Raw genomic sequence first — 144,179 nt, 5'->3', positions numbered from 1 at the left:
TTGTGGTACGAGAAACTTCTATTACGCTCTCTCACAAGACTCTTACAGACACTTGAAGTGCGCCTGCGCTGTGAGTGAGTTTCTACATTGGTTGTTCCCCCTCCTGTCCCTTCCCTTCTCAAACATAGTCTTGGTGGCTGGTTGCATCCAGCGTTAGACTCTCACTTATTATTTGTCGCTCTCTTGAGCAACTACTGGGAGGTTCCTTTCGAACCCAAGGCTTCTGGGCTGCGAACATCGGAGCGTAAGTCGTGAGTGAATGTTGTATGTGTGTGTGTTGAGTGAAAGGTTAATGCTTGTGGCCGCGAATGGGTGTGTGTAAGTGGATTTGAGTTGTGCTTCTGTGTGTGCTGTGCTGTTTGGATGGGCCGGGTTCGTAGTCCAGGGGCCTATGGCCAGTTGAAGGCCGTTTCTTTTCTTTAATGTTAACTACTTGTCTCTATTATATTATCTGGGGATAACAGATCTCCTGTTCTGTCTTATACGTAAGAGGCCAATAGGAGTTTATTGGTTTACCTTTAAAGAGTGTTTCAGCTATAATGTTATACATAATGTTGTACATATGTTGTCAGTGAATAAAAGACAAATGGATTTACAGATGGAAAGCTCCCTAACCTCGGTCCACCTAGCTTCCTCTCTGGGAATGTTCCTATTTTCCTAGGCCCTAATGTTAGCACCTTCTCAGTTATCAGCCGCATAGTCTTGGACTAGTATCGTTTGAAAGCTACAATAAAATCTATAATGTGCGTGATGGTGTAAACAAGTTCTATTACGATGAGTATGTGCTAACACTACCTTCAGGTAGTTATACAGTAGACGATATTCATGACTATATTGAAAGTACGTTAATTGATCAGTTTGGGGAAGATAGTTTTAGTAATCATAATTACAAGTTCTCTATCACTATAAGCAACATTACACATAAATGTGTTGTTGAATCATCATTTAAGATTGACTTCAAATCACAACCTGATTCGATTGGACCACTGCTTGGATTTTCATCGAGGGAGCTCCTACCGAACGTACGTTACGGGTCTGATCAACCTATAAAACTCTTCGATGATTATAATGTGAACATTACTTGTAATATTATTACAGACTTGAATAGTAATCTACAAACTTCACACGTCCCGCACGACTTTATTGTTACAGAGGAACGTGGATATACTATTTGTGAGAAACCAGCAGTAGTTCTTTATCATCCTGTGTCTGTAAAACACATTAGCAACATTACTCTTAGACTTGTAAATAAACATAATCAGCTTATTCATTTAGATCAGCACGTGTACGTAGCTTACAAACTACATCTTAAACCAGTATGAAAACCATCTATAAAACACGGTGTACATTCCGAAGACATACTACATGTGTGCAGAGACTCATCGCGTTAACAGATACCCATAAGCAGATACTCAAAGATTTAGGATATACACTACTACAACAGAATGGAAGAAATGCTAGACATTACGAATACAGTAGAAAGTCGTGAAGGTGTAGTACGAAGTGAGCTTCATTCTTATCAACCTTTTACGTTTGGATTAAATAACAATGATGAAATTCATTTTATTATTAATCAACAAGATGTTTACGCCTTACCACACGAAAGCTACCTCTATATTGAAGGACGACTAGAAAAGTCTGATGAAAATGGACCAAGCACTTCACAACTAAACAACCATGCTCTAGCTTTTCTCTTTTCTGAAGCGCGATATGAAGTAAATAATGTTGAAATAGATCGAACGAAGAATGTTGGTATTACAAGTGCAATGAAACTCTACCCTTCTTTCTGTGATGAAGAAAGTAATCTTTTGGGGATGGATGGATGGTGTCCAAAAGCTACTAACAAATGGATGATTAATGAGGATGGAACTTTTACGGGTATGTTATCACTGAAACATATTTTTGGATTCTCAGAAGACTTTACACGTATTATAATCAACGCAAAACAAGAGCTTATTCTAATCCGTGATCGAAGTGATTACAATTCTCTTAAAGCAGTAGAAACACCAGTAGAATCGAAAATAACACTGCATCGTATACTGTGGCGGATTCCACATGTAACCTTATCTGATCGTGAAAAACTTCGATTGCTCAAGATTGTAGAAAATGATACACCATTACCTATACGTTTTAGAAGTTGGGAGCTGCATGAATATCCTGTGTTACCACCTACAAACAAGCATAGCTGGGCTGTTAAAACATCACGTTTTACTGAGAAGCCCTTGTACATTATTTTTGGATTTCAAACTAATCGTAAATTCAATCACGAAAAAGATAGCTCACTGTTTGATCACTGTAAATCAAGACACGTTAGACTATATCTCAACGGAATTACGTATCCCTACGAAAACATAGACATTAACTTTGAGAAAAATAAGTTTGGGATGCTCTATGACATGTTTTGTAAATTTCAATCATCGTATTATCAGAAAGAAGATCGTCCGCTATTTACACCTCAAGAATTTAAAAATAAAGCACCGATTGTAGTTATAGACTGCTCTTATCATGAAGAATCTATAAAAGAATCTCCAGTTGATATTCGCATATAATTTGAAACATCTGAAAACATTCCTGCTAACACAGCAGCCTATTGTCTTATTATTCATATGAGTGATGTTACTTACCATCCGCTAACGAATATTGTTACGAGACTATAAATAAGAATAGATCTTTATCATTTTCATTAGTGTGTGCTTCGACATCGTACGCTATGGAACAAAACTGTAAATGTGCATACTGTTTGCATGCTCATACGCAACATCTTATTTATCTTACACGAGTGAGTGAGGCTATTAAGATGTTCTATAAACATAGATCGTCGATGTCGAAACATCTTATTCAATACTTACCACCAGGATTTTTATATACGTACGCTGCCTCTTACGTACATAATTTTTGGGACATCCTTCCTCTACACAGTAAGATGTCGATCGAAGTAGCTTTATGCAGAACTTGTGAACGACATTACAAGCATCGAGGAGAAAATGGTGATGATGATTGGGATGGACCAAATCCGAGGATTGAACACTGTACACAGTGTATGAATGAACTTTCTCTAGTACCTCATGATGATGATGATGATGATGATTCCGAAAAGGAATAACAGCAAGGTAAGAAGTATATGATCTTCTCTGTAAAGCATAACATACTTAGTATAATATATTTCTAAATTTGAATGTTGCAGGAGGCATTTCAGAGGCATACGTTGTTATGAAGCACACCAACCTTGTCAGCAGCAAAAACGAACACTGTTGTAGTACATTTGTAAATAAATATTTGATCGCATTCAAAAATGTAGTACTTATTGCATTGCTTTTCACCGACTTAATCTTAAGAAAAACGATCAGGTCTAAACATGCATAATGACGTCATCACTGCAGCACGTGCTTACTCTAGCTCCCCGATGTATGATTAAACTGGTTCGAATTTACCGCCACCACATTCCTTTACACCGACTTACTCTTAAGAAAACGGACAAGTCTAAACATGCATGATGACGTCATCACTGCAGCACGTGCTTACTCTAGCTTTCCCGATGCGTGATTAAACTTGTTCGAATTTACCGCCACCACATTTCAACTAAAGAGTGCAGCAGCGAGGTAAGCGATGTAAGATGGCGGTAGCTAAAGATGGCACCACGGTGCTCTGTTGATTAAAGATGGCTGCTTGTCAAAAAGATTTTTTCAAATTATCCTCCACCACATTTCAACTAAAGAGTGCAGCACTGAGGTTTGCGATACAAGATGGCGGGTGACAGCTTGTCGAATAGATTTTTTTTTCAAAGGTAAGTAGCTAAAGAGGGCAGCACTAAGGTTAGCAATGCAAGATGGTTGATGACAGCTGTGACGTAAAATTTACCCGCAAGATAGCACCACGATGCTCTTTTCATTAAAGATGGCAGCTTGTTAAATAGAATTTTTCAAATGAACCGCCTCAAAGGTAAGTAGCTAAAGAGGGCAGCACTGTTCTCTCTGGATTAAAGATGGCTGCTTGTCGAAAATAATTTTTCAAATTAACCGCCTCAAAGGTAAGTAGCTAAAGAGGGCAGCACTGTTCTCTCTGGATTAAAGATGGCTGCTTGTAGAAAAGAATTTTTCAAATTATCCGCCACCACAAAGAGGGCAGCACGGTGCTCTCTGGATTAAAGATGGTGGATGATAGCTGTCAAAAAAGCGCATAGGTTTGTTTCCAAACAAGAGCATGTAGAATTTGCCGCCACCACATTTCAAAGGTATCTAGCTAAAGAGTGTAGCACTGAGGTTTGTGATGCAAGATGGCGGATGACAGCTGTCAGAAAATAGCACGTGAATTTGTTTCCAAACAAGAGCACGTGGAATTTCCCGCCGCCACAAAGAGGGCCTCACTGTGCTCAAAGATGGCTGCTGTCACGTGGAATTGTCTGCCACCACAGGTATCTAGCTAAAGAGGGCAGCACGGTGTTCAAAGATGGCTGCTGTCAAAAAGCATTTTTCAAATTATCCGCCACCACATTTCAAAGGTAAGTAGCTAAAGAGGGCAGCACGGTGCTCTATAGATTGAAGATGGCGGATGACAGCTGTCAGAAAAGCACGTGGATTTGTTTATCTCGCGCTAGTGAGGTTAAGTTGGTAGCACTAAGGTTTAGGCCCGTTAAGATGGCAGCACTGCGGATGACAGGTGACGAATTTACATCTGCTACAATAAAGAGGGCAGCACGGTGCTCTCCGGATTAAAGATGGCGGATGACAGCTGTCAAAAAAGCACTTGGCTGTCAAAAAACACTTGGATTTGTTTATCTCACGCTAGTTAGGTTAAGTAGGTACTACCGAGTTTTAGGCCCGTCAAGATGGCAGTACTGAGGTTAGCGATGCGTTGTTGTCTGTCAAAAAGCACGTGGCTGTCAAAAAACACGTGGATTTGTTTACCAATGCAAATCTCGCGCTAGTTAGGTTAAGTTGGTACTACTGAGGTTTAGGCCCGTCAAGATGGCAACAGTGAGGTTAGCGATTCGTTGTTGTCGATGATAGCTGTCAAAAAGCACGTGGCTTTGTTTACAAATTCAAATTTCCCGCGGGTGGTGGAGGAGCGCCTCTGGGAGGCCTCTGGCTGTGGTGGTGGTGGAGGAGCGCCTCTGGGAGGCCTCTGGCTGTGGTGGTGGTGGAGGAGGCCTCTGGGAGGCCTCTGGCTGTGGTGGTGGTGGAGGAGGCCTCTGGGAGGCCTCTGGCTCTGGTGGTGGTGGAGGAGGCCCCTGGGAGCCTGTGGTGGTGGTGGTGGTGGAGGAGGCCTCTGGGAGCCGGAGGAGGTGGTTGCGCCCGAATCCGCCTATTATACTACTTGCCATCTGTAGAAGTTTGAATATTGCATTTTGTTACTTCCGGTGTAGAGGTTTTTTTTGTATCTTCGTGATTGTTGTAATTGGATGTAGTACGCCTTGTTAAAACAATGCAATAAATGTAGCTTAATGTCTCAGTCCATGTCACTCTAGAACACTGCTGCGCTTTTATCATGATATCTTGAGACAGGTGACGAAATGGTGTTGAAGACAGTTTACAATACTAGTCCTGTTTAATAACCAGTCTGCCGGGCTGAATGGCTCAGACGGTTTAGGCGCTGGCCTTCTAACCCCAACTTGGCAGGTTCGATCCTGGCTCAGTCCGGTGGTATTTGAAGGTGCTCAAATACGACAGCCCCGTGTCGGTAGATTTACTGGCACGTAAAAGAACTCTTGAGGGACTAAATTCCGGTACCTCGGCGTCTCCGAAGAGCTTAAAAAGTAGTTAGTGGGACGTAAAGCAAATAACATTATTATTAATAACCAGTCTCTATACCAGTCCGGACAGTGCAGTAGTGCATGTTTCCAGACAGAGACAAGGCAGTTTGCAGATATGAAAAATATGGAATTACCCACGAATTCAGAAACAGCAACACACATTGGGGTGCATTGGATAGTCAGCATCATCCATTAACCAGCAAACTGATGTTAATTAACAAAAAAGTTTCTCCTTATTTTCAGTACGGGCAGTCAGAGCTACCAGGGAAGAAACTGGCAATAGAGAATGATACGATGGTTTACTTATAAATTCTAAAATAACTATCAACGAATCAGTGATTAGTAAAATACAAACTATACGGAACCTTACAGTGTCCTTCTTAGAGTGAAGTTTCCATTTCATCAACAGTTGATTATTGTTGAGTAGTGAAATTTAAAATATTGTACTGTATGTGCTAAATATTACAATATTCACATCATTGTTCGTCATTTACGTCCCAGATTTTGGTATTCCTCCCAACCGAAGTCAAATGTTTACAATAATTTCTAGGATAAGGCCTCAATTGACACTGATCGAACTAACTGACGGCTGTTTTAGTGCGGAAAAGGTAATTGCTTAAACAGCACCTCCATTAATGACACTTCGAAAAAAACAGAGAAGCCACATTTACGGAGCCGATAATACCTCATCTGTCTACGTCAGGACTTTAAACATCCGCGTACATGCTTTAAGAAAAGCCTTAGTCATTTTTTAGGAAAGTAATTAGGTTAGGAGTAGTCAAGAATGGCCGTTCGCAATACTAAACTCAGGGCTTGAATTAATTTTACAAGATTTATTTTAGTAAGGAGAATTGAAATATGTATTAGCAATCCTTGTTTCTGCTACTAGAAGCAGTACTTTTACCTTCACTCTAGGTCAACAGTAAGACTCATAAAATGGTTTTGTTTGTGACATTGCACGGCGCACACTATAAACATATAAAAGATACATTTCATCCGTACACGAATGTGCAAAACAATAACATTTTCAAATTTTAATAACCTTAAATATAGTAATAGCCACGTAACGAAATACCCCAGAAAGTAAATATCGCCGCCCGATGCTCTTCTTTTCTCTATTTTGTAATGGCTGATCACTGCTGCCAACCTGCCTGGTTACATATTAAAATCACCAGACATAACCAAACAAACTAACCTCAATGTAAACACCGATAATAAATGTTTCCCTACCCTAGTAAATGATAAAAGTTAAGATGAAATAAATCAAGATATTCATAATTAAGTCGGTTTCCACGCTCAATGAGAAATTTAGGAAATAAACACCCTTTCTCACTCAAATTAATGTTACATATATCTGTCTTTATTTTGATATGCAGTAGGCGTACTATAACCATATTCTTGAAAATAGGGGCGTGTTAAACGATGCAATTTGTTTAATAAGTCTTTGCAGTGTGATTTTCGAAAGTCCAATGACTTCCCTTTCTTTTGCGCGAACATTTCCTTCTCTCTTCAATACCGGTAACCCGTAGCCTAAGGAGAGAGATTGGGCATATTTTCAGCCTGCAGGCTGGTTATATCTTCACGGTTATCAGGAAACATATAGGAATACTAATGTGCCAAGCTACGTGAACGGAAATTAGGTCAGCTTCAAGCTCACTGCAGAATTGAATATTAGTTCTACTATCTACTTCTATCGTTTTCACATACACCGAGGTGCCAGTATTTCGTCCCGCAAGAGTTCTTTATGTACCAGTAGATCTAGACATGAGGCTGGAGTATTTGAGCACTTTCAAATACCGCCGAACTCGAATCCGCCAACATGAGCTAGTCATACATTCTCTCCTTCACTCGCTTAAAATAATGTTAAACATTTCCTGCCTTTATTCTGATGTATGCATTACTATAACTCCATTCTTAAAGAAAGGGGGGAGGGAATATAGATTGAATAATTCATTGCGGTTTCTGCAAGTTCAAGGACTTACCACATAAGACATATGTCCTTCCTTTTAATAATAATGCTAACAGCTTTACATCCCACTAAGAACTTTTACGGTTTTCGGCATTTGGCATTTTAAACATATTTTCAGCTTACAAGTTGGTGTATCTCAAGCTTACAACATTACCAGATTTTTACATATATATTGGCTTAAATCACATGAAGACAGGTTGTGATGCAAGAATTGGATAGGAAAGAGGGCTAGGATTTAAGATGTAAATAAGCGTACAGACACAGCACTAGCCTGAAATGAAAATGACGGGCAAAAAAAAACTTCAGACCTGCCAACTGTGGGGTTCGAATACATCACCATCTCCTGAAACCAAGCTAACAGCAATGTGATCAAACTGCACAGCCAGTTCACTCAGTTTCCTATGACGCGTAATAGGCCTACCACATGGGCGACCCACTTACCTGTATATGGATCTTCAATTCTTCAATTATACATGTATGCAAAAACATTATGCACCTTAGTAAGAGGTACTTCCCTAGTTGGTTCTCTGATTGGTGCACGTATAACAAATATGTTTGGGAAGAAATACTTTTATTTTATATTTATTTATATCATAAAGAAGTCATGTTGTCATAGCAAAACGAATACGCAACGAAGAAATGAATCCGAAGAGATAAGCATTATTTACTGCATTAAATATTAGTTTATTTACATGTTAAGCGATATGTAGTAGTAATAACAATAACAACAACAAACGTGTGCAATAAGGAAAAAGGAAATAAATACAAGTAAATATAAATATAATTTACAACATTTAGAGCCATTCCATGGTCACTGAATTACAAAGCAGGGGTATGAATAAACAAACATAATAAACATGAATACTAATATTTAAAAAGCAAAAAGCAAAGTCATCTCCGTACAAACCATGAAAGCCATTGGAAAGGGGGAAGGTGAAGGCTTCCACTATCCATGACGTTGGCACTTGGTGGGGTGGGGTGGAGTGGTTAGCTCAACGCATGACCGCCTTTGCCCCCAATAGTTAACTGGTACTCATTTATCATACGCAAAACATTCCTTCCAAATTACGTTAAACCTCTGTCACTCATTATTATTATTATTATTATTATTATTAATAAATTGCAAATGGGAAATACCCCGGTGGCAACGGTCACTTACAGTAATGTGATAATAAAGTTAACATAATTACCCAACTACAACAAAGAAACAAACAAACAAACAAACAAACAACAAGAGTACAAGAAGCAGATATATGGAAGGAAAATATAACAAGAATTACTGCTAGTTTAATATTCTAAATCGAGCAACATCATATACAAATTCACACACAACTTAAGTATTTACAGTGCTTAACAATTTGGCTTACAATATTATAGGTTGACCTTACTACTAGCTTAACATTATAAGTGATAATAAAGTGAAGTTAAACCGTAATTACCCTACAACAACAACAACAACAACATTACAACAAGCAAGAAATACTACTAATTAAACTTTCTAAATCCAGTGTCATTATATACATATTCACACACAACTTAAGTATTTCCAGTACTTAACACTACAAATTACAATACTATAGATTGAACTTACTACTAGCTTAACACTACAAGTGATAATAAAGTTAAATCATACTACCCAACAACTACAACAACTCAAGTACAAAAAGGAATTCCATGGAAAAAAATATTACAAGAAATACTACTAGTCATTCTAAATCCAGCATCATGTACAGTTTCATACACAATTTAATTATTTCCAATACATCCGTATGCTGGTTTCTGGCCCTAATTTTATGCTTATGATAATTTCTCGATAAGTATGAGGGAGGTTAGATAGATAGATAGATAAAGAATGGGTGAACCCTGCCTTCGCAGGGCTCCACACGTAGGTCTGTGAAGACCCTTTGTGTCCCTTAAACGGGTTTGCCTAGTCCAGACCTAGTGCTCCTATAAAGGATACCAGTGCCCGGATGTTGGCATTCCTGATGTCTTCCAGGCTCACGAAATGTGAGCCAAGGTATCGATGTCTAGTGCTTGCAAGAGCCTCACACTGACATAACACATGCGCGGAGGTCTCCTCCTCCCTACCGCATCTTCTACACATCGGATCCTGACTGATTTTCATGATGTGTAGGTGTCTCTTTAAGGTATTGTGGCCTGTCAACAGTCCAACTACCATTCGCATTCTGGTCCTATTCAAATTTATCAGGACCTTTTTATAACTTTGGCTAGGCCCTTTGATAAGTTCACGTGCCTGCCTTGCTATAGTTAACCTCTTCCAAATGTCTTAAGTGAGACTGGTTTGTCCACTGGGATATTACCAGTTTCACGCTTCGGAGTGACACTCCCAGGAAGGGCTCTGGTCCTATAAAAGGACCTTTTGAGCCTTGTTTCGCTAGTTTGTCAGCTTCTTCATTTCCACTGATACCTGTGTGCCCAGGGACCCGTAATAGGGTAACTGAGCTAAATTCACACAGCTGATCTAACATCCTTTGGCATTCCCATACCATTTTTGATGTTGTTTTAACTGCACATAGTGCTTTTAACGCTTCCTGGCTATCGCTGCAAATAGTGATACAATGAGGGAGGTTATAACCTATTCCTAATACAACTCCAAGCAGCCCTTCCCGTATAGCTCTTATAAAGACCACACAGGCGAGCTCTAGTTCTTCTAGATTCAAGACTTTCCCAATTAATGGTATTCCTTCTATTCCCAGTTACGAAATGCATCGCTCTTCTTTGAACTTTCTCTAGGGAATTTATTAAACCAACATGCAGATCCATATTCGAGAATGGGTCTTACAACGTATTTATAAGGTTTATTTAAACCTACTAGGGTGGTGAGCACATAAATAAGAATTCAATGAAAGTATTTTCCTTCTGGACCTTCATGCCAGACAGATTTTTTTTTTAAACAAATTTTTTTTCACTATAATATGATTTATCTATAGAGCAAAACCGCTATGCAGTGTGCGTATCATAGCAATCGAGATGGAATTGGTAATGTACTATGTATCTGTAGAGCCTATATACGACTTTTTACAATTACTTCTAAAGTGAATTTCAGCTGTGTGACAACGCTGAAAAGACTATGGACTTAGAGATTGGCATTCCTGAAGAGGGTTTTCTACACTTTCCCATTTTCACACATTGATTCAAGAGTCTGTATTGACTTGTGACAAAACCACTGTATTCTTCCGAAAACCACTGATAGGGACAGGTTTGGTTGTGATCCACCGAAAACAAATTATAATGACCGGTTAGGTAGTGATCCATCGAAAACCACTGATTGTCGCAGGGTTAGGTTAGGTTTGACAGGATTTGTAATTGAGCGACTGTTGTCATTGAAAAAACTGTCGTGACGACTGAAGGCAATAAACATAAAACTGAATCCATTGGTCTACAAAGTTTTCATTCAGTAGATACGCTAGGAACTGGCGAACCAAAACCGTACATACAAAGTTTACAGGAATCAACAAAACAGGATATTAATTCGTGGTACTCATTGTTCTTTAAAGAGAAGAAATATCTTGTCAACAATAGCTGCAGTGAACATGCTTTTTCACTATTATTGTCTGGCCCCATGGCTAAATGGTTAGCGTGCTGGCCTTTGGTCACAGGGTGTGGGTTTGATTCTCGACAGGGTGGGGAATTTGAACCACCGTTGGTTAATTTCTCTGGCACGGGGGCTGGGTGTATGTCGTCTTCATCAACATTTCACTATTATTGTGTAAAATAGAAACTTACTAGTTTTGACAAGTACAGTATGTTCAACAGCGACTCCTGAATGATGACGCGCAGGATGTCCAACCTCACTAATCTATGTTCCAGACTATTTCTACTTAAAAAATTGTATTTGTCCTTTAATGTGATTTTGCAATTTTTGCTGAATATTTATGTGGCTGAAATGAAGGTGGATAAGCTACATGGTCTCCTTTATATAGGAAGAATGTATCGTGGAAATTAACTCAATTTCGGTTTCATGTACATTACAGTTTCTCTAAGATATATTGATAGTAATTCAGTCATGTACGACGACGATGTATTTCATGGTAAAGACAGCTGCCTCTGTGGATCAGTGGTAGAGTGACGGCCTCCGAATCCCAATATAGCGGGTTCAAACCCGGCAGAGGTAGTCGGATTTTTGAAGGGCAGAAAAAAGTCCATTCGACACTTCATGTCGTACGATGTCGGCATGTAAAAGATCTCTGGTGACGCATTTGGTGTTTACCCGACAAAATTCATTAAATCTCAGCCACAGACGCCCAAGAGAGTTTCGGTTTACTCGGTCTGCCATCTAGTGGGCCTAGAGTATAACGGAACGTCAAAATTGACGAGCAGACAGCCAGATGGCGTCAACTTGAAATGTCTGCACATGGTAGCTGAGGCCATACGATTATTATTATTATTATTATTATTATTATTGTTATTATGGTAAAGACAAATTACTTTGCAATGCTATCTATCTTAATGGTAATGTACTATGTACCTCTACTTTTGTAGGCTACTGAGTGCTTGATTCGAAGCAGTGTATCGATTCATTCAGTGTCCGAGTGAATCGATTCACAGGAACGGCAAGCTCATGGCACACAAATCATGCACAATCACGGCTCAGTGAGCCACACGACACACACGGCTCCTTATAGGCACACTGGACACTGGCGGGGAGTCGAGCTTTCGCTGCAGTGAGCCACAGTGAATCATGGCACACTGAAAGAATCGTACGCAGTCATGGATCAGTGAGACACAACACACACATGGTTCATTATCGGTACACTGGACATTGGCGGGGAGCCGAACTTCCTCTGAAGCAATACATACAGAGTCATGGTACACTGAAAAAATCGTATGCTATAATGGACTCTCGAGCTCAGCTCATTTGAAAATAATACCTATTCGCATCCACTGTCCTCTTCTTACAGGGAGTTTTAAACAATACATGGATTTATTTGCAGTGTTAAAAAGATAGAACACAATTCCAAAGTACCTAGGTTGTAAGTAGGTAGTCAATTAGGTTATTCTAATTACTGTATTAGTTTAATCAATCAGTATCTTTATAACTAGTTGATGTTCGACAATTACTTAAACTCAGCTCTCTAGCCTCCACACCTGGCTGAGTGGCTCAACAAGCTTACAGTGATATGGTGCATTATCCATTACAATAACACAGGGTCCTATATTTCTTAATCCTACGATTAATTGCGTCTTCACCCACATCTGAAATTTCTCGCTGTTCATAGCACCATGGTAATCCTGATTTCTCTTCAAGTTTGTAGCAAATATCAAATCAGCACCTGTAAGAATTTTAAGTTTTAGTATGAAGTTATTTGTTCTAAAAAAAGTATAGGCCTATTAATAAAAAATGTGATTTCTGTTGAATGATACAAAAAGCTGTCTGATTTTAAGTAAAACCAACTACTGTGTAGCAAAGTCACCTGATGATGAAGTCAATTAATTACTACTTACACTACTTTATCGTAACATCTCTCATGAATGTATCTCCATTAGTAGGCCTATATCTGGATTAGAAGTCCACGATCACTTGCATAAAAGATATAAGTATAAACACCCATTTCAATACCTTAGAACAAATGTAATTGCTGCGAACACTGAACCTATATCAGGCAGTAAGAAATAAGAAGCTTGGAAGGTGTTCAACAGTCAGGTATCAAGCACTGATTCAGGTGGAGATTGTCGAATGCAGAATAAACATAATAAATAGGCCTACAATACAAGTAATTTACTGATACAAATATCCAGTAATATTATATGAAAATACACTGAGTAAGTTTTGATTGAAATACCTCTCTAAGGTTAATCATTGGCCTAAAGTGAATACCTGCAAGTCTTTTTAATAACAGTGGAGAAGTCAAAATCAAAAACCACGTACAGAGCTCAATGAGCGGTAAGTTATAATGCCACTTCCGACCTAGTGCCAGTCAATTTCAATCAATCAGTCACCACTGATCTGCACTTAGGACAGAAGATGTAGTTTCAGGGATAGGCCTAGTATTTTCTTCAATAATTGCAAAGAATTTGGAAATTTATTGAACATCTCCCTTGGTAAATTATTCCAATCCCTAACTCCCTTCTTAAAAAAAAAACAAATATTTGCCCCACTTTTCATCAACTTTAGCACTGTACTGTGATCTTACCTACTTTTAAAATACCACTGAAACGTATTCGTCTACCAATGTCATTCCACACCACCTATCCACCGACAGCTCGGAATATACCACTTAGTCCAGCAACTTGTCTCCTTTCACCCAAGTCTTCCCAGCCCAAACCCGACAAAATTTTTGTAACGCTACTCTTTTGTCAGAAATCACCCACAACAAATCGTGCTTCTGTCTTTTGAACTTTTCCAATTCTCAAACCAAGTAATCCCAGTGAGGGTCTCATACACAGGAACTGTACTTAAGTTGGGGTCTTATCAGAGACTTATGTGCCCCCCCCCTGCATCCGTACTACAAACCCTAAATACCCTCATAACTATGTAAAGAGAGATCACCTCACTACAATAAAATGAAGTAAAATAAATTAAGAACATACCAGGTACAAAGCCATCCTTCGTTCCAGCATGAACAATAACCAGTCTTCCTCCCTCAGACACAGGTCGACGAATTACTCCTTGAACATCATGTCCAGATTTGTGTGGTTTATTCCAGGAGTATGTGGGTGACCCTGAAAGACAAATGCACAATTGAAACCAAAGACACCTGATGAAGATAAATTATTCCAAGATTTTTTAAATATAAAATGTAATATATAACATATATATTCACCATTCATAAAAATCCAAGTCTCATCCAAGAAAACAACAGGTTTTGGTTTCTCACTGTCCTTATTACGCATGTATTCCCTCAGAAAACAAGATCTCTTAAAACAAATGTCTTCATTTTCTCTAACATACGCATAGGGATCACCTTTACTCCACACAAACCCAATGGCCTTCAAAATTCTTCTTAATGATGTTTCGGAGCCCTTGTACAAATAAGTGTCATAATTTGCTTTCATGTGGTCGAAAACCTTTCTTACAGTTACGACTTCTCCTGTGGGAAGAAAAAAGAGAGTTACAAGGGACTCAAAAGAGCTGTATGACAATACATGCACAAAACATTTCTGGGAGCTTATCTCACCTGCGTGCCAATTTCTATAAATAATGTTGCAATAGATTCCTTATGAAGTCACCTTACCTTTATGTAATTTATCATAAATAAACCTTGCTATCGCTTCCTTAGAAAAACTGTCTATGCCGGTCACTGGATGTTCACGCTTTCGGCGTTTACCTGGTGTAGAAAATTCAACTCCCTTCTTGAAATTTCCTATTACTTTTCGGACTAAACCGAAACTACACTGTAAGAATACACACACAGAAATATATTACATACACATATACCATAAGTCAACATGAATACACAAAGGTTAAGTCTACGAACCGTATCGAAGTCGACACAAGACATGGTACCGGTATAGGCCTAGGCCTACATGATCAGGTTAGGTTAGGTTAGGTTAGGTTCAGAATGAAATACTGCTCCTTTTCAACTGATTGTCATTATGCCAGAAACTTATCATAGAAACAAGATAAAAACGAACACTTACCCCAGTTAATAATGAAACTCTTGCCATTAGCTTCGTATCACTACGACTGATACCTTCTTCGTCGTCTTCCTGTTTCAATTGCTCGTAGCAATGTACAAGCATTTCTTGACCTGAAGCTTGTAAAGGACGTAACCTTGGTTTCCTTTTCGGAGGAGTTTTTGCAGATTTTTCTTCCTTCTTAGACATCCCAATCGAATTCTGTTCGTATAAGTATGGGACGAAATAGGAACGTAATTAATAAAATGATGTGCTCATCATTTCACACAAACTATGTTATTAAATGCATTATCCGAACATGCCACAATTCTACTTACCTGGTATTAGCCAAATAGATTTACAATCCCACAGAAAAAGAAAATATGCTTTAAATATTCTCGCAAATGTATCGCTAGTGACTTTAGAGGCAATGCGGTGGCAACACACAATTCACGCTAGAACAGTGACTGAACGTTGCCAACGTGCCAGATTAACGGTAACAGTAAGACGTCGTATCGGCAAGTAGGGTCCCTAAACTGTATGGTTACCGACACTGAAAAAGACCCAACAGCAAGAAAAGTCACTATAAACCAATACCTTAATATTACAGGGGAGAAAGGGTAAGGTTGCACCCTTAGTGTACGTCCTTACACGGAGAGGACTATAATGCTTTATTTTTCCAAACACACCATCCTACTCTGTTGAGTTTCCACTTCTAGCATTTTCTAACACAAACGAAACTGTAGAACGGGCGAAATGATTAACCTACAGTAGTTATGTTAATTCTGAGGATATCTAATACAGTAATTCATTTGTAATTCTGGAATTATCATGAAGACTTGAAATCAGTCATTGTTAATCCAGTAACTGTGCTTTGTTAGACATCAATTAATGATTTTCAATTCAATTAACTGTATGATCAGAAACATTTCATTAGACCACGAATTTCCTAAGTGATGTTTCGGATCACATTGATTTTCCATCTAAATTAGCACAAAGATGAGGAAGAATCAAGTTTCCAGATGCAGAATGTCCTATATCAGCATGAATCGACTTCGTTTAATCATCCCTACATTCTTCATTGTAATGGGTACACTCTTTCATACGAATAAATTACCTATCATTGTTCTTTATCTCTTTCCATGAAGTTTTATTCTCATTTCTTTCTGCACATAATAGTGCATTTAGACTAACTATTATGCACCCTACGGGTCAGGGTAACCACAGTAATTCCCAACTAGTCAGTTAAACACATCTCAGGGTATCCTTGCCTCCAGAAAAGTGGTTAATTTTTCTATGTCTGGTTTTACGTGTGTCCGAGGAGAAATACCGGTACCATAGGCAGTTCAAAGAAAGTAACGATGCCATGCGCGGTGCAGAGACAGTAACGATACCATACGCTCAGTAATTGTTTCGAGAACGCAAACTTCAGTCATCCTTTTAGAAATAAAAAAAAAATATATATATATATTCGCACAACGAGATCCTTACATACTAAATAAAACTATTAACTACCAATATAAATGAAAACTCACTTCATTATATAAGAAACTAATCAAGAAACACATTTATTATATTGTCAAGTTTCGCAAAAGAAATGGTTAATATCAGGTATGTCTCATTAGCTTCGATTATCAACTTAATAAATAAATATTTTAATCAATGAGTCAAATATCTTAGGTCAGCGCTGCCTATTTCCTAAACTAAGCTTTCATCTTAATACATTGAGTAACGTATTCCTGAAATGAATTATCTTCCATTTAAAAATTACATTTGGTCACAAGAATATATTACTTCACAGTCTTTTGGCCACGGTCGAAATTCGTTATTTCAATAAATTATTCCGTCAGTCACGGTATAATTATATACCTCATTAAAATACAACCATCACGTTGTTCAAGTCTCTACGAAAATGAATTGAATTTGAATAATATGTCCTGAGTACAAATATCAGTGACCTATATTATGTTGAAAAGTATCTGAGTTCGTTGGTGCTGGTTAGCGTGAAGAAAATGAAATATTGAATGACGCACTAAGTTCCTCGGTCCTACTGCCACATAAATTACGGCTCCTAACTAAGTACTCACTCTAATAATATTCCATATAAACAAAACATCGATGATATCCTACGTAAATGTCAAATAAATTCCCTATTCTAGCTAAATAATTTCTTATGTATCGTATACCAGCTCGATATACATACAACCAGTAAGCATTTATCATATATATGTGTGCTAATGCCAACACAAAGATATTTCAATACTACATTACGTTACTACTTGCATACACGCTTATTCTTCCATGCAATATCCATTCATTCAGTATATGACATAATCACGTATTCATTTATTCATCACCGGTTGTTATTCCTGTCAAACCACTTTCACACATCATTAAAATATACGAAATATTATTGTTCGTACCTTGCTGTAGTTCCTCGCTGGGGCATACTTATATTCTGTAATGGCACTGCATGTGCTCCAACATCACATATTAAACTTATCTAATACGCTTTACTTCCTATTACTCTGCGCAATATATCATTTCAAATACTATACACACTTCCAAAATCTCACCATTAACCTCCAATTCAATTCATATTTAACTCATCTAGCATTCACAACTAGCGCGTTTAACCTCCAATACTTAATTATACAACTATATGTATCCCATGAATAGCGCAGAATTCGTTCCTCAGAACGCATTTTTAATCTTGCAATTCCGTATATAACCCCAAATTCAGTATCTTTCCTTTCAATAAATCATACAGCAAAGAGTATGGTAACTAGTCTTAATCAATTCAACGTGCGTCCCTCTGTGACGTAACCGGGTTTGACTATTACTACATCACGCATGAACCTTCCTAACTAACCGGGATTCCTTGAAAATAGCTGTTGCACTATGTCGTATTTTTAAATGGTATTCCTTCATCCTTGGATAAAGTAATGTAGTAACACGCTATCACCTCATAACGAGATGTCAACTTAAATATTTCACATTGCACTTTCTTATATTCATAAGCACACTTAATTATCTCATGCTTAGGCTATTCAGATCTATTGTATATACTGGTAATACTCCACATAAGAAATTATATTACTTAATACTATTACTTAGCTCGCCATTCAATATCTCGGGCCTTAGTTGCTTCTCGGTGCGGTCGTAGTCCTTGGGTCAGGAACTGGGTAGAAATTCCACCAGTGGGATGTCAGGTAGAATGATCTCCTCCGCACGGGTCGGGTGGTTTTAACGGCCAGGACGACATCTCCCTCCAGGTTGGTCTATGCCGATTTAGCAAGCCATCATCTGCTCAGCAAGACAGTAGACAAAATGCGATGATTCTGAAAAATATAAGCTCATCATAGTTCTGCGTAGAATATATATTTTATGGTGATTGCTTCCTTATTTGGTTTTCCTAGTGACTATTTTCACTCAGCGTGGCTTAATCTCGAGCTCTCTCGTCTCAATCAAGTTCCTATTTTCAAACGGCTTTGCGTCTGAGTATCTGGACGTATTATTCTAAGCTTCAGGATTTTACTTGCTCCTTCCAGTACTTTAACGCTTATTTATTCAATTCGCTCAATACTTCCTTGTTCTCAGCGTAATACTTCTCGCTAAATGTTTCCAATATTGCTTATTTTAGAGTGCGAAGTTCGATACGTCTTGTTCTCACCGCGTCAATTTTTCAAGTCAGTTTTTTGTAATAATCTGTTTTATCCTTCTTATTTTTTTAAAAAACAATTCTATCGATTCTGCACCATTGTACACCGCCTTCATAGTGGTAGGTTTAAGTTAGTCAAGGCCTCCTAGCATACATCAATATCGATAACTTGTTATACATTTCTTTGCCTTGGCTGGCCTCTACCTTCCGTAGGCGCCATTTTGAATACGTCCAGTAAATGCATCGGGTACAATTATAAATGATGATTAGACCCAGCAGATCGTTCATGGATTTTTAAGAAAGTATTGCTTCATTTCGCAGTTTCCTCTAGAATTGTTTAATTAGTAGTATTGCTTGTTGGAGATGACGTACTAACCACACTTCCAGACTTCCAGAGGTAGTTACCTTTTTAACACACACCTCTAATATAGCTTGCATTAGATGTATCTTGTATGCTCATGAAGGACGTCCTCTGAGACAGTAGACTCATTAAAATATAGTCAGATACATCTTCACTGAACATTTAGAATTCATGGTTATATCGCAAACGCGCGTTCAAATGAAATATGGCGCTGCATCAAGCACTCTACACACTTCTTCCCATCTCAAATAAATTATTAAATTTCCTTTGGGGAAACAAAATGATTATAAATATGTCATTCAATAGCATGTGTTATTCTAATCTACTTAGCAACCATGCAGACTGTGATATGAAGTATTGATGGATGGCCATGACATATAGATCCATGGTGTGTGCAGCTCCCTTTATACTGATCAATGGCTTGTGCAGCTCTCATGGTGCTGTTACTAGGTAACATCGCATCACATATTTCGTTACATGACATTTTTCCGTTAATAAGATATAAGGATTTCCATTCGTTTGCTCTCTTAAACCAGCGTTTCGTCTCGGGTCTGACACTGGACTCATCAAAGTAGAATATATATTGGGCCCTACTAACCGACACTATGGTGTATGCAGGTGATTTTCCTAAAGTGTTTATTCCCACCCTGAAGGGGTGGCGCGGGCCACCTAGAGGGTTATACAATCTCTTTCGAGGTAAATGAACGAACGATTGAAGTTATTTCATTCCTGTCCTTTGACAGGCGGGCATTCAGCTAAACAAGTAGCTCTTAGGCCTTTTTATTGTTAATTTTATTGATGATTTGATTTTTAAATGGATTTGTATGTATCGTACATACGTTTAAATTATTGTTCAATCTGGCGCAGAGACCGCCGGACCACCAAGGGGACCAACCCAGGGAGAGGACCCGCACCGCACCCCCCTCCCCAACACCATAGATTTCCCCTGCTATCCCCCGTGGATTGAAATCTTTGTTTTGTACATATTTACATTTACATTGAATTATTTACAATTTTGGTAATTATTTTGTTGTTTTTTTTTTCTTTGGCAAGAGTCTTTGAGTCCGTTCTTGCTGTTTGTATTTGCAACATATTTTGTTGTTTTACAATATATTTATATATCATTTCACAAGTTACATAATTTTACATACATTTATACATTTATACTCTGCTTAGTACGTCTCTTGTTTAGCTATGGTCTGTATGTTCTTTTCTTAACGTTAGTTGTTTGTTTGTAAACATCTGTGGTAGTACTACTGGTCATATGTTTGTTTGGAATGTCATTCATAAGTCGTAGTGGTCACTGTGTCAGTGGGTCAGTCAGTGTTGTCAACAATGCAGTAGTGGTAACTATGTGTTCATTGATATTCTGGTCTCGTCTTGGGGGCGTTTTATTATTGAGTGCATACTTCTGTATGGAATAGAATAACTATAATAGTAATATTAATAATAATATATGGTATCGATAATAATAGTAAATATTGTTAATAATAATAATTAAATGTTTATGTTGTATATTTAAATATTATTATTGTTGTACGTGGGAATGATGGTAATATTAATATTATTCACCATAATATGATGATAATAATGATAATAATGATATTAGATTAGCAATAATAATAATAAAAATAATAATATTAATAATAATAATGATAGTGATATTGATCACGATCATGTAAGTGATTTGTAGCACTTATTTGGCAAGCTGGTATAATCGCTGAAATTTTCACTCACTTTGGGTATTACTAGTGACTTCACTTCACTTCATTTTCACTTAATATTTGTGACAGCACTTGTGATGCCTATGTTGGCCGGTACAGTAATCAGGTGATGTGTCACCGTGATCAGGAGCATCCTGATCTGTTATCATTTGTGATTGTTGAGACTTTGTGGCGGTGACAATGGAAAGTTGGTGGAAGTTATGTGATGGTAGGAGGGAAGATATGAGAATTTTCAGGTGTGCGGTTGTCGTTTAGGATTGCGGTGGCTAGAGGTGATAGTGGGAGGGCTTCTCTTATTATAGGGTTGTTATGGAGGGTGCCTCTTGTCAAATATTGGAGGAGTAATTTGTGTAGGTATGATGTTATTTTTGGGAAGGTATAGTAAGGGGTGAAATTGGCGGAAGGTGTCTCTATAGATAGAATGTGTGCTATACGTATAGCATGACGGTCGAGTTTATTGAGTCTAACGTATTCAGTTGGGTGGGCAGTAATCCATGTCAGGGAGGCGTAGGTTATTAAGGGTCGTATGAAAGTCTTATAAACGTTAATTATTTGGATGGTGTTTAGTCCCCATGTGAAACCTGTTAGGGATCTGAGTGCTCGGAAACGGTTAATAGCTTTTCTATGGATGTCTGCCAGGTGTTGATTCCATTGCAGATTATTTTGAAGTTTAATTCCTAAGTATGTTAGTCGATTAGTTTCAATTAAGGGTATATTATACATTGTTATGTGGACTTTGTGACGTGCAGAGCAGAGACGGGATTTATTTCGGAAAAATATGAACTGGGTCTTGGTAGGATTGATGGAGATGTGGCATTGATTGAGCCAGATTTCAAGAGTTTTCAAGTATTTCTGTAGTCTATGGTTGAGAGATGTGAAGGTAAGGCTGAAGGCTAGTATGGCAAAGTCGTCAGCATATTGGTAGAGTCCTAATGGTGGTGCTGGGTGCGGGATATCGTATGTGTATAGTGTATATAGGAAAGCAGAGAGTGGAGAGCCTTGAGCAAGATCTGAGGTTATGGGGAAGGTATACGAATGGTTTCCGTTTATGTTTCCTAGATTTGAGATAATTAAATATCAGTCTTATGATGGTGGTGGGGAGAGGGAGGTGACTAATTTTGAATATAAGTCCTTCGTGCCAGACAGAATCGAAGGCTTTATTAACATCTAGGCATATTAGGGCGGCTGGTTTACGAGTCTTTATGTAGGTGTTTACGGAGGACGTGATGTGGAAGAGGTGGTCTTGGGTGGAAAAGTGTGGTCGGAAGCCGGCTTGGGAAAATGGGAGGAGGTTGAGAGAGTGTAAATATCTCGACATTCTTTTATACAATATTCCTTCAAAAACTTTTACTGAGAACTGTGAGGAGTGAAAATGGTCTATAGGAATGAATGTCGGACGGGAGCTTGTTAGGTTTCAGGAATAGTAATATGATAGATTTACCCCAGTGTTCAGGAAAAACACCGGTATATAGCATAGTGTTACAGATAGAACAGAGTATGTTGATTAGGATGAGTGGGGCTTCTTCAATGTGGCGATAGGTGATGTTATCTGGGCCGGGAGCGGTGTTACGTTTGTAACGTAGAAAGTTTTGAATTTCTGGAGGGGTGATTGGAGCGTTAAGTGGGTGGTTGTAGTCTACTTCTCGAAAATGATTGAAGGAGGGTTGGAGATGAGGGAGATCTGGGTTATTATATTGTATTATTGTAGGTTCTTCTGGGCGTTCATAACGTGGTGTTTGTCGGGGGGGGGGGGGGTGGGAGACTTGAGAATACTGGTCGGCAAAGACGTCTGCCTTTTCTTTATCTATAGTAGGAGGGTTGGGAACGACATGTATAGGATAGGTAGGTCAAGGTTTGTGAGTTTTAGTCAGTCTTCGAAATGTAGTCCAGAACTTGTTAGAGTCGTGCATATCAGATAGTTCTGAACATGCGGTAGTCCATTGTTTTTGTTTTATTGCTTTGATGTACGAGCGTGCGTCTCTTAGTGTTCTCCTATGTTCGCGTAAAGTCGTATTGTCGCGAGTACGTACATAGGAGTTGTACAGTCCGTAGGCTAGTTTTAATAAAGATAGTGCTTTGGGGGGAACGGGGGTTTTGTAGGGTGGTAGGAATGTCTCGGAATGTGTCTTTGGTCAGCTGTTATTATTACTTGCTCTACTACACTGATTAGTGTGTGTAGGTTCGGGATGGATGTAGGAAGGGGAAATGTTCGAGCAGTTCTGTTATTGTTTGGCGGTATTGTTGCCAGTCGGTTTGAAAATAATGTCTGGTGAGAGGAGGGGGGGGGGGGGTATATTGGTTACGTAATGTGTAGGATATGTTGCTTTTTTATGATGATTTTTGTTTTAAGGGGCCTAACATCGAAGGTCATCGGCCCATAGGATATGTTAGGGATGGTAATGATTGCTGGTGCGTGGTCAGAGTCTACACTACTGGGTTAGTGGAGAGGAAGGGTGATAAGATAAGAAGGTCGGGAGTGGAGTTGGAAATAGGACGGGTATGGAATGGGAAGGGAATCTGTACTCCCCGGATTTGAGAGATGACTGTATTAAAATCATTAGATTGTGTTACATTATAAGAATTGATATTAATGTCGGCTATAAATATGTAGTTATGAAAAGTTGAGTCTATGTATTTAATGACATACCTGCCAACTTTTAGAACCCAAAAATAGGAAGATTTTTTAATTCTTGGATTTCATCACGCATATTTCACCACAGTCTACGTGAAAATAGCTCAGGATAAAAGGCATACATACCTACAGTTACAATGTGAATTGATCATTAAATTTGAAATCTTAAACTAAGAAAACATAAAAATGGTTACAAGAAAATGTACCTAATCACTCTCATTTATGACACTTACATACGAATAATAATATTTATGTCACACCGACACACACAACAAAATCCATAATACCATATTTTTTCGCGTAATTAACGCCCTTTTTTGACGAAAAATACAGGCGAAAACTGCGGATGCGTAAATTATTCACGGAATTCAGATCTTTACAAATTATTTATAATTTATTTACGTTTAAAAGATACATCAAATATAATATAAAGACAATTGGTTCAACTCATTTGCGATTATCGTCATACAGCGTAAAATTCCGGCGTGAGATTTTTTCTGAAAAGTCAAATAGGGTACATCAGATAAGTTAGACACGTGAGTTTCAAGTACCGACACTAGAAAATATTCTGCTCATTACGAGCTGAAAATACGACCTGAATGGCATACCGAAAAAAAAACAACTATCCAACACGAGAAGGGCCGGGCATCGAAGAAGGGACCCTGCTACATTACCCCAAACCGTTCGTATCTAATCTTGTACGAGTGACGTGTCCATCCATCCTTTCTGTTGAATACGAACGTGGATCACTCGCTGAAATTTTGCTTTAGGCATTGTTTTTCGTTTTAGAGCAATGTAAAGTGTAACCTTTCTGCCATCAGCAAGCATTGCAGTACATCGTTGTTTTTGGCTTTCGATAGCACGTACGATAACACTATATGTTCCTTTCTCATCGATTCTTCGACTTTGTGGCGTACAGAAACCGATTGGCGTCTGACGTGCGGTTCCTATAAAGGGAGATCAAATATTCCTTCATTTCACGCTTCTCAATCACAAAGCGATGACAATGGTTGAAATCATTCATCATTTTTTGGCATAATGTTGTTCTTCGTCGAAGAGAAAGTTCATTTCTCTTCAGAAAATTAATCAAGCCTCGGCTAACCTTCAAATCCGAGACACTGATTCCATGTGCCGCGGCTATTTCTCATTCTTTAAAATACAGCATATTTAAGCAGATAATCCTCTACTTGCAGAAACTTGCCGCTTTTTGGTCCGCGAAATGCTTTGGGAGACGTCCACTGGGAAAAGAAGTAAGGAAACCTCGCGCAAATAATTTCATGTTTTACGTCACATGTTGTTGTGGAGGAAACCGGTATGTGCCAAAGCGTTTCATGACAAACGCTCGCATCCACCGTTTAACATCGTTGTTACTTTCTGAGAAGTCTCCAAAAGATATGAGGGATATGCAACTCCAGAGCAACTATGCACATTAGTCGACGAGGAAATACGTTCGTGTACAACAGCAAAAGCACATTGTGCATCAAGGGATGCAAAATATTTGAGCGTGAATCTAAATATGAAAGCAATGTATGTGGAGAATTATCCTTACCAACAGGTTATCTCACTGGTTGTGCCGCAGTACTTTTAAGGAGCGATTCAATCTGTCATTTGGAAGGACACGAATTGATACCGTCTATAGATGTGAATTCCTAACAGTGAAGATGAAAAGGGCTTCATGAGAATGCGAAACATTCGGCAGCCGCAGAGTATTTTGTCTATAGAACAATCAGCTACAAAGTTCACGCGATTATAGACCGCAGTGTATTGGTTGGTTGCCTGTTTGGACACGTCATTAATGATGAAGTCTCTCCGTTATAGTTACTTAAGATGTAAAACCGTTATATAGAACTTAACATGCAAGCACAGAAGTTAACCGGGCGAGTGATAACCAGCTTACAGCAGTTAACCATATGAACTTGTAGTGTTCCATGTAATGGTCGAACGTTGTAAAACGCTTCGTGGTATTCTGAATCGTAAATCTGAAGGGAAAATAAGTAACTTTATTTTGCATATTCACAGCAACTGTTATATTTACTGGGATGAGTGGCTAAGACGGTTGAGGCGACGGCCTTCAGATTCAAAGTTGGCCGGTTCGATCCCACTTCAATTCACTGGTATTTGAAGGTTCTCAAATACGTCAGCCTTGTGTCGGTAGATTTAATGGCTTTTTTGCTTTTTGTCCGACTATTTTGGATTGTTTCTTTCAACGCTATTATTCCACGTACGATATTAATCTATATCGGATATGGTTCGTTGGAAATCGGTAGTTGGAATAACAAACAGTACTCTAACGAATAGCAGTGCTTTAATGTATCTGTGTATAAATAAATAAATAAATAAATAAATAAATAAATAAATAAATAAATAAATAAATAAATAAATAAATAAATAAATAAATAAATAAATAAATAAATAAATCGTCCGACTCGTTGGCCGAATGGTCAGCGTACTGGCCTTCGGTTAAGAGGGTCCCGGGTTCGATTCCCGGCCGGGTCGGGGATTTTAACCTTGATTGGTTAATTCCAATGGCCCGGGGGCTGGGTGTTTGTGCCGTCTCCAACATCCTTGCAACTCACAACCCACATACAACACTATCCTCCACCACAATAACACGCAGTTATCTACGCATGGCAGATGCCGCCCACCCTCATCGGAGGGTCTGCCTTACAAGGGCTGCACTCGGCTAGAAATAGCCACACGAAATTATTATTATCAATCAATCAATCAATCAATCAATCAATCAATCAATCAATCAATCAATCAATCAATCAATCAATCAATCAATCAATCAATCAATCAATCAATCAATCAATCAATCGATCAATCATCGTTGATATGCATTTAGAGTTGTCACTCAGGTAGCAAATTCTTTAACAATTGTTTACCTAGTAATTTCTAACAGACTTTCATGTCATCAAGGTACAGTTACTTCATATAAAATTAGCGTATTACAGTAAAGTAGATATAAAATTCATTTCTGATATTTCTACATGGTCGTTTGTGGTATCGTATAGGATTTTCTATATACGAGTTCTTTTGTTTCAGGATTCGTGGTACGCTTATTTCCGGAAATACGAGGTAAGTGCTGACATTATTTTCAGTAAGTAAGTAAATAAGAGTATTTCGGCATCTGGGATATATTTTCAGAAATTACGTGATATTTATGTCAAGACATATTAGGAAAAAGCTTCTTATATAATGTTAAAGCAGTCGAATACTTAAAAGTGACAAGGGATGTGCTAGTAAAATGCAGCTCTATTTACTCTCTATTTTGAAGTGGTGCGGAAAATTATTTTTAGAATGTAATAGGCTGATTTTGTATTGCAGCAATCTCGGCACCACTATTTCTTGTAGGTTTACTATGCAAAATTACTGATTTCACTGTTGTAATATTAGAGAAAATTTATCAAGACTCAGGATCATCTACACTGTAACCGCATAGGGTCTATGGAAAATGAACGAATTTACGTTTAACGTGAGTGGTGTGATACAGATAACCAGTTCAAAATGTCAAATATTTTCAAGATATGATGCAATAAAATAAGGTAAGCAAGTATATGAATTTTATTCTGGTTATGGATGCATTAACTTCGTTATTAACTAATCATTTAAGGATATACATTTAAGTAACTCTTGCTTTACCTCTTTGACAAGTTCATCGCGCTCATTATTTTGGTGAATGTCTTTGAACATGGAATGTATTTAGGCAAGGAGCACCTAAGAAAATTTTTGTGACTTTTCTTCAGCGTCGCAAGATTTAACATAACTTGTAAGATTGTCAAGTCTGTAGAAACACAAAATGTAACACATAGAACACAATAACATACCTGTGAAATGTATACAATTTTCAGAGTCCATAAATGTAGCATACCTATACAGTTATGAATATCATTGGTTGAATAATACAAAAATATAATGAAGAGATCCAACCCAAGAGAAGAACAATGATCAGTGAAACGATGTCGTGAAATTTCCGCTTAGTGAAATATTCGCTCAGACGTTGTCCCTCATATGCTTCCGTCGTTCATTTAAGCTTGATTACTCCCCGAAATTTATCAAGTTAATATTTTTAAAATATTTAGGCCTGTTGAAAATTAGTTTATAACAACGTTCTTTTTTACTTCTTAATAGAAATATTTTTTCAAAGTCAGTTATTCATATTTCACTTCCAATATAATCAGTACATTCAGATCAAGCGTGAGGTCATACCTTGTAGATGGGACTAGGTTTCTTCCAGTTTATTCCACCTTTCGTAAAAATACGATCGCTCTGAGGCACTCTCTAATATTGCTTGTATCTTCGTACTCCTTTACTGTATTCTAGAATGTTTCATACAACCTTAGGTATGTACTTCTTCTTCTCTTTACATCAACATTTAACTGAAATCTCATTTACGCGAAGGCTGAATTTACCGCTTCTTTCTTCAAGCGAAGCACCACGTCTCTAATTCAGGAATTCGGTCGTTCTAGTAGGTTGTCAAGGCGATTATGCCATCCTTCAAGAATATTTATAGTTAGGTGCCGTTTCTTGTAATATGACGAAATTTCTACAGGATTATCGCTTTCCAGCCATCCCTCATGAAAATCATTAAAAAGTTAGCTTTGCGTTGAAGGAAGTCGGTGTATGGATCTCTAATCAACCATCTATTATGGGTTCAGGTTTGTGGAAAGCCGACGCTTGGTACATTTAAATATGATGACAAATATCCTCGTTTTCTCTCTGTTCTCTTGTTAAGCATAGCTCTTGGACATTCCACAACAGGCACTTTTTCAGAAGGAAGTAGCAGCCATTCACTACAAAACACTTCCTTCAGAACTGAAATTGTTGCAGCTTCCAACTATTTATTAATAATATTAGGCTTCCAACCGGCATAGCTTTTAAGACGTTCCAAAATACTCCTGCATGAGTGTCTTTCATTTTATTCGGAAAAAATCAAACACGATCGTCTTTTCGTTGCTGCTTCCAAAATCAGCTTGAATTGTATAAATTTTGCAGAACTGTGTGCTTGTACCTGTAAGTATTCCGTCCATAAAAATGTGTCATAAATTTGTAAGATCTCCTTTCCTTTTTCACCGCTCAGAATAGTACCGTGGTTCCTTCGCCTGAAAGATCGTTTCAAAATAAAACTGATTCCGTCTGTCATTTTAACAATGCTTAGATGAGCACAATTTCTCCCGAGTCTTCATTTACTTCTGGTTCCTTGTTCAGGACTCTTGTGGTAGTATAAGATCACCCCGGTAGCATACTGCCTTCACATTTCGATCACGAATTCTTATACCTTGTTATGAAGATCTCTCAGCCCTTCCGATTAAATGTTGGGGATGAGAGTATCTTCCCTAGCTCCATTCATTGCCTTTAATCAAATGAAGCAGTTTTAAAACGTGTTAAAATTGGTTAAAATGCTATTGGTAAAGATTCTCTATGGCTCAGACAAACAAATAAACAGACTAACACCACGTCAGTTTCATAATACCCGTAGTGTACTGTACCTTCAGTGCATTTCACAATAAATAGTGGTTATATCAGGTGTCCCTATCTCCTTATCGTAAATGATCGTGGAGTGGTGCGGTAAGAATTACAATTTCAGCTCTCTACTGACAGTCAAAACCTCTTCTTCAATCCATACATCATTACTGAAATTTTGGTAATTTTTGAAAGCAGTCAGGTAATTGTAATTCTGTTGAGATTTTCCACTCGTTTGACTCAGTCTGCAGAATAATTGCAAAGTCTTCATATCACCTTACTTTCAGTTTTCCTTATAACCAAGAAAAGAGAAAGGAATTAAACGCTGACATGCCAGGATATAATGTTAGGTTTGGGATGGATATCCCTTTGCGGTCAACGAATTCGTCGACCGAAGAAGGAATGTTTGGTCGTTAATGGTTATGCTTTAAGAACCATTGTGCCATTATTTATGCAAATAATTTTCTAGGCCATGTATCTACAGTATACTATATGTTACCAGTGACTTAATAAATTTTTCTGAAACATAATCATGCAGTTAAACCCTTTATAATGTCCAGTGTAACATATCTGTCACAGAACGTAATATAATAGAAATTCATGATTTTTCAATCAGAAATATATATATTCATCACATCACGATAATGGTGTATTCATATGCAAGGAGCAGTGAAATAAATATATCGAAGTATATGGCAAATTGGATCATGCGTTTTAGCAATTCACTCGTGAAACTGAATAGTATCCTTTAATATCTCTCGTCTGTGACTAAAATAATCTGAAATACGAGTAAATTCTGAGTTTATTCTACCACAGAAGTGCGTTAAACTTTTCGGAGTATATGTCCGTGATGTCATGAAATTGGGGTAGAGATCCTAAGAGTGAAATGAAAAAAGTTCTGTCAGATTCTCATTTTGACATTTTGTCAAAATTTTCTCAGTGATTAGTAAATGAGAAAGTAAATTCTTTGGGCACCCCGGAGCTTCTAATTTATTCCTCTGCCCCTTACTATCCATAATTACATATTAGAAATATTTTGTTTCATAGGAATCGAAGTTGTAAATTAATCCCCACAATGGTGCTACAGTCCTGATGGACCAAGGCATACCAATCGAACGCTGCTCAGTCTAAGGCCTGCAGATTACGAGGTGACGCACGGTCAGTGCGACGAAATTTCTCTGTCGCTATTTTTGGTTTCCTAGATCAAGGTTGCTGTCTGACCGTCAGAGACCTCATCACTGTAATCATGTAGGCTTAATTGCCCTCAAACCAACCTTGACCGAGATTCGAACCCGGGGCCTCTAGGTGAGAGGCAGGCACGCTACCCCTCAACCGCGTGGCCGGCTTGAAACCAATTGGTAGAGTACATATATTTTTGCTAGTGGTTTTACGCCGTACCGACACAGATAGGTTTTATGGCGACGATCGGATAGGAAAGGCCTAGGAGTTGGAAGGAAGCGGCCGTGACCTTAATTAAGGTACAGCCTCATCATTTGCCTGGTGTGAAAATGGGTAACCACGGAAAACCATCTTCAGGGCTACCGACTGTGCGATTGGAACCCACTATCTCCCGGATGCAAGCTCACAGCAGGTAGAGTATAAGTAGAACATAAGACAGTACTTAGGTTGCTCTAGTGAAACGTTTTACAAATCCGGGCTGAGTAGCTCAGGCGATACATTGGTGGTCTTCTGAGTGTAACTCGCAGGTCATTTAGTAATAATGTTATTGCCTTTACGTTGGTTTTCGGAGACGCCGAGGTGCCTGCCAAGTTGGGGTCAGAAGGCCAGTGGCTCAACCGTCTGAGCCATTGAGCCCGGCGCAGGTCATTTCCTGGCTCACTCCAGTTATATTTTAAGGTGCTCAGATACGTCAGCCTCGAGTCAGTAAATTTACTGACACGTGAGAGAACTCTTGCGGGACAAAATTCCATCACCTCGATGTTCCAGGAAACCGTAGAAAGGTAGTTAGCGGGACGTAAAATCAATAACATTGTGACTATTGATTATAAACCTGTCCACTACAGGATTAAGTGAAGAAGATTGTAAATGTATTGTAGTGGTCCCCAAGCTGAATTGAAGAGAGATGTACTTGAACATCCTTCATCGCAGAATATCACATGAGTATCACGTGAATGATGTTTGGATTACTGTTTACAGGGCGAGTGACGCAACAAAAAGAACCAACTAATCCTGATGCTTAGGTGATCATAATAGAGGTGACGTTATTACACGAGTGAGGGCAAGTAAATCTCTAGTGCAGGCTCCTGCGGGGCGGATTAATGCTACAGCAGCAGCTATACTCTACCTTCTGAAACCCGCAACACCACTGTTCATTGTTCTCGTGATCCATAATTCTGTCACATGCGTCGCTATCATACCACACTTGGATGACCATTACTGAAGTACGCGTTACAGCTTCATGACTGCACTTTACAGTCAACAACAACTTGTTCTAATGTTTTCAGAATAATTCTCCTAACTGTATCTATCCCATTTATATTATCTGACTTTGTAAGGTTTTCCGAGCAAATATTTCAATCTTCAGCAATAATTTCTTACTCGTTAACTAACCGTTTCAAACCTGAAATGTCTCCTCCAGATAGGAAAATTATTATTCTAATATAAAGCTTTGCCTTCTGATCTTGGAAGGGACTGTCATCTTAATTTCAAGTGGCATATCTGTAATGTTCATACTTAAGTAGAAAATCCAACAAAAGATGAGGTAATGGTTTATGTGAACCGTTTAATTTGTAATTAATTAATGGCGTGTAGGCTCGGAAGAGGCCTGGTGCAGGTCTTTCGAGTTGCCGCCCTATAGGAGACCTGCGCGTCTGTAAGAATTGGGCCCTACCCGAGCCATTGGAATTAACCAGTGAAGGTTAAAATCTCCGACCTGGCCGGAAATCGAATCCGGAATCCACTGGACCAAAACCAAAAAGTTAATCATTTAGCATTCGGGAAATAGTGGGTTTAAACCCCACTGTCGGCAGCTCTGAAGTTGGTTTACCGTCGTTACCTATTTTTCACACGAGGCAAATGCTGGGGCTGTATCTTAATTAAGGCTACGGCCGCTTCCTTCCCAGTCCCAGCCCTTTCTTATCCCATCGTCGCCATAATACACCAAAAATGAGTACCAGGTTAGTTCCTGGGAGCAAAGACGGCCGGGCGTAGAGCTAACCACTCTACCCCATCACGTGCCGAGGTTAACAATGGTGGAAGCCTTTACCTTCCACTCCTCCAAGGGCCTTCATGGCCTGTACGGATGTGAATTTGCTTTACGTACCGTATCAAATCCCCCGATGTTGGCTTCCAATTTTGAAAATTGCTTACCTATCCACAGCTGTTCTAGAAATCCGTTTAGATGACCGAACCCCTGTCCAGCCCTTCATGCTATCCAGCCTCCATATTCTCCTCCTTTCAGGTGTATGGCGACCATGAAGTGTGATTTGTAGCAAGTGATACTCGTGCCTTTCCCCCTCCCAGAAATATAAACAAACAATGCTGCCACTAATATGTGTTTGTGGCTTTTCGTGCCGGCTGTGTTCCAGGAAATGTTCGGCTCGCCTGAAGCTGGTCGCTCAATTGACCCTCATGGGCGACCTGCGCGTCTAGGGCGTGAGATGATGTCAGTGAGGCAGGGAGAGGTTGAAGCCTGGTATCGGCACGTAGACTACTCCTGTCGTATAACACCAAGCGGTCTGCGCAATAATTTACTTCGCCATCCGACGGACGAATCACCATCTACAGCGTCATATGACCTCACGTTATATGAGCACTGCGAAGAAATTTGAAATTTAATGCAGGCTTCTGGCACGCAATCTAATGATTAGAAACTGTATACCACGACCTCCCTTATCCTACCGGCCAACATTCTGATGGTAAACTTCTTTTTTCAACCAACGGGACTCGAACCAGTCAACCAAGGTATCAGACCATATAGAGTTCATGGCCACATGGTCGTGCTTACCGGTGAATATAATGTGTTTCCATACCCTAGCATGGAAAATAGTATTCATTTATTTTACTGAAAGCTTTTTTCACTAAACACTAAGATAGTCAGCAATGTATTGTTCTTGTAATCCATATTTGGTGCCACTTGGAAGACAACGGAAGTCAGGATGTATGTAGTTCGAACCCATTCCGACAGATATAGCTATATACTTACATCATCATGGTAATGAGATAGTAACTTCGCTGAGAGAAACGTATTCTTCTTTAAAAAATTACAAAAGCCGCGGTCGTGAGAGGTTCATTGTATTTTTATTGAAAAGGAAGCATACCGATTTCAGCTATTGAAACCATCTCGTTTTCTCAACGTCACTGTGAATGACAGACAGAATAGCGATATATATAGTGGAGCAAGTTAACACTGCTGCTATGGACTAAAATTAGATCAACCCAAGTATTGCCTAAGGTCATCGGTTGGATTATGGTCGCAATGTAATTTTAACTAGATGTCATGAACGCTCGACTCTAAAGTATATTACAGTTAAGTCTCTGTATTGCGTGATCTTTTTCTGTCTTCATCGTCGAAATAGTTTGGTATACAGAATAAGCGTTTAGAACAAGAACAGTATTATTCATTCAGTTATTAATGCATGTCATTCCGTAGTCGTTTTCCTGTAATAATGGATTGTCGTGGATAGTGTACTCCAGTTAGGCCTTGGCGGCGTCAGCTATTGGGTATGAACCTTTCGACATTTACGGGTGGCAAATTTTTTGGATTAATTCTGGATACACTCTGTACGATGTTGGAGGGTTGCTTTCTTCTTTTAATTCTCCGCATACTTCTGTGCGACATTTTGACTCTGAAGCACAGATTCTGTACAAAATTACGTTTCTGTGTCAATTCTAGTCTGACTGAAGTTAAATTATATTCGTTACATAGATCTCAACAATGTAAGCAACTCATAGATTGGTTATCAAGGGCCAGTCCTCGCGTTTTCACGCCATAGGCTTCAGAGCTTAACTAGGCGCATTATTTCGACCATCCTTCGAACACCATCACGAGGAGCTTTAAGGATTCAAATAAGTATGGATAGACGATTCATTTTTTTTCAAATGTAACTGGCAGAAATATGCAGTTTCGTACCGTTTGGTTTCCCAACTGATGCCTATCAGTATCCTTGTCAAAATGATCATTCTTTCAAAAGTACTAGCACAATTATTGCTTAACTAACCTTGACAATGAGCAGAGGTTTACGATTAATATCCATTTTGGAATTGCAATTACATTATTCTATTTTTGAATACCATATGAGTTTCTTCTTTCTATCTTTCTTAATCCATTTACTCTCCAAGGTTGGTTTTCCCTCGAACTGAGCGTGGGATCCCACCTTTACCACCTCAAGGGCAGTGTCCTGGAGCGTCAGATCTTGGGTCGTGGAGGTACAACTGGGAAGGAGGACTAGTACCTCACTCAGGCTGCTTCACCTTCTATGCTGAACTGTGGTTTGTGGGGGAATTGGAAGGTTGCAAGTGATAGGCAAGGAAAAGGGAAGGAAGCTGCCGTGGCCTTATGTTAGATACTACCACTGCATTTGCCTGGAGGAGAAGTGGAAAACCACTTCGAGGATGGCTGAGGAGGGAATCGAACCCCCCTCTACTCAGTTGAGCACTCGAAGCTGGGCAGACCCCGTTCCACTCGTCTTACCACTTTTCAAAGTGGCAGGGCCGAGAATCGAACTCGGGCCTTCTGTGGGGGGTGGGGGGGGGGACAGCTAATCACACTAAGTACTGCTACATAGAGTACATAGAGGCGGACATGAGTTTCTTACAAGCGATAACCGAGACTACAGACATACTCTTCTATTCGGTTTCTCTCGGTCTCCTCCAGTCACCAAGTAGTAAGTAACATGACGCTTCTTCTCATTGGCAGGTCGGTTGTGCTTCCCCTCCTGGGTCTCTTGGATTCGATTTCTCCCCTACTCACATAGGCTAGGTTTAAAGACTTTCTACCCTATTTTCGAGATTCACATTTTCCTTGACCTAAAATCTATGTCCCCTCCACGTGTTTGTTGTAGTTTTAGAAATGGGCTCAATTGCGTTAGTTTACAAATTTTATATGACGTTTTCGTCAAACATTTTGGCCATCGTGGGCCTGGATATCGAGTGTAATGTTTCCCATAGTTTTTTGTCTTGCAATGCTCCAAACGTTTCTCGTGGTTCGCGCCAGTTTCTAAAGAGAATTTATGACTGGAATGTAATTTCTACCACCCCGTTTGTTGCAAGATTCTCCGCGTGTACTTGCTTGAACGAGGTAGCTGGTAGGCCAACCCTGGCTCTCTCATGCTTTGCTATACAAATTTCATTTCATTGTCCAAATTAATGGAATAAATATCATTGATATCTTGATACTCATTCAATGAGCTCATATTGATACGGGGTGAGTGTATATACAGTGTTTAATTGTTTATAATGTAACAATATTCCAGTATTAATGTTTAGTTCTGTCATAGGTCAGTCTCATAGTTAATTGCTCATATTTCACAGTTACCATCAATTTACGACAAAATAATGTTTTCCTCACTTTGTTGATTTTTACATTGTAATCCTGCATTGTAAATATTATTTTCAAAATATTACCTTTCCGTGTATTTTTACATTTATTTGAGAAGAAAATCGCGTTATTTAAAAAAATATTCTGTATCTCTTAGTCCATATTTTCAGGGTAAATCGTATGATTTTCGTACAATTGGTATTGCATTTGTGCATTATGTACACAGCATATTTTCCATAGTGTCACGTATGTATATGTATATTACATAATTACTTTCTAGTATTTTAGAGTATTTATTTGAACAAGAACAGCCAGTTACCATTATTTTGCAAAAAAATTAAAACTTTGTATATTTTATTTATTTTGTTTATTTTTACACTGTATTCAGAGTATCAATAACATTCTCAAAAAAATTGATACTTTTTTGATACTTGTCTAAGAAGGAAATCACGTTATTAAAGATAAAACTAAAACTCCGTTTTTCGCTGTTCAATTAAACATTATTACAGTGAAGCTCCAAATTTAATTTGGTAGCATTTGAGGCATGTTGGATGATTAACATTATCATTGCTCTCTCTCCAAGGTAGCTTTGGGTTTATGCCTGGGAATCCATGTAGGAATTTGTGTTATTTTACTTCTCACTTCTTCCGATTTAACGTGAAAATGAAAATCCTGTGGCTGCGATCGGTGCATCAAAAGTCAGTTAAAACAGTTCCCTTAGTTGTTAACATTTTGACCACTTTAAAGACGCATTGAAGTAATTTATTATTGAATATACTTTCTAATATAAAATATATTCATTATCAACAGTTCCGTTTGATATACCGCAGTCTCGAGATCGATTCCCATCTTTTGTTCGAGGAAAAAGTCCAGATTAATATTTAGTGTACTTCAGAACTCCACATCTCATTAAATGGGAGCCAATCACTAGCCAGACTGATCTGACCTGACTAATGAGCCCCTTTGATTGATAACCGAGCTCTAATGAGAACAACAATACTGCGTAAAAAAAAAGCAAGGCACAATGGAGTATTAAAAGGTAGCTTAACGATGCCTCATAATGAGTCTCCAGTGTGGAAGCGGACAACCTTCTAACCCTTCCAGTGTAGCCATGTGTTGCCAGCTATTGCCAGGGGAACTACGCTCCATCAATGTATAGTCCAATTGAACCTGTCAGTTCATCAGTCTCATAGTTAATTGCTCATATTTCTCATTGCCATGCTTGTGAAATGATACGTTTTCTGGAGCGTTCATACTATAATATTAATAAACTGTGCCCTTTTTGGGGGGTTAAAATATGAAATGTCCAAATTAATGGAATAAATATCATTGATAGCTTGATACTCATTCAATGAGCTCGTATTGATACGGGGTGAGTGTATATACAGTGTTTAATTGTTTATAATGTAACAATATTCCAGTATTAATGTTTAGTTCCGTCATAGGTCAGTCTCATAGTTAATTGCTCATATTTCACAGTTACCATCAATTTACGACAAAATAATGTTTTCCTCACTTTGTTGATTTTTGCATTGTAATCCTGCATTGTAAATATTATTTTCAAAATATTACCTTTCCGTGTATCTCCAAGATCGTACGGGCCTGTCTGTCCAGTCCTGAGCAAGAGGTATCCACGCTATGATAACACGTGGCTATATCCCGACGACGCCCGCCAAGACCGACTTCACAGAATATGCATGTATCAGGCAGGACTCTCTGCATGACTTACTAAAGTTTTTCTTGGATATTTTTCCACACCTGAAAATGACTGTGTGTTTTCCAACTGCCCGTACACAACAAATTACTTATATCTAACAGTGAGACCTTCCAGCTTCGAATATTCTTAACTTAATATTAATAATAATTAATAATAATTGCTTGACTTTTGCAGACAACCCAGAAGTACTAGCGGACATTGCAATCATAGCAGCCAGACAGATAGAAGTCCTGAAGAATGTGCTGAAAATTTTGGGATACAAATTTCATTTGAGAAAATTAAGTCCATTTGTACTAGATTCAACATTCAGAAACTAAACATTATTATTATTATTATTATTATTATTATTATTATTATTATTATTATTATTATTATTATTATTATTATTATTATTATTATTATTATTATTATTATTATTCCATCAACACATGGCATGCCACTTTTATATTGTACCTATTTCCAATGACACCAACACTTGGTTTTAGAGACACTATCGCTTGCACGAATACACACCTTGAAATCGGGCCATGTATTAACGAAAGTTGCCATGAAATATAGAGGACCAAGTACATTGGTGTAAGAATTGTGTAAGAATTGAAAAGCAAACAACAAACACACGGACAAATAAAACGGTTTCCACACGTCAAATAACTTGATGAAATTGTAGAACCAACAGGGTTGGAAGCATTGAAAGTTCTCCTCCGGAAATGCAAGAGAGCGTACTGGAGAACAGGAGACTTTTACAACAAACAATGCAAGTCCACAAACACGAAGATCAGGCACTACAATATGGTGATCAATCATGAAGTTTTATACTTGAGCGAAACACTGGTACTCAATAGAAAAGGGGGTCTAGAGAACATTTTGAAGGAAGAACGAAACATCATGAGGGAAATTCCTGGTCCAAAAATAACTGAAGAAGGATACTGTCTGAAATTCCGTAAAGCAGCAGATAAACTGTCCAACCTGACAGCCGACATTAGAAAATGAAGATTGACATATTATGAACACGTTGATAGGCTTACACACAAGATCGTGACATACAGCAGAAAGTTCAAGAGTCTACCATGGATCCAACAAGTCAAAAAGAACTTGGAGAAAGCCCAGATAGATATAGTACAAATATTAGACACAAATCTCTTCCGTTAAAAAGTAAACAGTTGGGTAGTACAGCCAGAGAATGAATTTCCAAGGAGACCAGGAACCAAGTGGACTAAAGAAAGGAAGAGAGCCCACAGAGGAAACATGAAAGCCTTATGAAGAACAGAAATACGAATATTAAAGCACTGTGTGATCCAGCAGGGTCCATGCGCTAAATAATAATAATAATAATAATAATAATAATAATAATAATAATAATAATAATAATAATAATATGGTGTAATAAATCCAGAGTGGGAATGTGATATGTACCTTCACAATACCGAAGACAAATAACTGCAGGACCAAAATCAAAACTTATGGCACTACACATTGGTATTCAATTCATCCCAAAGGCTTGTACATTAAGAAATGATGCGTGGTCAGAGTGACGAATCCCCTCAGCCATTGTTTTTGGCTTTCTATACCGGGGCCATTATCTCATTGTCAGATAGCTCCTCAGCTAGTCTTAAGTAGGCTGAGTGGACATCTAATGGCGCCTCGGATCCAAGTAAAAATTTCTGATGTGTCCAGGAATCGATTTGGGGCCTCTGGCTAAGAGGAAATCTTGTCAACCCTAGGCCATGGGGCCGGACAAATACTACAAAATGTACAAAATTAATTCCAAGTTGTAGGATAGATTCAGCAGCAAATCTTAGCCTGACAATGTTTTGCATGGTTTACAACGTATGATGGTTTAGAAAATACAGCACTTATCATGTTTAGTGCGAAATCATAATTTCGATTGTCACCTAGTTAGAGCAAAAATAATATCGTGGAATTTTCTGTTGATCAGGGCAAGGCAACATTTGAAATTTATTTATATGAGTTAGCAAACTGAAGTAAATATTTGATAGCTGTAAACCAATAAACGGAGTAGACTCTATCGGGGGTGCAACCGCAAGATTTATGCCAGTAAATTGCAAGTCCTTCATCAAAAATTAGTTAGTCTGGCTTATATATATGACTAGGTACTTGATGCGTTGCCCGAGAATATGTTCATTTCTTTCAAGGAAATGCAGGAACATAATCCTGCTTTGATTTTATAAATATCAGGATTTCAAAATTTACTCAATTGGATATTAATGATATAAATTTGTATTTTTTTCCCACTATGCAATGGTAGCAGTAGTAGTGTAAACATCCCATGTAACTATACATGAATTATTTAACATTTGAAACTAAATATCTTTTGACTGAGATTTCTTCGCAAAGTAATTATTCTTTAAAATAAAAGAGAACTGGAAAATAAACCTAACAATTATCGAGGTGTTAAACATCTTTATTAGCTTACATGTTCAGGTAAAATAACTGACAAGTTTTTTGTAGAACTGAGGAGGATCGGTTAACACTCAAAGTGGAACATACCAGGCACCATCGCTCATTTATAAAGACTATTTTATTTCAGATATTGAACTATTATTATTATTATTATTATTATTGGTTACTGATTTGATCATCAAATATTGTGGTGAAAATCATTTACAATTTTCTACGTCACCAGAAATCCCCTATGCCTATCTCTTGTCAAGTTTCCGTAGTATCGGTTTATACACGCTGGGTGTAATACTCTCCGTTTAATTTAATCACTGTGCGGTATTCAAAGGTCACAGCTTCAGTTCGTTAAGTTTGATCTTGTTAACAGTTGCTCATGTGAATACTGTCGGATCAAACACGTCCAGCACATTTGTAGTTCGTACATGTAATCAAAGAAATGGAACTCGATGAATATGAAATCAAAGACTATTGTTTCAAACGTTCCACAGAGAGCTTGTCATGTGTTATCGTCCTTTGTTTTGGTTCAGTCACATTGCTTCTATGTTTATACCTTTAATTTTCATACCAAAAGCCTAATGCGAGAAAATAACTTTCTCTCTTGGGTTCAAAACGTCCAATGTGCTACGCTTACTATTCGCTTGACTGTCAAAATGACATTTCCCACGAAAGACTGAATATACTAGCTCAGAAGTATCGGGTTTGGATTATCAGCCTGGTAACCATTGATGAAGTAAGTTCAAAATGAAACTGTCTTTTTTAACTGAAATTTGCTGTTGGTGATTCCGCTTAAAACTTAATGTCGTGCGACTTTGGTCATGATAGCAACAGACACGTGAGCCTTTAACCTAGAACTTTCGTTCCTACTACTATATTCATCTGTTTAATTCGTATTTTAGTAATCTGGAAGAATAATTTATTGAGTTATGCAAGATATGCATGATGTATAGTGAACAATTTATTTCTATAAACGGTCTCCTTTAATGCCCAAATCAGCAAGGGCCATCTAAGACAACGGTACAAAATTTCTTGAGTAATATTGTTCCTCGTGAGTCCACTAGGACATACATGGTATATATCGCAGTCTCTCTCTCTCTCTCTTTTTCTCTTCCTCACACACACACACACACACACACACACACACACACACATATTCTTCCGCTGTTTAATGGAAAGTTTTAGCCTTGTATACGGTGTGGTGGTTCCCGTGCACTTCCAACCGAATTACAACTTGCAGTATCGCTATCAATCAATCAGTAATCTAAAGGCTGATGCCTTGTCGATGCTACCTCTCTCTTCTTTCATTGGCTGTTCGTTCCAGTTCCATGTAATTGTCACAGCCTAACCTCTTCTTAATGTCGTCCAAATACTTCATCCTAGGTCGACCTCTTCATTTCTCTACCAGCACATTCCCCTCAAGAATGTTAATGATGAAAGTATTTTATCTGATGACTTCAATAAATTTTATTTACTGTTTTCCATTTCCTTTAATAATATTCTCTCTTCTAACTTCCCTTAAAACTTCCAGGTTGGTTTCTCCTACCGTCCAGCTCCTTCTGGCCATTTTCTACCAAATCCACATTTCAGCAGATTCATGTCGATTCCTTTCTAATTTATCCAGAGTCAAACTCTCACTTCCATACTGGAGTGTACTCCATACAAATGATTTTGCAAAGGATTTTCTGACAACTATATTCATGTATGTGCTGGATAAAATGTTTTTCTTAGTCATAAATGCCTGTTTTGCCAAAGCTACCAAGATAACAAAATTGTTTCACCTGGTCAATTCTGACGTCATAAATGTTTATATTGGTTTTAATTTCTTCCATATATTTCCGAACGACCCTTACTTTCGTTTTCAGTTTGTTTACTTATTAGAACTGGAAAGGAACTGGCCGTGGCATTAATAAAGGTACAGAACCGGAATTTCCTGGTTTGAAATTGGGAAACCAGGGAAAACCATCTTCGAAGCTGCTGACAGTGGGGTTCAAACCCACTAACTCCCGAGTGTAAGCTGATAGCTACGTGAAGCACCCACTTGCTCGGTGCATTCCTTGTACAACTGAGGCGATGGGTGCAATAACAACGTAAGTCTGAAAACACTGTTTTGAGAAAATCACATCCAAAGTTTTGAAATACGATAAATATCCGAGTTTTTCATGTATGTACATCTTGATTTATACATACATTTTAACGACAGTCCTTAACAATATTTCCATTTCACTGTATTTAAATTTTACTAGTTCTTAATAATTTTGATTTAAATGTGAGTTTACGTAAGTCGTTATTGCATAGACAGGCAATCACCACCTTAAATTGGTATTTATGGGCAGGAGATTCATTCAAAATAATTTAATACGGAAAAACAGTTACCATGTAGTGATTTATAAGTATACTTTTATAATAACATTGTAATATACAGTATATATAGCATATGTAGAATTTACACAAAAATTAAACTTTCTTAATAAAGCACTTTTGAAAGAAATTTCTACCAGAGAATACTGATTAAATGATTTCTTATACACTAGCATTGCCTTGATAAGGTAGACTAAGTTAAGTAAAATTTATTCATGTAATAATAATAATAATAATAATAATAATAATAATAATAATAATAATAATAATAATAATAATAATAATAATAATATAACAGGAGTTTATAGACGTTCATTCTTGAATGGTTTCCTCAGTCTCCCTGATGTAACTTTGCAGTTCACCTTCCTCCACAACAGTCTCCTGCTCTAACATGTGCTTAAGTGCATGTGCATTCTCCGGTTTTGAAAACTTGAGTATAGAAAGAACATCATTTTTCTTTCTTAACTTCAAGCCGTTTTATCAGTGAGGCCACAAAGGAAGTGTCCTGCACTATCCTGTCAGCCAGTTCCCAAAATAAATTAAACATTTCTTCCTGTCTTTCTCTGGGAAAAAATGTGTGGCAGTTTCACTTGAAACAATTTTCAGTATAACTGAATACTTTCTTGGAAACATCCTTGCCACTAGTACTCACATAGCTGTCACCACGATTCCTCTTGGCTTTGTTCTGTACGCGTTTCCAAAACTCTCCTTGAAGTAATCTCTTCTTTCCTTTATTCTGCATTGTTCCTTTACTAACTTCTCATCTGCCTCGCGATCACACATCTTTACAGAATAAAACCACCACAACCACACGCAACAGTCACAAGACAACACTCACTGATTCCCGCGCGTCTGGGATACCGCCACGTCGAAGCGCTTAAGTACTGTACGCCGGAAGAACGGCTTGCTAAACAGCTGTATATTATGCAAGCTAGTGCCATCTAGCGTTGATATAACGAAATAATATTTGGATGAAAGATGAAGAACGTATTGAGGATTCGGCGGAAAAACGACTTAAATCAGCACCCATCGCCTCAATTACCTTTTGGCACTACTGCAACTTTAAAATATCGCTCTCTTGACATTGGAACATTTTACTGGATATGGTAAATAGACACCTGCACGTCACTTGAGGTATATTGATCATCATACGAAATGCCGAGTGAATTGGAAATTAATAAAATAATAATAATATTATTTGCTTTTCGTCCCACTAATTACTTTTACGGTTTTCGGAGACGACGAGTTGCCGGTATTTAGTCCTGCAGGAGTTCTTTTACGTACCAGTAAATATACCGACACGAGGCTGACGTATTTCAGAATCTTCACATACCACCGGGCTGAGTCAGGATCGAACCTGCGAACTTGGCTTCAGAAGGCCAGCGCCTCAACCGTCTGAGCCACTCAGCCCAGCGATTGGAAACTGATGCCACTTGAAAGAAAATGGAAGTGTTTTATCGGATGTTCGAGGGATTTTTTAAAAGTTTATTTATTGTCGCTTTAACTTAGAAAGTCATATCGCGACATTCATAATTATACACAAAGGTTTCTTACATTGATTACATAGAGTTACAATTGCAAAAATTGCAACAGTAGGCCTACATATTGATCAGATAGTGATTATATGTCATTGAATAGGTTTGTTTGTCTAAAAAAGTTAATGATGGTTTTGCACTGAGTATCTTTGTTGAAGATATCACATACACTATTATTCTGGTTTAAATTACACAATTGTCTTTGTTGATCGTATAGGTGGCATTCTAGTAAACTGTGGTCAACAGTCTTTCTTTTTTGACAGGTGTCACATATTGGTGGAGGTTTCTTAAAGAAGATACGTGCATGAGTCTGTTTGCTATGGCCTATACTTATTCTAGTAATGAGCACTTGTTCTCGACGCTGAAGGAATGAAACATCAAATTTATCTGTAGATCCACGCCTGATATCATGGAGTCTTGTAAGGTTGTTCCCGTGTCCACTCAGTTAACCATTGTTTTCGGATCTTTGTAGTAAGAAAAGGAGCAACATCGGTGTGGGGAAGTTTGGATCATGTACAGGAAGACGAGTTGCTTCTTAAGCTGATATGTCAGCTTGTTCATTGCCTTTTATTCCCTTATGTGAGGGAATCCATATTATGGTAACTTGCTGTCCTTTATTTTTCACAGTATTGTAAGTCTGCAGTGTCTAGGGCTAATGTATTTGAGGATGATGCATTTTGAATGAGTATTACTGTTGATAAAGAATTACTAAGGATTAAAAAAGGTTCTTTTTGGGGGGAAATCTTCATGGATTCCATAGCTTTTAGAATAGCATACAGTTCACATGTGAAAATGGAGCATGTAGCTGGTAGTGCATAATTCATTCTGTGATCAGGGTGGACAACAGCACAGCCGCTATCATATTCGGTTTTTGAGCCATCAATGTACATATAGGAGTGTGTCTGGGCAGACTTTCACACTTTTCAGATAGTATTTGTTTAAATACGGTACTGTCTGTTGTTTCTTTATTGCATTGACTAAATCTAATATAATTGGTGGTGGTTCAGCTTTCCATGGAGAAAATGTGATATCTTTTTAGTTCTTGAAGCAATCGGGGGAACTGAAGAATTAATTTCCTGAAAGAATTGCGTAAACCTAATGTGGAAGGGTATATGTCTCTTTTGTTGCGAGGAATAGCGTTGAGGCTGATAGCGTGGGAAAACATAAATATGTGCTCTGGAGTGAAGAGAGGCCACTATCTTTACTGCGTATTTGATAGTTGTTTTCTGCTAGTCCGAAGCGGGGGTTCATTAGCTTCTATTAATAAACTTGAGATCGGGCTAGTTTTGAATGCTCCCAAGGCAATCCTGAGAGACGCGTTCTGAACCGGGTCAAGCATTTTCATTGAGGATGATGTTTGTGGAATTATGTATAATAGAACCATAATCCAGTTTGGAGCGGATTATAGATTTGTAAGTGCACATTAATACATGAAGATCTACTCCCCAATTGTTAGCTGCCAATGTTTTGAGTAAATTAATTCGATGCAGGCAATCTTTTTTACAGTTTTTAGATTAGACTTCCATGTTAATTTTCTGTCAAATGTCATTCCTAGTATTTTTATTTAATTTACTATCTCAATTTTATTTCCCTTGAGGTACAATTCTGGGCAGTTACTATCACTCTTTTGTTTGGAAAATAAGATGCATTTAGTTTTGCTTGAAGAAAAGGTAAAACCTGTGTGTTTTCCCCATTTGGTAATATCTTCAATAGAAATTTGTATAATTGTTTGGGTGGTTTACAGGTTGCGACCTCTACAAACAATAGTCATGTCATCAGCAAAGAGGCAGGCCTTTACAGGAGGGTTAACGCATGACGTGATGCCATTTATAGCTACTAAGAATAGTGTTACACTCAGAACTGAGCCTTGTGGGACAGTATTTTCTAAACTGACTTCTTGGGACAGGACACCATTTGCTCGAACTTGAATGCGTCGGTCTTGCAGGAAGTTATAGATAAAACTGTTCATAATTCCCTAAATATTATCTTGGAGTAGAGTTTTAATAACATGAGTTTTCCACACCATATTATACGCTTCATGAATATCTAGGCAGACTGCAAGGAGATGTTGCCCGTAATGAATAACATCCAGGATTTCTGACTCTAAGACTACTAAGGTGTCAGCTGTTGAGTGAAACTGTCGGAAGCCACACCGTTCGCGAAGTGAAGAAATTCTGTTGTTCTAGAACCCATTTTAGTCTTTTATTTATTTATTTTTTTCATTAGTTTGTACATACTTCAGGTTAGAGCTATTGGTCGATAGTTATCTTGTAACATGTGGTCGCAGCCTGGCTTAGGTATTGGAATTACTATATTATAGATTTCCTCCAAGGTTCAGTTTTAGGAGAGGTTATTCCACTGAAGCTCAACTTGTAGGATTCCAGCAAGATATAGCTGATATCTTGGATTCAGGAGGTCAAATGGATTGTATCGCGATTGACCTGTCTAAAGCATTTGATAGGGTGGATCATGGGAGACTAATGGCAAACATGAGTGCAGCTGGACTAGACAAAAGAGTAACTGAATGGGTTGCTATATTTCTAGAAAATAGATCTCGGAGAATTAGAGTAGGTGAAGCTTTATGTGACCCTGTAATAATTAAAAGGGGAATTCCTCAAGGCAGTATTATCGGACCTTTATGTTTTCTTATATATATAAATGATATGAGTAAAGAAGTGGAATCATAGGTAAGGCTTTTTGTGGATGATGTTATTCTCTATAGAGTAATAAATAAGTTACAAGACTGTGAGCAACTGCAACTTGAGCTCGAAAATGTTGAGAGATGGACAGCAGGCAATGGTATGTTGATAAACAGGGTTAAAAGTCAGGTTGTGAGTTTCACAAATAGGAAAAGTCCTCTCAGTTGTAATTACTGCGTTGATGGGGTGAAAGTTCCATATGGGGATCATTGTAAGTAACTAGGGGTTAATACAAGGAAAGGTCTTCATTGGGGTAATCACATAAATGGGATTGTAAATAAAGGGTACAGGTGTCTGTACATGGTTATGAGGGTGTTTAGGGGTTATAGTAAGGATGTAAAGGAGAGGGCATATAAGTCTCTGGTAAGACCCCAACTAGATTATGGTTCCAGTGTATGGGACCCTCACCAGGATTACCTGATTCAAGAACTGGAAAAAATCCAAAGAAAAGCAGCTCGATTTGTTCTGGGTGATTTCCGACAAAAGAGTAGCGTTACAAAAATGTTGCAAAGTTTGGGCTGGGAAGAACTGAGAGAAAGAAGAAGAGCTGCTCGACTAAGGGGTATGTTCTGAGCTGTCAGCGGAGAGATTGCGTGGAATGACTTTAGTAGACGAATAAGTTTGAGTGGCGTTTATAAATATAGGAAAGATCACAATATGAAGATAAAGTTGGAATTCAAGAGGACAAACTGGGGCAAATATTCATTTGTAGGCAGGGGAGTTAGGGATTGGAATAACTTACCAAGGGAGATGTTCAATAAATTTCCAATTTCTTTGAAATCATTTAGGAAAAAGCTAGGAAAACAACAGATAGGGAATCTGCCACCTGGACGACTGCCCTAAATGCAGATCATTGATTGATTGATTGATTGATTGATTGATTGATTGATTGATTGATTGATTGATTGATTGATTGACTTTCTGTGACCAAATGAAATTAAATATTTCAGTGAGGAATCCTAGGACTTCAGGAGGAAGTTCTTTCAAGAAGTCATATATATTATCGTCAGGGCCTGGGCTTGTACTTCGACAGCTACTGAGTTCAAGTAGTACTTCAGTAATACTGATATTATCATTGTAGCATTGGTCAGCACTTAGATGGATGTGAGACTGTATTTCAGGACAATTTTCACGAGAGGATAAAAATTCTTGTTCATAGTTGGAATCACTTGAAACTTTTACAGAGTTCTGTGCTAATGCATTTGCAATATCGTGATGTGTAGTTGTAACTGTTACAGTCTTTTTATTTAGGGCTATTATATGTAGGTGTTCCCAAATTGTGTTTTGTGGGGTCTTACGAGATAGTGATGATGCTTACTTCAGCCAAGATGCTCGTTTACTCTCTTTTATGACTTCTCGGGCTGCAGCACGACTTTCTTGGAACAGTAATTTGTTTTGTAAAGTGGGATGGCGTTTATACTTGTAGAATGATTGTTTTTCCTTTTTAATTGCATCTTTACAGGAATCATTCCACCAAGGAATTGATTTTCTGAAAGTTGTATTGTCGGTCCTTGGAACAGAATTTTCTGCGGCTTACGATATAGTCAATGTTGTATTTTTTGAAATGGGTAGGAAAATGAACATATCCGAAAAGGGTTTTGCTAGCTATATCGTTGCTGCATATGGAGTGCTCAGACACAGATCTATAGTACTAAAAGTTCCATGCAAGATATCATAATGAGTAGGACCATTTCAGTCTATTAGGATCAAATTTTCCGAATCTAGTAACGATTCAATTATTCTTCCTCTTGTTTTTGTGTAGAGACAGTTCCATAGAATGTTATGGGAGTCAAAATTTCCTAAGAGAAGGAAGCTGATTTATCAGATCTTTCCATGTTCTGGCTGCTGGGCAAATAAATGTTACAGATGCAGAGGAAAAATGTTAGAGACACGGTAACTGCTACTGCTTTCAAATTGGTTTTCAGTGGTAAATAATAATAATAATAATAATAATAATAATAATAATAATAATAATAATAATAATAATAATAATAATAATAATAATAATCGTATGGCCTCAGCTACCGTGTGCAGACATTTCAATTTGACGCCATCTGGCTGTCTGCTCGTCAATTTCGACGTTCCGTTTTACTCTAAGCCCACTAGATGGCAGACCGAGTAAACCGAAACTCTCTTGGGCGTCTATGGCTGAGATTTAATGAATTTTGTCGGGTAAACACCAAATGTGTTAACAGAGATCTTTTACATGCCGACATCGTACGACATGGAGTGTCGAATGGATTTTTTTCTGCCCTTCAAAAATCCGACTACCTCTGCCGGGTTTGAACCCGCTGTCTTGGGATCCGGACGCCGACACTCAGTGGTATTTCCCTTTGAGGAACATTGTCACGTATGTAAGTAGCAACCCCTCAATTTGCATGAAAGGGATTGTTGAGGTTTTTGTGATATGCCGTGAAATGTTTCATATTAGCTACATAGTTATCTCGAAAATTAGTTTCTTGTAAGCAAATTATTTCGGGTTGGTGTTCATTAATAAGTTGTTGTAAATATTCGTATTGAGGGTAAAATCCGTTTATATCCCACTGCAGTGTCCAAGAATTCATGATGGCTTTTAAGAGATGTATTTACAAGATTTGGTCCTTATCAGTTATTGGGATTGTCTTATCTGGGGCAGACCTATTGCTTTCTCCGTTTATGGCAGTAAGTAGTTTCTTTGCAAGTCTGGTACACTGGTTTTTAATTTTTTGTCCTGATAGTAGGGATATAGTTTATGCAGGATCTCGATGAGATCTTCAATATGGGAAGTATAAGATAATGCAATAGGTAAGATGTGTTTGCTGATGTTTCTTTAGTATTTTCAAATAATCTTTTGAGTTGTATGAAATTAAGAATAAAATTTGAGGGATAAGCTTCTATTACCTCTTAAACAGGAAGCAGTTGTTCTTCAAGACTGAGGAGATTTAATACCATTAGTTCCTTCTTAGGCTGTTTAATGTCTTGGGTTTTATGTTATCCTAGAACAGGAAATTCATCATCTGTTTTATCATCTTCCGAGATAGAAGAATTATCTAAGAAGGAATTATTATCAGCCTTGGAAATGTTATTTGAAGAGTCACTTCAAAGGAAGGGTCGTTTTATTCCTTGAGGTTTAGTTATGAGTAATTCTTTATTTGCTTCATATATTGGGACTGAAGTGTTCAAGTTCAAGGAGACGTCCTGTTGAGGTAGGTTTCTAGAGGAAGATGAAGTGTCATTAGAATGTTCAATAATTTCCTGAGGGACAGTAGTTGGCTGAGGATTCATAGTTGCGTTTGCTGGGTTGGAGGTGTCCTCCTTTGAGGGACATACTCGGGCCAGGTGGCCTTCCTTTGCAAATAAAACAGGTGAGAACGTCTGACGAAGTGTAGATCCAATAATTGGTTCCTTGAAAGCATTTGTAGTGCATTCGGTAGTTTATTGAAATCGTCAGGTTTAACATACAGTTGTCGGTGGAAGCTAAGAATGTGTGTGAATCCAGGAATATTAATTCCAGCTTTTAGGCTGGATATAGTCTACATTGGTTTGATACCCAGTGTTCTTCAGTGACTGTGTTGGGTAAAATAGGAGATAAACTGGATAATAACACTCTCTTGTTTGCGACTTAACGGTCTGAGAGTGAGATCAATATTATTGATTCTAATTACAGGGCGATTGAATGACAATCCCTGAACAATTTTTGTGTTCGATAGGAATGTGCAAATTCTTGAGTTTGAAATACGAGATATATAACGTATGTTAGCTGGATCTGTTATTTTTCCTATAGCAAGGACGTAGTCTCTTATTGGGATTCCATCGTGAGCATAAATAATAATAGCCTGTTCTTTTTTTGGTGTTAACTGCATAACTTACCTGAGACTGCTTAAGTACATTACGTTTAGAACTGTCGGTAAGGTTATGTACGGACTGTTTTTCTTGGTAAGAAGCCATTTCTTTGAGGGTGGAAGGCTTTGAAGCCTCCATGAATTACGATTTTCAACTGTTGGGTATTGATTATCCTAACGGTTGTCTACACGTAGAACAGAAAATAATAATTTCACTACCGGGCGAGTTGGCCGTGCGCGTAGAGGCGCGCGGCTGTGAGCTTGCATCCGGGAGATAGTAGGTTCGAATCCCACTATCGGCAGCCCTGAAGATGGTTTTCCGTGGTTTCCCATTTTCACACCAGGCAAATGCTGGGGCTGTACCTTAATTAAGGCCACGGCCGCTTCCTTCCAACTCCTAGGTCTTTCCTATCCCATCGTCGCCATAAGACCTATCTGTGTCGGTGCGACGTAACGCCCCTAGCAAAAAAAAAAAAAATTCACTCTAATTAAATAAAATTATGTCGAGTACAGTCCTCGAAGTTTACATTGAGTCGTAATACTCACATTTAGTCCAGTATTTGTATTGAGAAAGGACTTGAAGTATATTTATTTGGATAAAAACTGGCACACATCAATAACACGTTTGTACTCATTCACTGTCACTTCGATTCTCTTCCTCGAGGGATTGGACCTCTCTGTCCAGCCTCATCTCCACTAATTATTTCCAAATATAAATCATTTTCGTACATACTTCTTAGCATTAGGCCCTAATCTGGTTCCATTTAGGAGCCGTTGGAAAACGTTCCTATTTCTAACTATGGGCACAATTTTTCGAAGGAATTCAAGAATTATGCAGGAGAAGGACATAGCTAGCTTTTGTCTTCAGTACTAATCTCTTGAGGCCAGTGTATGATTTTCAGCTATCGAGTGTAAGCCTAATGAATTTCAAATTAACTAAGAATGACAACTTAGGCTATAATGATGTTATCTCTCGCAGATTTGAACATTTTGCTACAAGTTTCAATCACGATATCATCATGTGCTAGAATTCTGGTTTGTAGTTCAGTAATATTTGATCCGTCACCATCTATTGAGGGGCAGTCGCCGTTATCGATTTCTCGCAAAAAAATCAGCGAATTTATGTTTTTGCGCATATTTTTATGTAAGCGGAGTGTTTTGAAGAAGGGTTATAGAGGAGACTATTTGATACAATTATAACTAATTAATTGTTTGGTGATAAGAATGTGGCTAAACAGGGAAAATCATTATGAAATCATTATGAAATATAACCCCCCAAGAACAATAATTTTCGCACCAGAAGGAATGAAATATCGTTACCTATGATATATTTTAGAAGACAATTCACGCACGTTAATGACTGACTATTTGCCACTGGGCCTTTATCCCACATTGAACCGTGATTATCGAATTTGGTCAACTGCTTTGGAATTTAATTTTAATCCAGACATTGAACTCTCATTTAAATTTAGAAGATTTTTCATGTAACTTGCACTGTTCACCTGCTGAGGAGCAGATTACTCCTGCATATGACAATGGTAACATTCAGGAGGAATATCACACCCAGTATGACGATCCAAAATATACGCAGGAAACCAGACGAAACGACCCCTCTAAAGATGGGAAAAGTATAATTATTATCCATAGGTTTGGACTGAGCAACTTTAATCAAGTCTAATTGTTATACAACGCGACATCGTTTAATCGGATATGTGATGATGAAGAGCAGCAACTGCCAACACTTCTCAGTTTTTATTTTTCAGAAAGCATGCATGTATCAAAATAACAGACATTCTCATGATACAATGGATTTGATTTTTGTGGCAGAAAATATTAAAATGTTTTGGAAGTGATATTTATGCACGAGTACCCATTGTGCATCCAAAGACGTGATGAAAGCGTTCTTGTTCTAGTAAGATTATGGGTTTCTTCCTACATCAGAGAAAGCGGCAGTTCTGAATGTAAGCCTCTTACGTTCCTCTGACACGTTGTCCTCACACTCTACAGAATGAAACAAACTTCTGTATTTATAAACCCCAAAAGTATGTGTTGTTAAATATGCAATATACACTCTTTTGTACTGTATCATTTAATTTTCACTTCTAGCAATTTCTGATAATGCTAATTGATTAATTCGAAACATATCTTTTAATGTTATTGCTCTCTAATCATCGCAAGGAAGAACAAAAGTTCACTCAAGAAATCCCATTGAAATCACCAGTGTATACCATATACAGAGATTAAACTAGAGTGTTTTACGGAAATGTGTATGATGAATGGCACCATCTGAGGCGTATAATACGTATAAATTAGATCTTTTCATAACTACTCCTTAGTTTCAAGGTAGAAGTTGATTACGGAAGAAATTTGTCACTCTAGAATGCAGGATATTACATTTCATAAGTTCGTTATGACTTTTATTCTGCAGCAAATTAGTTATTTGACATCCATGCACAGTTTTAGTTGCATCATATAAAATTACGTAAGTGCGACTAATTCAACCTGGTTTATGTTGTTGAAGAAGAACATTTCTCAAACTGCTTTCTGTGCCGTTACATAAAAGATAATTTTGAAGCTCTGGTTCCCCTTTAAGTCACCTCTTACTATAGGCAGGGGTTACCGTGAATGTTATTCTTACATTATTTAGCAGCAGCAGCAGTAGTAGTAGTAGTAGTAGTAGTAGTAGTTGTTGTTGTTGTTGTTGTTATTGTTGTTTCGTTGTGCCAGGGGAAAATCTTTAAAAAAACACCACTCTGTGTGGGAGTTGGATTTCCACCAACTAAAAACCCCTGCCCTCTTCACTTAGCCCAACATGAAACTGCTTGACCTGCACGTGGTAGAGATAAACTTGGCATGAAAGGGGTGCTCCTATATCTGCTGAAAAAAGGAAGCTTTGAGGAGCCAGCGCTTACTAGACTGGCAAGGGCGATGGGATGGCACAACCGATGTTGGCCAATGGACAAAAAAGCTAATACCCGATATAGGAGGCTGGCTTTAATGTACATATCGGCACGTAGATTACCTTCTCTCGCAGGTCCAGACAGGACATGCAAGATTTGACGTATACGCCATGAAGATGGGAAAGACGCAGGGACGTGGTTCTTGGTACTGTTCTGAATGAGATACAGTAGAACACATTTTTTCTACTGTGATCGGTGGGAAGAAAAACGAAGGAAAGCCTGTCAACAACTTGGCCGACAACTCACGCCAGTAAATCTGGTTCAGATCATGTTGGAGAGTCCGATCGCCTGGAACACAGTAAAGGCAATGGTGACGTGCATAACGGGGACGAAGGAGAAAGAAGAAAAAGGACGAGCATAATGGTGGTAGTAGAAGTAGTAGTACACTGTTTGTTGTTTCCGTCATTTCTTTGTCCGGCTCCATGGCTAAATGGTTAGCATGCTAGCCTTTGGTCACAGGAGTCCCGGGTTCGATTTCCGGCAGGGTCGGGAATTTTAACGGTAATTGGTTAATTCCCCTGGCACGGGGACTGTGTATATGTGTCGTCTTCATCATCATTTCATCCTCATAATGACGGGTGTCAAATCAAAATACTTACTCCTGGCGAGACGAAGACCTCGGACTCATTCCGGCACTAAGAGCCATACGCCGTTTCCATTTCATCACTTTTTTCACGGAGGAAGTCTATGGACAACCTGAATTAAACGATGTCCGTGAACTTACATGATGTCATGCCTTGAAGGGATATCAATTTCACGTATTGTCCCCTTCAAATTTGGCGATATTTAGAATATTTACGACAAGTTAACATTAAAAGTTTTATTGTCCGCCGGGAGCTGTATTTATCATTTGGGAAGCAGTGAGCGAGCTCCAAACCAGTTTTTTTCGTCATTCAGAGGGGCGATGTATTGATCCATCTTCGACTGAGTGCAAGGTAGATCACGCGACGCGCCTGTATTTCTAGCCTGCCACGCGCTGACGACCCGGACTGCGAGCAAGCTTCGAGAACAGTCGTAGCCAATTATAACAGACCCCGTGAACCAATGATCGTCTTCAAAAAATACACACCTCCCGAGCCAAGGCTATAAAAAGCCATGTTCAGAGTAAATCACTCTCTACTCTGCTGTACTCTACTCTGGTCTACTCTGCGCTACTCTGCTGTTCATTGTAACCACGTGGAAGGAGAACTTTGCCGTGCAAGCAGACATCCGTTCTGCCGAATTTAGTAAAGTTTATTGGCAACTCTTATGAAGTGAATTACAACTTAGGAGATCTAAATTAAGTGTATTTAACCACGAGAATATTCAGTAATCCTTCGTGTGTGTGCATATCTTAATATTTGTCGTCTTAGTTACAGCCCACACTTTCGGAACGCGACGGAATTCATCCCAGTGATTGCTGTGTACATCAAGATGGATTACTCCTCTACTATGTGCATTTTAATTTCATCGTGGGACGTCTACTGCTGTGTCTCCATAATCTTCTAAGTATGTGAGGCGCTTCTGGACAGGGAAGGTGACTGACCGGGAAAATGCCGGAATGACTGACTGCAACCTGGGATCGAACCTCATCTAAAACTTGAGTACCATCTAAAAATTTATTTTCTTTCTCATCTTTGTAAAACTAGAGGATCTTTCTTCTCTAAATCGTAGATCTATTAGTTCTTGTTGTAGATAGAAGTATTTCATTTTCCATTTCTTGAGGTGTCATGGTAGTCGAGTTACATGTGTGTGACTGAAATTTGGAGCCTATTAGATTAGATGTGTAGTCTATCTTTGAGTGAGTTCCCATGCATATGAGTTAGATATATCTAAAAATCACTGACCACGCGATAAACTTTATTTATTTGCCTGTGATATTGGAATTAATCTGGATTGGAATTATGTGTAAAATTTGTGAGATAGGATAGAACATACTGTCATTTTAAGATCACTTGTATTCTTTAGGATAGAGTCATCTGATTTCATGATATTTCATGAGGATTGATAGATATAATAATCACGTGAATAATAATAAAATCAAGTAAAGATCGGGTTAAAATGGAGTTAAACGGTCGTGAGCTATAACATTTTAGATTCCTTATATGTGAGATTTAATGTGCTCAGTTCATGATGTGCCTGGAATACGGCTATCCTGCGGGATATTAATTATGTAATTTATTAATTGGAGAATTTATTATTGATGAATGGCTGGTTGTTGTATCTTTAGGAGCACAATAATTTATTATAAGTGGAGCACATGTTGCGTATATATTTCACGAATATGGAGTAATAATAATGCGATTGAGGCTCACGAACGCGATGTTTGCGACTTGTAACCCACGTGATGGTAATGATTATGGAATCTTATTGGAATCTTCAAATAAAATTTCGGAAATTAAATGAATCTCATCGTTGCTTGTGGAATATTTCAACCCAAGTGATATCACGAATTTCGATCACTAGCCACTATTGAAGAAAGAGTATTTTCATACACGAATTCATCTTCCGGAAACTATCGACGTGACCATGCTTAAAAACAAAGAATAAAATTTTTAAGGGCAGGATTCGCTGTAAATAATGTATATAAAAAGTGCGTGTTACCTTGTGTGAATGTGGTGTGTTTGTGTGTTGTAATTATAAATATTTTCCTTGTCTTTGATTGTTCAATGTGATTTAATCTGGTCGTGCATTTATGCCAACGGCACAGATTGTGTTCAACGTTGTTTGCCACCATGAGGATTTATTTTGCGCACCTTAAGGAAAAGTTTAATGAGATTTGTGTCAAGTAGGACCACATTAGGATTTAATTTTCTGTTTATTAAGATTTAAGGGAAAGATCGTCTCGTTATTTTTCCGCAAAGGCAAGCGATTTGTAAATTAATTTCCAATTAACTCACACGTGGATAAGAAATCTTCCAATACATTTATATTTAAATTCCGAAATATTTTCAAATTAATTTGAAATTTTGAATGCTATGCAAATGTAAGAAATAAATGTTCACAAATGGCATAATCAACTTGGATTCTGCGATAATGAGTAATAGTAATTAATTGAAGAATAATCATTTTAAAATGTGAATTATAATTGCCATGAGAATTATTTAGTGAGATACACTAGTTGGAAAACACGATTGTGTGATGACAAGGTAAAATATTGCACAGACAAGGTTAGAGATTAATAATAATAAATTATAAAATTTTGGAATTAATTTTGATTTTCACTGAACTTCTACTGGTGTTATTGATGAATATTATACACTTTATAGACTGAGATTCATCAGAATTCAACATTCACCACGTGTTGAGATTAATAAAAATTCATGGAGCCTTTAGCAAATTTTTCTGTGGAATAAGAAGCGAGATAGCCGTCTACTAATTTTGTACAAACCTTTATTGAAGTCTTTGGACTCTTTCAGTTAATTACTTTAAATTTTAAAGGCAGTAAAGGACTAATTTTTGTTTGTTAATTTTCATTCCAGACCAGTAATGCTGGAGGACGAGAAGTACATTTGGTTACAAAATGCTACTGGAGAATGAGATATTATGAATGTTCGCTGTAAGAAATCCAGCAAGGATATTTTTATGTTATAAATGGTTGTGTTAATAAATGTAAGAGTGTTGTTTTTTAAAAATTATTTTATTTTGCTTGGTCGTCAACCCCTTTACCCTTAAATGCCTCTAGAAAACGGAAAGCCAGGAACGAACGGTCCACCTCGGGATCTCTCGCTCACTGGCTGGGCTTAGCCAGGCAATAATGGGGGCAGTATTGCTGGGGAAAAGCGTACGGATATTTCTTCCATTTCAAGTTTCAAATCATCGTGTAACTTATTCCGATAATGTTAGAACTCTGTAGCACATTTAGAGTAAAATCCACTGAAAATTTACTTTCAAATTACTTGAGTTGGCGTAAATACCCCTACATTATTCCACAATTTCTTATGGCAATATTTCTCATCGAATGAAAGACAGGCCTTTTAAGAATAATCTAGTACTGTTAGCGTGTCAGTGTTGTGTGCCATCTCTCTGAATTAGCGCGACAATGACGTATTTTCGGAGGTTAGTAGCGTTGTTGACTGAACAAGAAGGTGTACACGAACTTCAAACCGCATTAAATGTGTTCACAAGAGAGGAAAGGAATGTCAGAAATACCAGTGGATACTATACCTTCCCATTAACTTGACCTAAGAAAAGATGAAATAAGCTGGTACTGTACGGCACGCCGCACTTCCCTCACAGTACGTAACACTTCATGATATTCTGTTTCTCTGCAGAATTCTTTGAGTAGGACATTTCTACTGATTTCAAGATAGTCAAGAAGTATTTGGATGATTTTGTTGCTTCTAAGCCAGCCCATTCCATGCGGCATTTTTATCCTTTCTCTCACTCTCCTGATTTTGAGAGCATATTTTGATTTTTATTATTTAAGAATTGTCGCAGAATGAAGTACGTAAGTGTTATGAAGAGGGCTAGAGTGTTGAACAACAATCAGCACTAGGCACACAGTGTTCCTACAGTACGGCCGGCTTGCAGTACCGGCCATTGCTGGTTCTCGTTTTAGGTGATATAGGGCAGTAGCTTACAGGTGGCATATAAAGGATGCTACATTCCTGCGTGTCATACTTATGGGATTTCGTTTAGCGTTAAGTCTTGTGCGAGATGTGAGTATTGTACTTTGGCCGCTTACGATCGCGCACGAAAAGTTACTGTCAAGCCCCAGGTATTCCATTTCCCGGTAAGCTGTTGATTTTGTTTCTACTTATATATTATATACATACATTGAGGATGCTATAGCTGGTAAGAGTTTCACGACATCGTCTGTTAAACAATATCCAGTTGGGGAAATTCCTTCACGTGAGTTTCGTACAGAACCGGCCAACCATATGTCTTCCAGTACCGGCCAATAAGACTTTTAAAGAAAAAATATATATCCACTTCTTATCACTTTCCAGAGTGAATTGGCCGAGAAAAGGGGTAAAATAAAATGAAAGTGGACCGAGGATGGGATGAATATGGCAATAACGGAATTATTTCTAACAAAATGAGAGCAAGGCAGGCTGCTGAGGCTTTGTGCGCCAAGAAGTACGTTAGGAGATTGTCTGAGAGCATTTAGAGTTGGTGTGGCTGTGGATCTAAGTCCGCAGATGGGAAGAATTTAAAAATCCTTTGGTTACGATATGTAAAATCAGTTGGTTACTCATACGACGGATCTAGAATATCTTCATGTCCCTGAGCAGGATTTTTTTTACAATTATCATTCGCTTTGGCCTAACATTCAAAAGTAACTCACGAGTTCAACAAGGAAAACAAAACTGCCGGAAAGGATTTTTACTATTTAAATACGAAGGAAATGGAATAAAACACATTATTCATTATTTGTTGTGAGTCATTGGATGAAAAATGGGCGCAGTGTACTAAATGCAAAGACTTGTGCATGTTAGATGTGTAGACCAAGGAAATATTTTGTATTTTATTTGTAATTATTGCAAAAATTAAACCAAACTTGAGGTTAGTGTATGCCAGTTCCATTAGTTATGTGTTGTCGAGTTCATTCTGTATTTGTTTGATGTTAGTAATTTATTAGACATATATATATATATATTAGAAAATAGTAACTGGCCGGTACTGGAAGAAGATTTTTGTAGTCCTTGGTAATTAAGCTTTGTTGTATTTTTAAATAGTTTTGGTAAGATTTTATGGAAATCACACCTTGACACTGCAAAAGCATTTAATGAGGTACAAGATTATTGTATCAAAATCTCATACCGTACAGCATTTTATTTTTACTAGCTGTTACGGCTTCGCTCGCGAGGATTTCGTAATTTGATAAAAATGAATTGTTCCTCAGCACTGCACTAAGACATTATCCGAAAATCTCCCAAGTATAAAAACTCACCGAAAAGTTGCATTTCATTTACCCCAATCGTCTTTGTAAACCACGTTTGTGTCATTGCCTTTTGCGGCTAAGATGACCAGGCTACTGGCAGAGCTAAATCTGGAACATGCGTCATGGTACTCTACTTGTGAGAAACAGTCCTCTTTTAAGTCGAAAGAAAGTTTCTTTATTTCTGAAAGAGATTCCAAATTCCCATTTTCACGTCTGAAACATCTTAGTTTTAGAGATATAAGTATCCTCATAAAGAGAATTCGACTCCTTATTAACTTATTTTCGATCGTCAGCTTTAGTTGATATTCCGAAAACAAAAAGTACGTGTTTCTTTATTTTTAAAGGAGATATCAAATACCAATTTTCACGCCTGTAGCACGTTGAGTTTATGATATATACTGTAGATATACTCATTTGAAAAACTTCCCCTTGGCTGAGTGGTCAGAGTTGAGGCTTTCGGTTCACAGGGTTCCGGTTTCGATTCCGGGCTGGGTCGGGGATTTTAATGGCGTGTGATTAATTCTTCTGGCTCGAAGACAGGTTGTTTGTGTTTTTCCTAACACTTTCCTCTTCATATTCACTCAACATACCACAGGCTTGGCGTCAGGAAGGACATCCAGCAGTAAAACGGTCAAATACACATACATATATACATACGTTATTTATATATATATATATATGTGTGTGTGTGTGTGTGTGTGTGTGTGTGTGTGTGTATGTATGTGTGTGTGTGTGTGTGTGTGTGTGTGTGTGTGTGTGTGTGTGTGTCTCTGTGTGTGTGTGTGTGTGACACACTTCGTACCCGCGACACCACTGGTGTGGGAAAAGCGGTAGAAGAAAAATATATTCATTTTATAAATTCACTCGCCATTTTTTTATTATTTCACCCCCTTGGGTGGATTTTCCAAAAAACTGTGTTAATTTTTTTTTAAAAAGAGTTTCCATGTATCAGTTTTAACGTCTGTAACATCTTAAGTTTCTGATCAGTGTTAAGAAGGAAATATTACCCAGTTCAACTTCCTTTTAAAAAAGTAATTAACACCACCATCTGAAATCTACATAATTGTATTAATGTAATTATCACAATACTTCATTTCACAAAATTAGTTCATCATGTGCAAAGTGGTAGTCACTGAAGGCATAGTTAGAAATGCAACTGCGTGTGATATGACACGTGTGTTGCAAAATAATGTCGTTTTAGGATATCAAGAAAACCTTGGTTCGGTTTAATTTCACCCTGGGAGCTATTTAGCATTAACCAGTGTGTGCAAAGCTGATAAATAATTAGCGGTTTTCTCAAGCTATATTTCAAACTTGGTGCTTGTTCCTTTAATCTCCTTAGCTAGTGTTACAGCCCCATAATTCAGTTTGCCGCAAGCAGCTGAGTTGTCTTATCTCGTAGGCCAGTAAGGAAATTCATGCCACTACAAATACACTTCTTAACGTGTGTTTGTAGAGAGAAGAGAGAAGTGAAATCTATAATGGAACTGCTTGAAAATCTTACGAGCACACACGAAGATAAAATGTTACAAGGTTCTTGGAGTACAGGTTTGGCTGTCAAGCAGTTTATCAAAAGGATATATTTTCAAAATTCCCGCACAAGAACTTATCTATCTTCCATATCTTATACATTTGTCCAGTTCAGTGGCTCCTAAACAGTGGTAAAACCAAAAAGCAAAGTTATCTCCGTACAGGCCATGAAGACCCTTGGAGGGGTGGAAATAAAGGCTTCCACTATCCGTAACCTCCGCACTTCTTGGGGTAGAGTGGTTAGCTCTACGCCCGGCCGCCTTTGTCCCCAGGAATTAACCTGGTACTCATTTTTGGTGTAGGCTGAGTGAACCTCAGAGCCATGTGCACCTTCGGAAGTGGAAAGCTCACTTCTTATATTTTACGACTTCCTGACTGGGATTCGAACCCACGTCCTTCCGGGCGAACCGAGCACGCCTTTACCGCTTCGGCCAGGCAGCCCCAGCCGCTTCCTTTCAACTCCTAGCCCTTTCCTGTCCCGTCGTCGCCATAAGACCTATCTGTGTCGGTGCGACTTAAAGCCACTAGCTTAAAAAAAAATTATGTCTTCAACGTTAATAGATTTACACGAGACCTTACAATTCTAAATAGAATAATTTTAGGTTGTACATGCCAAGATAGACATTTAGGAGACTGTAGTTTGAATAGGAATGTCAATTTTATATATAACTTTGAATGATTGAGTAAAAAATAACTTACTGACAGCAAATTTTGGCTGAAGTGAACAAGAAACTTGTCTACTTTCCGGAAGCTTAGAAGAAAGAATAAATATCACGAGAAATGAAATGAAATGGCGTATGGCTTATAGTGCCTGGAGTGTCCGTGGACATGTACGGCTAGCCAGGTGCAGGTCTTTTGATGTGACGCCTGTAGGAGACCTGCGCGTCGTGATGAGGATGAAATGATGATGAAGACAACACATACACCCAGCTTCCGTGCCAGCGAAATTAACCAATGATGGGTAAAATTCCCGACCCTGCCGGGAATCGAACCCGGGACTCCTGTGACTAAAGGCCAGCACGCAAACCATTTAGCCATGGAGCCGGACATAAATATCATGAGATAACCGCGGGAAACTTACTGAACGTTGCTTTTAGGCAAAATTAAGTTAACAAATTAGATTAAAGCATTGGATGATGTATGTTAAGTAGTGAGAAAGTTGTCTCAAAAATCATAACCCTCTCAGGAGAAGGTTGCTGGTAGGAACAATTCTAGGTTATTTCAACAATATTGTAAATATAAAATAAGCTTTAGCACATTCCAAATTATTATGAAAAGAAGACAAGGTGTGATTACTAGAAATTAGTTTATTAAACCAGATATTTATTAACCTATCAACTTTAAATTTAATTTTACTATCTTATTTTCTTTTCCTAAATTGTTACACTGTTTTATTAATAAATTATAGTAGTCGAAAATTTACGTGAGGTTTCATTTACAGTTTGCTGCAGTAGAGTAATGTATCTTAGAATAAAGGGTATGGATTTTCTAGTAATCTATTGACTTTTGATGCGTCATATGGAGACGTCCATCGAATCTACTAGTAAATAGGTAATGTAATGCTTTGCGTATCGATTCCTTTTTCGGATCCCATGGAAAACAACTAGACATATCATCACCCTGAGAAACTGATCGGGATTTGTTTTACGTGACTCATCTTGAACGCGGGAAGGGCGTACTACGTAAGTCAAACAAGTTTAAATATTAGCTTGTCCAATAATTATACATAACAAAAGATATATGAATGGTTTGTTATCTTCCATTCCCTTTTACCGTGCGAGGAATATTAACGGAAATATAAGAGATCATCACACGTTTCACAGTTTTTCAAATATCTCTGGAAATATTATATCTTATACCTGAATGAAACATATTTATCAAATTTAAGGTCGGTGGTTGCAGAGTGGTTTTCGGCCAACAAGTGGCCACAGCTGGCCCGTGGTCCGACACATCTGCACTTCGATCGGCCAACCGAGCAGTGGGGTGCCAACGGATCTATCGTAGCTCTACGCCTCTGTATTCGGGAGACTGAGAGGCGCTGATCCCCATAATCGACTGTCGTGAGAAAGTTTTCAGTGTTTTTCCATTCTCCTGCACTAAGGCGAATGCCGCGACAGATCCTAATACAGGCCACGGCCGCCAACCCTCTCACCTTCAGCGCACATCTCCTGCGATACAAATCTCCTGGACTGAGAGAAGGCGTCACCGTCTAACAGGCCCGCCTTCCCTGCCTTCGTTTAGTAGTAGTATGGAATTAAAACGTTTTTAACAGTAGTAAGGTAATAATATTCCAGAATTTGGAATTCAAGGTAAATACCCTATCGTACCTTGCTTGATATGCTCTATGTTGTCTTTAACCTCTCATGTTTGCCATAATTATCCGTGGAAAGCTTCTTTATTTCTATGTTTTATTATCACTTGATGGTTCGAGCTTGAATAGTTTTCCTTTTATTTCATTCATGTTTTTCTTCCTTATGTAAATGAGTTTTGATATGCGTTCCGTTATTCTGTATGCGTGGTAGTTTGGATCCTTTTCTGAATTCAGACCGAAATATGATTTTCATTTGGGACGATGGAATATTGCTTGTAGTGAGAGGAGCTGGTTCTGATCATTTTATTGCCTTCTACATGCGGCTCATGTCCGTACAAAACCTGGTTGATAATGTATAAGGCTGGATGTATTGATGATGGTGAGATGATGGAATGAAAGTAATACAAATAATTATTGTTATTTGAGTGTCTGGTCGTGTGTGCGTGTAAATGGTGTCATAATAGGACGTGTCTCAATGTAAGTATTCACTAGGAATTAACTATCAGTTCATTTCTCTTATCGTTGACATATTTAGCCAGTTTCTTAGTTTCTCCTTTGGTTTCTTGTCCCTTTGTTTTATTTTCATGACTATTTTGGATGTAGCTATGGCAACCAGTGTGTTTATTTATGTATTTTTTCCTTGTTTTTCTCGCACTCGGCGCATGGCTTTTAATATTGACCCTCCACTCGTTTCTCTACGTCTGAGATGATTCTTCAATCTTCCTTGAATTTTCTGGTGCTTTGTTGAAAAAAAATATATGTAGATTTTGGTTGAAAATGGAATGGTATTGTTACTGGTCTGATGTAAATAGGTCAAATTCAAAGCAAAGTTTTACTCCATACATGTGTAGGGTCAGGACAGAGGAATTGTATCAGTCGCGAAAGTAAATGATATCCTGTAAAACGAACGAAATTGTTCGTTGTAGTCGGTCTGTATGAACTGACGTTGATGTGAGTAATTTCTGGTTTTAATTCTTTTCCTTTGCCCTTTTTGGTCATTCTTTTTCTTGGTATTTATTGAATCAATACCTTGTTATATTTTATGTGTCGATTATATCATTTATAGATAGCCACTTATGTCCATTTCAGTTAGCTTATGATGCCCAGATTCAGCTAATGACTGGTTTGCGGTCGTTTTTTGTCGAGGCTCAAAATTTCCTGCACAGTAACATTAATCTTATGCAACTTCCACTGCGTTTCAAAACTTCTGCTAAATGTATGAGAATGCTGCCCTTTGTTATGTTCGGTACTGAACGAATGAGTGAGCAAATGAACGAGTGCGTGCGTGTGCTGAGAGGAGAAGGGTGTTTGGTTGACATCTCCTTCTCCGGTACAAAACTCCTGTCCTGAGAGAGGGCATCCCCTTCAGGGGAGGATTGAAAATACTTAGCCTAGTAGTAGTACTTATAAAAACTAAAAACTTACGATCATATATATCTCGTTCATTAGCACCGTAAGGGCTATGATAATAAAATATATTCTTGAATTTAGATTTTCGGTGCTAAGTCTACCAATGCAAGCCATCGGCGACATGGATATATTGTTCAACACATATGGTGACGAATTAACTGGCTATTATATTCTTTTAAAGAGAAAATTGCGTGGTCATCAGTACTTATTGATCAGAAGTATATTAAAAGACAGTAGAAATGAAAAGGAAACATTGAATAAGAAGTAAATTAATGAGGGAAAAGAGAGATTTGGAAGGAGGGGCTACTGAAAGACTCCCGTGACCTCGGATACTCTGACGTCACCTAGCCGGTGGAAAATTAAATAAAAAGGCCTACATTTTCCTAACACACAAAAATTAATCATCAGTGACACTGCACTGACAGCTAGCTCTGTCTCTTCTGCTGCCACTTGATGGCATTAGTGGGCTACAGTTGTACAATAGTCATCTCCCATATAACACACAGAAGCCCCCAAAGCGATCGCTCGAAGAATTGGGAGAAAAATGAACCATAGGAAGGAACGTTGAAAGGCAAGGTCTCCAATGCCACAATATCGCCACGACGGAAGAAAACAAAATTTAAGGGCCTACAGTCCCCTAAGCCCCTAAAATACATCATAAATAACATTGCAAATGACTGACCATTGGCGTTAGTTAGAGAGCGGGAGCTCACATCCTCTGGATAGCATTACTGCTGCAAAAGTAACGACGGATACACAACAAATAACTATACAGTTTTGTAAAAACAGTAGCATATGCTTATTATGTTCTTATGATGTTGATTTATATCTTGCAATGAACGCAGCCAGTTTGTGTGTACGAGTATATTGCGTTGTTTATTTGTTATCCATTTCATCAATTTTTTTTTTTGCTGAGTCTACTGAAACATTGGAGTCTCTCCCTGTTTTAGACTGTATACCAAAATAACAAATGAAACATCCAGCTCCGTGGATAAATGGTTAGTGTGCTGGCTTTTGGTCTAGAGGGTCCCAGATTCGATTCCCGTCCGGGACGGGGGTGTTAGCCTTCATTGGTAAATTCCAATGCCTCGGGGGCTGTGGGTGTGTGTGTCGTCTTCAGCATTAGAATTAATCATAGGTAAGGCCCCATTCTCACAGGCGCGCAGGTTGCGTATACGGCGATTACTCGAAAAACCTGTACCAGACCTTTTCGGAGGCTACAAACCATTAATTAATTACAAATGAAACGGTTCAAATAAACCATGACTTCTTTTGTTAGATTTTCTACATAAAAATTAATATAACACATATCGTCGCTGCTGGGACAAAACCTCTTATGTGAAATATTTTAGCTTAGAACTTTGGCCGGTAAGGTTCTATCAGCTAAGGTGCAATATTGTGTGAATGTCATCAAGGCATTCTCGCTCTTCATAATGTATGTGCTGCGGGTCGGTATATCTCCAAAAATATTTTCACATAGGAGGTTTTGTCCCGGTAACGACGATATGCTACTTGAAATTAAGAAGATACTTCCTTCCAAGTTTGTGATAGCTTTTTTCCTCTCAAGAGGCAAAGCTTTCTAACAGAATAATAATGCCCCTACCTCGAGCAGATATTTTAGGCTTGAAACGGTTAGTTAACGCGGAAGAAATTATTGCTTAAGACTAAGATATTTTCTCGGAGAACCCTACAGAGTTAGATAATATAAACGGGATAGATACAGTTAGGAGAATTACTAAAGTTGAAATTCACATACTTAAAATTAATGTCATTTTCTATAATTTTTTACATGATACTAAAAACAGAGCCTATGCTGATAGGAATCATTCTCGTTGTCGTAAATTAATGCTGAGGAATATATCAACATGTTGAGACAAAATATCAGAACATCCGACTCCTAGGCTGAATGTCCGGCGTTGAGACCTTCGGTTCAGAGGGTGACGAATTCTCAATTCCCGGCCGGTCGTTAATTTTAATCAGGTCTGATTAATTCTTCTGGCTTGGGGACTGGGTATTTGTGTTTGTCCTAACACTATCCTCTTGATATTCAGACAACATACCACACTACCAACCACCACAGAAATACGCAATATTGATTTTATCCCTCCACACAGAGTTGACGTTAGGAAGGGCATCCAGCCATAAAACAGGGCCAAATCCACATATGCTAATAATTTCGCTCCCGTGACCTCACAGATGGGGGAAAAGCCATGGAAGAAGAATAAGAATAAGAGGAAGAGGAAGAAATATGAAAACAATACTTCAATTTCACAGTAACTTTCCTTACCACATACATAAACCATTTCACTGAAATTATTCCTGTAATGAAATTGAAATTCAATATGTCAGTCATGGTGAATTATGTCTCTGGCAGCCCTGTATTTATTTGAATTCTGACTACGAACGGTTAGATTATTACAGAAATTTGTTAGTTTGTCGCACAATTTATTTGAGGGGTGTCAGGCTGTCACGCTCGACACGTGTTTGATGACATTCGGTATGCCGCATCGTGCGACCCACTCATTCGGACGTGCAATTAAATCTCGCATGTTCTCAAACAGGACGCCGTTTTCTGCGCGGCTACCTGGACTGAGTGCGAAGGGATTATAATTAGAGGGTGCCACACTAATGACATCTTGTGGCACCCTTCGCTGCATCTCTCTCTCTCCCAGCAAATTAAAGAGGCAGGCAACTTCTAATGAGCGATGTAATTCTTGTAGTTAAGCAACTCCTTTAAAGGCACCATTTTCGAGAAAATTGATTCCAGAAGGAAACTGTATCTTTGTGTTGGAAATGATGAAAGGAAGTATGATTGAGAAAGGGAGTCAATGAACATTCTAGTAGCAAGTTAAATTTTAACGACTGTAATTACGTTTTTATATGAAAACGAATATTGTGCCTAGCTGTATTCTATATCTAACAAACTTTTGAACGAAGACTTAATACAGCCTAGGTGAAATTTCTTTAAAAGACAATGATTCTGAGGAAGACTTAAAGCTGTACTTTATTAGATGACCAGGTAAGCAAGGAGTTGAAAATACAGTACCGGTATACAGTAGCTCGATATGTGACTACATATAACTCTGTAGAGAGAACTGGCTTCAGCGTACCAAGACAGATTTTTCTCTATACACCACCAGGCGACACCGGAAGAGGTGACAAGTGAACTTAAAAGAGCGCAAATTTTAGAAACATAGTACATTCTCCACTTTTCACATAACTTCGAAGTGGTCTTGTTATATAGGACAAATCCTTTGATTACAATGACATATTTTCAGTAAACTTGAATCCTCGTGATATTATTTAATTAAACATTAATTTCTTAGTCGACATCTGATTGCACTACAAATCATTGGCATTACCAGCTATACTTTTTCATCATTCATGACAGGGACTTGCATCGAAGACAATGGCGTTACACATCGATCATACTCCAACGTCACTTTCCTATTGACAAAGAGAAGGATTTAGCGAATCTGAGTCGTTGCCGTTTTCCTTGATTGCCAGGTCGAATATGGCCCACGTAGAGAAAAGAAATAATGAATAGTACGCTTATATTCACTACAGACGTCTACCTGTAATACTTGAAGCCTTGTTATTATAATAATTACTATTCGACTATTAATAATAGTATCATTATTCATTCAAACATATATCTATAGATCGTTTTACTGTCCGTTTTTCCTATGACTGTTCAGGCCACTAGCCTCCGTGAAGTAACTAAGTATGGCTGCAATTCTATATTTGCAACTAAGGCTGTGACCTCATTTAGTTCCACAGGTCTTCTTAAGATTCCACATTGAAGCCTCACCCTCCCTTTGCTTTTCTCAATACCCATGCCCGAGTCCATTATTCTCTTAGGAAACCTATTCCCCACCATTCCCGGCTCCTCCTCATCCCCATATCACTGGAGTTTTTCTCCGGCAACCTGCCTTCTTGCTTCTGTCCATCCGCTGTTCTGCTTGTGGTATTTATGAACGCCATTAAAGTTGTCAAATTGCGATCTGTACCGTGCTTGACCTTAAATGTCAACCCGCTTTAATCTCCACCTGTTGAAGTATTTTGTTATTATTTTATTATTGTTACCACTAAGCCATTGTACCGTTGTTAACATTCAACTATGAAATGATCTGAGAGACCTATTACTTGTACTTTACAAACTAAACCAATAATTGAAAGATCCTGTGCTTTATTTGCCACAGAATATGTCATGTGATTTTCATACACGGTATGGATTCACAGAATTTGAGGTCAGGCGTTCGTATCCCGAGTTTAATATTTCACGATCTAATCGCAGAACAAACTGGGGCGTATAGGAGTGCTTTACTTCAAATGACCGCAAGGAGGTAATTTACTGGTAGCCTACAATTTTATTAAAATGACGTCTTTTGAGAATCACATAAGTACGTTATGCTTTTACATGTAGTCAACGAAAATTAGTGCACGTTTCTGTACAGGGCTGAATTTCCCAAAGAAATATACTGGCGGAAAATAAAATCCCAACTTCAAGCATACATTACTTTAGAGAAAGGCTATTGAATCTAAGCAATTGTCTACGTAAAATATTTATTTTATTAAAGTTTTGAGGTCACGGGCTCAAGTATGCACGAGGCGACATGTGACATGGTGGTACATTAACAACCGCTGCAGTCGCCACGATTTTGAATGCAATCATGCAAACGGGCGAGCGTTGTGTCGTACAGGTGATGCATGCCATTTTGTTGGATGGAGTTCAACGCCTGTTGAACTTGGTCAGTCAAATCAGCAACGGTTAATGCTGCCATTGGATGACGCTGGATTTGTTATCTCATAATGTGCCATTCGTGCTCAGTGGTCGTGTGTTCTAGTGATCTCGCAGGCCAAAGCGACTGGTCGAAATTGAATGACAGCACCGGTATGAGGACGGGCATTATCCTGTTCTAAAACACCTCCTTGAATACTGCAAATGAATGGTAGCAAAATTGGTTCAGTCTCCACTCTGACGTACAAATCCGCTTCCAATGTTCTTAGGATGCCGCCCCCGTGGTGTAGGGGTAGCGTGCCTGCCTCTTACCCGGAGGCCCCGGGTTCGATTCCCGGCCAGGTCAGGGATTTTTACCTGGACCTGAGGGCTGGTTCGAGGTCCACTCAGCCTACGTGATTAGAATTGAGGAGCTATCTGACGGTGAGATAGCGGCCCCGGTCTAGAAAGCCAAGAATAACGGCCGAGAGGATTCGTCGTGCTGACCACACGACACCTCGTAATCTGCAGGTCTTCGGGCTGAGCAGCGGTCGCTTGGTAGGCCAAGGCCCTTCAAGGGCTGTAGTGCCATGGGGTTTGGTTTTTTGTTCTTAGCATAACGGCGAGAGTGCTCCTGTTGTCAATTGCTCTCCAGACCGTAACCCCTGATGTAGGTCCAATGTGTCGACTCCACATACACCTTGGTTCCAAGCGCTCACCTGACCTCCTTCTTACCAGCTTACGGCCATCACTGGCACCAGGACAGAAACGGCTCGTCTGAGAACACAACAGATCTCCACTCCACCCTCCAATCAGCTCTAGGTTGACATCACTAAAATCGCAGATGGCAGTGATTTGTATTAGTGGCATGAACGCAACAGGACGTCTGTCTCGGAGCGTCTCTCAAGGAATTGATTTGTTACACTTCGCTGTGTCACTCATGTGCCAACTGAATCTCTAATGTTTGCTGCAGATGACTACAGCCCTGCGGCAAATACGGTGGTCTTCCCTCTCCGTAGTAGCCCGTGTGCTGCCGGACCCCGGTCTTCTTGAAACAGTGCCTTCCCATGACCGTTCTTGCCAACACCGATACACTGTGGATCCATCCCTGCCAAGTCTTTCTGCAATATCGCCACCTTCTCGTAGCCGTGTTGCACGGCCTCGTATACACTCAGTAAGCTGCTGATACTGCCTTCTTCATCTCTTTAAAGGCGTGTTTGACTTACACTACCTCACATCATCAACATTCCACGATGACTAGCGCTCACGAAGTGTACAACTCGTATATAAAGTAAACTGGTTTTGCAAGGTCAGAGTGGCACTTCTAGCACTATTATTCGTCGACTAGCGCGCACATTTGAATAGGCGTCATCTTTCGGAAGTGCAAACACGCCTACCGAATTTGGTTTAACAAGCACAACTCCTTTCTAGTGATGAGATTTAATTTTCCGCTGATGTACATATTCAGACGGAAACTGTGTTTCTGGTTAATATTTGTGGCTTTTCTGTAATTCTGTACTTATGTGATTGCCTTGGAATATTTTTTAATCTTTTATGAATATCTGAGTGACTGCGGTATAAGTATGTTTAGTTGCATGTTGGGGGTTGTTTTAAGTACAGTAACTACAATAACAGATTATACCTGTAAAAGAAACAACTGAATTAAAATAGAATGGCTACAGTATTTCGTTCTTGAAAGAACATCATCAGGTTCTATCAAATCACCTAATTTTGTTTTGTTTTTCTAATTTATCTAATGAATTGTTTAAGATTATTGAGAGGTGTAAAACCATTTAACTGGGCGAGATGGCCGTGCGGTTAGGAGCGCGCAGATGTGAGCTCGCATCCGGGAGATAGTGGGTTCGAACCCCACTGTCGGCAGCCCTGAAGACGGTTTTCCGTCGTTTCCCAATTTTACACCAGGAAAATGCTGGGGCTGTACCTTAATTAAGGCCACGGCCGCTTCCTTCCCATTCCTAGGCCTTTCCTCTCCCATCGTCGCCATAAGATCTGCCTGTGTCTGTGCGACGTAAAGCAAACTAGCATAAAAAAATATTTATGTCAAAACCTCATAATATGGCAAAAATAATAAAAAGTTGTATCACTGGTTATTCATTGCAAAACAGAATTTATGGCACTATGTAGAGGCCAAGAGGAGTTCTCCGAGATAGATGGCCTCGGGTTCACTTACCTGGTATCCTGGATTAGCAGTGACAGCAATCTCTCACTGTACGTCAAAGAGAGGATAGCAGTGGGATTAAGATGGATGTATTAGCTCAGAGCAACGCTTAACTCAAAATTAGTACTGTATGAGCAAATACTATGATGAGATTGTACAAAGGAAAGATGTGCCCATTAGTCGCGTGTGGAGCGGAAACCAGGGGATTGACTAAGTATGAAGTAAACCCCATTAATTTTTGAAAGAAATAATATGAGGCACTTTTGGTGTCCTTAATGGAATATACCCAGCCTACGTGATTACAATTGATGAGCTATCTGACGGTGAAATGGCGGCTCCGGTCTAGAGAGCGAAGAATAACAGCTGTAAGGATTTGTCATGCTGACCACATGACACCCCGTAATCTTCAGGCCTTCGGACTGAGCAGCGGTCGTTTGGTAGGTTAAGGCCCTCCGGGGCTATTGCAGCATGGGGTTTGGTTTGGTTTGGTTTGGTTTGGTTTGGTTTGATTTGGTTTGGTTTGGTTTGGTTTGGTTTGGTTTGGTTTGGTTTGGTTTGGTTTTTTTGGTTTGGTTTGGTTTGGTTTGGTTTGGTTTGGTTTGGTTTGGTTTGGTTTGGTTTGGTTTGGTTTGGTTTGGTTTGGTTTGGTTTGGTTTGGTTTGGTTTGGTTTGGTTTGGTTTGGTTTGGTTTGGTTTGGTTTGGTTTGGTTTGGTTTGGTTTGGTTTGGTTTGGTTTGGTTTGGTTTGGTTTGGTTTGGTTTGGTTTGGTTTGGTTTGGTTTGGTTTGGTTTGGTTTGGTTTGGTTTGGTTTGGTTTGGTTTGGTTTGGTTTGGTTTGGTTTGGTTTGGTTTGGTTTGGTTTGGTTTGGTTTGGTTTGGTTTGGTTTGGTTTGGTTTGGTTTGGTTTGGTTTGGTTTGGTTTGGTTTGGTTTGGTTTGGTTTGGTTTGGTTTGGTTTGGTTTGGTTTGGTTTGGTTTGGTTTGGTTTGGTTTGGTTTGGTTTGGTTTGGTTTGGTTTGGTTTGGTTTGGTTTGGTTTGGTTTGGTTTGGTTTGGTTTGGTTTGGTTTGGTTTGGTTTGGTTTGGTTTGGTTTGGTTTGGTTTGGTTTGGTTTGGTTTGGTTTGGTTTGGTTTGGTTTGGTTTGGTTTGGTTTGGTTTGGTTTGGTTTGGTTTGGTTTGGTTTGGTTTGGTTTGGTTTGGTTTGGTTTGGTTTGGTTTGGTTTGGTTTGGTTTGGTTTGGTTTGGTTTGGTTTGGTTTGGTTTGGTTTGGTTTGGTTTGGTTTGGTTTGGTTTGGTTTGGTTTGGTTTGGTTTGGTTTGGTTTGGTTTGGTTTGGTTTGGTTTGGTTTGGTTTGGTTTGGTTTGGTTTGGTTTGGTTTGGTTTGGTTTGGTTTGGTTTGGTTTGGTTTGGTTTGGTTTGGTTTGGTTTGGTTTGGTTTGGTTTGGTTTGGTTTGGTTTGGTTTGGTTTGGTTTGGTTTGGTTTGGTTTGGTTTGGTTTGGTTTGGTTTGGTTTGGTTTGGTTTGGTTTGGTTTGGTTTGGTTTGGTTTGGTTTGGTTTGGTTTGGTTTGGTTTGGTTTGGTTTGGTTTGGTTTGGTTTGGTTTGGTTTGGTTTGGTTTGGTTTGGTTTGGTTTGGTTTGGTTTGGTTTGGTTTGGTTTGGTTTGGTTTGGTTTGGTTTGGTTTGGTTTGGTTTGGTTTGGTTTGGTTTGGTTTGGTTTGGTTTGGTTTGGTTTGGTTTGGTTTGGTTTGGTTTGGTTTGGTTTGGTTTGGTTTGGTTTGGTTTGGTTTGGTTTGGTTTGGTTTGGTTTGGTTTGGTTTGGTTTGGTTTGGTTTGGTTTGGTTTGGTTTGGTTTGGTTTGGTTTGGTTTGGTTTGGTTTGGTTTGGTTTGGTTTGGTTTGGTTTGGTTTGGTTTGGTTTGGTTTGGTTTGGTTTGGTTTGGTTTGGTTTGGTTTGGTTTGGTTTGGTTTGGTTTGGTTTGGTTTGGTTTGGTTTGGTTTGGTTTGGTTTGGTTTGGTTTGGTTTGGTTTGGTTTGGTTTGGTTTGGTTTGGTTTGGTTTGGTTTGGTTTGGTTTGGTTTGGTTTGGTTTGGTTTGGTTTGGTTTGGTTTGGTTTGGTTTGGTTTGGTTTGGTTTGGTTTGGTTTGGTTTGGTTTGGTTTGGTTTGGTTTGGTTTGGTTTGGTTTGGTTTGGTTTGGTTTGGTTTGGTTTGGTTTGGTTTGGTTTGGTTTGGTTTGGTTTGGTTTGGTTTGGTTTGGTAATGGAATATGGAAAAGAAGGAAGAAAGAAGAAACCAATTTCCCAATACTGCAACAAACATTTCTGCAGAAACAGAAGTACAGAAGTATCTAGTGGGCTGGGCAACCAGCCCAGGTGCCCGAAGACGAGTTGGTATAGAATGCATTCGAGGGGAAACCGATCAACAGACGCCCTTAGTACAATCACGTCTACGGCCCATGGACGACGTGGGGAAGAATCTGAAAGCACTCTGTCTCTACGACTCCTGGAGGAGATAAGCACAGAGCAGAGTGGACTGGAGTAAGATTCTAGAAGTAACGCGTGGTCTGCAGATCTAGTGATCGCTTGATCTTGTGTTTTAGTTTATTATTGTGTCTCAATACTCAATCTGTCAGAAAATGCTGTGAATTCTTTCAAAAATATTCTCATGCATGTGGTAAAATCAATAATAATTTTTCGAGACGCACTGTTATAGATACTGCGTACTCTCTACGATAAGTAGTGAAGTTTGAAGGGCGGACGTCCTGACGTTGTTATTTAAACGTTTTCAGTGAGATCATTCATTATGGTGCGGTACATGGAAAAGTCTTCATTTTGAACTTATGGTTCCTGGAATTTTGTTTGTAAAACACTTGTTAGACACTAAGCTGGAATAAGATCATAACCAATGAGATTTACTTAACATCGAATAAATTACGTACCTCATGTTATGTCCTATCTCCATCCTTCTGGGGAACAAAGGACGAAAAATTATTCTTCGTAAAATTACTTCTGCGTCCTCTGTGGTGTAGTGGCTAGTGTGATTAGCTGCAACCCCCGAAGGCCCGGATTCGAATCCCGGCCCTGCCACGAAATTTGAAAAGTGTTATGAGGGATGGAACGGGGTCCACTCTGCCTCGGGAGGTCAATTGAGTAGATGGGTGGGAGGGTTCTAAATTCCCTCCGAAGCCATTTCCAAAGTGGTCTTACGTAGTTTCCCACTTCTCCACCAGGCAAATTCCGGGATGGTACATAACTCTTAAGGCCACGGCTGATTTCTTACTCTTCCTTGTTTTTAAGGCCACGGCTGATTTCTTACTCTTCCTTGTTTATCCCTTCCGAACTTCCCGTACCCTCACAAGGGCCCTGTTCAGCATAGCAGGTGAGGCCGCCTAGGTAGGGCACTGGTGCTAATTCCCAGTGATACCCCCGACCCAAAGTCTCACGCTCAAGGACACTGCCCTGGAGGCGGTAGAGGTGGGATCCTTCGCTGAGTCCGAGGAAACAACTAACCCTGTAGGGTGAACATATTAAGAAAGAAATAAAATAACTTTTGATATCATTTTCTGATCATGCCAATTTTTTATTCTAAATACTCGTAAGTGTGGTATTCCGTTACATTATATGTATTTGTTGAGGTAATGTGTCTGTTGGCGCCAGTTGGCAATTGAAAATGGTGGAGTAACGAATTTGTTTCCGATTTCAGCTATTTATCTTCACGCAATACTTTTCTGAAATAATAAGTTGATAATAAACTCTTATTAGTTTCACATCCCTCTAATTAATTTTACGTTTCGGAGACGCCGAAGGGCCGGAATTTAGTCCCTTTGAGTTTTTTTTACTTGTGAGAAAATCAACCGACAGGAGGCTGACGTATTTGAGCACCTTCAAATACAATTTACTACCGGACTGATCCAGGTTGTAACCTGCCATGTTGAGATCAGAAGGCTAGTACCTTAACCCGCTGAGCCACTGACCCTGGCAATATTAAATTCAAATCTGTTATTAGTTTCAAGTGTGATAGAGAATAAGTGGCGAAAATACGGCAGATGATATTAACAGATACTATAAAATGTTGATTTGAGGTTGCATCGTATCGCGACGCCTGTGTGGACAACCCTTTTGATGAAATTGTAAAAATTACACTATCCATTATTCGTCTTCCATACTTAAAGTCTGACGTGGAGAGTGCTGTTAGCTACGTAAATGTAATAGACATACATAGAGAACTAGGATGAAAAAATTATAGTACATTTTGGCAATTGAAATGAAATAGCGTATGCTTTTAGTTCCTGGAGTGTCCGAGGACATGCTTGGCTCGCCAGGTGCAGGTCTTTTGATTTGACGCCATAGGCGACCTGCGCATCGTGATGAGGATGAAGTGATGAAGACCACATACACCCAAACCCTGTGCCAGCGAAATTAACCAAGGATGGTTAAAATCCCGACCTTTCCGGGAACCGAACCCGGGACCCTTGCGACCAAAGGCCAGCACGCTAAGCATTTAGCCGTGAAGCCAGACATTTTGGCAATTATATTCTGTATTATCAACGAATGGAAATATTACAGTTATAATGGACATAACGACGTTGGGTTCTTTGGTTGTTGCACAGAAAGGAAGACTTCGAGGAAGATATATTTTTTTTTTCTAGTGGCTTTACATCGGACCAACACAGATAGGTTTTATGGCGACGATGGGGTAAGAAAGGCCTAGGAGTTGGAAGGAATCGGCCGTGCGTTTAATTAAGGTACAACCCCAGCATTTGCACTTTGTGAAAATGGGAAACCGCGGACAACCTTCAGGGCTGCCGACAGTGGGATTCGAACCCAATATCTCCCAGATGCAAGCTCACAGCCGCGCGCACCTACCCGCACTGCCATCTCGCCCGGTGAAAATGATTTGTGAAATGTGGGTGCTCAGTGTGTTGTTAAATCTCAGTTCTGATGCTTTGCTGGTGATTTTTGCCCAATGATTTAGCGTTATTTCATTTTTCTAGTTGATAACACTGTAATTAAGGCAGATTTTCAGCCATATTTTAATTTATTCGTAATATACTGTACTACCCATACAATTATTATCTGGTTTAGGATATAAGGGTATACCTTCACTCCTGCAGAGAGAAATGGAATTTTATAAAGAGGACTATAATAGAATGTCATACATCCTGGATTCAATAAAATAATTTATTAGCTGTGTTAGAATCCTTGGTTGAATTTGCTATGTAATGGCCTTTGGTTAAGTGGGGACAGTGTTCAATTTCCAGTCGGGTCACAGGTTTTAACTGCGTGTGAATAATTCGTCTGGCTCGAGAATAGGGAGCTGGTGTTTAATTTACTTCTTTTCATCTATCAACGATATACCATACTACCGAAAACCTCAACAGTGAATAACTTACTCCATATAAGGTTGGTATCTTGAAGGGCATGTGGTCGTAGAGTCCGGCTCCATGGCTAAATGGTTAGCGTGCTGGCCTTTGGTCACAGAGGTCCCGGGTTCGATTCCTGGCAGGTTTGGCAATTTGAACCATAATTGGTTAATTCCGCTGGCTCGGGGGCTGGGTGTATGTGTCGTCTTCATCATCATTTCATCCTCATCACGACGCGCAGGTCGCCTACGGGAGTCAAGTCGAAAGACCTGCATCTGGCGAGCCGAACTTGTCCTCGGACACTCCCGGCACTAAAAGCCACAGGCCTACGCCATTTCATTGTGGTCGTAGAACATTGTTAAAATTTACGGGAAGAAGAAGAATTTTTGCGGTCTGGACTGAAATTTACACCTCCATTCTTTTTTTTTAAGAATAAAGCCGGGCTGAGTAGCTCAGACGATAAAGCGCTGGCCTTCCGAGCCCAAGTTGGCAGGTTCGATCCTGGCTCAGTCCGGTGGTATTTGAAGGTGCTCAAATACGTCAGCCTTTTCGGGTTTCTTAAATTATTACTTGTTTTACGTCGCACCGATACGGATGGATTAGGAAAGGTCTAGGAGTGGGAAGGATGCGGCCTTTGCCTTAATTAAGGTACAGTTCCAGCATTTGCCTGGTGTGAAATTGGGAAACCAGGTCAGAGAAACTAGCTCTTTATCAAGATTTAAGGTCACCTGCCGAGACTACCTGCTGAGGACAGCTGAGTGAATGGTTGAAGTATGAACGTGCGCGCGCCTGAGAATTAATAATTTTAAGAGTTTTTATTAATAATTATTTTTAATAATAATTTAGTAATTTATTTAAATTTATTTTTAATTATGTTAATTGATTTAGTTTTAACCATTTTATGTATCTCAGTATTTTATTTATGATTTTGATTGGCATGTGGTTAAGTATAAGAGATGGCCTCAAGCCCTAACTTCGACACTGTAAAGAAGGCACTAATAAATAAATAAATAAATAAATAAATAAATAAATAAATAAATAAATAAATAAATAAATAAATAAATAAATAATACGTTCATATTTATTGGAAACTATATAATTAGAAATGGTTACAATTTAGAAAAGCTACTTGAATGAAATTAGCTAAGGACTAGTTCCCCACAAAATCTACTTAACGAAAAGGACAATTAAGAATCATATTCTTATCATAAAAATCTCATGAATCAAGCTTAAGCTGCGCCATTCGACTACAGCCGAAAGCGGATAATTTCATTCGCTTCGATATTCTACTTTAGTACACTTATGGAGTAACAATGTCGCAGTTTGCTCTGTTGCACTTCTGTGTGCCTTGAAGCAAACAGACACTGCATTCGTGCCATAGAGTTACCATTTTGCTCATTATGAAAACTGCAGTAGTCTACCCTGATGTTATCAAGTAACAAAGTCTAATGTCACTGCTTTATTAGCATTAATTTATTAAGTAATTAAATGTAGTTCTCTATCCTTGTTTATTCGACTATTAAGCATTTCTGAAGTCTATCAGTAGTCTGTATTTACTCGAGTCAGTTCATACTATTCGTTGGAGTATGTATGTATGGCACATAATGTACAGAATTGGATAATATTAAATTTTGCCTTAGTGAGATTGAATAAACCGAGTTCGATAGCTGCAGTCGCTTAAGTGCGGCCAGTCTCCAGTATTCGGAAAATAGTGGGTTCGACCCCCCACTGTCGGCAGCCCTGAAGAGGGTTTTCCGTGGTTTCCCATTTTCACACCAGGCAAATGCTGGTGCTGTACCTTAAATAAAGCCACGGCCACTTCCTTCTCACATCTAGCCCTTTCCTCTCCCATCGTCGCCATAAGATCTATCTTTGTCGGTGCGACGTAAAGCAACATGCAAGAAAAAAAAAAAAAGATTGAATAAAGGTGCAGCAAAACTAATGCAGTGAACTCGCAGTTGTGATCACCAGTATTCTGTAAGAAAGAATTCAGCTCCGGGACGAAACTATATTTAGACGGGTCTATTTTGAGGCCAACTTTGCTGTACGGGATTGAAAGCAGCGTGGACTAAGAATATCTTGAAATATCTCTTAAAAGAGTGCAGTGAGTAAGGTGGAACTACAGGTGGATATATTTCGAGTAATTAGGAAGTGTTTTAGCCCCAAGGGGGGTAGTTTACTGAATTAAACGCAACCGGGGTGCAGCAAAGTTAATGCAGTGAGCTTGCAGTTGCGACTTACGGTAATCTGTAAGAATGAAGTCACCTCCCGGCGAAACTATCTTTACTTCAGTCTGTATTCATACCAACTATGATTTGCGAGAATAAAAGCTGTCGACTCAGGGTATCTTAATGGTAGGTCAGAAGTAATAGAAAGTAAAATAGCGAGAATGTTTTGTTGGTACTAACAGGTGGGAATAATAGAAGGAGCGTACTCAGAAGGAGAAGATTATGGCCAAATTAGGAATATGATCTATGGGAGAAGCAGTACGTATGAATTATCTACAGTGATGGGAACTGAGGAGGTAAATAATAATAATGTTATTTGCTTTACGTCCCACTAACTACTTTTACGGTCTTCGGAGACGCCGAGGTGCCGGAATTTAGCCCCGCAGGAGTTCTTTTACGTGCCAGTAAATCTACTGACACGAGGCTGTCGTATTTGAGCACCTTCACATACCACCGGACTGAGCCAGGATCGAACCTGCCAAGTTGGGGTTAGAAGGCCAGCGCCTTAACCGTCTGAGCCACTCAGCTCGGCGAACTGAGGAGGATGGCTTGCCTAGGGGTATAATGGACTTGGGCACGAGGGGTAAGAAAAGCAGCGGAAGACCAAGGTGACAGTGGTTCTTCTCAGTTTTTAATGATTCATTTATAATAGACGTTGAACATAACGTGGACACACAGCTAATTAAAAATGGCAGATTTGGTAGGTGGATAATTAATTTACGGAACCTTCAGACGGAACACTGAAAGGCATGAAAGCCTATAATGTTTGTGTTCGTATGTATGAATGTAAGTACTGTATATATGTATGAATTAAATTCCTTTGTTGTTAAGTCCAAAACCAATCGTACAGTGTAATATTAAAGGGGATTACATTGCTGAATTACCGTGAGATTGTTAAATTGCGAGATAGTTAAACGAAAATTCTCACACACAAAAAAGTATATTAAAACTATGTTGGTGATGGCATTTAAAATTCTTTATTGACACTGTAACCTCCAGCAAATTTTCATTCGTTTTACTTACCTCACAACTCAGGTAATTTATTCTGAATACATACTTAAAACATTTTGTGTACTGTGTTTATGACATCAGAATCCGCACTAAATGAAATAGTTTAGTTATTTTTGTTAGGCGAACTCTACATTTTACTGTTCATTTTGCGTTATAAAATTGCCACATCGTGAATCTCCAGTTACCAACACAATAGACAATTAAAACAAAGCGCCCAGTAAAATGGAAAATGGGTGCTCCGCTTCATCAAAATTTCTAGGATAGTTCTAGGAAAAACATTTATCTATGAAGATGAAGCTTAGGATCATGAAGAAAAATAAGGGTGATATTTTAGCTTCACTCCGCACGGAATTTTCACTTGCAGGTTGGTCTAATTCCTTCACTCAGCAATGACAGTTCTATTATTCTGAATCCTGTAGCTTTTGTTTTACTTTTCCGATCACTCCACCAAGCCTTGTAACCTTGAAATACGCATCTTTCAATTTAATCGTAGTGAAATTAAGATTACGTCATTATTTTCATAAGAAATGGTACTAAACGTACAAAATCAAACTGAGTATCAAGCATCAACAAACACCCACTGCCTTCTGTTTACACAGATCGAAGCACGCCCATCGAATGAGCAAACATTACAGCCATCTTAAATCTACTACATACAAAATCACCTCTCAAACGTCTTTAGGATACGGAATACCGGAAATACCATTTGGGATTTTATTCCGACCCATCTGTGTCGGTGCGACGTAAAGCAACTAGCAAGAAGAAGGATTTTATTCGTGGGATGACATTTTGGGAAATATTTTCAAAGCAAATACCTTTCGGATAACCAAATTCCTAAGAATGTATTGTCCCCCGTCCATATTAAAGTTAACAAACAACTATACAATTTCGAATTTATAGTACTGAACCCATAATTCTACCTCGATGAAATTCCAGTTACAAGATGGAGTGCATCCATACTTTTATTGCAATCTCATCCTGTGTTCCGTGGCGTGTCAACGGTAAGCGCCCCACCAAACACCGAACGATGTCGGAACATTTCGGAAGACCTCGGATTATTAATAATGAAATTCTGGATAATAAAGGTCATTGCGAGAGATTTCGGCACTGTCATTAACAAAGAAATAAGTAATTCAAAATTTTGAGAAATATTTGATTGAGGGTGGAACGTATTTAGTAAGGCTCGGAGAGAAGTTGGCATCCATACTGGCAGAGTAGTAAGCACGTGTGAAGGACATGCAGTTGAAATGCGCGGCAGGAAACCTCGTGCACGAAATTAATTAATTAATTACGCCCGTTAATGAAACAGGAAAAATCAGCAAACGACTCCATCGTGACTGAAAGAATAGGAGGAATCTCTGAGGTGAGTCTCGAAGAAATCGGTCCAGAGGTCATCAAATGGAATGATTGCACAACAGGACATAACGCCAAGCTGAGCGTCCCTAGAGAAGGAATGAATACCCCTTCCTCAGGCAGGAAAAATTGTCATCATTCATTTGTCCGAGAGGTTGGACCTATGTAGCGCAACATTAAGAAGAGGACTTAAAGTGCGAAATAGACTTGTAGAATCTTGAAAGCCAGTTGGCTTGAGGGGTGAATATTTTACTAAGTGGTAAATGGTGAACGAAGACAAATTACATATTGAAGCATGTCACTCACGATATCGATCCCGGTCGGGGAAGAAAATCATAAGTTAAATAATTGCAGGATTCCTAAACTTCTGCGTAGGGAGACAGAAAATTCATAGATAGCTCTTGTGAATTATTGCGGAAGATGTTATTTTTGTAATCGTTAAGGGAGGACTGGTGTAGTCTGGCAGGGATAAGCTTGTGTCTCACGGTCAGTCACATCTGTGGAACACCTGGAGAGGAAGGAGTTGGAGATGTCCGCAAACTGCATTACTTGAATTCTCGACACGAAGCGAGGTGGTTTAACTGTTGTATATCTGTCCAGAATAAAATGTTTGGCTACGTTTCATAAAACCAATGTATGTTGCTTCAAGATGAGTGCAGAATTAGTGTATGTATAAGGTAGTATTTAAGCGAAGAATGTGTCCTGCAATTATGAGGGGCGAAGTCCAGAGGCGGCTGACGTAAGATGAATCCGAGATAATGCCACGCCAACGGCTCAATTACAGGTCTGTCTAATTTAAATATTATGTTTTTGTAGTTAGAGTTGTAAATGCTTCTCCCTTTAAACACATTAATTAATAAATCGTAACATCGCGTTGTAGATGTGGGGTGTGTAAAATTAAATGTTGCGAAGACGATGGTGTGTCTTGTCATTATTCCATTGTGGAGGCGAATTGCCTGTTATATATGTCAGCGCACGAGACTTTAAACTGTGTTTAAATTTCTTAAAAAATTAAAATAAAAGTAAAAGTGAAGTAAAAAAATGCAATGAAAATAAATAGGTAACAATGTTCCAGCGGGTAAAAGTTACAATGTAACGATAAAATAACTGTTATGAGTGTGTTAAAGTCAAATTACGGTGTATCCAATAATAATAATAATAATAATAATAATAATAATAATAATAATAATAATAATAATAATAATAATAATAGTAATAATAATAATAATAATAATAATGATAATCACGTTAGGATAAAATTTGACATGATGGTATTTATGCGTTCAGCAGTTAGGTAAGCGACATTTCCGATTTATATCGAAATCCAGTGAAGTATGATAAAGTTCGCATTTTTTGGCAAATTTCGATTGTGTGACACTGTGTATTTGCGATACAGAAAATCACGGTATGCTATTTTGCTCCTGTGGTCGGGAAGAATTTCGATAATTTAATTGTGAGATCATTATAAACTTGTTTGGTCATGGGATCGCTTGTATTTAAAAAGTTTCAAGCAAGAAGAAAATGCATTGTAATGGAAATGTTATGAGAAAGATTTTAAAGGCAGAGTAAGCCTGTATTTTATAGGTGATGTAGAATAAGCAGGAAGCTGAAGATAAGAAGCAGTGTAGTTCGATAGAGAGGAATCTTTGTGACATGGTTGAGGAGTAATATTTCTGAGACGGGTTGTCTAAGAGGAACGATGTCCTGTAGCAATCCAGAACGATTGACAACTGTAAGGGTTTTCAAACCCAAGTGAGCGCGTTGTAACGCCTATTTTAAGAACAAGTTGATGTTCTCCTATGATTACTGTTTTAAGTGAGACCGTAGGTAGCAGCAGCTAAATCTAGGTGACGGTTCTATTTGATACCAGCGAAGTGATATTTGTGATAACCGACCTCACGAACAAAATACATTATGACACACGGTCAAGATAATACTTAATTGTTGTAAAATGAAATCTGTTCTGTATCTTTACGAGAGGAAAATATCGCTGACTAAAAACATTGCGGGTGTAAAACTGAATTTTATTAGAATGAGAGTTTAACTTGCTTAGCTTGATGAGAAGTTACTTCACTGGATAGTTCACGGTAATACCTGTTTGGAGTGGTGACATAGAAGATCAATTGGAGCCTCACACTCGAGTTATGCCGTGAGTATTGTGATGGTTGTGATTATTTCAGTGATATTACATAATGTCAAACGAGATTTGAGTTTATATTTATTTAGCGAACTTCACGGCATGTTTAAATTGTGATGAGGAATAGATTAAACTATTCGAACATGTTGTTTAATTTCGATATCACCCTTTCTTGTAGGAAATAGTCACAGTAATAGTTGGAAGTTCGAGTTCATTTTTGTAGCGAATTTCACTTCATGTGCTAGAGCTTCAACGTGGATCAGATTTAAATATCTGGACATTGGGTTAAAGTTTCGATAATTGATGTGAAGATACCATAATGTTGGCTCAACGATAGATTTAGGATGCCGCGTGTATTATGTAACTTAAGGATGAGTAGACACTCTAACGTTGACTCAGCGACAGGGTTAGGACGTCGTCTGTACATATCCACCATAGGTTAGGCATTTTTGCGAATCGACATGACTAGTGTTTGCAGTAGTGGGTACGAGTGTGGCAAATATTAGCAGGTACTATTTAGGCATTGTTTCGGTGTAATTATTACCAGTCGGAAGGTGCTCCCATAATTGCGTTGCGTAACTACTGGCATGAATATAGGGGTTGTTCCACATGGAAACCTGGCTAATGGAGACTGATCACAAATACGTAGCCGCGTGAGTTCAAGTTCGATGAACTTTCCTTTCCTATTTACTTTTCCTTTACTTTAATATTTATTGTTCGGATGTCCTGTATATTATGATAGTGCCGTGTGTTGATACTTGTTTGAGTTATGCAGGATTTACGCAACGAATGCGGTTTCGATTCGTCAGCTGTTAATTTATTTTATCTTCATTTTTTGTTATTCACATTATTAATGTGAGACGTTGATCTACTGATCAGTTGTAGTTCGGTTCAATGGGACAAATGTAGGTAGACAGATATGTAATTGTCGTAGTTATAGAGAATTGGAAAACATTCCTTTTGTTTGTTTTATATTGTGGACTTGTATTTTAACTAATATAACGACTTAACAGTTTCATAACCTAAAAGTTGGTTTAGTAAGAACATTTTCAACTGACTTATCACTTTCCTTTAACTTCAGTGTTCGGCATTTCTTCTCAATGCGATAATGAATTACTGTTTTCCTGCATTTCGCAGTTTTGTTCCTTCAGAACAATGTAACGTAAGATCCCATCGGATCAAGTGTTCTTGTTTCTTCCTGAACATCTGTTTGGGGTGATGCATGTTTCAGCATCGGGAGTCCTCTGTAACTTAAGGGTGTCACGAGATGACAATACATAGTGGAATTTAATTTTCGATTTTGACAATTGCTGTTAACTTGTAATGAACACCATACTTTCAAGTAATATTTCGCAACCTATCCAATGCAAATGATAGTCGAATAGGTTCGATTAAGGATCCATTCGAGGGATGTTCCAATATCCGAGAGGATAGCCGACTGGTGGATAACCTTAATTAAATGCAAATCTGGAATTCTACTTGTTGAAGGTCAGATTTTTCACGGATCGTGTGGGTTAACTCTCAGTTATCGTTTAGATAAATGTTGCCCGATTTTCTGGTTTTCTTTTTTTCTGGTTTTTGCTGTCCACAAATTTTACATTGGGTTTTCATTCTTTGGAAGACAATAATAAACAATTTAAAAATGTATTTACCACTCACATTATACATTTTGACTGCGTTAAAACATGCGAAAAATTTAATTGGATTTTCTTGCCTATCTTTATATATAAAAATTAAACCTGCGTATATTTGTGATCGCTAAACATTAAAAGTAGTCGGTCGATTGACTTGAAATTTTGACACAACGTTGAATTCGAACACGAGCGTGTTTAGGGAGTGGTTTGAACAAAATCGGATTGGTAGTTTTTTATAATGAGTAATTTTATTTAATTCATTTAAATACAAAGTCGCACCAAGATTGGATCGACCTTATGAACAGATTGTCGCTAGACGACAAGGATTTACGCTATATCTTTATAGCCAGGTAAGAATTGCTGTATACAGGAGGATGAGAACACGTCCACCATGTTTTATGAAGGAACTTTCTTGCTAGGAGGTAGTGGTGGTGGTGGTGGTGGTGGTGGTGATTATTGTTTCAAGAGGAAGTATAACTAGGCAACCATCCTCTAATCTTGCTAGAAGGTTCATGTAATTAGGCAACTCATTGCCTGTTATTTGGAAATAGGAATCCAACATGCCGTGACCGAGATGTACTTTCATGTAACTAAGCAACTCATTGCTTGTTTTTATAAACGTGAATAAATGTGAATACACATGAATAAATATGTCCTGTGCTCGCAAAACTCTAAAAGTAGTCGATCGTGGTCTGTTATTTCGCCAGCCATAATACGAATTTATGAGTTGAGTCGAGAAGAAGAGCGGCACAATAGTCTCAACAACGCTAAGAATAATTAGATCAACAGCTAAGACGTATACAGTTTCAATATCTGAATGATGTTACTTCATATCCTTTAGTAATAATAAAATACTAGCAGTTTCCCGCTGGCTCCGCCCGCAATGTACAAAGTATGGTGTTATTCGTTACTATCCTCACGGATGTATTTGCAAAGTTCCGAGTTAATAAAATAAAGCACATGATCTGCTGAAAATACATCACACAAAGAAATTGAATTAAACGTTCCTTGGAACAACACTACGTACCGATCTGTTAAAAAGTCCTTCAAAGATCTTCGTCATGGAGACAAATGCACTCATATCTTGTCTCATAATCTACCCATTTAAGAAGTTATTACCTCAAACGAAATCACATGATCCACTGAGTGTTTTTAGACCAAAACGAACTGCTTACCTCAATTACAACGAAAGATATGATTGCTTCAATGAGAAAAAATGAAGAAATGAGACGTCAAATTGAATGTGCACTCATAACATTCCTCAGAATCAACCAATTTGAATACTTAAGAGCTGAAATGAAAGAATTTGATCCACTGAGTGTTTTTAGGCTAAAACAAACTCTGTACCTCAATAAGAACCAAAGATATGATTGCTTCAAAGAGACAAAAATTGAAAAAATCAAATAATTTGAGGAAGGCGAAAGTTAAGGGATTTATAGTACCTGATGGAAAATCTGTGCATGAATACCTTTCAATTCAAAAAAGAATGAAGGAAATCGACCGGACAGAATGGTCGAATTCATAATTTTTTTAAATATGTAGATTATAAGTCACAGTACAGCAGCCTTTAGTCTTAAGTCATAGTACCACATTTGTAATGCCTCGCCGATCTCTACACGCAATCACAGAACGTCATTGGATATAAAACCGCACTGACCAAGAATGTTTGGACGACAATGAACGTGTTAAGAGTCAAAACTCCTCAAAGGAAAGCAGAAGAATCGGAAGATCAGAGGGAAGAAAGACTTGAATCTTAGGAGTTGAATCGAGAAGAAGTGCAGCAGAATCTTCTCAACAACGCCAATAATAATTAGATCAACAGCGAAGACGTATGCAGTTTAGTATCTGCGTGATAGAGCTATATAATCACCGAATTGCTCTTTTCTATGAACAGGGTATCCAGTACAATACCTCGTGTAAAATCGTTCTATCGGAAAAATTGACAAAGTTTGTCCGCACTGCACAGCAATGAAATTTAAAGAAGAAACCTCGGGAATGTGCTGCAGGAGCGGAAAAATGAAGCCATCTGAACTTGAGCAGCCAAAAGAACCACTAAAAAGTTTGTTAAAAGGAAATACCGATAATTCAAAACAGTTCCTCAAAGACATAAGAAATTACAATTCCTTTCTTTCTGATGACTTCATTCGGCTTTAATGTTATAGCAGACCATTTTATGCCGACATTTAAAATTCAGAGACAAATTTACCACGGACCATTACTCTTTGTTTCCTTTTCCCAGCAATAATCATAAATTCCTCCAAATCCATTTCACCAGAGATGAAAATAACCAACTGAATGCACGCTGCCAATTCTCTGCTGGAATAAGAAGGCAAACTTTTGTTGATTCGTTACAAAACATATTGCATGACAACAATTTAATTCCGATGTTCAAAAGTGGGATTTATCTCATATTCGCTAGAATACATTTTTTTACTTACCTATTCATTTCATATCAGAATGAGCCACAGCGAATCGTGGTCGGGTTTAGCTAGTTTAATAAATGAAAATAATCTTGATTTAAATTGAATAAATATTTTAGTAAGCACATTTTGCTCCTTATTTGAAGTAGTTATGCTCTCCTCTGAACCCTATTGTTGGGTCGGTGAAGTGACAGATAAACAACTCGCAACGACCCCAAGATCCAAGAGTACGATATTGCTCTACCTAAGCAGCCCAGGCCGATGACCAAGGATTTAACGGAAAGTTCAATGGTCCAGTACAAGGAGAATTTCAAAGTGTTAAGTACGTGAATTTAGGCCATTTCTGCCTTGCCGAGATGGCATATTCTCCTGGACTTGGGTACTTTTAATAGCCAATTATGTCAATAAGGTGAGTTAGTCTCATTATTCCAAGTGGATTTCTAACGTTAGATTTTCAGCTTTCCATGCAGGATAATATACCGACGCGGATCAGTAATATTTTTGTCAAACACACACATGACTTATTCTTTCGGAATAACGCTTGTTTAACCAGTGTTATTATGCTGAACACATTTAACAGTGCCGATTCTAAAGATAAAATTTCGGCAAATAATTAGTTCCAGTCACGTCTGTGAGTTCCTAATGACTACTTCGTTATAGGAAACCTGTGGTCCACTTTTAGTGGTAGCAGACTGTACACTGGCTAATGACTGCCCGCCTATTCCCAGTTGTCCGATCATGGTGAACTCGCAGGTCTTAATAGATGGCGAATGGCGGTTACACACGCCGATAGAAGTCGGCACTTTCTGACTCAAAATGGATCCCTAGAAGGCTAAGTTTCATTTAGAATCAACGCGCACATATATTCCACTGGTGTGTTTGAAACGCTTACCGACTCTACTTCCTCTATTCAGATTAATGCCAACCAATTTGTCACTGAGTAACTTAAAATGTCTACCAAGAACAGTATTGATCAATATGATAAGTTAATCGTACCTGAGAGGTGATTTATAAATGTACACACAGAAACGAACTTGGGAGGCCTACTATGAAATTATTTACATACGAACGTGTATTCCAGCGTCGAAAGTAAAAGAATTACCCGCAGTTCAAGAACACCTATGTTTCATTATACCGTACCAAGATAAATGGCATACGCCATAGGTTTCTATTAGTTATGACTATACGCTAGATCAGGTCCACTCCCGGTAAACTTGTAATATTACTAGTCAGATACCGACGAAATTCGAGGAATGTTCCTTCTTCTAAATTGTTATAGAAATTAACAATGATTTTTGAGGATAGAAATAACTTACGCTAGTTATTTTATTGGGTATTTTAAGTGACGGACCTGGTGTTAATTGAATTCTATGCTCTTTTTAAAGGGCCCTATGCTATATTTATAGCAGTATGACCTTTAGGTTGTTACTGTTTGTACGTTCAAATAACTGAAGGAACACACTTGAAACGTTACGACATATAACTGACCATGAGTAAATACTGATGAAAGTAGGCCTACAGTTCGCCCTTGTACTTTGTTAACAAAAAAAAGCGTGACGAATAGGAAATTGTCGCCTTTTGAATGAAAAAATGTTGTGTCTTATAGTGTTAGATAGATTCTTGTACTCAAGGTTTATATATATTCAACGGTTACTTCATCTCGCTCGGGGACACAAGTGTAGATCACCCATGGGAGTCAACTCCAATGACTTACACTAGGCTTCCGAAGGGAACATATGCCATTAATATTGCCAGTAATGGTTTTAGATCTTCACAGATGCCATACATGTTATGTGCAATTAATCATCAATTCATTTCTTAACAAAATGACAAAGGGTAACGTGCAAGTGACTACAAGCGCTAAAGATGGCGAAACAATAAGGTAGTGTGCAGTCCATGCTGGTTGAACTAACGCAGGGCCTACAACTGTGGTGTTGATTGGTGTAAAGTTGCATTTGTTATTTATATAATAGTATATTGTAACACGTTATTTACTTATAGAAGCAATATGGAACGTCCTCGTGTGGTAAACGATACCGTTGTGTCGTGAATTGCCATCATTCAGAACATTACAGCGATCTTAGTGTTGAGATATTCGCGCTCACATGGAAGGAATATGAAAAAGAAAAAAAGACAGATATGAATACTGGCGTTAAACCGAATTAAATAATCGTGAAACAATACCAGATATATTTAATTAATACGTAACTGACCCCTTGAAAATGACAGTGGTGTAAGTCATTATTGAAGCAGACATTAATGACATCTCGTTAAGTTCCTGTTCCCTAATTTTTCGGCTGGAAAGATTTGGGAAAAAGGAGACGAGCTGCTCGACTAAGTGGTATGTTCGAAACTTTCAGTGGAGAGATGGCGTGAAATGGCATTAGTAGACGAAAACGTGTTGGAGGTATTCTCAGAAATAGGAGTGATCAAAATATGAAAATAAAGTTGGAATTCAAGAGGACAAGTTGGGGCAAATGTTCTCTTGTAGGAAGGGAAATTAGGGATTGGAATAATTTACAAAGGGAGATGTTCAACACATTTCCACATTTTTTACAATTATTTAAGAAAAGACTAGGAAATAACAGATAGGGCATCTGCCAACTGGGCGACTGCCCCAAATGCAGATATTTGATCGATTGATTGATTGATTGATTGATTGATTGATTGATTGATTGATTGATTGATTGATTGATTGATTGATTGATTGATTGATTGATTGATTGATTGATTGATTGATTGATTGATTGAACGCTAAATAAATTAATCGGATAATCGTGTATTGATTCCAGATGTCACTTCTTCTGCCACTTTTCCCACGTCTGTGAGGTCACGGGTACAGCTGTGGCGCACATGAGGATTTGGCCGTTTTACGGTCGGATGCCCTTCCTGATGCCAACCCTATGCGGAGGGATGTAATCACTATCACGTGTTGTTGTGGTGGTTGATTTCAAACTTCATTCTTTCTGTAAATAAATACGAATTCATTCCTGCGAAAAAATATTAAGGGGAGTTATGACTGAATTTTGAAATTTCTTCAGTTTTGATGATATTTTTACCAAATTTGGTTTTCATATTTAGTTACAAATAAACACACATTTTACCAGATTAGAGATATGTAGGTGTATTAGTTCTAACGATTTTCAGTTTTCTCTTAGGCCTATACATCACTAGCAGTATACCTGTGCTTATGTATGGTTTTAAACTGAATATTGTCTTTCAAAGTTTTACATTTTGTAGAGTCCACTGTCGACTGGCCTACCAAATACATCTTCAGTTAGTACGTAAACGGTTTTGCAGGAATGATTATGTACTTTCGGATCTCATACTCTTTTGAACCCCTTAAAATTGGAATGTCTTAAAACCCCATGTTATCTAAGGCGTAGATGCGACCAACCTGTGAAATACTAACTTCGTACGCCGAACAGAAATAGACGAATGAATCGTTTGTTTTAGGGTTAGAATTTGTTTAAGAATATTTCTCATTTAACACATAGTGAATGGAAGGCCAAACTTCACGTAAAATTCATGTTCGTGCGCGAAACGTTTCGGAAAAAAGTGAATATTGTGATTTTCTGAGTCAACCCCAATCTAAACTCCTTAGGGGGGAAACATTTTGAAGCCAGACTGAGTGACACAGATTGTTAAGGCGCTGGCATTTGGAGCCCAAGTTGACAAGTTCTTTCGTAGCTCAGTCCGGTGGTACTGAAGGTGCTCAAATACGTCAGTCCCGTGTCGGCAGATTTACCGACAAGTAAAAGAACTGAAAAGGACACAGTTCTGGCACCTCGACGTCTTCAAAAACCATCAATATAGTTAATGGGACGTCAAACCAATATTATTAAAATATTTTGAACTATTCCGTATTTGACACCTAGGATATAAAATAACCTTCTATTAAATTTTCAGTTTCGTGCGTCAAAGCGTTTTGGAGGCATGAACCATTTTGTTTCTCGAGCTAACCTCATTTGACCCCTTAGGGGTGGATTATTTTAAACTCTTTCACACCTAGGATTTAAAAATATATAGCACCATTTGGAACATTGTCTCCATACGTTGAACGTCTTCATTGGAATGAGTATTTTTGGGTCCTAACCCCGTTTAACGCGCTTGGGGATAAATCCTTTTTTTCACATCAGGAAAATCCCAATTAAGGCCACGGTCGATTCCTTCCCGATCGTAGCCATTTCCTACCCCATTGTCACCATCAGATTTATTTGTGACGGCGTGACGTAAAAAATGTAATAAATGTACAAATAATATTTTCAAACCTTCTGTTATTTAACACCTGTGATATCATTTGAAATAGCCTGCTCCTTGATGGTATTATAGGATTCACTTTTGGATATAAAATTCACGGCATATATCCATCGTAATTAATAATATCCATCGATGATCGCTCCATGCTTACTACTTACATTCACAAGTCACAGGACTAGGCTACACGGTAACTCAGAGCGCTTTGAACCTCACAGCTTGCACGTTCCGCATTCCCCAGGAAGTATTTGGAAACGTTGCCACTGGAGGGGGAGTTCTGTGGCAGCACTTCCAATGAAGAAGGAATTCATTGTCAAAGGGTATAAATGAAACATTCCACAGAGGCAGTCAGAAATCATTAGTTATTTTCTCTTTCAGCTTGTTAATTGTTGTCTTAGTTTTTAATCCTAAAATTATTAATGTACCTTTGTATCTCATGTGAAGTTATAATAAATCTCACATTATTCTTGTAAAACCAAACAGTCAATGGGAAGCGCATTACTCTGAGGAGCAATTTCATCCCTTCATTCCCAATTTATTCCACTAATTCAGGTCTAATTTCCTCTGTTACTGCCACTTTGTGTTAACGTAGTTTATATATCAATATTCCCTCCTCCTCGAGCATAATAACTGCTATCGCTGCTCTCCCTACGTAATCGATTGTTCGGAACTTCAGTAGATAGATTCACTTTCACACCGAAAATATTTTTTTAAATATTTATTCCACCTATGCAGTGATTTCCTACGATCTAAATGAGTTCATGAGATATGTAACATACGCTATTCATTTCTCTTTTCCTTCTCCTTCCAAGATATACCGTAAGGAAAGAATTTCCTGCCTCTCAACCAAGCTTATCCTGGTTATTAACGTTGATTTCTTTTTATACTCTACGATCATTTGTTTCGCTCTGTTTCTTTTATCTACGAGCAATTTAATACCCACATCAGTAACCGACAATTATCAAGGTAATCCATAAACAGAATTACGAAATGTATCCCCTCATTGTATATCTAAAAGTATTATTTACACGATTATAATATTACATTTATTATTAAGCAAAATAAATGCGCTTTCCGATTTGGTGATGAATCCCTATTCAATGACTCTCACTAATCACGTTCGGGTAAGAGAAAGAGGATTATTATAGTTATATCAATAATGAATCATCCCATTATCAGTTATAGACAACAGACATTAAAATAGATACTAAAATAGTGTCTAGTAATCACCCCAAATAATAAATATCGTCTTTCAAAGCACATAAACTGCTCATCGTTCGACCTCGTGGTCGAAATGTATCAGACGGAGATGCCAAATATATCTCACAACACCGTATACCCCCTATGTAACTATCATCATGAAAATCGCTATTTATAATCCGGAAAGTTATACATGTTAATATAATAAAGAATCAAAAATTTCGTTCCCATGGGCAGGAATTCCTATTGAACACATGGCAAATTCGCATTTGATCGTATCAAGATTTTTAACAGTCATACAAGTATGTGTGTTTCCTCGTAAATTAAACAAAATTTCTTTATAAATGTTCATCATAAGAAAGCCAGCCTGGCGGGCGTTATCGTTATGGCGTTGTGTTACCCATGGTCTGATATCGTGCTTACCGGTTAGAGACCCGTTGGTCGAAAGACTTTTCACCATTAAAATGTTGGTCGGCAAGGTAGGGTAGGTGGTGGCACACAGTTGCGTACACTCACTAGATTGCGTGAGAAGAGACTCGATTAAATTCCAAACCTCTCCGCAGTGCTCATATGGAGTTAGGGCATGTGACACTATTGGTGATGATAGGCCCGTCGGATGGAGACGTAAAGCTTGGAGCAGACCGCTTCGTGTTATTCGACAGGAATAGCCTACGTGCCGATAGTGGGTTTCACCCTCTCCCTGCCTCATTATCATCGTCTTCATCCCAGTCTAGATGCGCAGGTCGCCTATGGAATTCAAGTAAAACAACCTCCACCAGGCGAGCCAAACATATCCTCGGACACTCCTGGCACTAACAGCTATAGGATAAATAAATAATAAATCATAAGAAACACCATCATTAAACCACCACAAATTTGTTGATTCATTAACACCTGCGATTATTCCACACAGAATACTCCTTTGAACCGCCACTAAACACGACACTTCCAGTTAAAACACACATCAGAAATAACACACTCAAATACTAAATACACGTGGTTCACTTCACACTCATAATAAAATGTAATTTTTAATATTTGACCTACGTTGCACTGACAAGGATAGGTCTCATGGTGACGATGGGGTAGGAAAGGGCTAAGAGTGGGAAGGACATGACCGTGGCTTAAATTAAGGTACACCCCGAGCATTTGCCTGGTGTGAAAATAGAAAACCACGAAAAACCATCTTCAGGACTGCTGACATTGGGGTTCGAACCCACTATTTCCTGAATGCAAGCTGTCAGCTACGTGACACAAACCACACAGTCACTAGCTCGTTAATAATAACTATATTATATAATAATTTTACCATTATTATTATTAAAAATTACTGCCTGTCTAATGTTTGGTTTAATTTTATTTAGGTCAGTCATGCCCCCCATATTCACAAGCATGAAGAATTTGTTACACTTTATCAACTTTTAAAACAAGCGGTCTTATGAGAAATGTAATGTCCTAACGGTTCGCGTAGAATAAACGTATTCAAAAATCCATACAGCATTAAATATTAGTTCATCATGAGATATTTAAATTATAATAACGACTGGTTATTATTATATATGATGCACTTACTGAAATTGAATTAAGACATCGTTAAAGTTTAATGCAATACGTCAAAAAGATATAGTAGAAAGCGCACTCGCGTCTGGTGGCAGTCACATTTTATTTTACTCATTAGGCCTAAGTCTATTTCCAACTACAAGAAAGCTAATTTCTCAGCAAAATATGCTTTAAAGAACAGTGAAATAAGACATTTTCAGGTACTCATCATGTGACTTTTTCAGTTCTCAGTTGCTGTCCATCTCCTTCTCGGATTTGTGAACACATTTGGGACATCAAGTTTCCACTAAAGGATTCCATTATCTCGTTGAAGGAGTACATTTTCAGCAGAATTCCAAGTACTGTAGTCCTTGGTAATAGTTCGAGTTCCTCGTCTGCTTATGATAGTAATGTGTCTATATATCTAAAATACCTATTCCGTCTGCCTTTCACAGCGATATTGAGAAAACGATAACATATCAACAGCTGAAATAGGTACCAATTCTAGCTCATTATCACTTTCTTACAGGAAATTTACAAAATACCTCTCACAACCACGAAGCTTTTTACATTTTAAAGAAAAATATGTTTTTTCAGTGAAGGGATTGTCTTTTCATGATGACGTACAAAGCAGTATCTATCACCATCTATTTGAATTAGGCTACGTACATCCCAAGCACCGTTGCCGTCCTCAGGGATACAGAGAGGTGGTGGTGATTATTGTTTTAAGATGGCGTACAACTAGGCAACCATCCTCTATAACACTAATCAAAGGGAAAGAATGGAAGTGATCCGACACTACAAAAAATGAATGTATCGGCAAAAGAAAGACAAGGGCCACGAAGGGCATGAAAAGTCTCCCTACGCCTCGAATGCTCTACGACTGTCGGGGTTGAAAAAAGAACAAGAGTTGTCGTACGGAGGTCGGATAGGATAGATGAACGTGAGGAGCCTGGCACAAGAAAGTAGAAGCAATGCCATGACTCGGCTAAGGGCCCCGTGGCCACAACCCACACTTCCAAGTTAAGAAGCGCTGGCACCAAGAGATACTGAGAAACCAGGAAATTCTGGAATGATGAAACTGATATTACATATACGTTACAAGGTCAAACGATATCCATGAGAATTGAAAATTATGTTTAATACTCGAAGTACGCACCCGCCACCTGCGAGGCAACGCTATGTAGAATAGAAGATGTAGGTTGCAAGAATAATGACCATCGTACGTGATACATTTAGTATAAGTATCATCTGACAGTGAATTGAATGGATCAGTATCACTATTCTGCCGTATGGAATGACATAACCGCCATCTACAACCACCGCTAAGTTTGGGGAGTTAGGTCTAACACATTTCGATCGTGAATGCTTCGTTGCAGTTTGACTTTTTTACTGACTATAGATAACCCTTCGTCCTTTTGCTACTTGTTTAATGTCTCACTAACACTTCGGCGCCGCAAGTATGTGAAAAGGCTAGGATTGGGTAGGTAGCGACCGTGATCTTAATTATGGCACAGGCCTAGCATTTGCCTGATATGAAAATTCGGAGCCAGGGAAAAGCATCTTGAATGCTGCTGACGATGGTTTCGAACCCACTACCTCCCAAATGCAAGCTCACAGCTGCGCGACCCTGCACGGCCAACTCGCTCGGTAATAACCCTTCTTTCTTGGTATTCAGTTCCGAACACGTTCAAAATCTCAAATAATTTGGGCCAATCAAACGTATTTAGGTCCTCTTCTCGACCTACATAGGCTATGCACGAGAGCTTGTCTTTCTTAATTTCATCCTTTAAGAAGAGACTTGCTGTCAGTATTTCTTTGATCAATCTGGAATTTCTTCGGAAGCCGAGGTGACCTTCATGTAAAACGGTTTTACCTTGTCTTTACATTTTTCGTTAAATGATTTATGTTAGTTTACGGGATAGATAACACGAGAATACGTGTACATTCAGGAGTAATTGAACCCTAAGTGAATAGCACTCATTTCTCTTCTTCCATGTCACTGCAGCTCCAAAGAGCCTTGGTCTACCAAGCGATCGCTGCTCATCCTGAAGACCTACAGATTACGAGGTGTCGTGTGGTTGGCACGTCCAATTCTCTCGGCCTTTATTGTTTGCCTTCTAGGCTGGAGCCACTATTTCAGCGTCAGATAGCTCCTCAACAGTAAACACGTGAACCTCGAACCAGTCCCTCAGGTCCAGGTAAAAATCCCTATCCTAGCTTGAAATCGAACCCGGGGCCTCTGGGTAAGAGGCATTCACACTACCCTTACACCACGGGTCGGCAGGTATCACCTAAGTCTCTCAGATAATGAGACATATGAACCACACTTGTCTGACAAACCCATGGTCTCCCTCTTTGGGGTAGAGGTTAGTGTGATTAGCTGCCACCCCCGAAGGCCCGGGTTCAATTTCCGTCCCTGTCATGAAATTTGAAAAGTGGTACGAGTACTGGAGTCCACTCAGCCTCTGGAGATCAACTGACTAGGGCGGGTTCGGTTCCCACCTCAGCCATTCTCGAAGTTACTTTCCGCGGTTTCTCACTTGCTTCCCAGACAATTGCCGGAATGGTACCTAACTTACGGCCACGGATGCTCCCTTCCTTATCCCTTCCTATCCTCTTATCCCCCACAAGGTCCCTGTACAGCATAGCAGGTGAGACAGCCTGGGTGAGCTACAGGTCCTCCTCCCCAGAGTCATCCCCGACCAAATATCATACGCTCCAGAACACTGCCCTTGAGGTGGTAGAGGTGGGATCCCTCTCTGAGTCTGTGGGAGAAAAGCAACATTGGAGGGTATATGCATTAAATAATAATAATAATAATAATAATAATAATAATAATAATAATAATAATAATAATAATTGAATTGGAGTAGACAAACAAATTAAAATCGGCATGCTTGCGGCGTTATATTTCGCTCCAGCGGACGGAGAGCTATGCATCTTCCATCATCCATTTCACACCTCGACTTATTCTCTTGTTTTTACTTTGACAGGTACATTACTGTTTAAAGAATATCGCAGTGGTAAAATACTTGCACGCTATGCATTAACGAGAAACTTTTGAAGTTCGCATCTTGGAACACAACTCTAAACACTTCACGTTACGGACGCTTTAGTTGTGCATACACTAGATTTCCTTTAAATTTCGTTTTGTCTAACTAGACGATTGTTGAGACTGTACCAGACTTAAAGTTCTGTTTCAGTAATTCATCAGCTCGTCTCTTCCACTACTTCTTAACATCAAATCTACCTCCATGCGTATTGATTGTAAGAACTCACTTTGGAATAGAGTGTGAAAGAATTTGGTTGAGGAAATATAATGTTTCGGGGTGCATATTTCGTCCTGATGCGCGTTTAGACATTTGTGACCACCGACAGGACTGAGGGACAGCTAGTTTCCATTAATTAAATAAGCAACTAAGAGCGATACAAACTCATTGAAGCTTGAAGAGATATCCTCATAAGTTGCTGTCATTCTCAGAGGACAGAGACATCAGAATTAATAAATCGACGCAAGCAAAGGAGTTTAGTGAAAACAGAGAAAATACCTAGTCATGATTAATTTATACTAGCGATTGCTTAGCCGTTGTAGACGGGTTAGTTTCTGTAACCGCATCTGGGGCTATCCGGAAGTGTCCGAGGGCATACTCGGCTCACCTGATGCAGGTCTTCCTATTTGATGCGCACGGGCGACCTGCACACCTGAATGTGGGATGATGATAATTAGATAGGGAGAGGGTGAAACCCGGTGTCGGCTTGTAACCTATTACTGTCGAATAACACCACGCTTTCTGCTCAAATCTTTACGTTTCCATACGAAGGACGAATCACCATCAACAGTGTCATATGTCCTCACTCCATATGAATACTGCGGAGCGGTTTGGAACCGAATCAAGGCTTTTGGGGCAAGCAAAACAATGCTTAAAATTGTATACCACCACATCTTGTAGCCTGCCGGACAACATTTTGATGGTGAATTTTTTTTCGACCACCGGGACTCGAACCGTTTAACCATAGTGTCAGACCATATAGACTTGACTCCTGAACGAGCATCACCACTAGGCGAGTTTTGGCACTACAGAGGAGACAACTAACAACAATGGTTAGTCTGTGTAAGATTAGTACTGATACGTTATTCCTTTTTCAAACGTTGAGGCGCTGCAGGACATCATTCCCTTCCACAGGTTCGCAGATACATGCGCATTCGAGACCTAGAATTTAAATCTCACCATTTATGATTCCTTTTTTCTCAGTAGGCCTACTTCGATTTTTCGTTCCTTCAAATGTTACTTTTTATTTCGATAGCCGTCTTCGTCACGTACTTGATCAAGGAGGGTTAATAAATAATAATACTAATAATGATATTTGCTTTACGTCCCACTAACTACTTTAACGATTTTTCGAAGACGCCGAGGTGCCGGAATTTTGTCCCTAAGGAATTATTTTACGTGCCAGTAAATCTACCGACACGAGGCTGACGTATTTGATCACCTTCAAATACCAACGGACTGAGCCAGGATCGAGCCTGTCAAGTTAGGGTCAGAAGGGCAGCGCCTCAACCATCTGAGCCACTCAGCTCGGTAGTTTGGAAATTATATTTTATACGACCTGTTTTTATATACTGTAGTCAAATTAATATTAATCAATTCCGGGCCCGTGGTGTACAGCTAGCCTGCCTGCCTCTTACCCGGGGCCCCGACTTCGATACCCGGCCAGATCAAGGATTTTTACCTGGATCTGAGGGCTGGTTCGAGGTCCACTCATCCAACGTGATTACAATATTGAGGAACTATCTGACGGTGAGATAGCTGCCCAGATCTAGGACGCCAAGAAAAACGGCCGAGAGGATTCGCACCTCGTAATCTGCAGGCCTTCGGGTTGAGCAGAGGTCGCTTGGTAGGCCAAGGACCTTTATGTGTGTAGTGCCATGGGAGGGGCAGGGGTAATATTAACGAACATTTTCTTTTAGAATTAATTTCGCTATATATTGCTACGCCACTGTGCACCCATACGTATACAACCTAACGCAGAACACAGCTAGCTCGGAGCTTAAATACCGAATTTCAAGAAGTTCCATTTCAGGTTGTCACGTGATATCAATACAAAAAACAAAAAAAATCCTGACAGATAGACAAGACTTTACTCCATCTACCTTCTACTTTTATATATCTAAACCGATATAGAAACGAAAAATCGAGCAAAATTTGAAGTGTATAGAATAGTATCATTTTATTTACATAGGAGATAATTAAGGGTGATCCATATAGGCCTAAAACTTGACAAAACTTCATGAATTATAATTTCCGTCTGGAAACTATAATAAACTAGAAATTTGTTTTAATGATATCAGTACCGGGCGACTTGGTCGTGCGCGTAGAGGCGCGCGGCTGTGAGCTTGCATCCGGGAGATAGTAGGTTCGAATCCCACTATCGGCAGCCCTGAAAATGGTTTTCCGTGGTTTCCCATTTTCACACCAGGCAAATGCTGAGGCTGTACCTTAATTAAGGCCACGGCCGCTTCCTTCCAACTCCTAGGCCTTTCCTATCCCATCGTAGCCATAAGACCTATCTGTGTCGGTGCGACGTAAAGCCCCTAGCAAAAATAAAAATGATATCAGTGGCGTCCGCCTCTGTGGTGTAGTGGTTAGTGTGATTAGCTGCCATCCCCGGAGGCCTGCGTTCGATTCCCGGCTCTGCCACCAAATTTGAAAAACTGCACGAAGGCTGGAACTGGATCCACTCAGCCTTGGGAGTTCAAATGAGTAGAGGTGGGTTCGATTCCCGCCTCAGCCATCCTGGAAGTGGTTTCCGTGGTTTCCCACTTCTCCTCCAGGCAAATGCCGTGATGGTACCTAACTTAAGGCCACGGCTGCTTTCTTCCCTACTCCAGGTGAGGCCACCTGGGAGAGGTACTGGTCACTCTCCACAGTTGTATCCCCCGACCCAATGTCTCACACTGCAGGACACTGTCCTTGAGGCGGTAGAGGTGGGATCACTCGCTGAGTCCGAGGGAAAAACCAACACTGGAGGGTAAACAGATTAAGAAAGAAAGAAAGAAAATATCAGTGGCTCTGTGAGAATATATATATTTGTACTCCTACCATTCACTGTTAAATATTATGACTATTGCCTGTGTATATTAATTGATGAGTTATTTAACTGTAATTTCTACAACTTCAGCGTATTTTCAAATGGACCCTGTTGCAGAACGTGTGTACTAAAATGATAGGTCTTATGGCGACGATGGGATAGGAAAGGTGTAGGAATGGGAAGGAAATGGCCGTGGCCTTAATTAAGTATTTGCCTGGTGATAACATGGAAAACCATGGAAAACCATCTTCAGGGCTGCCAATAATCGGGTTAGATCCTACTATCTACCAAATCCAAGCTCACAGCTGCTTAACCCCAACCGCACGCACAACTCGCTCGATAAATTTGTTTCATATCCAAAATGTAACACTTTGAAGCGGTCCTTTCTAAACTAGCGATTAGGCACCCCATTCGTCATTGGTGCATGTGGGATACTTAGAAGGTACGCGACTGGCGGGCCACCCGGTAAAACAATGAATAATATGAATTGTAAAATGTATTTTTGGACGCCCTTCGTATGCAGTATATGTCTGTGAATGTGTGGTTCTGTGTGCTTGGCTGAATAAATATCAGACCTTTTGCATATTTACTGGTGAAAATCTTGTTTCAGTTTGTATGTTTTCATGTTTTGTCTTTTAGACGCGTAATCGGACCCACTTCCTAGGCAACTTTAACATAATATAAATTTTGTGAAAATGAAGGCTGAGAGTGTGAGATCCGCTAGAAGGAGACAATGCCAGCGAGGCGGCGACAACGTGGGTGGGGTTGCTGACTAGCCCTGATCAAATGTACAGACACGCGATAACGAAGCTGGCCGAGATCGTTTTTGAAGATGCTCCAGACGAAAATAGAGAAAGAGCCCAAAATGATCTGGGGGTATAAATGTGATTACTTTCTGCTGGTCTATAAAAAGAACGAATGCGGGGATCACCGCATAGTCTTGTACAAGTTGCGAGTGCGCGTGATGGAGTCGGGAGAGAGTCAGCTAATCATTCGGGAGTACGTTGTAGTCAGACCTCTACGCTCCTTTAATGTGGAGTATTACTTGTGTTGCAAAGCGAACTGCTCGGGGTACGACATCTCACGCTGGGAGACCATGCTCGAGAGCAGCAGTTCAACGCGCTGGAGGGCTGTGTGTTCGGCCATGTTCGTGACTACAAACCTCTGCGAAGTGGAACACGAAAGCATCTCTAAAAAAACTTTAATAGTTATATAGTCGATAGCAAAACACGCTGCCACCTTGAGTAGACATGCTAGTTTCAAGGACCCTCTCAACAGGTTACAATAATATTTCTGCACAGACAAACTTCGTGGAAAATTGGATATTCAGTTTTAAGTCCCTTTGGAAAAAAAAAAAAAAAACGCCTCTGTGTTGTAGTGGTTCGTGTGATCAGCAGCTCCCGGCTCTGCCACGAAATTTGAAATATTGTACGAGAACTGAAACGGGGTCCACTCAGCCTCGGGAGGTCAACTGAGTAGAACAGGTTCGAATTCTCACCTCAGCCTTCTTCGAAGTGCTTTTCTGCGGTTTCCCAGGCAAATGCCGCGATCGTACCTACCTTAAGGCCACGGCCGCTTCGTTCCCCCTTCCTTGTCTATCCCTACCAGAAGTCAACTGTGTAGAGGAGGTTCTATTCCAACACTTCAGCCTTTCTCGAAGTGGTTTTCTGCGGTTTCCCAGGCAAATGCCGCGATCGTACCTAACTTAAGGCCACGGCCACTTCGTTCCCCCTTCCTTGTCTATCCCTACCAGAAGTCAACTGTGTAGAGGAGGTTCTATTCCAACACTTCAGCCTTTCTCGAAGTGGTTTTCTGCGGTTTCCCAGGCAAATGCCGCGATCGTACCTACCTTAAGGCCACGGCCGCTTCGTTCCCCCTTCCTTGTCTATCCCTACCAGAAGTCAACTGTGTAGAGGAGGTTCTATTCCAACACTTCAGCCTTTCTCGAAGTGGTTTTCTGCGGTTTCCCAGGCAAATGCCGCGATCGTACCTAACTTAAGGCCACGGCCACTTCGTTCCCCCTTCCTTGTCTATCCCTACCAGAAGTCAACTGTGTAGAGGAGGTTCTATTCCAACACTTCAGCCTTTCTCGAAGTGGTTTTCTGTGGTTTCCCAGTTCGGGGGAGAAACTAATCCTGGACGATAAACTGATTAAATACAAAAGTAAACAAATGGAAATATTTCCTATGATCTGAAAATGAGGAGCATTTCACTCAGTAGGCTAGAGCGATCTCAGAAAAAGACATGCAGCTTACGCATAAGTCTAGGATTTGTGTCATTTTTCGGAAGATCTTATTATAAAGGTTGGCTTGTTTATTGTTAATGTGGAAAAGTTGAAATTTCGAGAATAAGGTAGATCTTCAAGCCAGGAGCTGTCTCTTATATTTTTTTCCTAACTTACCGTCCTATTTAAGCAAGTCCCTGAAAATTCGAAAACCCCCATTAAAACGAGAGCTACTCAAAGGACATGTTGGCAATGACAATATTAAGAGTAGTAGCTTAGAATGTAATGAATTAAATTCTCCCTCGACATCTAAAATACGATAACGTAAAAATAAAAGAACCTGGTCTCAGCTTGCCCTGTAAAGTAGCTTATAGTGACGTTGATGCTTTTAGAACTATTCTAAATTTGAGGGGACAATTTAAAAACCTTGGTAGGAATTTAATTAGAACCGAAAAGTAATTGGTTGCATGCAGAGTCAATTAAAGCAGATTTCAAACATAGTCAATGTGTCAAGTGAAGCTGAAAACAGCAAGAACCAAAGAATAATTGTGGACACAATGCTCAAAAAATGTAGCACCAGCCCGAAAGGTATGCGCTATTCTGATGAATTTATATTAGATAGTTTCCTTTTGAAAATCAAATCCCCTAAGCGTTACACACATTGTTTGAAGGATGAGTTACTTTCTTTCCCTACCGAAGCTCATTTGAGACGACTATACAAAGGGTTCAAATGTAATTAAGGTATTAATGGAAATGCCGTCAATGCAATTAAAGATTTTTATTTAAACGAGCAAGACGACAACAAGCGATTAGGTATAGTGATTTTTGATGAAGTGAAATTGAGAGAAGACATTAGCTTTAATACAACTACACTGACAGTTGGCGGATTTGTTTATTTAGGAGATGAAACTCCGTACGACAAAAAGAACGTCTCTGCCAATCACGCGCTTGTATTATGTTTGTCCATTTGTTGCACAGCTGGATCCTACCTGTAGCAGTATATGCTAGCAAGAATGAAACTCCTGGAGAACTATTGTAAAAATAATAATTCAGGTCATAATCCAGTTGGAACAAGCTGGGGTGAAAGTAATTGCTTTTACGTGTGATGGAAGTCAGTATAATAAAAGGGCGTGGAAGAATTTAGGAATTTCAGGGAAAAATGATCAAATAAAATGCTCCATTGAAAACCCGACAGATTACCAAGGGCGAGTGTAGGCATTTTCTGATTCCGTGCACATTTTAAAGTGCATTCGTAAATTTTCCACGATAACGTTCTTTTGCTGTATAAAGACCAAGAGGTGAATTACAACTTTTGTAGACAGTTATATCAAATTGTCACTCCTGAGTTCGCTGGTCTTCAAAATTGTCTCACATAGACCCAACCTCATTTCAGAGGATGAACGCCAGGTTAGCTTTTCAGTCATTCAGTACTAGTGTAGCCGACGCAATTACACTCTTTAGAGAAATCAAGCCTAATGAATTCGGTGATAGTGAGCACCCAGAAATTTTCACACGAGAAATCAATAATCTTCCAGATGCCCTTAACTCCACATTGCCCGTAAAAGGGCTATATACAGGTTCCCCGTCACAGAAAAATATTGCTAGAATTTTTAGAAAACATCACATGTCAGAAAAACTCATTTTCATGTCAAGAACTTTGGAATCATTTAGAGTAACCTTGGAAAGTACTCTGGAAATGGCGGACTACTTGTGGAGCAGAAGATTTAGGTATGGCCTGACGGCAAAATTTCATCAAGATCCTTTGGAGCGCCATTTAGAAATTTTACGCTTCCCTTACTTGTGACGATCACCCTTCCAATGTGGACTTTTTACATTTACACATGCTGCAATCTGTGTATATACGTACCAAACTCGCCTTAAATTCGACCGCAAATTGCGAGTCAGTGATAAATTCACCCCTCACTTCATATGTAAGTCATATCTGTGCAATGGCTAAAGAAAGTGAACGTAAGAATAAATTAAAGAATCAGCAGAGGTCAAAATTAAAGAAAAAATAGTATCCACGGACTGGGAAGATGAAATAACTCATCCGTACGAGGGAAACCTCACAAAACAGAATTGAGTGTCTCACTTGGAAGGCTACATAGTAAGAAAAAAGTGACAAATATGTTCCCACTCTTCGTAGTGAGCAGCCACCTGAGCTTCCACTGGCAACATTTACCCTCATTAAAGATTATGGCACGAAGAAAGGCTTGCATTACTTGACAGAAAAATTGCGATCAGGACAAAATTTATGGGGTGATATTTTTTTATATTTATGGACAGCATACACTCCAGTGTTGTCCGACCCACAGACTTTAATGCAGCAGTGGTCAAAGATATGACCTTGTGGGAAAATTATTCATTATATTAAGTGTCGATTCTTTTTCCGTACGCAAGAAATAAGGAAAGAGCTGCTATCGTCCAAATCAGCGAAATCGTCCCGGAATTCCTGCAAGGTTCCGGACAACTAACGCTTTCGAGGGTGAGTTAAAACTTTTTGTATATATCTCAGATAATGTGAAAGGCATACTAGTTTCAACTATATCTCAATACTTTGTGAGTCATTTCAGAATTACTGATGTTCATATCATTTCAGAGAATAACATTAAGTCATTAGTGTTTACCAGCTTCCTCTATTCAAACATTCCTGGATTGTACACACATGGCAAATGAAAGGGAATGATTCAAAGGTCATTCCGGCAAATAGAAGTCTTAGAGAATTTCTTACATGTACGTTTCTAATAGTGCCGCAGCCGCTTATTGTATTAATGCGAGCAGCATTTTTCACCAATAGCTGCACTAGCGCAGTCTGCAGCCGCCGCCTATTAACTACGGGAGAACACTCACTTCCTCTTTCAATACGCTATGGTGGTACTGGTAAATAATTCAAACGCGCTTTGATAGCCAGTGTTGGTAAATCTGCACACGGCTTAAGACCGGTCTGAGAGCACCGATCGAAGGAAGGGAAGGATCTTCGCTCTGACAGGATCACGCCATCTACGATGTCACCGTCTAAAACTCATGGTGTGTTCGAGTTTGATGCTTATATCTCGGCATGACTCTTAAGCCTGTCTTAGACCACGTTCATATTTAGCAATACCGCCCCAGAAAAAACTGATTTAAGTTCGCCCCCGAAGAGACCTGATTGGCTAACTTAAGCAGCTGATGAAATGACAGCGCCACGAAAAATTGAATTTTCAGGTGCTCGGAGTAAAAACTGGATAAAAACATCTAAATCACAGTCTATGTTAGTGATTGAGGTTCATATTGTACGGGGAGGTTTGATACACACTTTAAAAAAGGAAAAGGACGAAAATTCTTAAAAACTTGGAATTTACAAGGGAACCAGTGATATATTGTTAAAAAGGTGTAAACTTTTTACATTCTATTTTAAAATATTATAATTATTAAAATTGAATGGGTGAAAACCATAACGGTCATTCAGAGAAAAAGGCATTTAAACATCGTCACTACTCATATAAGGCATGCTATTTGTAGTTAAACCACCCATCACTAGAGCGCAGAATATTACCGCTATCACTTGTATCTCTTTGCTGGTGAAAGGATACATCCTCCCGGAGTTACATCGTGCACTTAACTAATTTTTTAAAAATGTCACTTATACCATTATGGTTTTCATCCATTCAATTTTCACATTATTGAAGTTGCTTTTGGTTGCCAGGAAGCATGCCAATACTGGGATATGTGCAGCAATTGTCAACAACAATTGTAGCATATTTAACAATCGAATGAATATTAAACTTCTTTCCTTTATTAAGCTGGGTCTCCCCCCATGATAAACCCTCTAACGCTCATGTACCCGGTTCTCGTTGCTTCCGACCACCCTATATTGAACCCTTGAACTTACCATTCCATCGTTGGTCGGCCACAGCTGCTGCAGTAGAGCAATATCGAACTCTTAAATCTTGGGGTCGTAGCGGATATATTACGATCACGGTCTTGACCAAACGATGAGGTTCAGAAGAGAGCCTAACTACTTGAAATGAGGGCAAATATGTGCTTACTTTTTGTTGAATTATCAAAATGCAAAAATATTATGTTTTAAAATCATTCATCAAAAGGAAATTAATTATTTAACATTTCAACGCAGTCACATTGCATTGCGTGAGTTTTATCTGTTACATTTATCGAAGAACCTTCTTCGGAGGAAAGTAGAAAATATCACAAATTAGTGATCAGCGAAAACTAGAAAAATGAAAATAAAACCTGAAAATCGGGCACCTTTTGATCCAAACGATAACTGACAATTAATCATCCACACGATATGTGGAAAATCTGACTTTCAACAAGTAGAATTCCAGATTTACATTTAATTAAGGTTATCCACCAGTCAAATACCCTGTCGGATATGGGAACACTCGCCGAATGGACCCTTAATGGAACCAAATTGACTATCAGTTGCTTTGGATAGGTTGCGAAATACTACTGGAAAGTATGGTTTTCTCTACAAGTTAACAGCAGCAGTCATAACTAAAAATAAAATTCCACAATGTATTGCCATCTCGTGACACCCTTAGGTTATGGAATAATCCCGATGCTGAAACATGCATCACCCAAAGAGCTGTTCAGAAAGAACCAACAACAACTCGACCCGAGAAGATCTTACGTTACGTAGTTCTGAAGGAACAAAAGTGCGAAATGCAGGAAATACTTATTCACCATGCATTTAGAAGAAATGCTAAACACTGAAGTTAAAGAAAAAGTGGTAAATCGCTTCGAAAAAATATTTTTACAAAACCAACTTTCAGGTTATAAACGGTTATGTTGAGTTTAATAAACTTACAAGTCCACATGATAAAATATAAGACGAAAATATCAAACAATCTACGGAAGTCTTTCCATTTTACAAATTCCGACTACCCTTACAAGTCCGGCTACTCATGTTTGTCCCAATAAATTAACTACAAGTTGTTGACAGATGAAAGTCAAACCTATTATAAAATGAAAAAACGAAAATTGAAAATAAAATATTTTCCCAGCTGACGAATCGAAACTGCATTCGTAACTCCAGCCTAACATAAACTAAGTGTCAACACGCACACTATCAAAGCAATCGGACGTCTGAACGATAAAATAATTAAGTCAAGATATAAATGAAAAATACTAAAGTTCAATGAACTCGAACGCGCGTGGCAAACAGCAGTAATAATCAATCACCGTTAGCTCAGTATCCAATGCTGGACAACCCTCATGTTTATGCCACTAGTGGTTTCATGCTCTTATGTAAACACCTTCCAGCTGGTAAGGATTGTGCCGAAACATGGCCTCAATGTTACTTTGCTAACACTCTTCGCATTAATCTTCACTACTGCAGACACTACCATCGTTCAAGTCACTTCGCAAAAACACCTAACCTAAGACTTGACTATGTACCGACGACACCCTAATCTTGTCGTTGAGCCTACAGTGTCTACACACTCTAACAATAACATCTATATACACACACAGCACCCTAAACCTATCGTTGACCGTAAAATGGGGATGTCTACTCATCAGTATATTCCTATGCTACGCGTAACGTCCTAAATCTATCGTCGAGCGGAAACTGGGATGTCTACACATCCTCTAAAATGACAGGTGAACTCGTAACTTCATAATTACTGTTATTCAGCTGGAAACTTGATCGAAACTATAGCACACAATGAAACGAATCTTGCCACAGAATGAACGCAAGTCTGGAAATGCAACTAAGTCCCTATATCGTCAATAAAACGTAGAAATGAAAATTAATAACGCGCGGCTACTCAATCCACGACTCAAACACGATCTCGACATACGCAGTGAAGTTCGGAAAAAATAATAATAATAACTTTCAGCACTCGTCTAACATTACGTGAATATCGCCAAAAACAGTAATCACCACCATCTCAAAATCCACACTGTAATTCTAGGGTGAGGCCCAAAAATCGCCTACCATTTCACTGTTCCAAACCTTCATATCCACGAACTATCCAGTGAAGCGAAATTCAATGAATCTACACAGCCAAACTATCACTTTAATAACGTCCAATATCTCATCCCACAATGTTTCCGATTATATGATAATCTCGTCTAGTAATATAAAATTTACAGAATGGAAATTTGTTACAACAGTTAAATAACAACAACCGTGTGTTCAGAATGCCCTTCTATTCTTGAGGTCGCGTACTATCATTCAGTATCCTGACTTTACATAAATCGTCATTGAACTTGACTGCCAAGAGCTACATCTTCTACAGAAATTGTTTTTCACGGGGATTTCTTGACTTGAAATCATAATGTGCGTCACAAAGCACTCACATCGACTTTGACCACCCTTCAACCGGTCAGCTGTTCCGTATTGCTAACGGAATCTCAATACAGCCTGCCTCATAATATCACATTTAATATACAGCCTGTTTCAAAAATACTTCGCCATCGGCAAATATAGCCTGTCTCAAAAATTCATCTTCATCGCCTATCATCACGGGGGCATTACTCATGAAATACAGGCTTCCTATGCCTTCAACATCTACACAACTATTCTCTCGACATATCATTCCGACACAATCCATTTCTTTCTATTTCAAAACCTTTCAAACCTTGATAATCCCGTGACGAACAATCTTATAAGAATCTTTTCATTCATTTTATTACAATTTTTTTCGGACCTCAAGGACAAAATAACATACCGTGATTTCCTATATCACTAACATCCACGATGTCACAAAAATTAACTCCCCACGAATAAATATAACTTTATCAGACTTAACTGGATTTCGAAACGAACGCCAATCTCACTCAACGTTCTGTTAAATACATGTTTAACATAGAAAAATGTTATCCTGCTGTAAATATTATTATTATTATTATTATTATTATTATTATTATTATTATTATTATTATTATTATTTCGACTAAAATTTTCTGAACTCATACGATATTCGAAATTATTCCATTCACCACGACTACGTTATCGTTATCACATTTCTGATTTTACTCAGTTTGAACACTATCTGAAATAATTTTAACGCATTATTTAAACTTCGCAGTTTACAGTTTATCAACGTGATTTTTACTGCCTTGAAGAGTTCTACACGACGACCAGAAATATAACACTTTCGCCTGATCATCATTAAATATTAATTCGATACACGCACTAAATATTTTATTGGGACAAACAAATTCTATTTACAAAATTAATACAAAAATATGGACAGACCTGTAAGTATTCATCTTGGAGATTCCGCCAGCATTTAGCCAGCTGACCTCGGATTTAGTCACTCATGTTGGCAGAATACATCATCTTCTTATAGATTAGTTAAAAATACACAGATTTTACACTCGCTATGATTAACAACACAAAATGATGCACTTTCCTCGCTTTACTCATACGACGAACTTCCCTCTCTGCTGTCAACTGCGACTGTTTCCCAAAAGTCTGTCCTCGTCCACCCTAATAATAACAGATGTTCCAAAAAGATAACGAAATCAAATCTGCGACTAGCCTCCAAAACCCCTTTGACAATATCAAACACACACAATGTAATAAGATAAAATCAGCTATGGATTCTAAGCAGATATCTATGCCTTCACAATTTTCCTCGGCGGAAGCTCAGGGAATTTTCTATCACCTTCAGTTAAATTCTCTGCTCAAACCATTCCCATGAATAGACAACATAAGTTAATTTTAAGACACAAATCCCGCACTTTCTTGTAGACAAGCGACGTGGGTTCCACCGTCCAGACCTTCAGACAGAATGTGTAAATGTAGGTGGAGCGGATTTCTTTTATTCCCTCTTAGAGGACGCTACCCTCACCATGAAGATTGGTAGTGTAATCTCCTAATTCCACATCCGCTGGACCAATTTTCTTGAAATTTATTCCACAAATTCAGACAGAATTATAATTCACTATGGTGTTAATTTCATATTTTCCCATGCTTACGACGAGCGTACTAAATTTATTTCTGACATGTAACTTCGCGGGCTTTCTTAGGAATTGACCTCGACACGTACCGCAAATCCGCTAGTATGGACACCAACTTTCCTCCAGGCTTAATTGAATTTATATTCACCCTGTGGATTCTGTCTCCATGTAATATTTATTAATAATTTCGATCCTTAATTCCTGGATTAACCATGTCGCCAAAATCTCTCGTTATGAAGGATTTTCCAAAATTGCTAAATTAGTCAGTACTCGATATCAACCGAAGTGTCCCGGCATTTCACGAGAGGGTGGCTTGCTCGTTGCGGTGAGTTCTGTTCCCACGGTGGAGCGAGACTCTTGAAATAAAACATGGCTGCCCTCCAAAAACGTTATTTGTAGCTGAAATAAATATCTGCAATTATTTTTTATCGTAGAATTACGGGTTCAATATAGACTACTTCAGCTATTCAATTTTGTGTTCTATCTTAACAATTATTAACTGTTTTTGTTCATGCTTAATAAAATATGGGCAGGACCTCTGTTTGAACCGTGGCCGCAGACCTCACGGGCGTAAAATACGACGCACGTGTGTTAAAAATAAATGCTCAGAATCTAGATATGGATTGTTTCTCTTTTTCTAGGCTTCACTTTCGGGAATGTTATCCACTTGTATTGATTTCCGCCCTTCATCAAATCGATGAAATATTATTGATTGTTACCGGGAGCATCTGTCTCCATAGACCCTTTGGGAGCAATACACATACTCAGTTGTTTCTTGCTGCTTTCGGCCGTCTCGGTTTACTCACCTTGTAACATTGCCATTTGAGTTTCATGAAAAACCACCAGTGAAACACAAAATATTTCCCGTTTTAGCTTTTTTTCTTTGCTAGGGGTTTTACGTCGCACCGACACAGATAGGTCTTATGGCGACGATAGGATAGGAAAGGCCTAGGAGTTGGAAGGAAGCGGCTGTGGCCTGAATCCCGTTTTACCTACTGCACAGAAATGAGCTTGAATGAACCTAGAGTAAACGTTCACTTTCAGATGTTACAGGACTCTTTTGGAAGATAAAGCTTCGAATGCTGACAGAAGTTAAATACACGCAACTTAGTCTTTATGCAATCCAAGCGGTAATGCCATCTCGCGGAGATAAGCCGCACCCAAAGCGAGAGAGAAACACACCTCAATACACAACACTCAGTAATGTCTGGTTAGTTTTTTTATGACGTAAGACATTGTAGTTCACCACGTTTAGTTTTCGTTCGACTCGACCATAGCTTATAAAAGCAATCACTGGTATGACGACCATCATCGCCACTTAACTCGTTACCATGACTAATGAACAACGTTTTCATGTCAGCAGACTCGTGAATATCTTTATTATCGCAGCCCTTGCGGTAAGGATGTATCAGATATATGTGATCGGAAATTGTAGCTGCTATACTTTATGTTATGTACAGCTTTCGGTACAACCAATGTTAACGGAGAAATGTGATATATCCTGCTTTTATCCCTTAAATTTCGTACGCCACTGTATGTTAATCAAATATAATACAGCGTAATGCACTCTCTGGATATCCCTGAACTCAAATACTCGGTTTCAAGATATTCTGTCAAGCTATTTTCCCGTGATGTTGACACTAACACGCAAGAAAATACAGACAGATTCAAACAAAAAGGCCGGCCCCACGGTCTTGGAGTAGAGAGCCTGTCTCTTCTCCGGAGGACCAGGGTTCGATTCCCGGCCGGAATCTGAGGGCTGATTCGAGGTCCGCTCAGCCTACGCGATTACAAATGAGGTGCAATAGCGCAATAGCGGCCCCGGTCTCTAAAGCAAAGAGGTTTCGTCATGTCGACAACAGGACGCCTCATATACTGCAGGCCTTCGGATTGAGCAGCGGTCGCTTGGTAGGCCATGGCCCTTCACGGCTGCTACGTTATGGTGTTTGATAGAAAGACAGAAAAACGTAAATTGAATTGACACCAGTTTCAACTTTTGTGCATCTAACCAGAGACAAAGACGAAATATGAAGCAAAAATTCGAACTCTACAGTCGAAACATAATTTTATTGTTATGTAGATAAGAATTAACATGTCATGAGTTTTGTTTCTTTGCTTTCCTTGTTTGAGCTAAATGAATTGATTATGTTCACTTAATCCATTGGGTATCAGAATTTAACTTTTTCTACTGGGCTGTGTAGCTCAGGCAGAAAAGCACTGGTATACTGAGATCCACGTGGCGGGTTCGATCCAGACTCACTTTCGTGGTAATTGAAGGTGTTCAAATACACAAGCCTCGTGTCTAAAGATTTACCAGCAGGTAAACTAACTCCAGTGGAACCATATTCCGGTACGTCGGCGTCTCTGAAAACCGTAAAAGTAGTTAGTGGAACGTTAAATTGTTATTATTATTATTATTATTATTATTATTACTTTTCTTTAGACCCTCAGTGTATTATGCTGAATACTATTGTATTAAGTATCTACGTGGAATACAGGAGAATCGGCCAAATCTGAAATACCGTATAAAAGAAAAAATTCGAATATGACGTATTTTGAGAACGATTATCAGTTGTTATTCTACATTGAACAGCTGTTCATTTTATTATACTGGGTGGTACAGCACGTCCTATTTTTTCCGAAAATATGCAACCAGCTAGGAATTAAATGTCCCTTAGTCCCTTCTTACGCAACATTTTTCAGCAATTTTATGTGTAGTTAGCACGATATAGACTTCATCGCACTATGCAAAAACGGTACAACAGGCATAAAGTGAGAGCCATCTCAAAAACATTGTACCATTTTATGTAGAGCGGAGTCCACAAAATATTGCTGTACTGTACGAACCATACCCCATCCTATAGCTATTGGTAGAGAATTGCGCACCTGACTGGCCTAAGAGGCCATTTTCTTTTGACAGAAAAGAGCGGTTGCAGTTCGTTCGTTCGTAATCTGTTTACCCTCCAGGGTCGGTCTTTCCCTCGGACTCAGCGAGGGATCCCACCTCTACCGCCTCAAGGGCAGTGTGCTGGCGATTCAGACTTTGGGTCTGGGATACAACTGGGGATAACGACCAGTACCTCGCCCAGGCGGTCTCACCTGCTATGCTGAACAGGGGCCTTGTTGAGGGATGGGAAGATTGTATGGGCCAAGCAAGGAAGACGGAAGGAACGGGCCGTGGCGTTAAGTTAGGTACCATCCCGGCATTTGCCTGGAGGAGAAGTGGGAACCACGGAAAACCACTTCCAGGATTGCTGAGGTGGGAATCGAACCCCACCTCTACTCAGTTGACCTCCCGATGCTGAGTGGACCCCGTTCCAGCCCTCGTACCACTTTTCAAATTTCGTGGCAGAGCCGGGAATCGAACCCGGACCTCCGGGGGGTGGCAGCTAATCTCACTAACCACTACACCACAGAGGCGGACTGCCGTTGCAGTATCGGAGAAAACGTGATAGGTTGGGCTCAATTACAATCATGTCAATACACCGCCATTTTGTACAGTCTCATCACATCGAAATTGATAGAAACGTGTTTTCACATTATGTTATAATCTAGGACACGCAAATGCTGTACAGCAAATATGATAGCATTCTTTCTTTCTTAATCTATTTACCCTCCAGGGTCGGTTTTTCTCTCGAACTCAACGAGGGATCCCACCTCTACCACCTCAAGGGCAGTGTCCTACAGCTTCAGACTCTGGGTCGGGGATACAACTGGGGAGGATGACCAGTACATCACCCAGGCGGCCTCACCTACTATTCTGAACAGGGGCCTTGCAAGGGGATGGGAAGAATGGAAGGGATAGAGAAGAAAGAGGGAAGGAAGCGGCCGTGGCCTTAAGTTAGGTACCATCCCGGCATTTGCCTCGAGGAGTAGTGGGAAACCACGGAAAATCACATCCAGGATGGCAGAGGTGGGAATTGAACCCAGCTCTACTCAGGTAACCTCCCGAGGCTGAGTGGACTCGTTCCAGCCCTCGTATCACTTTACAAATTTCGTGGCGGAGCCGGAAATCGAACCCGGGCCTCCGGGGGTGGCAGCTAACCACACTAATGTGGTAGCTTACGCCATATAATTACTACCGTTAAAGCGTTCAGTAAAAGCATAAAACCGCGCCATAAGGCTGTAACCCATCGGTAACTTTTCGGAGCGAGAACTTTCACTCTTCTCGAGGATACAGAGTTATAAGGGTTAAACTTTCACGCTGGAAGTAGCTGCACGGAATTACGCATGGTACGTCTACCTGAACAGGCTTCTTAGAGCACTGAAGTTTCAATCAATTGTTGTAACACGCCTTTTTAAAATTTCAATTTCTTACTTGCCTAGGCATCCTTTACGAAGACTTGTTTTTTCTGAAGTCCTCGTATATTCAAATAAGGAAGTTATAATAAATATTGCCACGTAAGCACCGACTAGTCCGCCTCTGTGGTGTAGTGGTTAGTGTGATTAGCTGCCAGCCCCGGAGGCCCGGGTTCGATTGCCGGCTCTGCCACGAAATTTCAAAAGTGGTACGAGGGCTGGAACGAGGTCCACTCAGCCTCGGGAGGTCAACTGAGTAGAGGTGGGTTCGATTCCCACCTCAGCCATCCTGGAAGTGGTTTTCCGTGGCTTCTCACTTCTGACCCAGGCAAATGCCGGGATGGTACCTAACTTGACGCCATGGCCGCTTCCTTTCCTCTTTCTTGTCTATCCCTTCCAATATGCCCCTCCCTCCAAGACGCACCTGTTCGGCATAGCAGGTGAGGCAGCTTGGGCGAGGTACTGGTCCTCCTCCACATTTTTATCCCCCGACCCAATGTCTCGCGCTTCAGGACACTGCCCTTGAGGCGGTGGAGGTGGGGATCCCTCGCTGAATCCGAGAGAAAAACCGACCCTGGAGGGTAAGCAGATTAAGAAAGAAAGAAAATAAAAGATTCTGATGAACTGGACGATATGTACTTGAAGGTCACGCGGAAACAGGAAACTATTTAAAGGTGAATGTAGCTAGGTCCTCGCGAATGATGAATACGAGATAAGAATTAACACGCGTGCCAAGCAGATCACTTTCGCCCGACGGAAGCTTCACATCACCTCCACCGTGCGGAGGCTTCTGTGCCAGTAGTGGACAATGGATATTCAAATGAATACATGCAGTAGGGTATCGTTTTTACTTTCAAGCGGTACAGAATATCCTCTCCAAAATATTTAAAAGGTATTAACTGACAATTCGCAGGTAATCTGCCGGTCAAGTGGTATGAAATGTTCTAGAACAGCGGTATAATAGGTGACAAGGCAATTGGACCAAGCATCTGCGAAAGAAATCTCGCGGGACGACGTTATCTACAGTTTCTTCGTTTATACCTCCCGATCTTATTGGAGGATGTGTCCCTAATGAGGACGTGGTTCCAGCAGCATGGAACTCCTCACACTGGTCGTTGGCAGTACGGAATCGCTTGCATAGGACATATCCTGGACGACAGATTGGACGAGGTGGGTCCTGTCACCTTGCCGGCTAGATCACCTGAACCTACTCCACTAGACTTTTTTCCTCTGTGGTTATTTAAAGAAAATAGTCTATGAACAGGAGCCTGAGAACCCGAATCATTTACGGCGGCTCATCACGGAAGTCTGGAGGCAGATTTCACCACATATGTTGCAGCAAGCAATAATGTCTCCCCTCCACCGTGCCCAGATTTGCGTTAACGAAGGTGGTGGTCATTTTAAACTTCTTTCTTTCTTTCCTTCTTAATATGTTTACCCTCCAAGGTTGGATTGTCCCTCAGACTCAGCGAAGGATCCCACGTCTACCACCTCGAGGGCAGTGTCATTGAGCGTGAGATTTTCGGTCAGGGGATACAACTGGCGAGGAGCACCAGTACCTCACCCAGGCGGCCTCACATTCTATGCTGAGCAGGCGTCTTATGGAGGCATGGGAAGATTGGTAGGGACAGGCAAGGGAGTGGGAAGGAATCGGGCGTGGCCTTAAGTTGGGTAGCATCCCGACATTTGCATGGAGAAGAAATAGGAAACCACGGAAAACCACTTCGAGGATGGCTGAGGTGGGAATCGAACATTCCTCTACTCATTTGACATCCCGAGGCTGAGTGGGCCCCGTTCCAGCCCTCGTACCACTTTTCAAATTCGTGGCAGAGCTGAGAATCGAACTCGGGCCTCTGGGGTGGCAGTGAATCACGCTAACCACTACACCACGGAGGCGGACCATTTGAATATTGGCTTCATTAATTGAATGACCATACACAAGCCCATTGCACCTCTTTTGGCAGTAGCTTACTTTACTGCAATATCTCCTTTAAGAGCTACCGTACTTAAAAACAAACTTAGCAGAGTACCTGCAATATGAGGACTGATTATAATTAAGATTTCTCTTCAACAACGCGACTCACACGAACATTAACAACGAGAAAAAAATATTCGTCCTACATCCTACTGGAACCTCTGACAAACCATCAATGGTTTCATCCTCTGACTTCGCGCATGCTCGGCTCTGAGGAATTGTTACAGACCGCTGTTATGTCCATACTACTTCTAGTCATTTATCCATCCTGTTCTCTGTACATGACTTTGCTGTGATACAGAATGTTCATGATTATTTTTACCATCATTCGTTATTGTATCATTAATGCTGATTTCGTTGATACGAATAAACGAATTATAGAAAGCGTAGTAAGACGAGACATTGTTGTGAGTAGCCAAGGTCAATATTTTTAAGTTAGTCTATAATCGGATGGTTGCATAAAACTGAGTTAATAGGGCAGCTGTACCACGCGGTATTTATTTAGTACTTCGAAACAGTATTATAATATATTCTCCGTATTGATTTCATCTTTCTTAATCTGTTTACTTTCCAGGGTTGGTTTTTCCCTCGGACTCAGCGAGAGATCCCACCTCTACCGCCTCAAGGGCAGTGTCCTGGAGTTCGAGACTTTGGATCGGGGGATGGAACTGAGGAAGAGGACCAGTACCTCGCCTAGGCGGCCTCCCCTGCTATGCTGAACAGGAGCCTTGTGGGGGGATGGGAAGATTGGAGGTGATAGACAAGGAAGAGGGAAGGAAGCGTCCGTGGCCTTAAGTTAGGTACCATCCCGGCATTTGCCTGGAGGAGAAGTGAGAAACCACGGGAAACCACTTCCAGGATGGCTGAGGTGGGAATCGAACCCACTTCTCCTCAGTTGACCTCTGAAGGCTGAGTGTACCCCGTTGCCGCCCTCGTACCACTTTTCATATTTCGTGGCAGAGCCGGCAATCGAACGCGGTCCTCCCGGGGTGGCAGCTAATCACGCTAACCACTACACCACAGAGGCAGACTATATTGATTTACTTGATTGTAATAACAGTACTTTGGCTAAATCCGTAGCAGTCCGTAAATATATTTGAAATAACTCTGAAAATAATGCTACCTGAAAGTAGTGATAAATATTGCAGAAGTACTCCCGTTGAAGAATCCTACCTTCCAGAGATACTTAAGAGGTTGGGTATTGACATTTCTAGATGCACCCACCAAGCCATCCATTGCACAATTTACAATATTTACCATTACATTAAGAGATGTTTGAAGGACGTAATAAGTCGATGAGGCCTCCTCACGATGGCGTATGGCCGCAGTAAAGTTATTTTAGCCAAATCTCCTCTACTTTTCTTCTTTAAAATATTAGATCTGTTGTTGTATTTTTCACGCGTTCAAAGTCACTTCTCTTTAAAATTATATATTTATAAACATCATTAAATTCAAAATAATTTGTTGTGATATTTACGGAGATAAATATCCTGCTTTGTGGGGAAGAGATATTTGAGATATTTAAATAAATAAATAAATAAATAAATAAATAAATAAATAAATAAATAAATAAATAAATAAATAAATAAATAAATAAATAAATAAATAAATAAATTTTAAGTGTTTTAAAACTAGTACCGAAGGCTTAGGGATAGTTTTTCTCGTTGAAGTAGCCTTAAACATAGTTTGTCACAAAATGTGCTGGCTGTGAATTCTGAATGAAGAACATTTAATTAACCAATAAATCGATTGCACGTTGCCATTAGAGAGACGTTTATTAATATGAAATGTCATTTGAAAACTCATCACTGACGGCGTTCATTAATGTTTATGTATTGGATCAACTCCTAGTTCCACCAGAACTAATACAATCTTGGACAAATCAACATCAAATTAATGTCGTGTTGCGCGATGTTATTTACTGACAAGCGTCGTGGTATAAAGGGAGACGCTTTAATTTATGGTAGCTGTACGATTTAATTGAACATTAATTAAATGAATATTAAGTTGCTCTGCTTACAGCATCATGTTTCACTGTTTAGAAACTGTTCACCATAACATCAGTCATTGGATGATTTGTTTCCTGTATCTTAAGAGTAACAAGGACTTTATCTATTTCACACCTGAGTTGCTTTCCAGTGTTAAAGAAAATACACTTTATAAAATTTGGAATTCCTGAATGACAAGAAAATGGACTTCCTAACCGAGGCCTTAAAGATATTTTCGTTTCATCCAGAAGAATAAGAGTTCGATTTTCCATCACCGAGTCAACAATTAGAAACTAGATTTTTACTTACATACAACAACATGGCTCTGATATTCACTCATCCTACAAAATGAAGAATACCAACAAAATAGCGTTCATTTCTTCTTAGTGGCTGAGATATTTTACATACATTGCAGACTTTAAGAATAAATTCTGACAAAAAATATTAACATGTCATCTATCCACGTAAATGAATAGAATATACATCATTTGATTCAAAAGATTGCAAGTAGAGATGATAGTAGTAGAACAGTTACCTACCTTCCAGAAAGCTGAAGCCGATAAAGTTATTCAATGTGTTTAAATTATTTTTGCAAACCTTTTACTGAACGTTAAATGTTCGGATTTAGGAAAAATTTAAAAACCAATAGACGTATACAAAATGAGAACGATCTTGCACCAAGTAAATGTACGTACGGTTTATAGTTTGCCGTACAATTCTGAAATGAAGGACATCTACGTCTACACTTCAGTCACGATCCATTCCCTGTCCTCCAAGACGGTCTGGCTTCCACAATTGTTGCAGTCTGCAGTAATATCGCTGGTGAATACCACTATTCCACCCTGGAGATATATACTCTTGACCTCTTCCTAATGAGAAATCTTCCGAATGCACTTCATTATTCTCGTCGATCTGAAAATCTGACCCTTCATCAACATCGAAATGTGCGTACAGCACAGAACTTTTACAACAACACCTGTAGACAAAAAGACAACATGCAACATTACACAACACACTACTAACGAAGAATAGTGCAAGACTGTGGAAATGTATGATGCTTCCTTGATAACGTTTCACAAATTATTACTATAATTCTAGGAAAATAATGGCACAATTATCTTCCGAGTTCTACGTAAATATCACCATTCCATAAATAATAATATAGTTTTATTACTGTGATGAAAAATGGAGCATATCAAAACGCCTGATATAAGGCGTTGCCACCCGGCGAATGGAGCAAGGGAGACGTTTGCAGGAGGCAAAGGCGGCCGGGCTTACAGCTAACCACTCTACCCCACTTTGTGCCACATCTTTACTTTCCACTCATCCATGAACTTTGCCTTGTATTGCTTCGGACGCACAAGAAGCAAGCATAAATATCAAAGAAAATATCAGTCACTATTAACATTTGTAACAGCTTTTCCTTTACTTACAATTCTTCTTCTTCTCCTACCGCTTTTCCCTCACTTGTGGGGTCGCGGGTGCGAACTGCGTCGCACAAGTTGATTAGGCCCTGTTTTATGGTCGGATCCCCTTCCTTACACCAACCCTATATGAAGTGATGTAATTACTATTGCGTGTTTCTGTAGTGGTTGGTAGTGCAGTGTGTTGTGTAAATATGAAGAGGAGAGTGTTGGGAAGGACAAGAATACCCAGTCCCCCAGCCAGAAGAATTAATCAGAAGCGATTAAAATCCCCGACACGGCCGGGAATCGAACCCGGGACCCCCTGAACTGAAGGCTAGTACGCTGACCATTCAGCCAACGAGTCGGACTTTTCGTTTACATACAACATGCAGGGTAAACTACTATTAACGCTTTTCAACCCACTGTGACTACATTATGTACAACATATATTTATATTTTATGTGACACTGAATAGAAATATCTTCCTCATAACACAGAAAGAAAACATGATTATATTTTATACTAAATTTTCGGTCAGTTTTACAAAGTATTCATCATATTTTATTATTTCTGTTTAAACCAATTTCTTACGGATGTCGTACCAAATTTCCAAAATTTTAATTCTAGGTCTCCATGAACACGTGCAGGAAATTAAACACTTGTAAAAGAGAAACAATAGTTGTGTTCAAAACAGTGAACGCCAGGTCTGAATGGGTTAAATATACAATACAATACAATACAGTACAATGTTTGTTTGTCCAACCCTTGTCCCGTTTCCCTACGGGGTCGGGTATGAGGTGAGATGAATTTGTCTTGGCGGTTTTTTATGACCGGATGCCCTTCCTGACGTCAACCTCATCAGAGGAGTTAATGGGAGATGAAATGAATGACGTGATATATGATAGTAGGGAGAGGGTGAAACCCGGTGCCGGCACATAGCCTACTCCAATACAATACAGTACAATACAACTCTTTATTGCCCACCCTAGTTTACACCATCGGTTACAGGCAATAAAGACAGTGAAATACACTTAAACCCAAAAACAAAACAAAACAAAACAATATAAACTAACATACTATTATATATCTTGTAAAACTTCTTACTATCTACACTAAAACTATTTACTATCTACTCTACTCATTTAGTGGTGACAGCACCGGCGGAATCCGTACCTTGTACTGCACCACCTTGCCTAAAACTATTGAGATGTCTCTGGCATGCGAGGAACACCTACCGCATGTTAGAACTTCTCCTACCTCAATTCTAATGTACTAACACATATTCTACTATATACAGCTAACTAAACCAAGAGAAAAGAAAAGACACTGGCTGCACGCGGAGAGAATCATCCCACCCAGCACCGCTATCAGCCACTCCTCTCGGGTCAGATGTTAGCCCTACCTATAGCTCGTGCTTCCCTCCTCTTTTGCGTGACGAATCGTATTGGCGGTTGACCAGTCCATCATACGATCCGTCACGTTTTTATCTACTGCTCCGCCTATAATCGAGTCGTCTTACTTCATACCTTCCCCCATCTTGATTCACTTGATCTTCTGTGAGCCGACCATGGGATGGGACTGTACCACCCCACCCGTCTACATCTTATACCCCTCCCCCCCTCCCATCCCAATCTTCGCCTCCCACTTCTTCCCTGCCTCTGTTCATCTCTCTTATAATACTTATACGTTGACTTTTACACTGCTTGGTTATGCTCTACCACTACACCCTATAGTTAATATTTAAACACTATTTACAAACGTACTTGTTGACGATTCTCCTTATCCTTATTCCTCACATTTCTTTCACCTTTCCTACGACTCTTCTACTAAACTAGAAACTACTCCCTATTTTTTCCCTATAGTTGAACTTACATATTAAACCACCGAATTGCCAACAATCAAATCTGCCTTTTCCTTATTCCTCACCTTTCTTACCACTTATTTACATTTCTAAACAGTCCAACATTTCTAAACAGTCCAACAGTTTCTCTTACTCACAGCCACTCATTACTTATTAGAATCTTAAATTTAAACACTATTTACAAACGTACTTGTTGACAATTCTCTAGTTCCTTCTTCCTCACATTTCTCTCATCTTTCTTACGTCTCTTAGACTAAAACTAGAAACTACTCTCTAATTACATTCTTTTTCTATAGTTGAACTTACATATTAAACCACCGAACTGCCAACAAATCAAACCTGTCTTTTCCTTATTCCTCCCATTTCTTACCATTTATTTATGTTTCTAAACAGTCCAACAGTTCCTCCTCCTCACAGCCACTCATTACTTATTAGAATCTTGAACTAATGTTTAGAGTTTCTTCTATTGTGTTATACGTTCTGTCATGTAATGCAATCGTCTCCCAATATATCCAAATATCATACAATCTTATCTGTTTATATTCCAAACTCCTCTTATTGTAATAAAATTGTATATAGCCTAGCAGTTTCATCTACCTATTTCCTCCCCTTCCTCTGCAATCCTCTTCTACCTCTTGTTCTCTTAATTTCATTATAAATCTAATTCTAACCATATTTGGAAATATTTGTTCCTCTTCCCCATTCTCTGGCTAGCCATACCGTCATCTTTTCCCTTTTTCTACTTTTTCTATCTCTTTCTTACTCAACACTTTCTTTTTCAACTCCTCTAACTCCCTACATTCGATAAATATATGTAGGTCCGACCATCTTTCTCCACATAGAATACATCTACCCGCATTTTCTTTACCTATCCACCCTCTATTTCTTGGAATTCCCAAATCCCACCAGTATAAACCTCTTTTACCCTTCCTGTCCTCGCCTTCGGTTTTCGGGTTCATAGTTTCTACCAATTTGTTTAATACTGATAGTGAGGCTCTTTCTCTACATTCCATTATTAAAATCTGTCTTTCTATATCGGCCACTCTCCTTATAACCCTTCTCCATACCCATTCTTTCCTCTCTCCACATCTCTCACACCCTATATCTCCTAACCCTAGTTTTCGTAATTTATTTTTGCACTTATTCACCCAATACTTCTCGTTCTCCATATTTTTCTGGAATCTATACATCTCTTGTACTAAATCACCTCCCTTCCCTTCTTCCAATCTCATCCAATATTTCATCACCCTCTTAGCTATAGTAATGCCTATCGATTCTTTACATACTACTCTAGCCCCCACATTTGCAGTACAGTTTGGGACCCCCATAATAATCTTACTAAATTTAGTCACCACCTGGTTTAGTTCTTTTCTACTTTCTTCCAATCCCCATATTTCTACCCCGTATAACATTTTTCCTTTAACCATTGACTGGAACACCATTCTCTGGATTTTGTACTTTGTATCCGGGAATTTATTTTCTAATATCCCCACTACTGCAAGTGCTTCCGCCCCCTTTATATTTGGCACTTCTGCTCTCATTTTCCCACGAACCGTTACTACTAATTATTACTCCTAAATACTCCATTTTTTTCTGGTCTGATTTCTTGCTGCTCGACTATCCAGAATTTCTTTTCTTTTTTGGATTTCCTCTTCCTACATATCATTATCTGCGTCTTCCGTACATTTATTTTGAGCGCCCATCTTCTCGTATATTCCACTACCTCTTTTAGCCCTTCTTGCAATCCATTTGCTGTTAATGCCATGATCAATAAATCGTCTGCAAATAGCAGTCCCGGTATCTCCCGATTCCCAATCCAAGGGCATTGCCATCTTTCACCTCCATATCCATCTAATATATTATAGGACATAGTACTCCTTTTCTCCACTCGCTAGGAAATTTATTCGTTTCCCATATCTTGTTAAAAAATGTCACCATCGCTTTCAGCATTGCTTCATTTGCTCCTACTTCCTTCCATATCCTATTAGTAATACCATTTGCTCCACCCGCCGTTTTAGTTTTTGCTTTACCTAACACCCTAACTATTTCCTGGCTTGTTTCCTCCTCATCTAGTAACTGTACTCCTATTTGTACTTCTTTTACAATATACGTTTTTTCCCTACCTCCCTGCCATTCCCCCCTCCCCGCCAAAAGCTCTGCAAAATATACTATCCACTCATTTTCTGCTATCATTGTCCCTTCCCCTGTCGATCTAGTTCTCTTTATCTTATTTATAGTTTCCCAAATCCTATCAAATCTTTTCTCTTTACAATATCTGTTCACTCTTTCAGCTTCCGCCTCTTTCCAGCATTTGTTTCTCATTTAGTAACTTCTTGTAATCTCTTCTTAATTTACAATATTCCTCTCTTTTCCCTTGTTCCCCTCCTTTCTTAAAGTCCGCTAGAGCTGACATTACAACCTCTCGGTTCCCCTTACACTCTTCATCAAACAACCCCGTGCCTATGTTTCTGTCTTTCTCTTCTCTTCTCCTCACTTTCTTACCCACATTCCATACTGGGCGTTCTATTAGTTTTAAAACTTCATCTACATCCCCTCCTTCCAGCATCCTTTCACTTTCAACCCTTATACTTTCTTCCCTATCTTTTAACTCTGTTCTCAATTTCTCAATCGTAGTATCATTCCAAATGTACTTCCATCCCTCCTTATACCTGTCTCTTTTTCCTACCCCTCTCTTCACTCCATCATTATCCCCTCTTAAGTTTACCTTGATAGGCATATGTTCTGTTATCACACATTCTGTCACCTCAAAAATTATTTTCTTTAGAGCTATTTCCGTGCTTACTCCTATATCTACTACACTCCCACCCTTTGATATGATAAATGTCAGTTCCGCCTTACTATCTCCCTTCATCCATCCATTTAAAATATATAATTTTTCTATAGCACATAACTCTAACAGCATTACACCATTACTATTTATATCTTTGTCTTTACTATTTCTTCTGTACTCTTTCAGTTCATTATCTTCTCTCCCATAATCTGGTACCCTATTACTCACTCTTGCATTCCAATCCCCTAACAATATCATTCCATCTTCCTCATACAATCCTTTAATTTTGTTTATTTCTTCAATCAGTTCTTCAAAAAATGTTTTATTCGCATTAGTTGAGTCTTTAGGATGGTTGTATAATAGAGCCAGACAGATTGCCTCCTTCGCATCATTTCCCATTTTAATTCTCAACCACACCACCCATTCTACCTCATTTTGTATTCTCTCTACCCTCTCTACTGTCTCATTCTTTATTAAAACTGTTATCCTACCCGGGTTTCTTCCCATTTTCCCCATTTTTTTATCACGTTGACTAGTCTATACCCATCCCTTTCAATTTCTACCCCTTTCCCTAACCACGTCTCTACTAGGGCAATGATGTCATACTCCTTTACTATTCTCTCAAATTCTTTATTCCCTATCTTCCCCAACAACCCCTCAATATTCCACACCCCTATCGCCATATCTAGTTATTTGTTCCCTCCCCCTCTCTGCATCTGTGCTTCTCCACTTCCACCTCTACTTCGTCACTCTTCCCTGTATGTCCTCTCCAGATCTCTCCTCATCCTTTTTTCTCCCGTCTTCGTTCCCTTTCCCCATACCTGTGCCTTTTTCTTTCCCCATAAATCTTTCAAACTTAATGATCTTTCCTTATTTAGCGCCTGCCTTTTTTCCATTTTATTTTCTATATTCCTTTTACTCGGAGAGGATGCATCCTTACCCTGCCTACTGTTACCTTCATTCACAATTTTCACTGTACTCCTCACCAGTTGTGGCACATTACTTGCTTCCTCCATCTCTGTGTTGTGCTGACCCTTCAAGGATTCTGCATTTCCGCCCATCTGGTTGCTGGCACTGCTGATCAGCATATCTCTACTTCCCGCACGTGATGTGATGTGGACTTCGCTCACTTCCGTAATATCACTCTTTTCTACGTCACTGCCACTCCTCGTTATGCCCTTCCTTGCTACTCCCTCTGTTGCCAAGGACTCGTTCTGCTGCTGTTGGTGTTCTACATCCATTTTTTCAGCCTACCCACCCCCCATACACGATTCCATCTGTCGTTTCCAACCACCAGCTGCTGCCCTCTAATATATGCCTAAAGACCTTATTTTCTTGCCTCTCTTAAATGTCTATTCAGAATTCTGTTCCTCTCTCGTTTCCCTGTCCATCTACCTTTTTATCCACACTTTCCCTCCTTTTAGATTACTCGAATTACTTATTACAATATCCGCCATCAGTGTCGATAGTAATTTCACTCTAATTGGTCTCTTTCCTTTCATTCTCCCCACACGCTGCACTTCGTCTATATCAACTTCACTAAAGTTGATCTTCATCCTGTTCTGGATCACTTCCACCACTTTGTACACTACTTCAACTTTCGACTCTCTTTCCTCTTCTTGGACACCATATATGAAGATATTTTTTCTTACACTTTCTTGTACACTCTTCTCAACTTCTCTCTTCGTTTCTCTCAGGTCCCGCTCCAAATTTCTTACCTTCTGCTTCAATAGGTCTAGTTCATCTTTATTACACCCTTCCTCCTCCAATATCTTCTTTACATCTTCCTTAACACTCAATTGTAGGTCCATAAATTCCTTGGATAACTCTCGGAACATTTCTTTTATTTGCTCCGTCGGACAAGCCTCTCTTATCATCTCTCTAATCGTTTCGAATTCTTCCCATCCAATGGAACCTACTGGACCTGGGCCAGGATTAATCTCTACTCCTCCTATTATCAACAACACCATCACCACCGCCGCCACCAGTAACGTAGCCACCATCCTCCTTTTTTCACCCTTTAACTCCATTCTTGTTTCCATTCTACTTCCCTTTTTACAGTTCCAGCTGCCAATCGCTATCCTATACTGTGTCAACGTGTTACCCATTGCTCCGCGCTCTACTCAGCACATCCGTTCACCTCACTGTCTCACAGACGACTGAGGTTAAATATATTTCATGAATAACTATTCTGTGATTGTTGTTGTACACCAGGTTGTTATTTGAGTGGCACCGTCAATGGCTTCTTACTTAGGCGACCGCCGTTCGAGTCCTAAGCATTCCATGCTTAACATACATACATACATACATACATACATACATACATACATACATACATACATACATACATACATTATCATTATAGACTGTTATACCTTTCAGCGTTCAGTCTGCAAGCCTCTGTGAATTTACTAAACGTCGCCACAATCCTCGATTTGCAACTAGTGTTGTGGCTTCATTTAGTTCCATACCTCTAATCTTCAAATCGTTAGAAACCCAGTCTAACCATCGTCGTATTGGTCTACCTCTACTTATCTTACCCTCCATAACAGAGTCCATTATCTTTCTAGGTAACCTATCCTCCTCCATTTGCCTCACATGACCCCACCACCGAAGCCGGTTAATGCGTACAGCTTCGTACATCGAGTTCATTCCTAAATTAGCCTTTATCTCCTCATTCCGAGTACCCTCCTGCCATTGTTCCCACCTGTTTGTACCAGCAATCATTCTTGTTACTTTCATGTCTGTTACTTCTAACTTATGAATAAGATATCCCGAGTCCACCTAGCTTTCGCTCCCGTAAAGCAAAGTTGGTCTGAAAACAGACCGATGTAAAGATAGTTTCGTCTGGGAGCTGACTTCCTTCTTTCAGAATACTGTTGATCGCAACTGCGAGCTGAGTGCATTAGTTTTACGGCACCTTGATTCAATCTCACTATAGACTATTACCATCCTGGGAGAGCACACAATCTAAATACTTGAAATTATCGACCTGTTCTAGCTTTATATCACCAATCTGACATTCAATTCTGTTGAATTTCTTACCTACTGACATCAATTTAGTCTTCGACAGGCTAATTTTCATACCATGCTCATTGTACCTATTTTCAAGCTCCAAGATATTAGACTGCAGGCTTTCGGCACAATTTGCCATTAAGGCCAAGTCGTCAGCATAGGCCAGACTGCTTACTACATTTCCACCTAACTGAATTCCTCCCTGCCATTTTATACCTTTCAGCAGATGATCCATGTAAACTACGAACAGCAAAGGTGAAAGATTACAGCCTTGTCTAACCCCTGTAAGTACCCTGAACCAAGTACTCTTTCTACCATCAATTCTCACTCAAGCCCAATTTTCAACATAAATGCCTTTCATTGTATTTAATAATCTACCTTTAATTCCATAGTCCCCCAGTATGGCGAACATCTTTTCCTGTCATGCTTTCTCTAGGTCTACGAAACATAAACACAACTGCCTATTCCTCTCGAAGCATTTTTCAATTACCTGGCGCATACTGAAAATCTGATCCTGACAGCCTCTCTGTTGTCTGAAACCATACTGGGTTTCAACCAACTTCCTCTCAACGACTGATACTCGAGTATAACCAAAACTACACCTGCGATTGAATCATGAGAAATGAGTAGCTTAAAACTGTATTACCGCAGACACTGTCCTAACCGTCTTTACGTAATTATTTAGGGGTTATTGTCACTTAGCCTACATTTAATAATCGTATTTGAATCGCAATAACTAATTACACACGCAATAAAACAACATACTATCACATAAAACGCTCACGTGGATTTCAATTCACCACGGTAAAATACATATTTACAACAAATCAAATCAATAAATCGGCCTGTAGCACACGCACCTGTCACATCATATCATTCTCACAAGCATACACAAAATCAAACACTGACCAAGAGAGGTCTCCGCCATTCCACGTTCATCGTTTCTCAAGCATACCTACGCTGATTAACTGTCTATGGATCTCATTTTACGTTTCCCCATCAGTCTCTTCTGCTGATTTCCTGTTTGTACGTCGTCGTTTTTAATCTGGTGCAAAGGATCGGAACGGCTATGATTACTCACTCAATATAATTACTGTGGATATTCTCTGCATATAGGCTACTATCTAAACAATCCTTGGGGCTATATTTCTCTCATTAGACGATCCCTACGTCCAGTACATGCGGAGATCACAGGCTCCTCTAATTCAATAATTCCTCTCGAAGCTTCAAATTGCGCATACCTAAGACGCAACCAACCGCGACCCCGCCTTCACTTCGAAGAACATGCTGCTAAACATCAATACTACTGTCCCTAAGGCCTGCCAATTAATTGTCTATTCTTGGCACTAACGGCTCTCTATCGAATTCCTATATGAACTTCACAATAATTCCACAGTTCTACTTGAAACACATTATCAGTTTACTTTCTCATAGCATATAAATGACGATTCTATCACAAGACCTCTTTCGTCCTCACTGATTGACTTCGTTCGATGACTCCTCTCTGCGTCCAGCAGTTATTTAACCACGATCTTTCGCTTTCAGTTGATTTCTAATTAAACCAGAAATTCACGTCTAATCCAAATTCACACTGACTCTTGTTCCAATTGGAACACAAGATTTCAACGATGCGTCTAAACACTAATAAACTGAAAAGGGCAGCAATTTCATTCAAAATCACATTCACACAATGGCTTCTACATCCATGCTTATTTTGATATCATTGAATATGCAATTACTCAAATGCGCTAGACCTGACATGATCCTAGAGGCTGATATGCTTACTTTACATTTGCCTTGGTCCTTTAAGTTCCCTTATATACAATTACGTCAAATGGAATGCTTGTTACTTTGCTGTTTCTCACAAATAAAATAAATGGGGATGGAATGAATATGATTCACGGACCAATTTTATCATTATCTTTAGTTAAATGAATCTGGTGGTTGACTCAGCACTAAGAACGAATCAAAGAAATTATTTAATTATGACTACTATGTACAAGAAAACCCCTATAATAAACTACTTACAGTATTACATTCGTATAAAAAAATTAAAAGCCTCTCTTCTCAGGTGACACACTGTCTCAGGTTGGATGGCCCAATGCTGTTTTACTTGTTCATTTTCAAAGTCGGGTGAAGTTCCAGAGACTCGTTCTCATTGAGCCTTCTCCTTACGTCTCGTTCCATAATCGCGGATCCTCCCTGGAGCTGTTGGTACTAGAATTAGCTATGCTGAATCTCGTTCACTGCTGACTGATTAGTACCCTGGTAACATTTATAAGGAAATTTATGCTCTTTAGCTATTTGACTTAGCTATAAAAATTTATAGTTACGTAATGATTATTCGTTATATCTGGCTAGGGTCATTTACCCGCTAGTTGGATATATATCTGCATAAACACGGCATCTCCGTGTCGCAATGACCGGCTGAAAGCACTCGCACTCCGTCACTCGTTCTGTAATCTCGGAATCGAACTCGACACTTCAACTTCCGCGCGCTCACGTATTGTCGGGTTCTTGTGCTCTGCACTTGCACTCGTCGATTTTTCTGTCTTACACGCATGCGCCTAGACTCTAACACTGTGTCACTGCTGTACACGTATTACAACAGCGAGACTCAGTCGGGAAAATGAGACGTTCAGTTTTTCTGTTAGACATTCTGTTAGGCACGTAAATGAGCAAATGATGTGGGTAGATTTGGCAGTTGGAGGAATTAGGACGAGAAATGTCTCAGTGTGTTCACCATGTGAGGGTGCAGATGAGGATGAAGTTGGCAAGTTTCATGAAGCATTGGGTGACATCGTAGTAAGGGTCAACAGCAAGGATAGGATGGTGCTAATGGGCGATTTCAATGCGAGAGTTGGGAATAGAACCGAATGATACGAAAGGGTGATTGGTAAATGTGGGGAAGATATGGAACTTAATGGGAATGGGAAGCATTTGCTGGACTTCTGTGCTAATATGGGTTCAGCAGTTTCGAATTCATTCTTCAAGCATAAGGCTATTCACCGCTACACTTGGGAGGCTAGAGGTACCAGATCCATAATAGACTATATCTTAACCCACTTAGAATTCAGGAAGTCTGTTAGGAATATACGGGTTTTTCGGGGATTTTTCGATGATACAGACCACTATCCGATCTGTAGGGAACTAATTATCTCTAGGTCTAGGATAGAGAAAGTGAAATATGTCTACAAACGAATAAGGGTAGGAAATCTCCAAGACGAGAAAATTAGACAGAAGTAAATGGATATGATTAGTGAAAAATTTTGAACAGTGGACTGTAATCAGGTTCAGGATACAGAAAGTGAATGGGTGGCATACAGGGATGCTGTAGTAGAAACAGCAAGGGAATGTCTAGGAACAACTGTGTGTAAAGATGGTAAAAGCGAACATCTTGGTGGAATGATAAAGTGAGAGAAGATTGTAAACGTAAAAAGGTTTATCAGAAATGGCTCCAAACAAGGGCCGATACAGACAGGGAATTGTACAAACCCGTGGATGAAGGAAACAGCGAAACAAATAGTTTTTGAATCCAAAAAGAAGTCGAGGGATGATTTTGGTAATAACCTGGAAAGGTTATACATCAGTATTTATTCTTAACTGCGTTGATTACTATATTCAACCTCTGACTTATCCATTCGTGTTGCAAGATTTCATTTATTATTGTTGTTAATTATATTTTATCAATGAATTGATTTGATCAAAGTGCAACATCCTTGCAATTAAAATCGATTCTTAGTATTGTCATTTATAGTTAATAGTTAAAGTAGCCTCGTACAATTATAAGATACAGCTTCTCATAATAACGTTGATAACGTGTTAATGATTACCATGAATTGTAGTCGGTGCCTGATTGAATCTGCACGCCCGCGAGTGGAATTTCATGGATCATCGCGAGTAAGGCCGAGGCACATCTACAACATTTCTTCGAACCCATAATTATACTTATACTTGAACGGTTACAGTATATATATGTTCGATTGACAATATGAGTTTTCTCTTGTTGAAATAAAAAAATTAGCGAGCACATGCACGTAAGAACTCCTTTCCTTAAATGTTCGCTGGGAGGTATAAGACGTTCTTTTGCAGAAACATGGAACCACTTGTCTAGGAATTTGTTGATTTGAGAGAGATATTTCCTAACCAAAATGATACAGGTCATTGGTCACTAGAAGAGGTATGTAGCTGCTTAAGTACACCCTCCCTTCCAAGATGCCAGTGAATACTTTGCCTGGTAAATTAATCAATGAGGTACCTTGATAGTTGTTGCCATACTTCCTGTTCCCTTGCTTATAGATAGGTACAATTATACGATCTACAGTAATACATGAATATCACGTTATTGTGTGTAATTTTTACTATATAATTAGGGTATTATTTTACTAACAACCTGGTTTATTCAAACGTAGGAGGTGCCGACAATTATTTAACCATTTCATTTTTACGATTAATTGGCCAACTCTCGTGGTGCTTGTTCTTCAACAAGCGTAATTTCACCAACATCATTTTCCTCCTCCCCATGAGCTTGGTTGTTAGCGACAGAACCAGGAAGATTTCCTTTTACGTTCAGAAGATTTTAAAAATATTCCCTCCACCTGTCCAGTGATTCCTGGGATCTATTATGAGTTTACCTGAAATACCTAAAACACTGTTCTTTTCCTTTTTCCCTCCCTTCCTAAGATTCTTCATTACTGTTCAGAAAGGTTTCCCCGCTCGTAAGGCGCTACAATTTTATATAATGAAACGAAAGTGTTGGCAAACCAATCTAACATTATGTTAAACATAACAAATGAATCGCTATTTCCACCATGAAATTTGCTGAAGGCCTATATGTACAATTGACAGTATAATTGTTCAAATTAATTATTTTTTCCGCCGCAAAGGTAAAGAAACTATTTATTCGTTCAGATGTATTAATTTGTAGGTCAAAAATCTTGTCCTTTAATATTCTATTACTGTAATATTATAATCATCGCGTAGATCAACGAACTCTAACTAACAACTTGAGTATTCAGTATGTAAATGCGTGCAACTTCGTGGAACCTAAAATGAAACAATCATGGACACTAAATATATTATCCACAGCTAATCTCAGATAATCGTAAGAACTGTGAAAGAAAGAACTACATAATTGTGGTGTCCTCAAATCACTGCACCTAAACTAACGTAGACATTCAAAGCTACATAATGCCATAATAAACAATCATGATTTGATATTATTAAGACACCACAGCATCTGGATCCCACCATAGATTTTCCTCCAAAGATCTGAAATTCTACAAATATCTACAAGACACAACTGCTATTCTACAGGAAATGCTAAGTTTTACATTACAAAATATGACCCTAACTTAATTTCCAATCATCATATAACTCGTACGTCTCATTGGTGTAACATTGTGTCGAGATTTTCCTATCATATTTATTTATTCATTCATATAACATTCATTCCATAATCACATCTCGAATTAATATTATTGATGAATATTCACATGCCCAATAAGAAAGTATTCTTCGGAAAAAATACCTTTGAAATATAATTATCAAATTCTAAATGCTTGTCTAATTCTCCTTATATTAATATTCGCATAATGAGCATTTATTCCATTACTTTCACTATTAACATTATTGGGATTAATCAAAGATGACATTACATTACAAATAATGCTTATTCCCAACAATATATTACAACATAACCATCGCACATAACATCATTTCAATTACTTCGACGAACTTATCATTCAACTATGTCATATCATCATGCTTATTTTAAATCCTTCCTTTAAATAGATAAGCTCAAAATTGCCGAAGAAGACTATTTCTGTCCCAAATACATGTGAACTTCACCATATACATCAACGCGGTTTAACGTAGTATTTCTGTCGTGAAATTATATTAAACGTTGCTTTACAAGCAAACTTTTCATCTCGACACACATAACAAATATTTATAATTATTCAAATAAGCTAACCGCGTAGTAATTGGCACATTGAATTAGTTAGGAAGACCGTACTCCAAACATGCTCAATTCCTAGTAAAATTCCCGTCTCATAATCCATGATTGGGTGCTCGAAACCAGATGAAATAGCACATTATAAACTATGATTCCAATTACGCCATTATTTAAGAGGATTATCGCACTCTACGAATATCATAAAATGCTTAGAGATGATCTTATAGCGTCGCTCAAGTTGTGTTTACACATAACACGTCACACTTATAAACGTGAAAGAAAATCTACATCTACGTAATGTACAATTCTAACAGAATAGGAAAAAGGACAAGTTTTTGGAACTCATCATATCTGACGAATTCTTGAAGACACAGGTCCATCATTCTGGCCGTCGTTGGAATATTATCATTTTGTTTGTTTCAACACATCTTCCAGACCCGCCGGGTTTCCAACCCGGTTTAGGCCTGCATGATCATACTGGCAGATTCCGCAGTATAACAATTTTCCATCCGACTTGAGATCATAAAACTTATATAATACGATCAGTACAGTATCTTTTTTTTGCTAGGGGCTTTACGTCGCACCGACACAGATAGGTCTTATGGCGACGATGGGATGGGAAAGGCCTAGGAGTTGGAAGGAAGCGGCCGTGGCCTTAATTAAGGTACAGCCCCAGCATTTGCCTGGTGTGAAAATGGGAAACCACGGAAAACCATTTTAGGGCTGCCGATAGTGGGATTCGAACCTACTATCTCCGGGATGCAAGCTCACAGCCGCGCGCCTCTACGCGCACGGCCAACTCGCCCGGTCAGTACAGTATCACACACTAAAATAATTATATATATATATTAATGTTTTTATACAACACCCGCCTTGTTGTCCTTCTATTAACAGCTATGATTTATGACTTTAGAATTTACTTTCCTTATTACCAAATAATAACTAAACAGATTCAATCAGTCTGCAACCAGCTTTCATCTCATTCATATATGTATGTCAATGACGATGCTCATTCTCCTTCTCTCATTGTTTTTAAATAAAAACAAAACCCTATGTCCTCCTCTGTGGTGTAGTGGTTAGTGCGATTAGCTGCCACCCCCGGAGGCCCGGGTCCGATTCCAAGCTCTGCCACGAAATTTGAAAAGTGGTACGAGGGCTGGAACGCTGTCCACTCAGCCTCGGGAAGTCAACTGAGTAGAGGTGGATCGATTCCCACTTCAGCCATCCTGGAAGTGGTTTTCTGTGGATTCCCACTTATTCTCCAGGCAAATCTCGGGATGGTACCTAAAGGCCACGGCCGCTTCCTTCCCTCTTCCTTGTCTCTCACTTCCTACCTTCCCATCCCCCGCAAGGCCCCTGTCCAGCATAGCAAGTGAGGCCGCCTGGGCAAGGTACTGTCATCCTCCCCAGTTGTATCCCCGACCCAATGTCTCACGCTCCAGGACACTGCCTTTGAGGCGGTAGAGTTAGGATCGCTCGCTGCGTCCGAGGGAAAAGCCAACCCTGGAGGGTAAACAGAAAGAAAGAAAGGAAGAAAGAAAGAAAGACAAAACCCTATGCTATAATAACAATAATATAATTGAGTGCGTTTTTATACTTGAGAATAAATCATTGCCATATAACCTCCTAGGAGCTTTAGCCAACAGGGGGGCAGCTAAAGCTGGGTGGACTCGGGGTATCTTTATCATAAGTTAGAAGTAACAGACATGAAAGTGCTGGGAAAAATTTCTGGTGCAAACAGGTGGGGAAAATGGCAGGAGGGTACTCGGAATGAGGGGATAAAGGCTATGTTCTGAATAAACTCGATGGATGAAGTTGTACCCATAAACCGACTTCGGTGGTGGGTCATGTGAGGCGAATGGAGGAGATAGGTTGCCTATGAGAATAATAGACTCTTCTGAGAGAGTAGGGGGATACTAAGACGACGATGGTTAGACTCATTTTCTAACGTTTTAAAGATAAGATGTATAGAACTAAATGAGGCCACAGCACTAATTGCAAAAAGGGGAATGTAGCGACGTTTACTAAATTCAAAAAGGCTTGCAGACTGAACGCTGAAAGGCATAACGGTCTGTAATTTTATGTATGTATGTTTTATTTCTTATCCTCGTCTTTATTTTCATTATTTTGTATTTTGTATTTATTTTGTTTGCATATGTATTATAATATTGTTGTGTTAAGAAGGTACTGTATTCGGCCTATTGCCTATGTACTTTCAAATAAATAAATAAATAAATAAATAAATAAATAAATAAATAAATAAATAAATAAATAAGGAATGGAGAATATTACCCTCTTACACGGATTTTGTATTTCAGGTACTGTATGACTAGCACTCTACAGTACCTACGAAAGAGACAGAACATCTATGAAGCGTTATGAAGTCACTGACGGTCAGATGGTCACACTGTGTTATGTTATTATATTGTACTGTTTCTTTTCCAACAGATTTGTCAGAAAACGATTTAGATTTGTGTTAATCCTCGAGAAAATTGCGAGATTCGATTACGATGCTCTCGACATGTACTAGAATTGAAAGAAGTGAACATTGCAAAGATGGTTTACTCACTGGACGTAGTCTTAAAGTGACCCAAGGGATGACCAAAACAACATTGAAGCAGTAAACTACTTAAGAACATGAAACCTACACCCTTGTGTAGGCATGCACAAAACGGACTAGGCAAGACGAACACTGTTAAACATCATGATGGGCACAAAAACCATCGAAGTCAAAGCCGAAGCAGTGAGAGTTAATGGCAGACTAACATTTTAATTCAAAATAGTCACTGGAATCTGACAGAATACTTATTCAACATACTGTAGTTTATTTTGTTACAATAATGAAAGCCACGGAATGACATGGTAAAATTTCACTAGGAATCTGACCGGCACGAAAACTGGATCACGTGAGATTTATAACATTGTGGTGGGATAATTTTATTTGAAGCAATTCATCCAGCAGTATTACTTCTGTTTTTCGTATGATGGGATGGTGGAGGTGGTGATTATTGTATTAAGATGAAGTACAACAAGGCAACCATCATCTCGTATGATGGAACTATAGTAACCAGGCAGTATTCGAGCAAAGAGTAAAAGACACACTTTTAGTGTTTTTCATGCTTTTACAACATTATCAGTAGCCATGTTAAGTATAGTTTGTGTTAATTGCCATTTGACGGAGATTGATAACGATCAGTGAATGAATGAATGAATGAATGAATCTATCAATCAATAAATTAATTAATAAATGAATCAACAATCTCCATTTAGGGCTACCTTAAAGGTGGCAGATTTCCTACCAACGCTTTACGTAGCTTTTTCTTAAACATTTTCAAAGAACTTGGAAAAATATAATGTATTCCAGTCCCTTACTCCTCTTCCTATGATGATGATGATGATGATGGTGATGATGACGAAAATGTGTCGTATTTGACGATAATGTATTATGCAAGCACATTTTTAAAATGTTTCACGTAATTTCTTACAGCAAATGGCTTTATCCTGATTTTTTCATTAATTTATTCTTTAGGTACCGTAATTTAGTCTATTAGAAAAAATGCTAGTGAGTCCCAAAATTAATATTGCATATTCAAAAATAGAAGTAATTCATTTTTCGAGCGCATGAGTGTTTGTAAGTAGTTGCCTAGTAATTACAATAGCAAATGGTATTAAAAATCGATAATTATTCGGATTGTAAATTGAATTAAAATACTTCGCTTTAGAATGAAGATGAGCATTGTCAGATGAAAATAGTATCGGATGAGAGAAAGCTTCAGAAGATAGGATACTGTAAAGAGGTAAAGGCCAGGTTGGGAATCATCACCATGAAGATGAACGAGCTTCGTTGGTAGTTCGGGTAATGCCAGTGCAGAATGGTAAAGTACCAGGGAGGCTACTGCTTGTGAACACTAAGATAAATTCATGGATATCAAATATACGATCTGGAATAGAAGAACGGACTGTGAAAAGCAGTTTCTGGGGATGAAATTTATAGAGCAAAGCAAGCAAAGTCACCTCCGTACAGGCCATGAAGGCCCTTGGAGGAGTGGAAGGTAAAGGCTTCCACCATTGTTAACCTCGGCACGTGATGGTGTAGAGTGGTTAGCGCTACGCCCGGCCGCCTTTGCCCCCAGGAATTAACCTGGTACTCATTTTTGGTGTAGGCTGAGTGAACCTCAGGGCCATATGCACCTCCGGAAGTGGAAATCTCGTTTCTTAAATGTTACGACTTCCTGACCGGGATTCGAACCCACGTCCTTCCGGGCGAACCGAGCACGCCTTTACCGCCTCGGCCAGGCAGACCTTATTTATAGAGGCTAGCAGTTTATTATTTCGTTTCTTTTATGGAACCGACGCCACTTCTAAATTGGGTCAACCTTTCTTTTTTTTACTATTTTTCGTTACACTTCTCTGCTTAGGGCTCTCACCACCCTAGCTCGGATCTAAAAATTCTTCTTCTTGTCCGAGGTACTCTCCTTCCTCAACTCCCCTTATTCGAAATAAACATTCAATATACAGTATTACGTCATGTACAGTACATATGATACATATCAATTAGATGTTAAGTACGAAATAAAAATGGCCAACTGGACACCATTGGAATCTGAATTCTTATAACCTTCCTTATGTGAACCTACTTAAAGAATTTAACTTGACCATCTCTCTAACATGCTCCTTCCTTATCCTGTCCAGTTTTGAAACGCCGCACATCCACCATAGCATTCACGTTTCTACTATAATTGCAAGTTCCTTTCCAACTGCCCGATGACTGCTTTTATCTCATAACTATACATTACAACCCGTCTAACCACTTTCCCGTCAGATAATATTCCGGTCATTTTTCTTCTACTCCCCCACAGATACTGCATCCTTTGCGAAATCTCAGCATCATTCAGCAGACAATATTGAGTATGTATGTATGTATGTATGTATGTATGTATGTATGTATGTATGTATGTATGTATGTATGTATGTATGTATGTATGTATGTATGTACAACCCTTGTCCCGTTGCTCTACTGGGTCGGGTATGAAGAGAGATGAATTTTCGCAGCGAACTTTTACGACAGGATGCTCTTCCTGACGTCAACCTCATCAAAGGAGTTAATGAGATGAAATGAATAACATGGCGTGATATGTGATATTAGGAAGAGTCAGGGTGAAATCCGGTGCCGGCACATAGCCTACTTCTGTCGATTAGGACCAAGGGGTCTGCTCAAGACTTTACGTCTTCATCCGAAAGACGAATTATCATCAACAGCGTCATATGCTCTCACTGTAATTGAATCCAGACTTTCGGCTCGCAGTATAGTGATTAGAATTGTGTACCACCACCTCTTCTACCCTGCCGGCCAACATTCAGATCTTAAAATTATTTTCCATCAATGGGACTCGAACCAGCTAACCACGGTGGTAGACCATCATATGGTCACCAGGCGCGCCAAGACAATATTGAGTGTCAGGAATTAGCATAGGTAATCACTGTTTAATGGGGAACTATACCTAGGCAACCATCCTCTCTTTACACCCTTCAGAGAAAAATGTAAAATAGTTTCGATCCTTTGAGAATTGAAAGTATCGGTAAAAAGCACAGAGAAGAACCAAGGATCACGTGAAAATGACAGTTTTTTCCAATTTGCTATACGTCGCACGGAAATAGAAAGCTCTTATGGGGGCAATAGGATCGCGCATTTGTGAGATAATGGGTTCAAGCCTGACAGTCGGCAGCTCTGAAGACAATGGGAGTGGGAAGGAAGCGGCCGATCACTTAATTAAGGTACAGACCCAGCATTTTCCTTGTGTAAAAATGGGAAGCCACGGAAAAACATCTTCAGGCTTGCCGACAGTCAGGCTTGAACCCATTATCTCCCGAATGTAAGCTCACAGCTGCACGATCCTAACCACATGGCCAACTTGCTCGGTGAAACTGACAAATTCCAAACAACATGGAAACCTAATATCATCAGGATCGTAAGACAACTACACTGAGGGAGAGTAAATTGGAAAACTAAATCTGAGGAGTCGGAAAAATGTAAGTGTGAACAATGTCAGACGGCTCAGCCAGTGCCAATTTGTGAACCTCTTGAAATGAGGTTTTAGTCTGGAAACTGTATGCTAGTAAGAATGCATGTGTGTATGTTCTGTATATCTGTACTTATATACTAAATATATCATCATTTAAGGAATTATCTAACGACTAATTTGATATGCGTATGAAATATAACCCCTTTGTCATAAACTCCTCTCCGAAGTAAAGATTGTGCAAAGTGTGAAAAGACGTAAACGAAGTCCCTGGCACCGCAAATAAGAGTAATAAAGTTAGAAAAGGAAACTTGATAACATTTAAAGAGAAAGAATGTTACAGAAAAGGAGCATGCAGAGAAAGAACGAAACTGAAGTTGAATAGACTTTGATTTCACTTTTAAGTGGTACGTAAAAGGCAAAACCACGAATGTAAGATTGCATTAGCTTGTAGTGCTGGGCCGCGATTGTCGCTCATTTAGTGTTTTTCCTAGTTCTTTATTTTGTTCCTCTTCACTCTATCACAGAGACAGTGGCAGGCGTCTTTCTTTTTATTGCGAAACTCTCTCGGCTCATTCTTGTGCTTATTCTGGACGCATTGAAACAGAGTTGACTCTCAGGGATAATACGATACTTGTGCTAGGAGAAGTAACTTATATCTGAAATGTCATAGGATGTTCATCCAAACAATTATGCCATTTTTCCTCCATGCTATTGTACCTAAATACTGATAAAATCGAAGAGATCAATTTGTATTCCGAATTTCATTGATGTTCTCCTTCCTGGTCTTTAAATAACTCTTAACCAGTAGTTGGATAGATATAAAGAGAGTTAGATAGATAGATTTATACATGGATAACTATATATATTATTATTATAGTATCTATATATATTATATAAAATTAATATATGTATGTAAATGGCACATCTCCTAAATCACTGGAGCGATTTCAACCAATCTTGGTACACTTAGTATCAGCAAACAAAACATCCCAAACACCCTTACGGACGCGAGGAGGGGCCAGGAGGGGGACGTATAAAAATATCGAAAATAGTGTCGAATCCATACTTTTCGGGGTCGCTGAGATTAATAGTGAACCTCCGAAATTTTTAGAAGTTCGGCCCCCTTTCGGGTGAGAGGTGAGGGGAAGGGAGATATAAAAATAATCGAAAATAGTATCGAATCCACAGTTTTCAAGGTCGTTGGGATGAATAGTGACACTCCTGAATTTTTTTTAGAGTCCAAGTTTAACACGTTTGGCACAGGGGGTGAGAAAGGGTGAAAAAATAAAATGACCAAAATGACCGAGCATATGGATTTATTTATGTGTGTATTTTCCAGCATAGCTGTAAACTAAATTTGGTGCAAATACTACTTACCATCTGTAGAACGTTCTAAGTCCGATATTAGTGTCCAATCCAATGTTTTCAAGACTACTGGAGCGATTTCAGCCAAACTTGGTACATATATTATTTACTATCAGGAGACCATCTGCTGGGGGTAAGAAACTCCTAGCACCCTTAAGAGTGGGGATGAGGGGCTGAGATACAAAAATAATCGGAAATTGTGCCGAATCCACAGTTTTCGGGGTCGCTTAGATGAATAGTGATACTCCAGATTTTTGAAAGTCCAATTACGGCCCGCTTTGGCATAGGGGGTGAGAAAGGGTAACAAAATAAAATGACCAAAATCGCCGAGATTATGGATGTACAGCATGTTTCATTTAGCAAAGCTCTCAACTAAATTCGGTATAAATATTAAGTTACTTACGGTCTGTAAGATGCTGGGGGGGGGGTGCAAGACACTCCATGAATACCTAGGGGGGCGATGAATATAAATAAAACTAAAAACGACCAATAATATTGTCTAATCAATCATTTTCAGGGCTACTGGAACGATTTTAGGGGCTGCCTGGCCGAGGCGGTAAAGGCGTGCTCGGTTCGCCCGGAAGGACGTGGGTTCGAATCCCTGTCAGGAAGTCGTAAAATTTAAGAAACCAGATTTCCACTTCCAGAGGTGCATATGGCCCTGAGGTTCACTCAGCCTACACCAAAAATGAGTACCAGGTTAATTCCTGGGGGCAAAGGCGGCCGGGCGTAGAGCTAACCACTATACCCCATCACGTGCCGCGGTTAACAATGGTGGAAGCTTTTACCTTCCACTCCTCCAAGGGCCTTTATGGCCTGTGCGGAGGTGACTTTGCTTTACTTTGCTTTTACTGGAACGATTTTAACCAAACTTGGTACATTTATAGCATACTATAACCAGACTAACCATGTGGAGGAAAGGAACCCTTAGCACCCGTAGGGGTGGGGGTTGAAGAGGTAGCTGAGAAGAATAGTGACACTCCGGATTTGTAAAGTCCAGTACAGTAAACACCCTTTATCACAGGGGTGAGAAAGGGTGAAAAAATAAAATGATCAAATTCACTGAGAATATGGATGTATGTTTGTTTCCAGCATAACTGTCAACTACATTTGGTACAAATATTACTTCCTATCTCTAAAAAATTCTGTGGGGGGCAACAACTCTTAGATCCTCAGGGGAGGAGATGAAATATAACTGAAACGTTCGATGTTAGTGTCGAGTCCAAAGTTTTCAGGACTACTGGAGCGATTTCAACCAAAATTGGTACACATATGACTTACTATCAGGGAAATAACTGTGTGGAGGTATGGCACCTCTAGCACCATTAGGGGTGGAGGTAAGGGGAGTGACATATAAAAATAATCGGAAATAGTGTAGAATCCACAGTTTTCGGTGTCGCTAAGTGGAATAGTGATACTCTGGATTTATTCAAAGACCAACTTCAGTCCTCTTTGGCGTAGGAGGTGAGAAAGGGTAAAAAAGTAAAATGACCAAAATGAGTGAGACAATGGAGGTATGCCTGTATTTTCTAGAGAAACTGTCAACTACTTTTGGTGCAAATATTACTTACTGTTAGCAAAAAATAAATTCTGTGGGTGCAAGACACCCCTAAAATATATAGGGTAAGTGTTGAATTATAAAACTGAAAAAGATCAATAATATTGTCGAGCCTATAATTTTTAGGGCCACTGTAAAACCAAACTTGATACATTTATATCGTACTATCACGAGGCTAACCATGTGGAGGAAAGAAACCCTCAGCACCCTTAGAGGTGGGAGCTGAAGAAGTTATAATATTTTAAAAATTGAAAATAGTGTCTATTCCATAGTTTTCGGGGTCGCTGAGATGAATAGTGACACTTCGGACGTTTTAAAAATCAAAGTTGAGCCCCTTTTGGCATTGGGGTTGAGAAATGGTAAAAAATAAATTGTCCAAAATGACCGAGAAAATGGACGCATGTATTTTCCAGCGTAGCTATCAAACAAGAATTAATACAAGTATGAGTTACTGTCCGGAACAAAATATTGTGGGGGTAAGACACCCCTATAACCTCTAGAGGAGGGGGTGAAATATAAATATATCTAAAAACGACCAATAATAATGTCGATTCCATAGTTTGATGGATTACTGGAGCGATTTCTACCACGCTTGATACACTTATTATTTAGTATCAGGAGACAGATTGCTTCGAGGTATGACAACCCTAGCACCACTAGCGGGGTGGGTGGAGGTGGTGAGGTGAAAAATAATCCGATACAGTGTCGAATCCATAGTTTTCGAGGTCGCTGAGATGAATAGTAAAAGCCCGAATTTTTTAAAGTCCATGTTCAGCCTACTTCGTCATAGGAGGGTGAGAAAATTGTGAAAAAGATAGTTTCAAACATAACCGAGATAATGTACTGTATGTGTGTATGTCCCAACATAGCTCTCAATAAAAATTGATACAAGTATGATTTACCATCTGGAAAAAATACTAGGTGGGTGTCCGGTTCCATGGATAAATGGCGCACTGGCCTTTGTTTACCGCGGTCCCGGATTCGATTCCCGACAGGGTCAGGAATTTTAAACATCATTGGTTAATTTCGCTGGCACGAGGCTCTGTGAATGTGTCGTCTTCATCATCATTTCATCCTCATCACGAGGTGCAGGTCGCCTACGGGAGTCAAATAAAAAAACCTGCACCTGGCGAGCCGAACATATCCTTAGACACTCCCGGCACTAACAGCCATACGCCGTTTCCATTTCATTTCGCTGTCGGCGTAAGAGACCCCTAGTGTATGGGTGAAAAGTGAATATAATCGAAAACGACCTATATTTATGTCGACCGAGCTCGATAGCTGCAGTCGCTTAAGTGCGAGCAGTATCCAATATTCGGGAGATAGTAGGTTCGAACCCCACTGTCGGCTGCCCTGAAGATGGTTTTCCGTTTTCTCCCATTTTCACACCAGACAAATGCTGGGGCTCGACTTTAATTAA

This window comes from Anabrus simplex, chromosome 1 (genome assembly GCF_040414725.1).
Source record: "Anabrus simplex isolate iqAnaSimp1 chromosome 1, ASM4041472v1, whole genome shotgun sequence".
Taxonomy (NCBI): Eukaryota; Metazoa; Arthropoda; class Insecta; order Orthoptera; family Tettigoniidae; genus Anabrus; species Anabrus simplex.
The sequence above is the reverse complement of the archived record's forward strand: the minus strand, read 5'-3'. Positions refer to the sequence as shown.